Source organism: Wolffia australiana, chromosome 11, assembly GCF_029677425.1.
Source record: "Wolffia australiana isolate 7733 chromosome 11, ASM2967742v1".
NCBI classification, from domain to species: Eukaryota; Viridiplantae; Streptophyta; class Magnoliopsida; order Alismatales; family Araceae; genus Wolffia; species Wolffia australiana.
The window spans coordinates 12,637,847-12,782,025 of record NC_135845.1 but is presented as its reverse complement, the minus strand read 5'-3'; the positions used below and the strand labels follow the sequence as shown (position 1 = coordinate 12,782,025).

General features: G+C 39.7%; 9 protein-coding genes and 1 long non-coding RNA gene across 13 annotated transcripts in view; 6 read left to right on the top strand and 4 right to left on the bottom strand.

Annotated features, from left to right (window-relative positions):
* Positions 1 to 743, bottom strand: part of LOC144709080 (uncharacterized) — a 1,374-nt gene extending 631 nt beyond the window's left edge. The window contains exons 1-4 of the mRNA XM_078582483.1: positions 543 to 743; positions 322 to 443; positions 147 to 217; positions 1 to 55 (exon numbers count right to left, since the gene is read on the bottom strand). The exon at positions 1 to 55 is cut by the window's left edge and continues 106 nt beyond it. Of these exons, the coding sequence (XP_078438609.1) occupies positions 1 to 55; positions 147 to 217; positions 322 to 443; positions 543 to 743 (449 nt within the window). The remainder of the gene's footprint in view (positions 56 to 146; positions 218 to 321; positions 444 to 542) is intronic.
* Positions 744 to 13,057: 12,314 nt separating this feature from the next.
* LOC144709321 (dynamin-related protein 5A) lies at positions 13,058 to 17,860 on the top strand. Its single transcript, XM_078582847.1, has 16 exons — positions 13,058 to 13,341; positions 13,961 to 14,024; positions 14,113 to 14,217; positions 14,314 to 14,415; positions 14,994 to 15,044; positions 15,124 to 15,185; positions 15,271 to 15,361; positions 15,441 to 15,505; positions 15,583 to 15,777; positions 15,859 to 15,978; positions 16,080 to 16,150; positions 16,248 to 16,473; positions 16,561 to 16,611; positions 16,684 to 16,912; positions 16,982 to 17,121; positions 17,579 to 17,860. Exons 1-16 carry the CDS (start codon positions 13,213 to 13,215, stop codon positions 17,705 to 17,707), a joined length of 1,830 nt encoding a protein of 609 aa, XP_078438973.1. The 5' UTR covers positions 13,058 to 13,212; the 3' UTR covers positions 17,708 to 17,860.
* A 34,237-nt stretch (positions 17,861 to 52,097) lies between these two features.
* LOC144709169 (pectinesterase-like) lies at positions 52,098 to 54,875 on the top strand. The gene is made up of 3 exons (XM_078582601.1): positions 52,098 to 53,012; positions 53,119 to 53,252; positions 53,931 to 54,875. Exons 1-3 carry the CDS (start codon positions 52,129 to 52,131, stop codon positions 54,614 to 54,616), a joined length of 1,704 nt encoding a protein of 567 aa, XP_078438727.1. The 5' UTR covers positions 52,098 to 52,128; the 3' UTR covers positions 54,617 to 54,875.
* A 3,571-nt stretch (positions 54,876 to 58,446) lies between these two features.
* On the top strand, positions 58,447 to 59,109 carry LOC144709222 (large ribosomal subunit protein eL27-like). The gene has a single exon (XM_078582687.1). It carries the CDS (start codon positions 58,529 to 58,531, stop codon positions 58,934 to 58,936), a length of 408 nt encoding a protein of 135 aa, XP_078438813.1. The 5' UTR covers positions 58,447 to 58,528; the 3' UTR covers positions 58,937 to 59,109.
* A 501-nt stretch (positions 59,110 to 59,610) lies between these two features.
* On the bottom strand, positions 59,611 to 65,754 carry LOC144709220 (ARM repeat superfamily protein). 2 transcript variants are annotated; one of them, XM_078582685.1, is made up of 17 exons: positions 65,596 to 65,753; positions 65,452 to 65,515; positions 65,094 to 65,199; positions 64,947 to 65,009; positions 64,638 to 64,741; positions 64,060 to 64,126; positions 63,893 to 63,964; positions 62,283 to 62,444; positions 62,003 to 62,076; positions 61,825 to 61,922; positions 61,599 to 61,706; positions 61,238 to 61,335; positions 60,996 to 61,133; positions 60,614 to 60,661; positions 60,384 to 60,498; positions 59,937 to 60,034; positions 59,611 to 59,856 (listed from the first exon to the last, which is right to left on the bottom strand). In XM_078582685.1, the coding sequence occupies exons 1-17, from the start codon at positions 65,666 to 65,668 to the stop codon at positions 59,767 to 59,769; spliced, it is 1,578 nt and encodes a 525-aa protein (XP_078438811.1). In that variant the 5' UTR covers positions 65,669 to 65,753; the 3' UTR covers positions 59,611 to 59,766. The 2 variants fall into 2 exon arrangements, with proteins under 2 accessions (XP_078438811.1, XP_078438812.1); XM_078582686.1 differs by lacking the exons at positions 60,384 to 60,498; positions 60,614 to 60,661 and having other exon boundaries at positions 65,596 to 65,754.
* On the top strand, positions 61,409 to 61,795 carry LOC144709223 (uncharacterized). The gene is made up of 2 exons (XR_013582976.1): positions 61,409 to 61,463; positions 61,552 to 61,795. It is a non-coding gene; the product is annotated as an uncharacterized LOC144709223 (long non-coding RNA).
* Positions 65,755 to 86,416: 20,662 nt separating the features above from the next.
* On the top strand, positions 86,417 to 128,459 carry TPC1 (two-pore channel 1). 2 transcript variants are annotated; one of them, XM_078582775.1, is made up of 24 exons: positions 86,417 to 86,631; positions 87,514 to 87,657; positions 87,791 to 87,898; positions 88,290 to 88,385; positions 88,767 to 88,897; positions 89,067 to 89,127; positions 89,317 to 89,483; positions 90,171 to 90,276; positions 94,128 to 94,205; positions 101,906 to 101,967; positions 105,190 to 105,262; positions 105,934 to 105,999; positions 106,153 to 106,296; positions 106,808 to 106,865; positions 107,225 to 107,332; positions 119,375 to 119,435; positions 124,371 to 124,539; positions 125,517 to 125,581; positions 125,716 to 125,806; positions 125,973 to 126,059; positions 126,485 to 126,559; positions 126,706 to 126,734; positions 127,186 to 127,284; positions 128,254 to 128,459. In XM_078582775.1, exons 1-23 carry the CDS (start codon positions 86,470 to 86,472, stop codon positions 127,277 to 127,279), a joined length of 2,235 nt encoding a protein of 744 aa, XP_078438901.1. In that variant the 5' UTR covers positions 86,417 to 86,469; the 3' UTR covers positions 127,280 to 127,284; positions 128,254 to 128,459. The 2 variants fall into 2 exon arrangements, with proteins under 2 accessions (XP_078438901.1, XP_078438900.1); XM_078582774.1 differs by having other exon boundaries at positions 86,418 to 86,631; positions 128,257 to 128,459.
* LOC144709916 (uncharacterized) lies at positions 111,103 to 112,098 on the bottom strand. The gene is made up of 2 exons (XM_078583590.1): positions 111,561 to 112,098; positions 111,103 to 111,231 (listed from the first exon to the last, which is right to left on the bottom strand). Exons 1-2 carry the CDS (start codon positions 112,069 to 112,071, stop codon positions 111,203 to 111,205), a joined length of 540 nt encoding a protein of 179 aa, XP_078439716.1. The 5' UTR covers positions 112,072 to 112,098; the 3' UTR covers positions 111,103 to 111,202.
* A 1,226-nt stretch (positions 128,460 to 129,685) lies between the features above and the next one.
* Positions 129,686 to 133,098, bottom strand: NFD1 (Ribosomal protein L21). 2 transcript variants are annotated; one of them, XM_078582776.1, is made up of 5 exons: positions 132,581 to 133,098; positions 132,426 to 132,506; positions 130,919 to 131,020; positions 130,452 to 130,526; positions 129,686 to 129,927 (listed from the first exon to the last, which is right to left on the bottom strand). In XM_078582776.1, the coding sequence occupies exons 1-5, from the start codon at positions 133,037 to 133,039 to the stop codon at positions 129,856 to 129,858; spliced, it is 789 nt and encodes a 262-aa protein (XP_078438902.1). In that variant the 5' UTR covers positions 133,040 to 133,098; the 3' UTR covers positions 129,686 to 129,855. The 2 variants fall into 2 exon arrangements, with proteins under 2 accessions (XP_078438902.1, XP_078438903.1); XM_078582777.1 differs by lacking the exon at positions 130,452 to 130,526.
* Positions 133,099 to 143,325: 10,227 nt separating this feature from the next.
* The window catches only part of LOC144709324 (ABC transporter E family member 2), a 4,728-nt gene continuing 3,874 nt past the window's right edge, over positions 143,326 to 144,179 (top strand). Inside the window, exon 1 of the mRNA XM_078582853.1 lies at positions 143,326 to 143,512. Within this exon, the coding sequence (XP_078438979.1) occupies positions 143,410 to 143,512 (103 nt within the window). The 5' untranslated portion in view covers positions 143,326 to 143,409. The remainder of the gene's footprint in view (positions 143,513 to 144,179) is intronic.

Here is a 144,179-nt window from a genome sequence, read left to right as displayed (position 1 = left end):
ATCGTCTCGCATTTCGGCCATTCACTGATAAACGCCATGCAAAACTTGTGCACACCTATGGCGTCAAAATCACGTGCAGCCTCAGGTTTAATTGACCTCATCTGTCGTAGGAGCTTCCGGGATTCTTCAGGATTTGTGCATTTCACAGTCCTCCAAAAAATATTCTTCAACAGCTTCTTCCAATTTGCAAAGATATGCCTGGCACAATTTCTGTGCTCTGCATTTGGCAACAGTTTTGCCATTGCGTTACCTAAACCCTTCTGCTGATCACTCATAAATGTCCAACCGATACCGTCAGCAATCCCTAGGTCCTATATTAGCAATTCAATGAACCAAGTCCAGGAATCTTCGTTTTCTCCTTCGACCACGGCCCAAGCAATTGCAAACATTTGGTTGTTTCCATCCTTCCCAACTGCACTCAACAACTGCCCTTTCACCTCACTCTTTAGAAAACAACCGTCCAGTCCAATGAATTTCGTACACCCCTTAAGAAAACCCCTAGCCAAAGACTCAACGCATATATAGAGTCTCCTAAACCTAACTTGCGAATCAGGGGTGTCCGTATCGAGCAATAACTTGAAGGTGTTATTCTCGTTTACCTTCCTCAATTCAGCTACATAGGACAGCAACAAGTGGTAATGGTCATCCAGGGATCCTTGAAGCATCTTGCGAGCAGTGGATCTTGCTTTGTAACACGTAGTCCTCCCCACCGTGATTCCAAATTTATGGTTCATCTCCCGCATCATATCGCCCACAGGCCAGTAATTATTCATGCGAAAGTTTTCGAGGAAATGATTTGCAATCCACTTATAATCAGCCTGTCTATTCCTTGCAGACCGACTGCACGTATGTCTATCGTGTAATGTCTTCACGACGATAGCATCTTTCGTCCGGCACCAACTAGCATATACCCGCCACGGGCAATCGTTACTGCATATCACTTCCACCTTTGTCTCACAAGACTTCTTCAATCTAAAATTGAACCCACTCCATATGGCATGGTTCTTCATAGCCGCCATAAATTGAGCGGCCGACTCAAATTTCATGCCTACTTCAAAGCTAATCGCCTCAACGGGGCAACTGGTATCGTACCTTTTGCAACGTGGCATGAACCTAACATTTTCGAACTCCTCATCTGTATAAGTGGGAGTTATTCTCTCATCTTCAGAATTATCGTTCCCACTACAAATCTCTTCTTCACTTAAATGTCCTACAAAATCACTTGTAGAAGCATCACTGCCACGAGCGAGCTGACGATCGTAATTAATGCGAAACACATTTCTCGCCCATCGGCCCTATTCCACGGATATAATAAGAAACAATAACTAACGTATTGTAAAAATTCTAATTCCACATTCACCCATTTTGTGAGGAATTATAACATATCGAATAAAAATTTATTGTGTGTAATAAATGTGTACTTACATTGTTCTTTACTTTTACGTATGCTTGAAGGAATGATGAAAATTCGTAAAGGACTCCGCGAATTCAGCTTTGTCTCCAGGAACAATGTCAAATTTGAGCTGTCAAGATATATGTCTAAAATCAGATTTAGAGTCACAATGATAGAAATCATTTCAACTGGAAGGAAAAAATATGTTGGTAAATGAATTCCAATCTGTTGAAGATTACTTGTAAGGTCTTGTTCTATGATGTGGTTTGATGTTTTGTTCCAAGTAAACCCGTGCCATGTTGTAGTTGGAAGAGTACTAATTTCCAAAAAAACCGAATAATGGGGAAAACCAGGATGGCTTCTGGTTTTGGCAATGGATATAAGGAAAGTGGCAAAAGGGAAATGACATAAAATGATTTTCAGTGGTTCTAAATAACATTACAAGCAGTATAAGAGGAGATGGGCATGATCCCAATCGTGACACTAAGATTTTATGGTCAAGAGGCACAAAAGGGAGCGAAGAAGATCGATATTGGGAAATTATCATACGTAAAAATCCAGAAGAATATAAAAGGAACAATTTTGGAAGCTATGTGCATTACTCACACGCATCAAAAGTTTTTTTTGCTCGAATAACAAAATGATAGTGGCAAGTGAGATGAAAAAGAAACCAAAATATGTAAATGAACACATAACTAGAAAAATAAGATCCCCGTCAGAAAAGGGAGGGTTCTAATTGTCGAAATAGGCAATAGGCAAGAGAGATGGGAAAAATATTGTTCAATACATTAAAGAGAAAACTATTTGTCTCAGAATCGGGAAGAAAAATACCGGTCTTGCAGCAACGCTTCTTGGGCCAACCTTATTGATCAACTGTGTCACAAATAGAATAATTAGTCAATAGTCAATTTACCTTCATCTATTGGTTAAGTTGTGAGACCTTGGGGCGCCACACTACATCTTGTGCCCAAGAGATACAAAGGAGTTTGTCAACTCTCTCAGGGAACGTTTATTATCATCATTTAGCATGTATCTATAATCCACCATCCGTGTGAGACTCTCGAATGACTTAGGGTATGGTTAATCGTCAAACCATAATATGTCATTTTGGTTAGTACTTAAGCATGGTAAATCATTGGAGAACCCCTTCTTTGACATTTCCACAACGCTAAGGAGGGATTTTAAGTACATCTTCCTTGGGTTAATCTCCTATAATATTGAAGGGCCATAGAATCACCTTTGAGGAGTAGTTTCTACATATTAACTAATATAGTTTGGAATCGGTTGGTAAGATATTCATGGGTTATTGTCAAATTCATCCACAACATGTCTTTTTTTTCTCTAGTCCATGCACTACTTACATAAGTATGACATGAAGCAACCTGATTGACAATATGTAAAATACCATTCATGGATTCATACAGATGAATTCAATGAACTATTTTTCCGAAGAACACCCATCATATTCATTAATGTCTCTAGAATAGTCATATTCATCATATCAAAAGGATTAAAAGGTGTTTTGCTATCCAGACATTTCTGTCCTTCTTGAGTATCCTTCAAATATGAGTGTTCAGAACATATATTTAAAGAACAATCATCATTGTATAATGATCATATCATAATTCACTGAGTCATTTCATGTATTGATGGACTTCAATCATAAGCATTGTGCATGCATTATTATGAATACGTATTGTATTAATGAATATTGAATGAGATGTGAAATGTGCTATCAGCTTGTAAGCCATTGATTGGGTATGATCAGAGAAAAGATTCTTTAGAAGTATACCATCCTATCCCTCATGACATAAGGGGACTTGAGCAGTGATTGGACGCAAAGTCACATTTGTTTCTTAATTGTAATGCTGTCGATAATATCTTTATATGGGCATGGCCAAGTCAACAGTTCAAATATCATAGCTTCTTTATAATAATTCAAATTTGTAATAGTGAGATACTATTGTTTCTTTCCAAAGGAATATATGATAAATAATTGTTTAGAAATACCTATGATATGTTTTTTGTTCTAGAGGACCTGTAATACCTTATTGTTCATAAGCCCATTAGCACACATACAGTAGTAGGCATGGTGAATACAAGTGTGTAAACTATTAAAATGAGTTAAGGTGGATTTACCCATACTAGCACCTCCTTGTAATAACTCTACTAAAGGTTATCCTATTATATGAATGACAGTAGGTACACCTTTCACAATTTTCACTGCCCCTTAACCAGTCTGGTCCCAAGGTAACTAATAACGAGTTACACTAAAAGATGTAGTCAAAACACCCATAACTACACCAGTTACAGAAGCTAAATTCTGATGTACACACAAAATATGTGTAAAATAATGATTCAAACTATCATACTCGTAGACCATCGATGAACTTATCAGACAAATGGACCAAAGTTTTCTGCAGTCATCATGTAGAGAACAAAGGAAAAGTTCGATGAGAGTAAAAAGTTATGGCAAAACCCATAGCTACTTGTACTAAAAACAAGTGTAACCGCCCCCCACCCCCCCCCCAAAAAAAAATATTAAAAATACTTCTTTGAGCCGGTCATAAACTTTAGTGGGATAGGTAACTCTGTGTAATCCCCCCCAAGAACTGTATATGATAATTACTCAAGAAAAAACATTTAAATACTCTTTTAATCCAACTATCATGTAAAATATAAACTTCTTAGGTACTTAATTAAATCTACCCAAAAATAAAAATCCCCAATCTGTTTTATGTAATGATAATGCCGCAAAATATCAAATTAGCTGATCAGTCTTTCATTTTTCTATGTATTATTACAAGCTTCTTGAATCTTCTTTTTCCCATATCATTTAATATTTTATATTATATTTTTTTAATACAAAATTTAATACTTTTTGTTACCATTGATAGAGATTATCTTTCAGAGACCCTACAATAAAAATTTTAGGTTCTGCTTACGAGGTTTTAGTAGTAGATATGAATAATAATTCAGCTATTTATTTTCTTGATCAAGTAAATATATTGTGTGCTCCATAAAATCAACAAGATTCTGAAGAAGTAGAATCATATCAATCATGATCATAAATACAAAAAAAAAGAAATTTTACAGGAAAACTATCAAATTAACTAAAATACACTAAGAAGGAAAGTCTTGTGTTTTTTATTAACAATTTGGTGCTCTTATCAATCTAACTCACTACAATTCCATCCACTAGGTATAAATATTCAAAAACTACATAAGAATATAACAAATTGACACATAGGAACTCCCATAGGAAGAGAAGTATCTCTGCCCAAAACTATTATACTGTATTCTAAATTTACAGTTTAACTATATCCCTGGCGCAAGTTCATCTTGTCACATATTTAGAACTACCCTCACTAGTTTGTGTAGCCATAAATAGAATTTCGTTAGTTCAGATTTGTTGAGTTTTTATATTATCCCGTTGCAGTTTTTAATAAACATTGTTATTATAGATCTATCACAATATTTAAACAAACTTAAGTCGTCATCTCCATGTATGATTTACTTGTAAGCTTTACATACATTGTGTACTGCTTTTGGGCATAAAAATCAATTTGCTTAGCTGATAATGATAAGAATGTTGACATCAGTGTTCCATAATGTGGGCTCCACCTTCTGAATTTGACAACCCATCCATGATATGGATAGGGGGAGAGAGAGAGAGAGGGTGGGAGAGATAGTGAACTAAACAGGTGTGCACGCGAGAACGAGAGGGAGGGAGAGCAACAATGGGAGCCGGAGAACGTTGACCAAGTCTGAATGTTTGTTGACTACCAGATATGTTGGTCATGTTATGCGCGATTTGCCAACAACCCATGATGGGGAATTGTGGTTGCTGTAGAGCTTCTCATAGAAATACAAAAATGTATCACCCACTTCCTATTATCTGGCCTCAACCTTTGGTCAGGGTTCACATGATCAATGATGGAGGACCATCCCGTCAATCAGTCCCCGACCTGCCGCCAGTCACGTCGCGGAGCTCGGGCCGACGTGAAGAATCTACAGTTCCATTATCAGGTTTGAGAAGAAGCATCGCCGTCTTGTTTCGTGTCATGTGTCCTTATGTAATTTTCTTGTTGTCGTCGTTGGATTGTCGAAATGCCCCTCCAGCGTGAGTACCGACCTCCTACGTGCATTTTTATTTTTAAGTTATGATTTAATGCCATCTTTAGGGGGAGGACTTCCTGTTGGACTTATTCTCCCCCTAAAGAGCGCTTTTAATGGGAAGTCCAATAGGCTTTCCCCTTAAAGTGGGCCCAATTGGGAAAGCCACAACTGCCATTCCCTCTCTATAAGAAGGGGAGGGGTGGACGTGGGAAGACAGGCTTGTCAATTTGAAGTACCAGATCTGAAATATCGAGTTACAGTTATTGTTCTTTGATACAAGAAGTTGTAGTTTGAAGAAAGTGAGGATCAAAAGCTTCTCTGGCATCTCATTCCCTTTTTCAAAGGATTCCTTCGATCGATTGCTGCTGTTTAGGATCATTGTGGAGTAGCGGCTGTTGAATTGCTTCATTCCCTTCATTTTGGTCCCTCCTTTTTTGATTATTTCAGGAATATCACGTTCATCTTCATCCCCAAACAGGAATTTCCATCTTCTGTTGTTTGTGGTTGGAAGACCCGCTAAATGACATTGTAGCATCACTGGATTTTCTTCCTCCCTCTCAAGCCCTGTTCTTCGGTACCAAGTGCATCAAGAAGAAATATATCAACATCCCAGAGTAAAAAAAATTGTCTTCAAACTCTTGCTTGTCAGTCGTTCTCTCGAGTTGACTGCCCTATGTAGTGACGTGAACATCTTCGATGACTGTATTGGCAACATTGTTCAATGATCTGAGTGTCTTCATGATTCCCTTCCCATGACCAACGGTCATTTTCTCGTCGAGAACTTTGCCGTTGATTCTTGCCTCTCACTCTCCTGCACCCTAGAAACAATTCATTATCTTTGGATCTGTGCTGCCTATAGTCTCATCGTTTGGAAAATTGACTCCTCGGTGCCAACAGGACCTCAACATAATGCGATCCCTCCTCAATCCCAAAAACTTGCATTCGTTGGATTATTCAACTGACAGTCTGAGCCTCGCCTGGTTAATAGCGACAACACCCGTTCCAGTCAACAATCTTGATTGTGGTTGCATCTTCCCACAGTCAAACATGCCATTAAATTTGTGAATCGTGAACGCGCAAATTGCCCTGGGAAATCCCATTCTGAGGCATTGACTGATCTTGCGTGGGCGCACAAGCATCGGGCATAGTGAATGCTCTAATTCCTTCATTCTGGCCAAGCCAACGACCAACCAGGAATTCAGTTCCACCTCTAACGGTTGTGACCGATGCCTATCAGGAGCTAAATCAACAGCTCACCATTTCCTCTCTCTTTATTTTACTATGTTAATTACGTCTTTTAGTACTGGGTTACGACTGCTCTAGTGCCAGAAGAACTCAACGTGAGTATAGGATTAGCCACCGATTACTGTGTTAGCTAATTTTCTTTGACGGTACTTGATCAGTTTGTACTCTTCGACTGTGTGGACGTTCATGGACAGTGACTTTCCCTACCTCGTCGACCTTGAGCTGAACACCCAGATTAGTGGGAGCTTGGTCTTGTCAAAACCGGTTGTGTGTTGTCCAATTGAGCAGCATCTCGAGTCATTCGACAATCAATGTTCTTCTCGTTATTATTTTCTCAAATCAGATACATTATTTTTGTCATTAATGCGGCATTTACAGTTTTTTTTAATTCCGGATGTAACACGAAGAGTCAACTCCGACTTTCAAGTTACATCAATCAATGGCCATTGTTGCACAGAGTATGATAGAATTCTCTAGTATAGTAATTTGGGAAGTCCCTCCAAGGATGGCTCCCACACAATTCACACGAGAGTTGGGAAGCATCTATAGGTAAAGCACTATATCCATATAACATCTTGCCATCTATACTCTTCCATCCATTCCAAGTTTAGAGACCTAGGTTATAATATCACTATCAAGTAGCTGATGAAGGGGGTAAGTAGAAAAGAGAGTCTACTAGGCGCGGTTCAAGTAGCGGAGACTTGTGGAACAGCTGGAGTTGAAGTCCCCAATTTAGTGTATATTTGGGGATCATCAAGCACATCTGGCAAGGATGAGAGAGAACAAAGGAGAGGGAGGTAGAATGGGGAGAATGAGAGCGAGGGATGGAGAGTGTGAGAGGGTGAGGGAGAGCTAGAAATGGATCAGGAGAATGAGAAAGAGAGAGATAGTATTAGCGGGAGAGAGACAGAGAGGTAGGGTAAAAGAGAGCAATATAGAGAAAGAGAGCGAGACAGAGAGAGCGAGAAAGAAAAAGAGAGAGAGAAAGAGAGAGAGAGAGAGATAGTGAGAGAGAGGGAGTGAGTGTTGCATTCTATAGAGGCCTAGATCTGGATGAACAGAACAAAACGATGCGCAGCGGAAGTCCTTTTTGTGAATCGAACGGCATCAACAAAAACATTAAAACGAGGTACCTTTGCACGAATCTCATTCGTGATTTCTTCGATCCCGGAGTGAGACGAGTCGAGCTGCTCAAGTGTGCAGCCTCTAGACGTATCCACGCGGTTTTCGGCGCATCAGATCTCCTCCTTCTCGTTGACGAGCCCCGTTCTTTCTCCGTCGGCGTCGTTACGTCATCCCGATCACATCAGGGATGGAGAGGGGGGTGTGGGGAGAGTGGAGAAGAAGGGGAAAGGCCCCTAAACAATTCTGGCCTTGGTGAATTTCGTTCAGGGCCTTCCCCTATTTATCATAAGTGGGTATTTTTCATAAAAACCCCCAAAACTTAAGTATATCTTCCAACGTCCAAAAGACCATTTGCGTGTGACCCTCTAGGCCCATGTATCAGTCTAGTTAACGACTCCAGTGGCCCAATAACCTTTATTGGCCTTCCAAATTAATTAACTATATCATCATATAGATTAATTAATATCGGATCGATTTAACCCAATCGATAGGTCGAGACTCTGACACGTGGGGTGCCAAGCTACACCTCGTGTCCTAGAAGATACAAAGGAGTGTGTATCGACTCACTCATGGAACCTATTCATCATCGGTTACCGTGTATGTATAATCCCTCATCCACTTGACGCTCCTTGGACGACTTAGGGTATGGTCAACTGTCAAACCCTAATCGATCGTCCGAGTTAGTACTAATGCATTCGGAAATCATCGGAAAGCTCTTCTCCGATATTTCACTGCCTTGGCCAAGGACTTCATTGCATCGTCTTCCTTGAGCTGTCACCTCTTATACCGAGGGTGGACGATCCCATCTTGACCACTCAATCGACTTCGTGTACTTCTTGATGCACCCGAACTAAGACCGTTTAGAATCCCATGATTAGAGAGTCGTTGGCCATAGCCAAAGTACAACCGTCCGTCCATAAGACGTCTTTGGTGTCTCAGGTCTAAGGACCACTTACACAACCGTGACGTGAATCGACCTGATTGACAGTTCGGTATAATACCATTCAGGGATTCGTACGGATCAATTCAGTGAACTCTTTCCACTAAAGAGCACCCACTATCTATCCTTAGTGTCGCCACACTAATGGCTACGGGACCGGCCATACTCATCATATGAGTGAGGCTAGATAGTGCTATTCTATCTGGATACTTCGATGTCCTTCTCGTGTATCCTTTGAATAGGAATGTTTAGAACACATGCTTAAAGACTAGTGATCTCTGTATTACGATCTCATCGTAATTCACTAAATCCGATCATGTATTCATGGACTTCATTATACGCATCACACGTGCATTATAATGAATATATTCTATTAATGAATATGGAACGAGATGTGGAATGTGTGATTGGCTTGCCGGCCACATTTATTTCCATCAGTGAGTGGGTGACCATGTCTTTGTTGAATTTCACCCAAACACTTGCTATGTAAAGGACCACACGCCATGGGGAGCTGCTCCTCACACGAATGGCTCGTGAAGGGCTTTACTACATCGAACCTTCGCAAGCAAAAGTATTTTTGGGGGAACGACAGTCATCAGACGTTTGGCACCTTTGACTCGGACATCCAGCTTTTAATCTTTTAAAGCACATTATCTCTCGTTTGGACTTCCCATATCTCATATCTCCTTCTGTTTGTTCTGCCTGCTGTCTTAGTAAATCTTGAAAACTGCATTTTAACTCTTCTACTCATACATCATTGCTGCCTCTCCAAGTGATTCACTCAAGACCTATGGGGACCAGCACTAGTGCAATCCTACTAAGGCTACTCTTACTATGTTACAATTATTGATGAATTAAGCAGGTGCACTTGGCTCTATCCCTTAAAGGCCAAAAGTGATGTGCTCCTGACATTCATTTGCTTTCAGCAGCAAGTGGAAAACCAATTTGCCACCAAGATCAAGACATTTCAATTTGACTGTGGGGCGAGTTCCAGGCTCTTCACAAATATCTTCTAACCTCTGGCATCAAACATCAAGTTTCACGTCCCCACACACCAGAACAGAATGGAACAGCTTAACAAAAGCATTGACACGTCATCGAGACTGCACTCAGCATGATCCATCAAGCATCTTTTCCTACCAAGTTCTGGGATGAAGCTGTGGCAACGACAGCATACGTAATCAATAGAATGATCTCTCCAACACTAGGTAATAAATCTCCATTTGAATTACTACACACCAAAATACCTGACTATAAATTTCTTAAAGTCTTTGTTTGTCTCTGCTTTCCTAATCTTCAACCATATAATAAAAATAAACTCTCACCAAGATCCAAGCAATGTGTCTTTCTTGGTTAGAGTTCTTTACATAAAGGATATAGCTTCCTCTCGTTGACCACCTCTCATCTCTATATTTCCCGTGATGTTATTTTTAATGAAAACATATTTCTTTACTCATCATCTTTTTGGCAGCATCGACCGTTGGACAGTTTGCTCGGCTCTGCCCCTGCTGGTAGCTCTAATCTAAATATTATTTCTACTATTGAAGATAGTTTTTTACCTTTCGACGAACATTGTCTCTGGTGTTTCTTCTTCTCTGACTCAGAATTCAACTATGTCTCCCCTAGCTTCACCTCTACCACTAAATGATACAAGAACAGCCTCTTCCACTCCACCTCTACGCACGCGTCGTATATACAAGTTACTTGATTTACCAGATTCATCTCAAGAGCACGCTCGCCCGTTATTCTCCTCTTATGTGCTCCACATTGAGGTACGCTCACAACCATGTCCTTCTACTTGTGAACCCACTAGCGTCTCACAAGCCTTAAGTGAACCAATATGGAGAAATGCTAGGGAGGCCGACATCTTGGCCCTGACTCTTGGGTGCTAGTAAAACCTCCTTATAGTGCTAATATAGTCGGATCCAAGTAGATTTTTAAACAAAACTAAACCCTGATGGAACGTTTGATCGATGCAAGGCTCGACTTGTTGCTCAGGGGTTCAGTCAAGCCCCTGGAATTGACTATCAGGATACGTTTAGTCCTGACGTAAAAGTGACAACAATTAGAATCTTATTATCGGTCGCACTTTGTAATAATTGGCAAATTAAACTACTTGATATCTCCAATGCATTTAACACAGAGATCTTCATGAAACCATATACATGAAGCAGTCTCTTGGCTTTTCGAATTCATCTTGCCCACATTATGTTTGCTCACTTAAGAAGTCTTTTATGGTCTTAAACAAGCTCCCCGCATGTGGCATAAGAAACTATCTGATTTTCTATATCAACTAGGATTCCACAGCTCTAAAATTGACACTTCCCTTTTCGTCAAAAACAAGTTAACTTCTAAGTTATTTCTTCTTATTTATGTTGATGATATCTTAGTTATCGGCTCTAACACTAAAGATATTGCAGGAACTATTTCTTCACTTCAAAATGCATTTCCTGTCCGTAACGTAGATAATGAAAAATATTTCCTTGGGGATTGACTTAATTCCTACAAAGCAAGGTATTGCTTTCTCTCAATTAGACTATTTGGCACAGATTCTTCAGACTGCTAAAATGGGTGACTTTAAACTGACCCATACCGCATGCAGTCTCTCTTCCTCTTCGCCCTCTAAACTTAAAGATCGACCTGATCCAACTCTCTACCAAAAAATCGTTGGTAGCTTACAATATCTTACACTTACTTGTCCAGATATAGCCTATGTTGTTAATCGGGCATGCCAGACTATGCATGATCCCCAAAATATACACTGGGCCACTATAAAACATTTACTACGATACCTAAAAGGCGCCGCAGACTACTCTATCATTTTCTCGTTCTTCCCCCATGAATCTTAATGTTTTCAGTGACTCAGACTAGGCGGGGGACTTCACTGATCGCCGATCTACACAAGGATATCTTGTGTTCCTTGGGCAGAACTTGATAAGCTGGTCGTCCAAAAAGCAGTCCACCATATCACTCTCCAGCACCGAAGCCGAGTATAAATCAATCGCCCACGCAACGTCAGAAATTATCTGGATTGAATCTCTACTCAATGAACTAAACCTTCATCCAGGTATGCCTCCTACCCTATGGTGTGATAATCTAGGCTCCACATATCAAACTAAGAATCTTGTTTTTCATTCTCGCACAAAACACATTGAATTTGCATTCCATTTCATATGCGAGCGAGTTCCAATTGGTCTCCTTCATGTTTCCTTCATATCTACTCACGATCAACTTGCAGATTTACTCACTAAACCGTTACCAAAACAATGGTTTCATTGGCTACGGTCAAAACTCAATGTGGTGCCCAATGGTTTTGTGGGAGCCTGTTAAAGCAGTAAATGCATTGTCGGTCTGTCATCATTCCAAAGATGGTTCACACCCATTGATAGTAGTGTGTCACCCTGAACGACAGCGTGATAGTGTACAAATGCCCCTCGAAGCTTCTTCTTCAGTCTGTTACTGTCCTCAAGAACGACGGGCTGCACTTCCTCCTCTCGACATCTGATAACCATGAGAAAGAGAGCAAGACACACAGAGAGAGAGAGAGAGAGAGAGTGAGTGAGTGAGTGAGTGAGTGAGTGAGTGAGTGAGTGAGTGAGTGAGTGAGTGAGTGAGTGAGTGAGTGAGTGAGTGAGTGAGTGAGTGAGTGAGTGAGTGGGTGATAGAGACAGAGAGAGCGCGGAGGAGAGAGAGAGAGAGAGAGAGAGATAGGGAGAGAGAGGGAGAGTGAGTGAGTGGGTGACAGAGACAGAGAGAGCGCGGAGGAGAGTGAGAAACTAAGTTAGAGTCACAGAGAGGGCAGGAGAATGAGCATAGAGAATGGGAAGGTGAACAAGAGAGACTGAGAGAAAGTCAGAGAGGGGAGAAGAGGAAGGGAGAGATATAGAGAGAGGAAGAGAAAGAGAGATACTCTTGAACGATATGGGTTATTGAAATCTTTATCGTTTCATAATCGTTATCACCCAGCTTAATGATATAGGTATCCGATACCCTTATATGCTAAACAATACTCATTACGATTGTCAGACACGTTTAGGACTTTTCCAGGTAATGGATATCACAATATTTGATGCCATATATAGGATGCCACCCTATTTCAGATATCTCATGATAGAAACAATTGCTTATATTAAGAAGAAAAAAGAAAAATAAAATGATTTTCTTAAATTCCTGCCTTTGACTTTATTATTACTCTGAATGTTCTAACTTGGGAGTCGGTAATAAATACATCTCTCGGAAACGCGATGGCGGTTTGGAGCTCTCTCTGACCGAAACTCCTGTCCATTCCAGGCTCGGGATTGGAGTTCCGGGCTTTTCGTAGCGTCAAATTCTTGTTCTTCCCGGATTCGAGAAGGAGGGCGATCGCAGGGGGTGCCCAAGAAGAAGAACGATGGAGAATTTGATATCGTTGGTTAACAAGCTGCAAAGGGCGTGCACAGCCTTGGGAGACCATGGCGAGGAGAGCGCTCTTCCAACCCTGTGGGACTCGCTTCCTGCTATTGCTGTTGTCGGAGGCCAGGTGGGTTTTCCGACCCGATCCCTTCGTTAATTTCTTCGTTTTGTGGGCCGATCGGGCGAACATCCCTTTGTTGGATTTTCTTTCTATTTCGATCTGATTTTTTTAGATCGTTCGCAATTTGGTGGATCTGGGTCGGTTTTTTGTGATGTTTCTTCACCAGATCTAAAACCTAGAGCCTTTTTACGCGTTTTGGTGGGGGCGGAGATTTACTCAGATGTTTAACGGGGAAGGTACTAATGAGTAAAATTCCTATTGTAGCGCTCCGACTGTCGTTAAATTTATTCTAGATTCCTTTCATCGCGAGCGCCGAATCCGTTTGGAGCCCCAGGATGAATTATTTGAAAAAATTAGCTTGATTGGCTTCTGGCAGACTGTTCCTCCGCCGAATTTGCGGTGAAGAACCCTGTTTTTTTTTCCTAATTAAACAGTAGTAAATTTATTGATTAGAATTAAAGCTTCCCTGTAATGGAATAAGTTTCTGTTATGAATCGTCGCTCAGAATTAGTGACAGATTGCAATAAGGATTCTGTTTCTTTCTTATTATTATTCTATGCAAACTACTTTTCAATGAGATTGCTTGTTCTTATGCCTTATAGTAATTTTTCTAAACTTTTTCCAGAGCTCAGGTAAGTCATCAGTACTGGAGAGCGTGGTTGGAAAAGATTTCTTGCCTCGGGGATCTGGTGGGTCGCAATCTTTCCTAAATTTCTCCAAAATCATTAGCTCCTGTCGAGTTAGTAAATGAAAAATGACGAAGATCTCGTTTTTTAGGTATTGTCACTCGGCGACCTCTTGTGTTGCAACTTCACAGGACTGACGAGGGAAGGGAATATGCCGAATTTCTTCATCTTCCTAGAAAACCTTTCACTGATTTTGGTAATGATAATATGTAAATTCTAGCATTATTCCTCTGTTGACCTGGTTAAGACTGTTATTACTGATGGTAATGGGCGGTCTTCTTTATTCACGCAGCTCTGGTGAGGAAGGAGATCGCAGATGAAACTGATCGTGAGACTGGTCGTTCCAAGCAGATCTCACCGGTTCCAATCCATCTCAGTATCTACTCTCCTAACGGTGGGTCGATGGGGCTTATTTTGAGTTTTTATAATCGTTATTATCACTGTTGAAGTTTCCCCGCCAAATAATGGGTAACTTTTAGGCAGATAATCAAGAAAAAGTATCGTTTTTAGCTATCGGTCCTGTACAAAAAAATGAATTTCCCGTTGGAGATATCATCCTACTGTTAATTGTCATAGTCACTCTTTTGTGACTTCAGTGCATTGATGAATTCCCTGTCATCAGCATCTCCGTTGTCCTATTTGTTTTGTATCAGTATACTCAACTTCCACTTTCTTTCTATCTCCCTCTATCTCCATCTGTCTTTGTCAATATTCTATCTCGCAAGTCAAGTCTCTCTCTCCCCCACTCAGTTTTTTGTCCACTTGTCATCCACACTCACTATTTTGTCATCATCATTCAGTTTTCACTTGAAAACCATCATCGTGGCACATGATTGTGGTTATGACGATGTCCATGCAAATGAGAATTTCAGGATGATGATGATGAAAATTTCTGGAACAGCAAACCTTATTTATCATGTAAGAATATGTGTTTTAGTCTGAATATTTTCCGTTGCATTTTGATTCCAACAGTTGTGAATCTGACACTTATTGATCTCCCGGGGCTGACGAAGGTTGCTGTTGGTATGTTCCTTATTTCTGCAGTCCTTTTCCTGTGCCTTGTTTTTCTTCTTCTTTTAGTAAAATTTAATGGCCACTGCAGAGGGGCAGCCGGACAGCATTGTTCAAGATATAGAGAATATGGTTAGATCGTTCATTGAGAAGGTATGAGGACCCTAGTTTTCAATCCACTTCTCCTGGAAAGCCGTTGCTTCTTATTTTTTATTAATTTAAAGTTCATCAAATGCAGCCAAATTGTATTATTCTTGCTATTTCGCCTGCCAATCAAGATCTTGCCACATCAGATGCTATAAAGATCTCCCGTGAAGTAGACCCTAAAGGTATGATTATTTCATCGTAGCTAGATGATAAACTCATTCCACGAGTCATTTCCCAATGTCTGGAAATATTTTTCTGCAGGCGAGAGGACTTTTGGAGTACTGACAAAGATTGATCTGATGGACAAGGGCACCGATGCCGTAGATGTAAGTTTGCTTCTACTATGTAAATCCAAGATTCTCTACTTTTTCAAAGGTTTATGCATAATTGATTTTTTTTTTAGATTCTGGAAGGAAAATCATACCGGCTTCAGTATCCGTGGATTGGTGTTGTGAATCGTTCTCAAGCTGACATCAACAAGAACGTAGATATGATAGCCGCTCGTCGTAGGGAGCGTGAATACTTCTCCACCACCCCGGAATACAAACATCTCGCCCATCGGATGGGTTCTGAGCACCTGGCAAAGATGCTTTCTAAGGTCCGGATACAATGTAATTATTTTCTTTTTTAAAATAACGTCGTAGTATTTAAAACTTACTATTATTCTTTTCATATGCAGCATCTTGAATCCGTGATTAAGTCAAGGATACCAAGTCTGCAGTCACTCATCAGTAAGACTATCCATGAACTGGAAACTGAACTCAGCCGTCTTGGGAAGCCTGTGGCTGCAGATGCTGGCGTAAGCCTCATAATCATTGCCACTAGTCTTCTCTTGTCAGACCTTAAACTGGCCTTCAATTAACAGCCCATATTCTATGTCATTGTTTGGGTTTGATTCAGGGGAAACTTTACATGATCATGGAGATTTGTCGCATCTTCGAACAAAACTTTAAAGAGCATTTGGATGGCGTGTAAGTGTCTCATTTTTCAACTTTAATCTTTTAATACACCACATTTTTTTCTTTCTAGAAAAACAGAAAACTTACGCTTCATTGGTTCGTGTGGCAGGAGGTCTGGTGGTAACAAGGTTTACAGCGTCTTTGACAATCAACTCCCGGTTGCTCTGAAGAGATTGCAGTTCGACAGGCAGCTTTCCATGGAGAACGTGAGAAAGCTGATCACAGAGGCTGACGGCTATCAGCCCCATCTGATCGCTCCTGAGCAGGGTTATCGCCGTCTGATTGAATCTTCACTGGTCAGCATTCGTGGCCCCGCCGAAGCCGCTGTCGATGCTGTATGTAAACCTAGCACCTTGACTAAACCAAGATTTTCAGCCATGTCTTTCTATTTTCGCTCAATTTAACTATTCCTTCTTCTTCAGGTCCATTCCATATTGAAGGATCTGGTCCACAAGGCTGTGAATGAAACCTCCGTAAGTCACATTGAATAATGTGTTTTCAAAAAAATCTTTAAAATGTATTGTAATTTGATTTTTGTGATGTAGGAGTTGAAACAATACCCGACGCTCAGAGTAGAGGTGGGGAACGCTGCATACGAGTCACTAGAGAGAATGAGAGAGGAGAGCAAGAAGGCCACGCTGAAGCTGGTGGACATGGAATGCAGTTATCTGACTGTTGACTTCTTCCGGAAGCTCCCCCAGGATGTGGAGAAGGGTGGGAACCCCACTCACTCCATCTTTGATCGATACAACGACTCTTATCTCCGACGAATAGGTCAACTTCTGGCCCCCTCCTTTGACTCTAAGGTCAATGCAGACCGTTAAACCAGTTTTACATCAACAGGCTCCACCGTGCTGTCCTACGTCAACATGGTCTGCGCCACACTTCGCAACTCCATTCCCAAGTCCATCGTCTATTGCCAGGTCCGCGAGGCCAAGCGCAGTCTGCTTGATCACTTCTTTGCCGAGCTTGGAGCAAAGGAGGTGATCTTTCTATCTCTCCCTATTTCCATCTCACTCTCTCTCTCCTTCTCTCTTTCTCCCTCTTCATCTCTCTCTTTCTCCCGTTCCATCTCCTTCATTATCTGTCTCCTGTTCTCCATCTCTCGCACTCTCTCGTTCTCCGTCTCTCTCCATCTCTCTCTCCCTCTCTCTCTCTTTCTCTCCATCTCTCTCTGTTATTCTCCATCTCTTTCTCCCTCTCTTTTTCGCATCTCTCTCTGTTATTCTCTATTTCTTTCTCTCTTCCTCTCTCTCTTTCGCATCTCTCTCTGTTAGTCATGGACCTTATCTATTTTACTCTCCGTCTCTATCTCACTCTCTCTCCATCTCTATCCCCACATTATTCATGGTGTCTCTCTCTCCATATCTCTCTTTATCTTCATCTCTCATCCTCAATTGTTTCTCTATACCATATAAATATTTGCGCGGATGGGTGCAGGTGAAGCAGCTGTCATCACTGTTGGATGAGGATCCGGCGGTCATGGAGCGCCGGTTGTCACTGGCCAAGAGGCTGGAGCTGTACAGGAGTGCCCAGGCCGAGATCGACTCTGTGGCATGGTCCAAGTAGTGCATACTGCTCCTTCTCCAAGTTTTTTAATTTTTATAAATCCGTCATACCCATTACCGTTTTTTTATTTTCTTCTATTTCTTCCATTTTATAAGCACCTTGGGTCTTGTGGATGTCTACCTATTCATTTATTCCTTGCTTTCTCTGCCAAAATTTTGGTGGCCCAGATTGAGATGGTTAAATAATTAGATCTGGTTTGATAATTTGATCAGATAAGCCCAACAAGTAAAATGGATGGTGATGTGTCATGCTTTGGAAAATTTTAAACAAAAATCTATATTAATCATGATGTGTCAGTGAGGGCTGATGCACTCATGAATTCAAAAACCATTATTGAAATGTGTTGATTATTTGGGGTATAATTGGTCGTTCTAAGCTCATAAAGAATTTTTGTTGATTATTTTGGTATGAAGAAGGCAAGATTTGGAGACCCAGTAGGCGACCCATTTGAGAACATAAAAACTTAAACCTTTGAAATGTGTTGGATTTGTAATTTTGAGTACCCCTATTTTCCCCAAATATGTAAATTTGAAAAGACTGGTTGGGGTGTACAGTATAGTAGGGATTGGGGATTTGGTCAATCAGATGTCCGGTGGGGTTCAACTGTATTAAAGAATCTGGTCCACTGTTTGGATCAAATAACCTGAACCAATTTGATTTGAACAATCTAATTCAGATCGGATTGAATTGTTTGAATTAACTTCAAAAATAAATGAAATGAGAGAGAGAGTAAGAGAGATGAGATAATGAGCAAGAGAGAGCAAACAGGCAAGAGCAAGAGAGAGAACAAAAAAGAGACAGAATGATCATGAGAGATGAAGAGAGAGAGAGAGAGAATGACCAAGAGAGAGCCAGAGAGAGAATAAATGAGAGAGAACGACCAAGAGAGAGCAAGAGAGAGAGAATAAATGAGAGAGAACGACCAAGAGAGAGGCAGAGAGAGAGAATAAATGAGAGAGAACGACCAAGAGAGAGCCATAGGGAGAGAGAATAAATGTGAGAGAGAAAGAGAACAAACAAGCGAGAGTGAATGAAATAGCAAGAGTGCAAGAGAGATAGAGAGAGAAAGAGAGAGAGAGAGCCAGAGGGAAAGAACAATAGAGGAAGAGAGCAAACCAGAGAGAGAACAAGAGAGCTAGAGAAAGAGAATACAAGGGAGAGAGAGAGGAAAGAGAAAGACAGAGAGCAAGCCAGAGATAGAGAGAACCAACAAGCGAGAGAGGGAGAACGAACAAGTTGTAGAGAGAGGCAGAGAGACAGAGCAAGAGAGTAAGAGAAAGAGAGTGTGAGTGAAAGAGAACCTGCGATAGAGAATGTGAGAGAGAGAGAGCAAGGGCAAGTGAGAGAGAGGGAAAGAGAAAGAGAGAGTGCAAGAGAATGACTGAGAGCTGAGCAAGAGTGCAAGAGAGAGTTCTGATTATTTTCAAATGGTTCGATTTTGATTGAACAGTTCCAAAAAATTTGAACAATATGCATTATTAAATCAGAAGATCGAATGTCCAGGTAGATCATCAACAACCCCATCGTTTGATAAAGAAATTCAATCAGTTCAGATCAAATTAACCTCTGATCGAGAAAATGTTTGATAAAAATTTAAAAGATCAAATTAGAATCAAATCTTGGTCCCTCTATGTGCACATGTGATTTATCCATTTTTAAAAGGTCAGTTACAATTCTGTTATTATTCTTCTAATGTCTAAATCATTAATCTTTTGTCTCAATCGAGGGTGTAGTTGTTGGGCTTCAGTACCTTGACTGAATGATATATTTTTTTTCTATGCAACAGAAGCATTGATAGATCCCAAATCGATCTCTAAAACATAGTACAACATATCTACCTTGTGGGGAACTTGTTCCACCCTTCACTTGATCCCTTGGAGATTGTTCTGATGTTGCTTACGTGTCCAGTCTCTAGAAGTATTCACGCGATCAAGTTACTCTTGGATCTCCAGTTTCTCTTCTCCAACTGAAATCCTTCACCAGCTCTCGTTGACCAGCTCTCAACGAGATAGGGGGCGGGGAGGGGGGCACCAGCTCTCGTTGACGTGGGTGCCTAACATGGGTGCCCCTTCCCCTATTTACGTTTTACTAATGATTTTTAATAAAAACTGATTGAGTAAAATATTTTCACCAATGCCCCCTAGGATATTATGTGTGTGACCCTCTAGGCCCATATATCGTTCTAGTTAATAACTTTAGTGGCCAATGAAAATTATTAGATAGCCTAGTTAATTAGTTATATAAACATATAAATTAATTAACTAAGTATTGATTTAACCTAATCTATATGTTAAGTTTCCAGCCTGTAGGGTGCCAAGCTACACCCCGTACATTAGAAGATACCGAGTAGTGTTCTAACTCTCTCATGGAACATTTACCGTCACTTGTTACCATATATGTAGCATCATTCATCTGTGTGAGACTCATGAATGACTTAGGGTATGGTTCATCAAACCTTAGTCCATCATTCAATTAGTACTAATATGTAAGGGGGATCTTTGGAGAATGCCTTCTCCAATATCCTCACTGCCCTAGCCAAGGTTTAGCTGCATCGTCTTCCTTGAGTCAATATCCTCTTATACAGAGTGTGTATGATACCATCTTGACTGCTCAATCACCTCTGTATGCTTCTTACTATATCTGAGCTACAACTTGTTTAAATCTCATCGTTAGACACTCCTAAGTCGTAGTCAAAATATAATTCTCTGTCCACGTTATGTCTATGGTGTCTCAGGCCAATGGATCACTAATATAGCTGTGACTTTAATCAACGTAACTAACATGTCGTATAATTAGGGAAGGATACGGTCCGGTCTCAGTTCGGTTTTATCGAAAACATAAACCTAGACCCGTAGTTTGGTCTTGGTCTCAGTCCGGTCTCGGTCTGGCCTGGTCTTCGGTTGGTCAAGTTGACTAGTCAATGTGCAAGTACATGTTAAGTTGACTTCGCCATCTCGTTGTATCTAATGTCACCTCCAGAGCAGAAGCAGAGTTGGATAATGAGAGAGAAAGGGAGGGAGAAAGAGAGGAACATAATTAGAGAGTGAGAAGTATGAGAATGTGAGAGGGAGAGTGAGAGAGTGAGACTGAGATAGTGCAAGACAGAGAGAATACCATAGGGAGAGAGTAAGAAATGAGAGGGAGAGAGGGAGAGAGTGAAAGAGAGAGAGTGCGAGAGTTATGGAGGGAGACAATGAAAGAGAGAGAGTGCAGGAGTTATGGAGGGAGAGAGGGAGTGGTTAAGGAGAGTATAAGAGGGAGAGAGAAAGAGAGGGAATGGTTAAGGAGAGTATAAGAGGGAGAGAGAAAGAGAGGGAATGGTTAAGGAGAGTATAAGAGGGAGAGAGAAAGAGAGGGAGTGGTTAAGGAGAGTATAAGAGGGAGAGAGGGAGAGAGGGAGAGAGGGAGAGATGGAAAGGGGAAGTGGAGGGAGAGAGTTAAATAGGGATAAAGTGCGAGAGGGAGAGGGAGCAGGATAGCGGGACAGAGTATGAGATAGATAATGAGAGAGGGAGAGAAAGAGAGCGAAAGAGAGGGCGAGCGAGCAGAGAACGAGAGGAAGAGAGGAGAGTGAAAGCGGGAGAGAGATTGACAGAGGGAGAGAGAATGTGAGGACGAGAGAGGAGGAGAGGGAGACAAAAAGAGAGGGCAAGCAAGCAGAGAACGAGAAGAAGCGAGGAGAGTGAAAGTGGGAGGGAGGTTGACAGAGAGAGGAGGAGAGGGAGAATGGGAGAAAGGGTGAGAGAGAGGGCGAGAGGGCAAGAGCGAGAGGGCGATAGGAGGAATGGGAGAGCGTGAGAGAGATAGAGGGAAAGAAAACAAGAAGGAGAGAGGGCGAGAGGGAAGGAGGGAGGGAGAGCAAACAGGAACGAGGGTGAGACCGAGAGTGAGAACGGAACGAGGGAGAGAGAGACAGCGAGAGAGGGCTAGAGAGATAGTGGGAGAGGGCGAGAGAAAGGAAGGGATTGAGAGCGAACAAGAGGGAGAGTGAGACCGAAAATACGGGAGAGAGGGGGGGAAGAGAGAGAAAAAGAAAGGGGGGAGAGAAGGAATGAGAGAGAGAGAGAACGAGAGAGAGAGAGAGAGAACGAGAAAGAGAGAAGGGGAGAGAGGGAGCGAGAGAGAAAATGAGAAAGAGAGAGAGAGAGAGGGGATCGAGACAGAGAATGTGAAAGAGAGGGAGAGAACTAGCGGGAAAGAGGGTGAGACAGAGAGGGAGAAAGAACGACCGGGAGAGAGGGAGAGAGAACAACCAGGAGAGGGGGAGAGAGGAACGAGCAGGAGAGAGGGATACATGAAGAGAGAGAGAGAGAGAACAAGAAGGAAAGAGGAAGAAGAGTGAGTGAGGGTGAGAGAAAGAGACGGGAGAGAGGGTGAGAGAGAGGGCCGGTTGTCGGTCTGGTTCGACGTGCGAACTGGACCCGAACCGGAAGGTTTGTTCAGCCCTAAAAAGGCTAACTGACGATCCGGCTCTGTCGGATCTGACTGAATTTCGGCCAGACCGTGTCCTTCCCTGAGTATAATACAATGCAGGGATTTATATAGATCAATTTAGTGAATTTTTTCTCTAAAGATCACTCAACATTTGTCCGTTCTGTCTCCATACTAGTGGCTACAATATCAACCATACTTATTGTATAAGTAGGATCATGTAGTGTTATTCTATCCATATAATTTGATGTCTATTTTGATTATCCATCGAAGAGGAATATTTAAAATGCATGCTTAGAAACTATTGATCATTGTACTATGATCTCATCATAATTCAGTAGGTCATTGCACGTATTCATGGACTTTATTGTAAACATCACACATGAATAATAATGAAGATATATTTCATTCAATGAACTTCAATAAAAATATGGTAGTGTGATTGGCTTCATGGCCACATAATATCCATAGGTAGTACCCAACATAAGGTTTTCAATCACCTCTACCTTGGCTCTATCCACTTCTAACCCACGAGTGTTGACTTGGTGCCCCAAAACTAGTCCATCTTCAAGCATATGATCAGAATTTCCCAAATGAGAAAAATTATTTTCTCCAAAAAACTTTGTATATTGTTTTCTAAATTGGCCAAGCATGTACCAATTTTTTTCCAAAATAGCAATTCATCCATGAACTTTTTTAGTGATCGCGTTCTCCAACTAATCAATGCATATTCCCCAACTAGTTGAATTTTAAATTTTGAATCTCGTCTCATCGCTCCTATTTTTTCATAGTTATTATTGTTTTCATAGGAACTACATACATAGGACTAATCCAAGGATTATAAGGGAATGAATAAATAATCAACATTCTAACCATTTTAATATATATTTTCCCAACTACCCTTTCCATGATAAGATTTAATTTCCTTTGGTATTCACTCATAGGCTTAGAATTTTATCAGGAAAAGTTACATGACCATATGTGGATGCACTAGCTCCTTTAATATGAGAAATGGACCAAATGATAGTATATTGATAACTTTTAAGAACGCCAATCAATTTATTTCCCTGATGCATATATAGAGATGAATACATGATGACATGATGGTCATGATTTATTCATAAAAATAAATATTTCAAGGTAGATCGCAATGGTTTCAAATAAATCTTTGACTCAAGACAACAACCATCATTTTCTATAAAATATAACTCAAATCTTTAAAATCATGAGATGATGGGCATAAATTAACATAATCAAAACCATCAGGAAATCAATTTAATATATATCTTCACAATATTTTCATGATATTCCATTAACTTTGACATTAATTTCCGCATTTTCTAATTAAATTTTTTACTCAACGATTATTTTCCACTTTTTCTGTTTCATATTTTCTGTGTTTTCCCTAGCTGTGTCCAAGAAGGGTTGACCTAAAATTATGGGACCTAAAATTGTAAGACCACTGTTACCTTCATGTCAGCTACAATGAAATCAATTTTAAAGTGACAATGATCTATTTTCACAAAAATGTATTTCAAAAATATTTAGGGTTGGCTAATTTAACCATGTTTTATCATGTAAGGCTTCAGCCAAAACTATTCACACTTTCTCAGGTATCAAGTAGAGTGCTGCAAAACATCATTACTCTACTTTCACACTTGATTTAATGAGCTCAAGGAACCTACATTTTTTCCAAAATATTTTGTATGGTAGAACTAACACTAAAATACAATTGCATAATTTTCTATTTACACTTGGCATGGATAATGGTTTTTTTTCAAAAAAAGAGATTAAGAAGCAAAATCCTGAGTTGCTTTGGCGAAGGGAATTTTAATCATTACTTGGTTAAATATTTTCAAGAGAGTTTCATCATGAACATACGAATGAATTTAGAAGTTTCAAAACATCAGGAAATGGGATTGCAGGATATAAGTTTAAAATAATCATTATGTTATAAGAAGTAAACTCATTAAAAGGTCAAGAATTACACAAGTGCACACATGTCTATGTGTGAATAGTGGAAAAGACAAAAACATCAGAGGTGGAGTGCACTGATGCATCACCACATCACACATATAGCATTCAATAGATTTTTTTCCTCCTTTTGTCTTGTTCAGTGCAGGAACATGCAGTCGTCTGGGAATGGTAGATAGAGAAAAAATCAATAAAATTTGCATTGATCAGTGTGGAATGTAAAAGGCATTAAGGAAAAACCTTAAACATGATGTGACCTGATGTTGACAGACAATGATGATGAGCAGGGAGAAATATCCATTTAAATCAATGACATGACTGATCTAAGTTCAACTCGTGATATCTAATGATCCAAAAGGTGATTCGAGGTAAAAATTTTAAGACAGCTGTGTCTTTCTTCTCTCCTTCCATGCATGTTATTAGATATATAGGATATTTTGATCGTTATAAAAAATCATATTTGGATATGCTTCCTACTTGAGAAGGCTGATTGAAGGAGATCTCAGATTGCAGATCCATGAAGGGCTTGTTGGTGTCCCTGTGATTGAGGAGAGAAAAAAGAGAAGTAGAGAGGTTTTACTACACCATCAAATTTCCATGGTCCAAGTGGAATGTAAGGACCTAAGGTAAGTTTTCTTGCTTACGTTGTCTCCTCGTCATCATTATTATTAGGTTACATTCATCCTCCCCTTTCTCCACACTTCATCCGCCTATCATCATTATGTCTCAACCTATCATTGTCACTTTTACTCATCATCCCTGCTTTGCTAAAATTAAATCACAATTTAAGCAATTTCTCACACTCATCTCTTTACATCCTTGTTTCATCACTATCTTTTCACATCCTTGTCCTTCTCATTCTTCCATGTATGCTTGCTTTGATCAGGTCTGATAATCTACTAGTCTTCCTGTTACCATCTCGTGTGTATTAAATACTTCTTATCACCTTCTCACATAACAGTTTCACTCATTCCCTTTTCTCATATTTTGTACCTACCTCTTCTTATCTCTTTAATATCATGAAAGACTTTTATAATTAATATCATCATTTCCCATGGAGTACTCATCACAAGCTAGGTTCTAATGCGACTACAAGTTTATGTAAATGTATTGATTATAGTCAAAATCATCCATGACATCAATTTAAAGCATAAGTTTGATTATATTTATAAACCATAATCATCATATGAAAGGAAACAGACATGTTCATCTCCTTTGATATTTTTTATGTCCTTTTTAAATAGCCTCTGGATATTCTTTTTTCAAGAATACATGTCTAAAGATAAGTAATCATCCTATTGGAGGTAAATGACGAGGACGTCAAACATACATGTATTATTATCATGAGTGAACTTAAAAATATGATTAGATATATAAAGTAATTGAAATAATCTTTCTTTACCATGGACTTTTTATCATAAATATTTATTTAAAACATATACTATATCACAAATATGAGATATATATTTTACACTATTTTATTGCTGTATCACAAAGATTAATTTCATAACTTAATTAAATTGAGAAGTTTTAGTTTTTAAGGAAAATCAAAAATATAGTAATTGTATTTATTTTTTAAAAAACTGAATAATAACAAGAAAAATATTTGATAAAATGGGATTCCATGTGATTTATGCCCTTCTGATAACATTTCTGAACTTCACACTTGAATTACTTAGAAAATATATGAATCCTATAAAACTAATGAGCTTTTGATGATCACTATCACAGTTGAAGGATAATAAGTTTTTGAAAACGAAAGTAAAATGATTTTTTTCCTTTTGATGATCTCTATGACATTAATATGATATTTATTGAAACCAAAAATGAAACTTCTATGAATGAATTTTATGAAAAAACTATCTTCTCAAGAAATGAAGTATCCATGAAAGAAAAAACATGATATGTCTTTTGAATGATGCTAATGTTATTCAAAATTTTTTCTTGGATGGTCAAAATGATATTTATATGGAGGAATCTTTGGATCAATGTTTGAATATATTTTTAATGCTTTAATTTTTAAAAACTACTTTCAGGATCAAAATGTTGAACCATGTATTATGCGGAAAGAAATTATTCGTAAAATACCACTAGAAGTTTGTAGCTAGGTATTTGACTTAATATGGTCGTCCAGCTCCTGTACAACCTATTACTGAAATACCCCTATGAGGAGATAGTACTAAGTGGATATATAATGGTTTTTAACCAATAATAATTAGAAGAATTAAAAAAATAATAATTTTTACAGTTTGACATTACCATTTATTTTTTTAATTTCAAAAATATTTTATTAACATATCTTATTTAAGATATATTTTCATAAAATATTTCTTAAGGAAATGTTTGTCCGAAGCATATTTTAGATTATATATTTTCAAAAGAGATAAAATATTTTGGAAGTTTGGTTTTATGCTTCAATATTATATTTTTTTGCTTGGAAATTAATTTTTTGTTGAAGTTATATCCACAACCAACATTAAATTATAATTTTTTTCTCACAGATAATCGAAAATATCATGAATACTTTAAACACTGTGATTAGTGTGATCGTTTTATTTTTAGTTTGTGATGCTTTTATTTGTTATCATTTATTTCAACCATATGCTAGTATTTTATTTTAGGATTTATATTGAAATTATTTATTTAATTTTTTATGTTTTGATTTAATAAAACGTTATTACATAGGGAATAGGAAAAATAATAGTCTTTCACAAAATGAATAACCACAAGGAAAAGTGATTCTGCCTTTGTCACTTATTCCTATAAGAACTCATCCACTAAGTGATCCTAGAAAGTTGTTTTAGATATCCACTAACTGTAATTTTCATTGAGGTAATGGTGATCATTACATCAATATTTGAGTGCAGAATCGATTTTCCTTGAATAACCTAAAGCTATATCTGAAACCTAAATATGTATCATTTTAACCTGTTTTCATTGCCTACTTCACTCTATTTCACCCATTATCACTTATTCCTATGGGAAATCATCTATCCCTCATTTTCCCCAACTGCTTATTATATATTTTCTCCGAAGGCTCTTGTATTCCCAAAATACTAATGATGGTTTTCTTTATTCCCAAGTCTTTGTTTTTTCATCTACATATTCAGTTTTTTTTCCTTGTAAGCATGTGATTTAAATATCTCTATATTTAATAAATACTCCCTTTCTTTTATAATCAAACTTTGATTTTTTGTGAACTCATTATTCAAAAACAGATAACAAGTTATAAGTAAATGAAATATCAAGAGAAAGAGATAAAATAAGAAAAATAAAACTAAATAGGCTTCCTTGTTTGGTCATGTATTTTCATTAGTTTAAGGACTTCTTGTTCAATTTAGTTAACATCCTTTTCTTAGCTGGACACAGCCATATATGATCCACCATTTGAAAAGGATTTTATGTCTTTATTTAGCTTCTGGTGTTCTATACTCATTCTTCTCTCTTCAGAGAGAGCAATCTAAGCTTTATTTAGCTACATGTTACCTTTTAATTACCCTAACACTTTATTTTGTGATATCCACCGTTCTCTTCTTCATTTTTCCATAATTAGATAGGAACCTCATCACTCATGTATAATTGATACATATTTGATATTTTGTACTAGAAAAAAGGAGAAGAATCTCATATTTTTATTTTAGGTTAGATGAAGGTTAGTAGGGAATGGAGAAAGGGAAAATATGAGTACTAAGTTTGAACATCCACCTGAAATAATAGAAGACCTAAGATAAATTCCCATGTACTTTTTGGAAAGAGGCGGCGGTGATCACTTGGGTTAAAGTCCACTTGAGAATATTTTTTAGAATTATTTGATATTATATTCTTAGATAAATTATTTTATGTCAGATTATTTATTTTCTATGAATTTTATGAAATACAATAAATTTTATGTTATTAATTAAAGGGATAACTTTTTCAGGGGTATTTCCATTGAATTATACTGTGGGGATTTGTTATCCTGAAACATATGTCCTGAAAATCCAGGAGGACATCAAAATATCTTGATAGAATAATATTGGCTTCTTCAGTCATATGATGAGGATGTTTGATATCATAACTATTTTTGTGGAGACACTAAGGTAAGACAGTTGATAGGTAAATAGTTCAATGGATAGATCAACACAAACCCTTTGATGGCTACATATCAAACCATCAACTTGGTCAATCCATTTCACTGTTTTGTTTTTATTCCTTAGACCTAAGATAATAAATATATAGTCTACATAGATGGTTATATTTTGACTATGTCCTTTAACCCATGATCTCATGATTCCAAACAGTCCTATCTCAGATGTAGAAATGAGTCCACAAAGAAGATTGTGCGGACAAGATAGGATCCTCCACCCTCAATATACATGGAAACTGAGTCAAGGAAGATTATGTCATGAAGTCCTAGGTTAAGGTAGTGGAAATATTACAGAAATAGTTAAATGATTTTCCAATTCATCTATACTATCTAGAATGAATTTTGGGTCTGATAGTTGACCATATCTTAGTCATCATAGGATTATTATGCAAACAAGATGTTATATGCATGGTAACTGATGAGAAAATAGTTCCATGAAAGAGTTGTTGAACTCCATTATAGGGCATAACATATAGCCCATCTCCTCAAATATGACCAACTCAACCTATCAATTACGCTAAATAAATATAAAATTATTTCATTTGCATATGTTAGATATATTAACCTATTTGTTTAGGCAATGAAGAGAAATTGAGCTCATAGATTTATTAACTATACTAGTACATGGGCCTCAAAATTCTCTCATATAAGGTTTATTAAATTTTGGAGAATCCCCTTAAGTTGTAGGGGTTTTGGGAAAAATTCCCAGTAAGTATTAAATGATATAAAGCCCCAAATAAAATACACCCCATACAAGTATTTTTGGAAACCCTCATCTCCCTCTCTTTGGGCAGCTTCCCCCCAAAGAAGGTCGTTTGTGGAAAAATGTTGATGCTTTTCAAGTGGAAGATGAGAAGATTGGACACATTGAGAACCATGCAGATACTTCTGGATATGTCTAGGACCATGCAAGTTGTTTTAAATATTCAATCATGTCCCAGAACATAAAATTTATGGCTCATGATGCCTTACTTCTTTATTTTTTACCTTTGATTATACATTCCATACATATCTCAGTTTTTCATTACCTACAGAGTATGATTAAAAAATAAATTGATGATAGAAGTAGCAAATTAAGGCTTTAACCGTTAAAAGATAATGTGTATCACGTTAGGAGGAAATAAATTCAGTCTTTTATTTTGAGTCATTCTAAACCTCGTACTTTATTTGACCACCCCAATATAATTAGATCCTGATTCCCATAAGATGTAACCTATATACTCATACGCTTGAAAAGAAACACGAAAAAATTTCATACCAGCTTAAGGAGACTTCGTAGAAATGTACTCTATGGTGTCACATAAATCACTGTGTTATCATAAACTATGTGTGGAAATTTTAATATGGATCCAACTTATATACATGCGGTGTATGATTTGTTATTAGTATTCACCTGATTTATGATAAAGGTTAGGGTAATATGAGAAAATATAAATCTTTTTTGCAAAGCCATAGAGAGAGAGAGAGTGAATGAAAAAGAGAGGGAGAACAAACAGGAGAGAGAGAGAGAGAGCAATAGGTTGAGAAAGAGAGTCCATAGATAGAATGTGAGAGAGAGAGAGAGAGATAGAATGAATGAACAAGAGAGGGAGAAAAAATGTGTGTGAGAGAGATAGAGAGAGAATGAAAATGATATAAAAAGAGAGGGAGAGAGAGAGAGAGAGAATGGAAAGGAGATAAGAAGAGAGAGAGAGAGTGAAAAGGAGATAACAAGAGAGAGAGGGAGAGAAATAATTAATGAGCAATAGAGGGGGAACAAAATGTTATGTTTATTTTAATCTTGATTCAGTTATTTTAGGGAATTTACTTTTTAATGGGTCAAGGAATAAACCAAGAAGGCATGGGTTTTAGGAAAAGAGGACTTGGAGGAGATGGGTGTCCTTGGAAGACTAAGTCTTCAGACAGGCGTGTGCCTACGCTTAGATTGTGTCTAGAGGCAGTTATGGGGAAATGACTAAACATATGTATGCAATTTATATTGAATGTCTGATGTGTGCATCCCTTGCTTTCCTCTTCTCTCAATGTGTGCTTTCTTCCTCTCTTATCTTCTCTTCCCTGCACGAGACTGAGCTTCCTCTTCCATATCTGTGTGAGTTACCAGGGGAGTGAGAGCCTTTGCTTCCCTTTTCTGCGTGAGTTTTTGAGGGGGGAAGAGGAAGTATCTAACAAGGAAAAAGAGAGAAAGAAAAATAAATAGCTAGAGAGAGACTGAAAGAGAGAGAGAGAGTAAAAAAATGAGAAAGGGAGAACAAACAAGAGAGAGAGAGAGAGAATGAGAAAGAGAGAGCCAGAGAGAGAACCAACTCCCTCTCGATCTCTCTCTAATTCTCTCTCTGACTCTGTGTCTCCCTCTCTCTCAAACTCCCTCTCAGTCTCTCTTTGTTTCTGTCTCAATCTTCCTCCCTCACTTTAGCTCTCTCCCTCTCTTTGATTCTCTCTTTGTTTCTATCAGTCCCTCGCTCAGTCTCTTTCTTACGCTCTCTATATCTCAGTCTCTCTCTGGCTCCCTCTCTCTCTCAGTCTCCCTTTGGCCTCTCTCTCTCTCTCATTCCCCTCTCTTTCTCAATCTCCCCTTGGCCTCTCTCTCTCATTCCCCTCTCTTTCTTAATCTCCTCTTGGCCTCTCTCTCAGTCTAACTCTGGTCTCTCTCTCTCATTCCCCTCTCTTTCTCAGTCTCTCTCTGATTCTCTCTCTCACTCCCTCTCTCACTCAATCTCTCTTTGACTCCCCCTCTCTCGTCCCCGTGCCCCTCTCTCTTGGTCTCTCTCTGACTCCCTCTCTCTCAGTCTCCATCCACCCTATCTTTCACTTGGGCCATCTCGCCATTGTCAATTCACTAAATATATGATATCAGAATGAAATGCAGTCCTCGATGTCTTTACAAGTCAGAATATCCTCTCGCATGAAAGAAATTAGGACCAACATAATCTGTAGCCAATGGACTACAACCCATAATGTTTATAAGAAAATAATGAATAATAAAATTCTCTTAGAAAATTTCAGAATAGAACGCGAGATTTCAACGTTACGTTACGAAATAAAATATTTTAAGATATTTTTTAATCCAAGAAAATGGACTAATCGTGGATCAGGGTATGAGACAGAATATTTAGGTTATCAATTGACTATCCATGTAATTATAATTTGATTATTATAAAAATTTATAAATATTTTATTATTATTTTTTATTATTTAGACCATTATATCTCTCCTTTTATTCTAAAGAAAAAACAATTTTTTCTCCCTTTTCCCCTTTTTCATCATTGAAAATCCCGACACAGTTGCCATCAATCACATCATCGCCATGTCACTCATCACTGCCATGTGATCCGTCACAGATCCATCACCATGACAAATGGTGTGATGAATGATGTACTATGTTCCTTATTAAGGAGCTCAAGTCATTAGCCTCAACAGCAAGCAATTGACCATTAGTATATAATTGAAGAGTAGCTATGAATCATTGAACATGTAACCTATATACTTGTTAGATATTAGTGGTCAAATCAAATATAGGTTTAATCCCAATTATGTTGAATTGTAACCATGTATCTTGAATCATATCTATTTTAAGAATATGGATATGATTCAACATAAGACGGTAAGGATTAAATGTAGCATAGGATCAAATGTAGATGTTAGGTTGTAATGGTTAGGATTAGATGTCTGTATAATCGCTATATAATTTCATTGAAAAAAGATACCTATGTTTTAGAATTTATGTGGTGGAATACAATGATCTAACAACCATTTGTTTCATCTTCTTCCATCTCCTCTATCTCCATTATGTTCTTCTCTTCTCCTGTATTACCTCTCTCTCTCTCTCCGTCCAAGGTCAAAAATCTCTACAAGCTATCAGTGTCATTTTTTATCCATGTCTGAAGAAGCGTTCATCAGGAAACCCATAGCAACAAGAAGCTCTGCAAATCGAGGAGTAATGACAATGACGCATGATGTCTACAAGGCTGTACAATGACGACTGCCAGTCTTGGTATCACTGCATGGTATCGGTGCTGAACTAGTACAATTTAATATGTTTTAATGAAGAAGTACCACCACCCATTTCATTTACTGATTCCAATGTGAAAACTATTAAAAATCCAAATTACAAGATGTAGTGGAAGACAGATAACATGTTCTTAGTTTTCTTCATTCCACCCTTTCTAAAATCTATCATCCCATGCACTAGTAAGGCCAAGTCCTCAAGGGAGACGGGACAAACTGGTAAATACATTTTTCAATAGAAATCAATCAAGAAGTATGAAACTTTATTGACCATTCCATAACACGACTAGAGCTTGGGTTTTGTGATAAGGATAGCAGTGTTTACAACAATTGATGAGTTACTTGAAATGTATTGAGATTGGGTTTTGTGATAAGGATAGAAAAGTGTCATGTGTTTTTAAATTCAGCACAATATCTTCAAAGTTCATATTATTGATATTTGCATCGATACTGACAAAAAATTCAGAGTATTCTGTCCCTAGCCCTTTGAGAGGTGAAAATAATTGGAACTTCTGCTCAGAATCTAGGAACACAAATGCAGCATATAATGACCCAAAGGGATGGTAATCGGAATCAACCATATCGACATGATCAAGGAAGAGGAAAAGGTAGGTTCAACAATAATTATCAACCTCGGTGCCAGATTTGTTCTCAGTTTGGGCATAAAGACAGACTGTAATAAACAATATCTCGAAGATATGCTAGAGCCAGAGATGGAGTCACTTTTGTAATCATAATCAGATATTGAAGCCATCCGGTCAGGGTAGTCCACAAACATCATCAAAAATATGGCCACGCTTACATAGTTAACCCAACAAATCCAGCAAAACTTGATTCATGGTATCCAGATAGTGGGGCAACACTTTATGCAACAGTTGATCAAGGGCTAATAAAACTGTGTCAAATATTGAGTAGCAGGTCGTCTACACCTAGGTAATGTAACTGGTTTGAAACTTATTTCTATTTTTACTCCAAAATTTTCTACATGTGATAGAAATTTATATCTAAAAGTTATATTGCATGTACCAGATATTACTAAAAAATTTATTTCAATTAATAAATTAAGTTTTAATGATAATAAATTAAGTCATAAATTGATATCTAATTTGATCATTTTTATTTCCTTTCTAAGGACAAGAAAACAATAAAAAAAGATCTTTTGGAAGGATTGGTTAAAGATCGGCTTGACTACCGCAAGCCCAAACTCAAAAACCTAAAGCATATTTAAGAGAACGAGTATCGTATGAATCATGGCATACACATCTTGGACATCATCAGATCAAAATTCTTGAAGCTGAAATATAATGTTTTAGATTTCCTAGTACACATTTTATTTTAAAAATCCATGTAAAAATCCTGAGATATTTCAAAATCTCATAAAGTGTTGTTTTAGTTTTTGATAAATATTTTAACAAACCATGAGAAATTGGTCATTCATATTTATGGGTACCATCACCCATATTCTCTTATTCAAATTATGTGTACTATGTTTTTTGGTTTATGACTTTAACAAATACACATGGATTTATCCTCTTAAAAGAAAAAATGATCTTCCACATATGTTCAATACTTTCAAAAAATGTGTGAAATTTCAATTTTAAACTAAGACATAGTATTTTTAATGATAGTAAGGTGGAGAGTATCAGAATCTTCATTCCTTATGAAAAATACAAATACTTATACATAAAATTTCTTTTCCTCACACACTATAATAAAATTACATCACTAAACTAAAGCATTGGAATATAGTAGAAACAGATATGGCCTTCCCACATCAAAGCTATGATGCCCAAAACCTATCAGTATGAGTCCGTCTCCACTGATCCTCTTCGTATAAATAGAATCATCACACATGTTTGCAAAAACAAATATCCTTATGAAGTATTTTAATATCCAACCTGATTTTACTTATCTCAAGACTTTTGGCCGATTATGTTATCCCTATTTAAGACACTATGCCTAGAATAAATTGGATACAAGATCCAAACAGTGTTTATTTCTTGGGTATAGCTCAATGCTCTTTACCTACATATGTCTACTGCCACATATAGGTTAGTTTTTTATCTCACGCCGTGCCATCTTTATTGAACTTATATTTATATTTTCATATACTTCAAAAATCAATGAAGCATTGGGTTTCTTGGTAGTTATTTTACCTTAAGTATTACCTCCACTAATAACAATAACACTCATATCATGATTAGTCATGCATATCGCATCATCATTCATTATATAATAATGAATCAAAACCTGACTCAAAAAAAGTGTGAGACTCATTGTTCACATGTCTGGTGTCATCAAGAATAAGACTTTCATCATGATAAAGTGAGAGTTGACAAACCATCAAGTGACACCAATCATTTATCCTATCATAATGGCTCTCTCATCTTCAACCCCCAAAGTCTTTCACAGAGTGAAAGTGCTTGACATACTTCATATTGGCCCCTGAAGCCTTCTCTATTTCCCCCCCAACTTTTTCTTCTTATGGCCCACAACCCCTTCTTCTTATGGCCCCCAAACCTTTAACCTGGCGGGTCACAAAGATCTAACAAAAACAATATATTTCTGAAAAAATTGTATTTCTTCTCATACCAGTTACTCTATAGTCAGTCTCCTTAATAAAAGGCGTAGTTTCAGATCAGAAATTTGTTAGTTCAGATATAAGTAGTAGTAAATGTATTTATGATGTATGATTCCTCAGCGTCCAAGTTCAAACCCCTTTAACTATTTCAAAACTCAACCAAAATATATGATTCCAAATTCTACAAATTTTTATGAATGTTAAAAGCTAGTGATAAATTGACAAAATCTCAAAAAATGTAATATATATATATATATATATATATATATATATATATATATATATATATATATCTTAGAAATATAACGCGTGTCACAAAGGTTGAGGATATGAAAAATTCAGAGGCCAGCTTTTTTTCCTTTGAATCTTGAATCACCCTCCTACAAAAAACACAATTCCAAATCTGTTGGACTCAGATTAATGTTAGAATAAAATATCCTCTTGAGTAAATACTGAAAAAAATCTTGGAAAATGCTTCAAAGATTGAAAGATCTCTCTATCATTTGGACTGCAATTTTCAGACAACAAGGAGAATGGGGTTTTAAATAGTGCTCAAAACTGTATACATGGACTTATAAATCCAAAAGGGTTTACTAGTAATTTATCAAGCGTCCAACAGTCTGATGTAATGATTATGATTAGACAATATGAAAGAGTAATCTCATTTATTAAAAAAATTTATTTAATATTTTGCCATAAGTTCAAAACACCTCTCAAGTGTTGAGAGTAAAAACTAGTCATTATGCCAACGACTTCAGCTTTACAATCTGGAAATTTCAGTAAGTTTTACTACATCATTTTACGCAATATATCACCATTAGATTGTAGTATATTCTAGTATTTAATCTTCATTAAATCATGAATAAATTCAGCTTTGAATACGCTGAAGATTAAGCTTCAAGAGCATTTTGTTAAAATACTTTATTCCGTGTTTTTACGAATGTTCAAGCTAATACATGCCTTAATAGGGGTTGTGATCACTCACAATAGGTCCTCAGATAGCTATTTGACTGATTGTAAGTGAGGACCAAATAGCCCCCATAGTTATATTAAAAGGCTACTTAGTTTGGCCATTTAGTGAACAAGTCAAATCATGGATGTAGGACTTGTATTTTCTATGACATGAATATAAACATATTCCCTAACAAAGTTAAAATACTTCTCAGAATTTGAACTCATTTGATTGGTTTAATAGCTTCATCAAATTCCTAATTACTACATTTGCGTATTTAAAGCTGAATTTCTAGATGATTTAATGAAGATTAGCTACATGAAGATATTACAATCCAGTCATGACATCTTGAGTAAAATGATGTATTAAATATACCTGAAATTTTTGGATTATTTTAAAGCTTAAATTTTTGGTATAAAAGCTAGGTTTTACCCTTAACATTTGAGAGGTATTTTGAACTTACGGCAAAATGGGAAATATAAAAATTCAAAATGAAGGATGTTAATCTTTCATATTTTCTAATCATAATAAATTCATCAGACTGTTGGAGTCTTGGTAAAGTACTGATAAGCTCAAAAATATGTGTTTTTAAGTTGTTATTTTAAGGGTTTTCTGAACTTAATCAAAATGATTTATTTACCCCTTAGTACTCGAGTAAGGGGCGACCCCTAGGGAGGCAATAGTGAAGTTCAATTTATATCAGCGTAGGATTTAGAATTCTAAGTTTCATTAATATGACATTCTTTTTATTTAACGAAAACAATGATTCTAAGATGTATTCAATCTTATACCATTTTTTACTTGAAATATATCAATTAATAAAGACTCAATTTCTATATTATTTTATCAATAAGCATCAGATTTATGATTAGATAGGAATTCTTGATAAGAATTGCTAAATAATCTCCTAACATGATTGACTATGTGCTGATTTGATCTTAGATTGTTTAAATTTTAGCACTACTTTTTATTGAATTGTTTAAATCATTAAGCTCCAAATCAACACCTATCACTACTGTTCCTCATTAATTTTACCCAAGAACTTAATTCAGTTTGAATTATGTTTTTAGGTTATTTAGTTAATAAGAAATGGTTTGGAAAATATAGTAAATCTTCATTGATTTATTACCAGTTTTTTTTGTAAAATCCAATTCAAATTTCTCACGGATTTAGAATGTTAAGAAGGTTTTATTAAATTTTTATTCTATCCTAATTAATTTGAAATTGTAAAGATGTCCTAAATTGGCAAATCGTGAATGCGATCTACAATTTGCTAATTTAAGAAACAATAGACTCAATTGAGTGAATTAAGGGCTCAATATAATTCGAAATGGTTAATCTAAACTTAAGAACTGTTAATTGATTTCAAAGTAAGGTAAAGTTCAGAATTAGAAGGATTGAAATCGGAATTTAGGGGAAAACAGCGAGCATGCACGAGACTCTAAAATTGCTGAAATTAAGTGTGAATTCGAGAGTAAAATGTATCCAACATAAGCCTAGAAGCACCAGAAGTGATTTCGAATCAACTGGAAGGAATCCCGCGCAACAAAAGACCAAATCTCCCTTGAATAGATGCTTTGATTTGGGGACGATTACGGTGCGGGATCATCGAAATTCACTTCCAATTTGAGCTCCAAAATACACTCAGGGCATTCTTGATTCATCGAGGAGGCTAGGCGATCAATCCTTGAGCTTAAAAATCAAGAGTGGAAGTTGAATTTAAATTTTCCCCCTTGGAGTTATATGGAGTTGCATATGTGTGTATGTGTGTGTCGCACACTCAAGGCATGAGCTCGCCTTCTGATTGGTCTGCGGCGGTCCCGTACACCCTGCGCAACTTAACAACTCATTTAGTGCTTAAACTGGCCCAATAAGGGCCAGCTTCAATAAAAAAAGTTTTTATTAAAAAAATACTTAAAATAAATTGTAAAAATTGTTTCTTAATGCATAAAAACTAATGTATTCCTTTCTAAAATATGTTTTATTGTTTAGTTTCTTTTTATTTATAGAAATATGTCAATTAGACATTTAATTAATTTTAAAATTCATTTTAAAAAATGTTTAAAATGTATATATTGACCTAATTATTTATCAAATGTATTATTTAACTTGTAATTTAAGGAAATTCTTCTTTTAAACTAAAATCATGATAACATGCATTAAAAATTAATGTTTTTAAGCATTAAAAGCCCAAAAATATGATGAAATTAGCACTTATTAAGCTCCTATTTGCATGTTGTCAATTCCTCGTTATGCCATTTCATATTTCCAAATGCATATATACATTTTTTATCCCTAATTTTAAATACCCATTCTCCTTGATTTTTAAAAATTGCACTAAAAAAGCTAGAGTGATCTTTCACTCCTTGAGATTATCTTCAATAAGTTTTTCAGCATTTCTTCAAGAGGATATGTTTTGCTAACACAGTCCAAAATATTTGTAATCATGTTTATGCTGTAGGGTGATTCAGGATTTAAAGGATATAACATTCACAGTTGTGATAAGTTTGACCATTGTGATAAGTTAGACATCTTTAACATGTATTTGGATTAATTTTGAGATTTTTTCAAGTATGACGTGTTTTTAACATTCACAGTTGAGTTTAAAAAGAGTTACAAGGTTTTTAACTTGGACACGGAGGAATCTGACAGTTGACCAATAATGTGGAAAGATTGATATCTACAGATTTATTTGATTCATTTTTTAATATTATGTCTGAGATAGAAGTTTTTTTAATCATGTTACAAAACCATAAAATTTAGAACCGTCTAATTTGGTATAGGACTGATGAAGATATTTAAGTTTTAAGCACCAAAAGTCAAACATGAAACAAAAAATTTCATTCAAAGAGAAATATGCAGGAGAAGAGGACTAGAGGAAAGAGCAACTACAAACATGGAGGTATTATGGTTGGGAAGTCATAATTACATTTGCAAATTTTGTTCTCTGAAGTAATTGTTTTTTTATCTAAAAATAAATATTCATGATGAAATAAATGAAATAAGGAATCATCTTGAATATTACTAGAGTGTTTATATATTAAATGTTACTGAGGAAAGATGCATATTGTTAAAAAATATACTCTTTATGTTAGAGCTTTGTGGTCAGTCAGTTTAAGGATTTGGAGGGCATAAGAAGAACGTTTTGGGGACCATAAGAAGAAGGCCAAAATAAGGAAGGCTTTAGGGGCCAATTTGAAGTAGGTCAAGCATTGTCATTGTTGGGTTCTATGCCTTGGTTCAACCACGAAAAAACATGATTCCATAATGCAGAAGCATGTAATCGATTCACAATCAATCTATGGAACAATACATCGAATGTACCTTTTGGGGGACTTGTTCCACGGTTGATTTTCCCACTCTACAATCATTTCGAAGCCGTTCACGCGTCTGACCTATAAGAGCATCCACGTGATCACGTGGCGCTTGGATCTCCACCTCTTCTTGATGTAATAGGATGAATGGAGGGATCGAACAGCTTGTGTTACACACAGGGAGGGCGAAGGCAATCATGTCATGTAGTGGAGACGACTAATATAGGTGTAATGCAAGTGAAGATGTAATGATGAAATCAATGAGAAGTATAAGCCCGACATCGACGAACACCAACAACCACTAGGCTACAGTAAGTGTGAACAGGGAATGCCATTAGGCTCATGAAGGCTTGGACGACGGGTTGAGGGCAAACAATGCGAGTATGACTATTGCTGCTCGTGCGAGCACCGTTCGAAGCACCAACCAAGATCGTACCAATAGAAACCTATTCCCTCTGACATTTTCATACCTATCACTAACCTAACCCCGGCGGTGGAGACACACTCGGGTGGCACTAAAAGAAATAATTGAACGCATAAGAGGGAAGAAGTGCGGGTGTACCCGATTTGTGACGGCTGGCCTGATGTTTGTATCAGCGATAATAGGGCCGACAGGTGACCTGGCAAGTAGTGGGCCAATGACAAGCGATGAGGGGGGGACTGACAAACGACGACAGCGATAGGAGCAGCAACGGACGGTGACGTGTGTGGTGGCGGTGTCGATGAGCATGGCGGTGGCGATGAGGTGCAACAGTTGAGTGGCGTGGGCATAGTGGCGGGGAGGCCAGAGCAGCGACAAGCGCGGCACTAAGGCGTAGCAATGGGTACCGCGTCACAACAAAGGGTGTTGCAGTAGGAGCGGCATTAGGCGCAACGGCATAAGCGGCAGCAGGGTTCGATGGCGTAAGCGGCAACGGGTGTGGCAACAGGCACAAAAGTGGTGGGGCACGGCAGCACAGAGGCGGCATAGTGAGATGGTGCGGCAACACCAAAGAAAGTAGGGCCAGATGGCTAGGAAACAATAGGGTATTGCAGCATGGAGGTTGTAGGGCCGGAAGGTGCGGCGACGGCTGGGCGCGGCGGCAAAGACAGGGCACGACGCTGGCGCAAGGCGTGGCGATGGCGGCAGTAGGCGATTGGCAGTCGCGACGGCAATGGCAGGGTGAAGCGGCAGCGACATGCAGCTAGCGGCCGCGCTGAAGTTGCGACCGCGGCAACGGCTGGCGGGTGCAGCTGTAGTTGTGGTCGCCATCACAACAGCGACTTGTCAACGCGACTACGGTAACTATAGCCACGGCTGCCATTGTGGTCGCTGCTACAGCCGCGGTTGCGACCGTAGATGCGGCTGCGATTGTAGTTGCAGCCACGATTGCGGGTGGCGACTGCAGTTGCGGACGGGGCTGCAGCTGTAGTAGCGGCAAGCAGTTGCGGCTGCTATTGCAGTTGCAACTTGATAACACCCTAATTTCGGTCTTTATTTCATGTTATTAGCATGATTTCATGCATTTAAAGAGCTTAAAATTGGGCTGTTATCATATATTTGCATGAAAATAATGTTTGCAAGTAATTTCTGATTTTTCCCTAATTTTCTGTTAATTATATGAATTTGTAAGGATTTATTGAAGCTTGAAATAATTATTTTTGAATGAAAATGACATATTTAATATTTTGTTTCGACATTTATCAGCATGGGAATGAATCAGGGAATTTTCTAGAATTTTTTACGAATTTTAAGTATTTAAAGGATTTTTCTGGGATTTATTTCAAGAAGAAATGCATTTATTCTATTAAAAAAGGGCATATTTATAATAGAATACAATGTATTTACACAATTTCTGGACTTTTCGGGGCCTTTTTGCAACGTTTCGTTGCAAAAGACCCTGAAAACGGCTCTTGGTTGCCATTTCAGGCGTAAAGATCCTATTTAAAAAAGTTTAGGGTTTTATTGCAATATAGTTTTAATGTTTTAGAAAAAATTGGAGGAGAGAGAATGCGGTAAGGGCATATACACGAATATTTTAGGCTGGCGTTCGTTTACAATTGCTTGTTTTATTAAGGGCTTTCTTGAAAAAAACGCAAAGAGCCTCCCGCCTTGTCGACGTGGCGCAACTTTAGCCGTTAGATAAAAATCCAACGGCGATCGCACATGTGTATGTGGCAGGAGGTAAGCTCACCGCCCGTGCGGCGCATACAATGCGCGTGCACGGGCGGTGACGTGGCGACACACAAGTAGGCAAAGGAACGAAAAAATGCACGTGTGCGTGCGTATCAAAACGTACGCAAAATGCGCACTAACGAAAATTTAATTGTTTTTTCTCTCTCGTCAGGGGTACGTGGCGCGATGAGAGAGTGCCCACCAAAGGAGTTTGAAATGCCGCAGCCAATGGGAAGTCGACACGTCATTGCGTGTATTAATAAATAAATTAATTTTAAATCCAATAGACTAAATTGGTTTAAAATTGATTTATTAATAACTTTTGATCCTGAAGTCCGATTGAGATGATTTTTTTTATGGATTTGTTCGTCTTGATCCCCTCTTTCTATCTGTATGGTTGGATCATTCAGATCCAGCCTACATTGATAGATAAACATTAATTTCTAAACGGGGGTAAAATGGTGATTTTCACTATGTAACCTAAGTATAAAAGCTGAATTTCGAGAGGGGGAGCTTATTCTGGAAGGTGCTTCAAAACAGCTGAAAGACAGAGAGGAGTCCCAGCCTGGATCAACAGTTTTGGTATTTTTTTCTGTCATTGTATTCAAACTTCTATGCATTTTGAATGGAATAGGTTAATTTGTTTGTTTCTTCATCTCTATTCTGATCTGAATTCCTAAATCGCTTGGCTTGAGCGGCATGTACAAGCCCTAATTAGGATTGAGGGGAGAAATTGAGGGAATTATCTGGGCATTCAATTGCATTCCAAAAGAAAACTATAGAAAAATTTAGTTTTAATTCCTAGGATACTAAATTACCCACTTTAGTTCGGAATTACCCAAATTGCAAAAACCAACCAAACTCACTTTAAGAACCCTCTTTTAACCTCTCTAATTGACTTCTTGGATCCTTTGCTTAGGATCAAGGAAGACAATTTAGAGCCCCTAATTCTTCTACTCTTCTCACCTCTTCTATCCCCCTCTCTAAATTCTCACCTAATTAGGGTGACTTGATCCTCAGGAAGATCAAATTCACTCTAATTAGGATTTAAAACACCAAAAAGAAAATTAAATTGAACTTCCTACTTGCCTCCCTTGGACGACACTCATACTTATCGGTATACATTTTAAGTAGAGTTTTATAAATTTTATTGCATAAGCTAGAATTCCCAACGACAAGGGCTTAAAAATCCATAATTTTAACCCCTATTTTTGGCAACGGCTGGCGGGTGCAGCTGTAGTTGTGGTCGCCGCCACAACAGCGACTTGCCAACGCGACTATGGTAACTATAGCCACGACTGCCATTGTGGTCGCTGCTACAGCCGCGGTTGTGACCGTAGATGCGGCTGCGATTGTAGTTGCAGCCACGATTGCGGGTGGCGACTACAGTTGCGGACAGGGCTGCAGCTGTAGTAGCGGCAAGCAGTTGCAGCTGCTATTGCGGTTGCAACCGCGGTTGGTGGCCGGAAGGGTGCGGTGGCAGCACGGTTGGCCGTAGCGGCAGCACGGGAAACCTAAGGGATGTAGGTCATGGAAGGGAAGGCCGCCCGTGGCAGCAGCGACGACGTCGAAATCGGTGGTGGAGCTCCGTCGAAGACGGCGGCAATTTCTGACAATCTCTAGGTTTTTTCCTCTCTCCTAACTTCATAGTGGCATTTTTGTAATTATGGCAAAACTCAATAAAACACTAAAAATGAAGAAAAATCCTTTAAAATCACATTTTCGGCGATCTTTGTTTTCTCTTCTCCTTTCCTAGGGGCGACCCTACCTTTTCTAGGGGCAAAGGTGGGCCTTCCCGCTTAGAAATAAAGGGGAGAAGGTCCAATTCAAGTAATTAGGGACCCCTAATAGGAGAGAGAAACCCCAAACATGCCCACACATAGGCTCACACACGCGGAAACGTGTAGGTCTATACAACGGTCCAAACACATGTGAACAAACAAAAACAAACACATACGTGACCGACATACATGGCCTACTAAACAATGAAAATGTAAGAAAAGATAATGACAAACCTTGGTGGCCTATTAACTAGGTTGGGTACTCTGAAGGCTGGGTTTTGTGCGTTAACCTATGCTCGATGAACTGGTTCAACGAGGTCTTCAATGTTGGATGGTCCGCATGGAAATATATGTGGCCAGCAAGCCAATCAAATATTCCACATCTCGTTCGATGTTCATTGGTAGAACATATTCATTATAGTGCACGTGTGATGCTTATAATGAAGTCCATGAATACATGATCAGACTTAGTGAACTATGATGAGATCGTAATACGGAGATCACTAGTCTTCAAGCACGTGTTCTAAACATTCCTATTCGTGTGGAGACCCTAAGGATAGAGAGTGGGTGCTCTTTAGCGGAAAGAGTTCACTGAATTGATCCGTACGATTTGTTGAATGGTATTATACCGAACTGTCAATCAGGTCAATTTACGTCATGGTTTTGTATGTGGTCCTTAGACCTGAGACACCAAAGATATTTTGTGGACAGAGGGTTTTACTTTGACTCTAATCATGGGATTCTAAACGGTCTTAGTTTGGGTACATCAAGAAGTACACGAAGACGATTGAGTGGTCAAGATGGGATCGTCCACCCTCGGTATAAGAAGTAACAGCTCAAGGAAGACAATGCAATGAAGTCCTTGGCCAAGGCAGTGAAATATAGAAGAAGAGTTCTCCTATGATTTTTGAATGCATTAGTACTAACTCGGATGACCGATTAGGGTTTGACAGTTGACCATACCTAAGTCGTCCAAGGAGGGTCAAGTGGATGAGGGACTATACATGCACAATAACCGATGATGAACAGGTTCCATGAAATGATTCGATACACATTCCTTTGTATCTTCTAGAACACAAGGCGTAGCTTGGCATCCCACGTGTTGGAGACTCATCCTATCGATTGGGTTAAATCAATCCGATATTAATTAATCTATATGATGATATAGTTTATTAACTTGGAAGTTCAATAAAGGTTTATGAGCCACTAGAGTAGTTAACTAGACTGATACATGGTGATCGAGGACCATCTCGAGGACGACGCCAAAATGACGAAGAACCATCTCAAGGATGACACGACGGGACGTCGTCAGCCACGCCGAGCAGCTCGCGCCGACGCTCGCCACCCGGGGTTTAAGTACCCCGCGTAAGAACTTTTATCTTTTTACTTATGCTCATTTTCATGTGTGTTTGTATTTTCGGATTCATGCACTGGGCCAATATTGTTGGGCCCCGTCCTCGTCGTTTTTACTTTTTATGTTTGTATTTTGAATTTGTAAGGAGAGGCAGAACCACGTCTTGCGACAATTCGTCCTCTCCCACATTCACTTGGCACCCATCCTCACTATATAAGGGGATGGCATGCCCAAGGAACACCTTGGAGTCATTGTTGAAAAGTTTATTCACAATTCGTCTCCCCCCTATCGTAGAGAGTAGTGTAGGGGGTTTGGCTAGCCCCACCCCACGTCGAGATCACTCCGTGGGTAGAGCCCACGTCTCTCCCGTCGAGATCACTCCGAGGGAGACGTGTTAAAGCGCACCGTCGAGATCACTCCGGTGCGAGGAAAGAGTTTCAAGAAGCCGCCGCCATCAAGAATCGAAACAGGCCTTCGTCGAGATTACTCCGGGGGTCTTAGGAGATTCAAGAAGCGTCGCCGACACGTCATCAACCGGGGAAATCTGCTCCGCCGAGGGAGCACACCCCAGATCCATGAAGAACTCCTCTTTCTTGGAAGGTTCTTGGTTGTTACAGTTCAAGAAAGCCATTTCTTGGTACCTTTTTCCACCCTTCCACCATTCCTGATCCATCCCCCCCCCCCTCCTCTTCGTTCTTGATCCACCCCACCACCGTTCTTGAACATCCTTCCACATTTCTTGAATTTCCCCTCTTTCCCCTCCCCCACGTTTTCTTGATTCCTTCCCCTCGCCCCGTTTCTTGATTCTACCACGCCCCACCCATTTTCTTGAACTTCTTGATCCTTCCCTTCACGTTCTTGAACCCCCCCCCCATCTCGTTCTTGATCCACCCCTCCATGTTCTTGAACCCTCCCCATCTCGTTCTTGATCCTTCCCATCACGTTCTTGAACCTTCCCATCTCGTTCTTGATCCGTCCCTTCACGTTCTTGATCCGTCCCTTCACGTTCTTGAACCCCCCCCTCTCGTTCTTGATCCTTCACATCTCGTTCTTGACCCTTCCCATCTCGTTCTTGATCCGTCCCATCTCGTTCTTGGTCCTTTCTCCATCTCGTTCTTGGTCCTTTCCCCATCTCGTTCTTGACCCTTCCCCATTACCATTCTTGAACCCTCAATTCTCCCACACTTCTTTCCTCTCGATTCTTGGCCCCTCGCCCTCGCCTCCCGCTCGACCACCCTTCCACCGTTCATCGCCCGGCGCCCGTGCGAGAGGGTACCCCTCCTGCGCGCCTCTCCGCCCACCGCTGCAGGCGTCCGCGCGCCCTCGCCTGCGACCACCGCGCGGTGCGTCCGCTCGCCAGTGCGCGCGTCGTGCTCCTCGCGCCGGCCCGTGCGCGTGCGCACCAAACACCTCCGCGCATGCCCGTCTGCTGCCACATCCTTTGCCGTGGTCCCAAGGTCGGTTGACTTGATCACCTCCTGGGCTCATCAGTCCGGCGTCCGAGCGATCTCGCTAGAGTCGTCGACCGACACGTTACCATCTACACCACATCACCTGCCAGAACGAGATTTGACGTCGTGGATTAGCGGGACTTAAGGTTAGTCTCGTCTCCCCTCCGTTTACCAGCATTATTATCTTTTCCAGTCTCGTCTTCCGCTATCGCGTCCTCTGCCATTATTTTCATTACAATTCACGGATAGGATAGCCACCGTCGTCGAGTGTAGGAATTCTTGAGGTTGACCGATATTCTTTGGCCTAGACGCCGAATGCTCCAGGGCCGTCATACGCCCCTCATTGTCTAGACGTCTAGTTGATTTCGCGGGTCATTGGGAGTTTGATCTAGGGATCATTCTTCTCTCGTTGACCGGCACGGCCGACACCGTTATCCGCCGATTCCCTCTACTGCTCATCCCCTATTTTCCCGTGCATTGAATTACATCTCGCGTCCTCGCATCATAATTCATGTGACGTAATACGAGCCGATCGATCCCGGCCGACGTCGTATTACATCACATGGGCCTAGAAGGTCACACGCAAATGGTCTTTTGGACGTCGGAAAATATACTTAAGTTTTGGGGGGTTTATGAAAAATACCCACTTAGTATAAATAGGGGAAGGCCTGAACGAAATTCACTCAAGCCAGAATTGTTATGGGGCCTTTCCTCATTTTCTCCCTTCTTTCCACACCCCCTCTCCATGCCCGATGCGATCGAAACAATGTAACGATGACGGTGGAGGTTGAACGGGGCTTGTCAACAAGGAGGAGATTCGACGTGTCAAGGATCGCGTGGATACATCTAGAGGCTGCACACTTCGGAAGCTCGACTCCTCTCACTCCGAGATCCAAGAAATCACGGATGTGATCCGTGCAAACGTATTTCGTTTCATGATTTTAATGATGTCATTATGATTCCGTTATGTGTCTTCCACAACGTGGAATCCTCGTCTTCATCCATGCTAAGGCCTCTAGAACCCGGCAGGTCCCCCATCACTTCTTCTTCAACTTTCCTTGAAAATCTTGAAGATCTTCTCACCATGAAGACACTCACTTAGGTTGAGTGGAAAAGATAGTAGAGTGGAGAAAAGGGGCTCTCAATTCTTGCTGGCCTTGGTGTTTAAAATGAGTGTCACTTCCATATTTATATTTTAGTTTTCTCAAAAACCCCATAAACTAAAATATATTCACCAATGCCCCTATGATCTTATGTCTATGACCCTCTAGGCCCATGTATCATTCTAGTTAATAACTTTAATAGTCCAATAACAGTTATTGACCAACCTTATTAATTAACTATATCAACATATAGGTTAATTAACTAAGGATCGAGTTAACCCAATCGATAGTTTTAGTTTCCTGCTTGTGGGTGCCAAGCTACACCTCATGCTCTAGAAGATACCGAGTAGTGGTCAAAATCTCTCATGGAACCTTTTTCGTCATCAGTTACTGTATATGTATAATCCATGACCTGCGGGAGATTATTGATCAACTTAGGATATGGTTGATCAGCAAACCCTAGTTCGTCATTCGATTAGTAATGATGCGTCACAATGATCATTTGAGAATGTCTTCTCCAATATCCTCACTACCCTGGCCAGGAATTTTTTGCATTGTCTTCCGTGAGTCAATCTCCTCTTATACCAAGGATGAATGATCACATCTTGACCACTCAATCATCTAACTATACTTTTTGAGTAAGTAGGATCATTTAGTGTTATTCTATCTAGATAATTGGATGTCCATCTCGACTATTCATCGAATATGAATATTTAGAATACATGTTTAAAGAATAGTGATCACTGAATTACAATATCATTATAATTCATTATTTCATTGCAAGTATTCATGGACTTCATCATAAACATCACATTGGAATAATAATTAACATAATATTTTATTCAATGAATTTAAATAAACATGGTGGTGTGATTTGTCTTGACAGCCACATAACTTATTTCATTTTCTTGTATGCATGTTCAGACCTATTTCCAAGTGATTTTCTTAGGCAAGCATTTAAACAAATATGGTTAAGACACATCATCACCTGGGGACAGATACTCCGAACAAAATTATGGATTAGCCTAAGTTGTCTAGAAAAACATTTATCTCTCCCATTTCCTCTCCCTCATTTTCTAGGTACAAAAATCCTAGGTTACTTGAGAAGAAAAGATAATATAGCTAAAGAACCTAATTCATCCCCCCTCTTTGATTATTCTTTAGCCACTTAAACTAAAACCATGTGTATACTTCCATTGAATTCCCCATTTTGTTGTGAATTAGGACATAAATTTATGAAGTCATAGCATTCATCAAGTTATTAATTTTTTATGAACTATTAGATGCAATGGTTTTTTAGTGTTTACTATTTGTGGTCATGAAAAGTGTGAGATGATGCTTAATAACAGAGTATGCAATCGTCTGGTTTTCACTACCTTGAAATTGTATGATACTGTGTAGGTGTTATAGGCTCACCCTCTTGTAGACAAATATATTGAACATATATGGTCTTCAAAAAAGTTCATGGTTCTAGATAATGGCCTAGTGTGTTACAGATGGTTAGATATGATTCATTTGGGATGTTGGGATCAAATTTAACTATATTTTGTGATTTTTTTGATTTGGGAACTGCCCTTTTGTCAAACCCTGATCAGATAGTCCTGAAGAAATATCTGAGACATCTAGTGTCTTGTTCACATTATCTTGAGTTACTAATGAATTAGGTATTAAGTAAGCCATGTCTACTGCTAATGTTGTGTTATTAGTTTCATTAGTAGTTATCTCCATGGGATCAGTACGAAAGATCCAATGCGACCTTTGTATTCACATGTTTCAGCTACGTATGAAAAACAAAATATTTTTTATAAGCATATTACATGGCCTGAGAAAGAATTTACATATGACTAGTGAGATACATCGATAGCAGGGTATGTAGTGAACATATCCCAAGAAGACACATTTTTATGATCTCAATTTTAGTTTATGCTTTGCATACGGTCTGAGAAATGGATAGCATAGGAAGATGAATTTTTTTAGAATATAGCAAGTTTTTTACATTTAGGACTTCATAAGGTGACTTATTTTCCAAAATTGGGGTTGTTAGTCTGTTGATGAGATAAGCTGTAGTAATGTCTGCTTCATCCCAAATCAATTGCAGTACTTGAACATATTATTTCTCCAACATATGATGACTTTGGTGGAAGTGGATCCAATTAGTAGAGGTCATCTTTAATTGTTCCTTCAAGGATAATTCAGTTGTTTCTTTGTCTTTTACCAAACGATGAGAAGTCTGAAATTCAATAAATACATAATTGTCAAATGTTATCTTACAAATAAATAACAGATTTTGGTAATTTGAGAACCACGAAAAATTCTATAAACAGAAAGAATTTTTTCAATTGAAGTAACTTTGGATGAACTGATAGCCATAATATTCGAACATTCACCATTACCCGTTTGAAGATCTTTGTTGCATTGGTAGACTTGGGGTTGATGTATTCTATTGAGTTGGATGTGATGTGGAGTGTAGCTCCACTATTTGGATACCATCCTTGGTGTTGTATAGAATATTCCTGAGGTGTGCTGTAGTTTCTGCCTTACAAATTAGGTAGTGAACCCTGGATGCTTGTAGAGAACCGGATCAACTAGACATTTCCTTGCTCGAGCTCCAAAAGGTCAGAACTAGGCTTTCCCTTGACTGAGATTTTGAGATTAACCTTCACAGTAGATGTTTTTCTGGGAGCAAAATTTGACTGGAGTTGGGCGACTGATGCATTTCTTTGAGCCTCGTTGGTCATCAAAGGGAATTTATTTCCAGTTTCCTTTTAATCCTGCATCAAATATGTATCATGAGCCTTTAGATTCACAACTATTTTCTCAAACCTCCTATGTTCAATGTTTGAATTTATGCCAATCCTAAATTGAGAGTGCTCGATAAAAAATCCCCTCAATAAGTTAAAAATAATTGAAGTTTCATTTGCTTAATTAACCACTTCTTCTAATGCGAATGTAATGGACCTGGAAATTTTCATGTATTCATATACGTAGTTATTGTATCTTTACTCGTGTTGTGCAATATCTTGTGTAGTTTCATAATTTGTAATTGATTTCTTCTGTAAAAATGTGCTTTCTAGCTTTTCCAAGCTTATCTTCTTCGGTGGCGTAAGTAATGATCAACTCAAAAATGGTTGAATAAAGGAAACCAAGGACCCGCTGGTCAACCCTTCCCCAGCACTTGGACTCAGATTATCTACCATGTTTCCCCTGCAGATCTGCAATAAAATTTTGAGGTGGCATTCCCCCTTACAGTAGTTATATCATGCCCATTAAGAAGTGCTAGGATGATGATTTTCCTAGACTAAAAGTTGTCAGAATTCAGTTTCGTTGAGATTTTCATTTTTGGCGTAATTACAATCGGAATTGCCCCATAATGACCATGATCATCTTGCTAGAAGGGCTACAAATAACAGAGGCAAGGATGGTGAGATTTCCTTTGCCTATGTCAAACATAGGATGGCTATGATTCCAGATAAATATGTGATGAACTGCAATTAAGAACAAGAACTAGAAGGAGAGAGAGGAAAAGAAAGATTGAGGGAGGGAGTGAAACCATCAAATTAATGATTGCATTTACAATATTTTACATTAGTTGTAATTATAGAAAGGTACTAAGTTTTCATATTAAATTTTATAACAGATCATAACAGCGTGATCAGAATAAATCTTAATCAGCTATAAGTTGTATATGTATGGTGTAATGCTGCATTCTATATCTGGTCATATCTATCTTTGAACAGAGATTTGATCCTTGCCACTAGTTCCCTTTAGTGTAGGGTATGAGTCACTTTATTACTAGTTACTTTTAAGTTAAATAATTTTTGGTTGGCATTACCACTGATTCCCCTTCCTCAATAAGAACGAACAAGAGACAGAGGGAGAGACTACCAGAGAAAGAGAGAGAGAGACAGAACGAGAGAGAAAGAGAGCAAGGCATAGAGACAGAATGAGTGAGAGATATTGTGAGTGAAAGAGAGGGAAACTGAATGAGCAAGAGAGGGATGTCGAACAAGAGAGAGAGTGTGTGAGAGAAAACAAGAGAGCGAAGACAGAAATTGTGTGAGAGAGAGAGAGCATGAGAGAGAGACTTCTCACTTTTTCAGAATTGTTATATTTTCCATCTTTATATCAAAATGATCCGATAAGATTCAACGACCAATCCCTACCATAGAGTCAGGCCAATTAGATGTCAAAGCCATGCTAAATAAGCTCATGTTTCTCGAACTCAGTAATTAAATATACCAACCCTGGTGGCTGCTACCAGGGCTGGTGGCCTACTCGACACAATAATTAGAAGATAAATAATCATTAATAAAAAATGAGGAAAAGGTATAAAAAAGAACTCCCAAAAATTTTCAATTCAAGGTAGGGAAAGCAAAACCCCGGCTCACTAACGGTTCATCGTGAGAGGAGTTGTGGACATTTTCTTATGATTCTTCACGAAAGCTGATGGGCGTGGACGAGTGAGATCTGTGTAAATAAGGATACTTACACTCCCTCCACTAACGTGCAAACTACAAACACAAATCTTTAACATATACAAAGAAAGTCTTCCCGGATGATGTGTACCACGACCCAGTGTCTCTTCCCAATAATATAATAATAAAAAAGTGGCCTGGCTTTCCGTTAGTTGTCAACAGCGCACCAGCCCGGCAGCCCACTTTAAAGCAGTCACTCTTATCATTGATGAATTATCGTGCCGTAGGACTCAATTTTTCTCGGTCGAAACGTGGAATGTTCCCCTCGTGACAAAGGCTAGTGGAGTTTGGTCGTCACCCACTCTCTTTCCCAGTAAACAGTAAACACCCAATAGGCCAATATCTGTACTTTCAGTGGGCATATCGCGAGAAAATAACTCCTTCAGAGTCCAGACTCGTATGAAATTTACGAAAGAGTTTCTGTGCATGGGTATTTCTCTGCAATTCTATCCACCGGGCCCATCCACTTCCTCTCTCGCTTCCGTGTGTCGGGCTCCTACGCTATCCAGCGCTACGATCATGACATGCATGTCCTCTCTCGGCCCCATCTCTCTCTCCTGCGATCAAAGATGGGTTCTTTTCCGCTTAACGTGTACACTCCATACCGCTTCTCTCCAGCTCAGCGTTCTCGCCTCCGACGGTGACTTCCCACCAACTCAGTCGAGTGGAGTTAAGTTAAGAGTCGTCGCCAGGCTGAGCGATTGCATAGCGAACTCGGGATGGACTACGGTAAGCTCGTTCCGTCGGAGTCCTTCCGGGCGGCGGCCGGGGCGCCGCCGGCCGAGCCGCGGCGGCGCTGGCGGCTCGTGCTGGGCTCGATCGCGGCGGCTCTCCTGATCGCCGCCGGGGCCGCCGTCGGCGTGGTTTTCCTCGTCCGGCCGCGCGCCCACGACGGAGGCGCGTTTCCGAAGCCCAGCGTGGCTATCTCCCGAGCCTGCGCTTCCACTCTCTACCCCGCGCTCTGTGTCAGCTCCTTGGTCGAGTTCCCGGGCGCCATCGACGCGCCGCAGAGCGACCTCGCCCACATCGCCGTCAACGCTACTCTCCGCCAGACCGCCCGCGCGCTGGCCCGCGCGGCCGCCGCCGACGCGCCGGGCCGGACCGACCCGCTCGCGCAGGCCGCCTACGAAGACTGCCTCGAGCTGATGGGCGGCGCCGCGGCCCACCTCGACCGCGCCCTCGCGGCCATCGCCGCGGGCGGCGCGGCCGACGACGTCCGGACCTGGCTCAGCGCCGCGCTCACCAACCACGACACCTGCGCGGAGGGCCTCGCCGGGCTGAACCCGGGCCGGCTCAAGGAAAAAATGGAGGGGTTCCTTGAGCACCAGCCGGAGATGGCGAGCAATAGTCTCGCTATTTTCGCCGCCAGCGACGCCGCCAACGTGCTGAACCGCCGCCGGCGAAGGCTGCTCGCCGGCGGCGAGTTCCCGGCTTGGGTCGGCGGCGCGGACCGGGTTCTGCTCGAGTCCCCCGCGGCTGCCGCCCAGGCGGACATCGTCGTCGCCAAGGACGGCACCGGCCGGTTCGATAGCATCCAGGAAGCCGTCGATGCCGCGCCTGTCCACAGCCCCCGCCGCTTCATCATCTACGTTAAAGCCGGCAGGTCAGCGACCATCTCCCATTCTCAACCTTAGAATTAGATCATATCGATGGATGTTATATAAGATTACTGTTTTTTTTTTGTTGATAAAAATTGTTTGTTTGAAAAGATACGAGGAGACCGTGAAGGTGGCGAGGAAGAAGACGAACCTGATGTTTATCGGAGATGGGCAGGGCAAGACCGTTGTATCCGGCAATCTCAACGTTTTAGACCACCTCACCACATTCCGCACCGCGACTTTCGGTAAGTCTGACTCATAAAATTCCCCTTTCAAAACTAGAGAGTTCAAAACCTACAGCTTCTTCTCACTTCGAGAGTTCAAAACCTCAAAACTAGAGAGTTCAGATTCTTACCATCTAGGCAGGATGTCGATCCCATAAATTCTCTTCTTAACATTTTACCCGAGATGTTGAAATAAGTATGGTATTATATATCAGTCGGATTTCAACACGATGATAAGCGAGATCCGTTAAAAATCCCCTCAGAACTGGAGTTTAGATTCTTCGCATTTGGACAGGATGTCGATCCAATAACTTCTCTTCTTAACATTTACCCAAGATGTTGAAATAAGTATGGTATGAACTATTAGATATAAATTAGAACACGGTGATAAGTGAGACCCATTAAAATCCCCTCGAAACTAGAGAGTTCATATTCTTACCATTTAGACAATATGTTTATCCCACAGCTTCTCATCTTAACATTCTCCCAAGATGTTGAAATAAACATGGTATCAGCTACTCGATATAGCTTTGGACACGGTGATAAGTAACACCATTAAAATCCCCTAAAAACTAGAGAGATCAGATTCAAGCGCCAATCACCCTGCCAAAACCTATAACTTCTCTTTTTAGCATTTACCCAAACCTATCTGTTCGATAAGTGAGACCCAGAGATTAAAAATCTGAACTTGACTGGCAGCGGCGACGGGGGAGGGGTTCATGTCGCGGGACATGAGCTTTGAGAACACGGCCGGGCCGGCCAAGCACCAGGCCGTGGCGCTGCGGGTCGGCGCGGACCGATCCGTGGTCTACCGCTGCGCCATCAGCGGCTACCAAGACACGCTCTACGCGCACTCGCTGCGCCAGTTCTACCGCGACTGCACCATCTCCGGCACCGTCGACTTCATCTTCGGCAACGCCGCCGCGGTGCTCCAAAACTGCGTACTTCTCGCCAGAAAGCCAATGGGGAACCAGCGGAACACGATAACAGCGCAAGGCCGGAAAGACCCGAACCAGAACACCGGCTTCTCGATACATGATAGTCGGATCTTGCCAGCACCGGAGCTCGGGCAGGGCACGGCCACCTTCTTGGGCCGGCCATGGAAGACTTACTCGAGGGTCGTCTTCATGTTATCTTACATCGCCGGGCACGTCGACCCGGCGGGCTGGCTCGAGTGGAACGGCGATTTCGCCTTAGACACGCTGTACTACGGCGAGTATATGAACACCGGGCCGGGGGCTGGCGTGGGGAAGCGCGTTAAGTGGCCGGGAGTTAGAGTTATCACCATGGAAGAGGAAGCCGAGAAGTTTACGGTGGGGAGGTTCATTGGGGGCACCTCTTGGCTGCCCTCCACTGGCGTGGCCTTCGTCGCCGGTTTAACTTGAGATTTTGGCGGTGGCATTGGTCACGCCGCTTTGGCGATTCTCTTCTTGAAGCGGTATTCGCCGGCTCTCGTTTTCTTTGAGGGCCGCTTCGCGATGGTGTTGCGCCAAGCACGCCGGGCTTTTTATGAGGTGAGCTTTGATGGGCTCGGAAGGCTCAGGTGGGGGTCGTTCGTGGATGCCATTGTTGACAATAAAGCATAAGCTTGTAAAAAGCATAAAGCATTATCGTCGGTGTACCATGTCGGTAGACTTTTATGCCTCTCTCTGGCTCTCTCTCTCACTCTCTATCTCACTCTCTATCTCTCCCTCTCTCTCCCTCTCTTTATCTCTCCCTCTCTTTCTCTCTCCCACTCCCTCTTTCTCTCTTTACCCTCCCTCTCTCTCCCCCTCTCTCGCTCTCCCACCATTTCTCTCTCTCTCTATCCCCCCTCTCGCTCTCTCCCTCTCTCGCCCTCCCTCTCTCTCTCTCCCTTCATCTCTCTCTCTCTGCCTCTCTCTCTATCTGCCTTCCTCTTCCCCCCTCTCTCTCCCTCTCTCTCTCTCTCTCTCTCTCTCTCTCTCTCTCTCTCTCTCTCTCTCTCTCCCTATTTCTCCCTCCCTCTCTCCCTCTCCTTCCCTCCCATACCTCTCTCTTCCACTCTCTCTCTCTGCCGTTCTCTCCGTCTCTCCCTATTTATCTCTCTATCACTCACTCTCTATCTACCTCTATCTCTTCATCTCCATATATATATCTCTCTCCCTCTCCCTCTCCCTCCCAATCTCTCTCTCCTTCCCTCCCATACCTCTCTCTCCCTCTCTCTCCCTCTCCTTCCCTCCCATACCTCTCTCTCTCTCTCTCTCTCTCTCTGTCGTTCTCTCCGTCTCTCCTATTTCTCTCCCTATCTCTCACTCTCTATCTTTCTCTATCTCTTCATCTCCATATATATATATCTCTCCCTCTCCCTCTCTCTCTCTCCTTCCCTCCCATACCTCTCTCTCCCTATCTCTCCCTCTCCTTTCCTCCCATACCTCTCTCTCCCTCTCTCTCTCTGTCGTTCTCTCCGTCTCTCCTATTTCTCTCCCTATCTCTCACTCTCTATCTTTCTCTATCTCTATCTCTATCTCTCTATCTCCCCATCTCCATATATATATCTCTCCCTCTCCCTCTCCCTCCCTCTCTCCTTATATCTCTCTCTCTCTCACACTCTCTATCTCTATCTCTATATATGTCTCTCTCTCCCTCTCCCTCTCCCTCCCTCTCTCTCTCCCTCCTATTCATCTTCCTCCCTCTCTCTTTCTCTCTGAGCTGGTCCGTCAAGATGTCATCATTTATGATGATGAAGCTTATAAATATTTTTGCAACATCGGGGATAAAATATCCCGATATAGTGCTGTTGGATCTCATTCCACGAGTAATTCCTTGCTAATCTCAATTCTGTGGTGTCATCTATTAATTTGGTCTCTTTTGGGCTTATCACATATATACTAAACTTGTTGGACTTCTTTGAGACCTCTTAATTAGAAGTTCATTGAATTTTATAATTATAATGTTAATATTCATTGGAAACAATAAAATTTCAGAGGCATAAATTTGTTGTATTATATTTCTTCTTAAAAATACTAACCTATGATTTAGGTTTATGACATTATTTAATATTCATTCATGGACTCGTGCTCATGTAGAAATGTAGGTACATAAGTAGGCGTGTAAAAGTGGAAGGCTGTCAACTTCGCTTCAAGACAAAAGTAGATGCCCTGCCAATTGAGCGGTAGGTTGAAGTAAAAGGATATGTCAAGTTCATAGTCTTAGAATCTCAAAAGTATGAGTCTAGAAGGTTATCTTCCATCGGGCCTAAATTCGAGGTCGATGCAGATAAGATATGCAACTCAAAAGTTAAATGCAGAAATATTGACTGCAACTTCTCTCGCAAGTATATTAGCTGGACCCATATAAATATTTTCTCACATGGTCTTTGAAAGCACAGAGGTTGATGTGACAGTTTGTAGTACATTTCTAAGCTGGTATTAAATTTGTTTATACTGCTTTTCAAGCCATAAGTTGATTACGCTATATGATCTCAAAATCAGCATGCAAACATATAGGGGGGGTCACATAAAGTATAGGGTCTAGAATGACTCACAATTGAAGATTGAATTTATTTCCACCAAATGTGGCACACTGCTTTTTTAATGGTTGAAACATCAACTTGCCACTTATATCATCAATTTATTACAAAATCATAACCCCCCCCCCCCCCCAAGTAACTAAAAATTGAGCTTAGATGTGTCTTAATGTTATGTGCCTTGAGCCATAAATGTTAGATTTAGGACATGATTGAGAACCAAAAAAATTGCAAGGTCCTGAACATATCTTGGTCTATCGGCATGCACTTTGATATGTCTTATACTTTATAAGCATCATCCTTGATCCACAAATGACCTTCACTGTGTTCTAGTCACACTAGGAAGGAGGGCTACACTGAGAGAGTTAGATGGGGCGTCAAAAAAAATACTTGCATGAGCTGCATCTCATTTGGGATTTATATCATTTTACACTGAGTTGAATTTATAATAAAATCCCCTTTAATTTATCTAAGTGTTCCAGTCAAACTGAAAAGATTTTTTTCATGCAGTGGACGCTGCAAATCAATCTAGAACTGTTCTATTATCCATCAGATAATAGATTCCCCAGTGGGAAGTTAGTTCCACCCCTGACTTGCTCCTTGGAAGAGACTCTTCTAGCCGTTTCATATGCCTGGTTTCTAGACATAGCCACACCAATGAATCTCATCTTCTTCTTATCCAATTCATTTTTAATTTGTAGTTGATATTCTCACCATCAAGTCTCACTAGCGGAGGTAGTGGGCATCTAAATGAGTCCCCTCCCCCTATTTATTATTTAGGTGCTTTTCAAAAAAGATCCAAGTTTTTTTTTGAAATGCATATCTACGAAATCCAGATTTCATCTAATAATCAATGTATTACATAAAGCCATAGTCAATGTCTTGCATCAATCCAAAAATTATGCAATCCAAAATACTTTCAATAACATAAAATAATGCCCAAACATTGAATATACAGTCTCCTCTCCAGTTATCAAGAACGATAAACCACAACATATATGCGGGTTAGGATTTCATGTTTGCATGTCCCTAGTCCGATATCAGATGACGATATTGGGGCCATTGCTGTTCTGGATATTGAGAAATGGAACATCCAATTTCCCTATTTATCCGAATATCAGAATATTTGTTGACACAAGGCTGATATTTGATGTGTCCAAATTCCAGTGTTTGATATCTGAAATCTTCTCAATTTATTTGGATTTTAGTAGCATCTGGGGATGTACAGGAACTGAAAGGGCCTTCCGTGTTCTTCCATTAAATTATGATGGGACAGACGACGCAACAGACGCTGGGACGATCAAAAGCAAGGTAGAGTTTCATTCTTTTTTCGTCCCGTTCCGTTCGTCATCTGTCCCGAGCCTTATTAAATGGCAAATTGGGTATTAATTTACCAAGGCGCAAAAGCTAGGGCTTTCTGATTTCTGAACCGATGCCCATATAACAGCCAAACACCCCCAAATTCGTCTCAATTTCTTTGGATATTAGTAGCATTTGGGGATGTACAGGAACTGGAAGGGCCTTCTGTTCAATTACGGATGGGACGGACGACGCAACAGACGCTGGGACGATCGAACGCAAGATAGAGTTTCGTTCTTTTTCGTCCCGTTACGTTCGTCATCCGTCCCGAGCCTTATTAAAGGGCAAATTGGGTATTAATTTACCAAGGCGCAAGAGCTAGGGCTTTTGAGTTCTGAGCCGGTGCCCATATAAAAGCCAAACACCCCCAAATTTTGATGCTTTCCCGGCGAGCGGCTAAGGAAGAAGAAGACGAAGACGAAGAAGAAGAAGAAGAAGAAGAGTAGCGAAGATGGTCAAGTTTCTGAAGCCGAACAAGGCGGTCGTCGTTCTCCAGGGGCGATTCGCCGGCAGGAAAGCCGTAATCGTGAAGAACTTCGACGACGGGACGCGGGACCGGCCCTACGGCCACTGCCTGGTCGCTGGAATCCTCAAATACCCTAAGAAGGTCATTCGCAAGGATTCCGCGAAGAAAACGGCGAAGAAATCGCGCGTTAAGGCCTTCGTTAAGGTCGTCAACTACAACCACATCATGCCTACTCGGTACTCGCTCGACGTTGATCTCAAGGACGCGGTGACGGGGGACTCACTCGAGTCGCGGGATAAGAAGGTTACGGCTTGCAAGGAGGTCAAGGCCCGGTTCGAGGAGCGGTTCAAGACCGGGAAGAACAGGTGGTTCTTCTCCAAGCTGAGGTTTTGATCGCTTTTTTTGGCCTTTTTTCCGTTCTCCGGGGAATTTTGCTTTGAATTATTTCAAAATTTTAGAAGATTGGGAGTTTTTTTTTTCTTGTTGCAATCTTACGAAATGGTTGCCCCACGAGAGCTTCTGATGTAGACATTAATGACCGGATGAACTCAGCTAGAATTCGTTGATCTTATCTCCATCACTACAATGGCAATGATAGCGAAGCGATATTTAGTAGTAATGTGACCTTTGTTTGTTTTCTACTTCCTGTCAGGTGAAATTATGTGAATTTTGAGACATAATTGTCGAAGAATTCCTTAAAATTTTGATACCAGTGGGTTCAATTTTCTGTTTAAACGCAATTAGAAATGTCTGCCCCTCTATAGCGCAATATTTACACATGAATGATCATATAAACAGGTAGAATCCGTTAATATCATCTCTCTGTCCACAATGACCAGGTATTACATTTAAAGTTCTAAATAAACGATGTTGGTATCTACGTTGTTTACTTGGAACTTAGAGTCAATCTGTGTTTACATGCATGCGATGGATAATATGCGTCATGTATGTCTGGAGAGATAAATCACTCTTCTATATGTACATCTTTAGAGAGATAAATGGTTTAAAGTTGCAATGGGCAATCTCCGAAATGGTAAGCTTCTTTAGTGAACGCATGCCAATGCATATTATTTTGACGGTGTTAATTTCTTGAAAATTCATGTCTATGACACCACTGTCACAAAGCAATCACTCTAGATTGTACATCCATCCTGTCACCTGATTGCGCAAAGATAATAGTATGCAAGGTCGATGTTCTACCAGCTTTTTGATTATTCAGATGATCAGAATCTCTCAGCGGTGACCACAATCGGCTTGGCTTCGACATGCTGCCTCTTGGCAAGATAAGGCCCCCTTTTAACAGCATCCTGCAACTATATAAAGCGAATATACATAAAAGAGAGTTAGCAATGTTTAAAATTTTAACCCTTAAGATGGGATTGAGATCAATTACTTTCTCGGCTATGGCTGCAAAAGTGGGCTCGTTTAGCCTGTTGGAGCCGGATAAGGAATTGCTGATGGCGGTACAACATTGATACCTAGCCTCCATGCCTGAGAGAAAACCCCCCCCAAAGATCAGTTTCTATATTTGGGAAATAATATGTAAAACAGTATGTTATGGTGGATGTAGACATGGTCGTTCTGTTCTTTTTGTGTGACATGGTTGTTCTGTTTGGTTTTCCTAACAGAACAAAAACAAATTTGAACAGAACATTGCACAGACACGTGTGCGGTTCTTTTGTTCGCTTTGTGCGAATTTTGGTCTAGTTTTGTGCGAGTGTGCGGATTTTATTCGTTTTGAAAAAAAAGAACAGCACAAAAAACAAGGCCATGTGCAAATATTTTTGTTCGTTTATAACGAACAGAACAGAAAACCATGTCTATGTGGATGTAGTAATACCAGTTTTTGATGTCTCAGCGTATGGATCTGTTACTACGTTGATGATGTCCATCTTAGAACAAATGTCAAAGAGAGACCATGGACGCGCCACCATTGCAGTCATCAGTCGGTATGCCTACAATAATATATTAGTCATATAGGAGGTTTGTCATTGGGGATCCTGACTTGTTTGATTTTTATGATAACTGATAATGAATTTGAAGGGGAGACTGAATGGTTTTAGCGCTTACAGCCAAGCGCATTTCTGCTTCCTGTTTGAGTAGTGCTAGAAGCACACCCTGAGAACATAAAACCATAGTTTTAGTTAAAAAAATGTTTACATCTCCACAAATGATGTCACTCTATTTTCATTTCCTTGGGTGCCTTTCCCCACACAAGTCTCAAAGATTTTTGAACTCGGTGTATATAATATGGGATTAGTCCCCATATTCTTTTAAGGAATAGCATCAGACGAAATTAACGTTCTTTTTCCACGTAAATAATTTGAATGGAAAACGAAAATATAATCCTGAAGTATTCTTTCACAGGAGACCAATTATTATGATTATTTGTCACCTTGGCAGGATCAGAATGCATGATCAGAATAAGTTGTATGAAACACCGAGAACTTACGGAAGGCGTGTGCTTGGTGGTGTTTGCTGCCATTTCATAGATCAATCCTCTGAGAATTCCCTCGGCTTCGTTCTTCAGAAGCCTCTGGTCATTTGACCGATCTACTCCACATATAATAGCAAGTGCATGCAACGCAGCCTGATCACATTGGGATGCAAAGTAACTATAGTTTAATATTAAGGAAAAGAAACTAAAGATTGGATGTCAACCCACAAAAAATCATATCTACTTGTCAAACTCACCAACTGCTTTCCTCTTTCATGATTCTTAAATGCAGAAGCAATGACGTGCCTGGCTACCGGGGTCGGATCTCTAAGCAGCAGTTCTGCTCCACGGATGGCTGAGAGATAGTTCATTAAAATTAGACATGGAACTGAAGACGTAGTCGATTAAAATTATCAGTTAGCTCAAATATTTTATGAAGGTTTAACTGAGAGATTAAGGAATAGACTTTATTGGTTGCGGGAGGTACGTTTCGAGTACCTACGATAATCAATTGTTTGAAATGATAAAAAATGACAGAATCTAATGTGCATAATAACATTGGACTTACTAGGAATGGCAGGGTTTCAGGTGGTAAACGAGAAGAAATATGGGACTTACAAGATCCGATCTCACCCAATGCCTCCAGCGCACATTCACACTCGTCGGCGTGCAGACCCTCTTGTGATTCGAGTCTCCCATCAATAGCCCTAAGACAAGCTTCCACACCTGTAAAAATTTAAACCGTCTCATATGAAATACACGAAGGTATAGAAGGGGTATTTCTTCTTAATAAATTAAGAAATTTGGGTTGAAAACTGCTGGCTGGTCTTTCAGAATTTCTTACTTGGGTCTTCAATAAATGAGTAATCCTCAGATTGCGAAAGAAGCCTTCCTGTAATTAAAACTGCTCTTGATCTCAAAGCAGGCTCCACAGCAGAGTTGCTGAAAGAGTTACAGCGAAGATATCAGATTAGATTACAGAGTTTACAGACAAGGATGAACAAATAGTGATTCCACAGAACCTGATAATAGAGGCCAACAGCTTAAGTATGGTAGTCTTCAAGAGGAACCTGGAGCTGTAAGGAGATTCCGCCAACTGTGTGCATTGGGTCATTAACAGATGATTTAGTTTATGAAACTTAAATAAAAAAACTGTCAAAAATATAAATTAGTGATGGTATGATAGAGTAATTGAATGAGTAAAACTTCCCTAGATGCAGGTGGTTAGTACCAATGAGCTGAAACTCTAAGGTCACAAGAAATAAGAAAAGAAATTTTACACGTCGACTTGAAGGAAGTTACCTCATACAAGAGCTCCAGTGCACTCAACGTCGTAAGCATGTCATCTGTCTTACTAATTTCCTCCTCAAATAAGCTCAGCAGACGGAGGTTGTAAATCACAGTAGCAACAGAAATAGAAAGAGAAAAGAGCTTGGCTAAAAGAGCTAAAACACGAACTCGTGCCTGGAACAAAAAAACAAATAAGAACGATTATGAAAATGCACGTTGCAAACAAATAAAAATACTTATAAAATAAAAAAAATTAAAAATGAAATTTAATTATAAAATTAAAAACCAATGATAGATAATAAAAATTTTAAAATAAAAAAGTAAACGATAAATGAGCATGATGGGGGAAATAATTAAAAAAAAATTAATTAGAAAAGAGAAAGAGAATAGAAAGAGAAAAGAGCTTGGCTAAAAGAGCTAAAACACGAACTCGTGCCTGGATCAAAAAAACAAAAAAGAACAACCATGAAAATGCACGTTGCAAACAAATAAAAATATTAATTAAAATAAAAAATTTAAAAATGAAATTTAACTATAAAATTAAAAACCGATAATAGATAATAAAACTTTAAAATAAAAAACTAAAAGATAAATGAGCACAAATATAAATTGAATTTTTAAAAATTCCCAAACAGATTACTAAGTCTCCAAACGACTTTAAACATTTTTTACATATGGAGCTTTATTTCCGAAGGGAACGGATTGCCACTTCTAGGTTCATACACTTGCAAATACAAAATAAATAATAACTTTGCTAAGTGTTAAGATCCTAAAGATTCGGTAGATCTCAGCGATATATGAAAGATGTAAACACACGACGAATGCTTCTTCTGAACTAGATCAATAAATCCACCATGTCCTTCACTAGCAATCAGACTGAACTCCTCTCGTTCAGTCCACAATTTGAATCGATCCAGAGAGACAAGAAGAGAGTCGAAACCGCGATGGGAAAGGAATTCGAAGTAAAGAGATAGAGTCTGCTCCCTGGATCGGGAGAGAGTCGCCGTCCGGATCGGGCAGCACCAGCAGGAGGATCTCCTGTAGCTCAAGAACGCCAGAGAATAACCGCCCCCTTCTTGACTTCTCCTCCGCTATTTATATTCTCTCCTTGGCGCCCCTTCCCCGCGCGTTTTTATTCAGATCTCGCACGTGCCAATTCAACCCGCATGTGTGATGTGGGTAGAAGTAGTCCTCCTCTTCTTAGTCTGATACGTCCTTGGAAGAGCCTTATCACTAAGTTACAGACTGGAAAATTCGAATGGAGTTTTGTGCAAAGAAATGTATCATAGATTTGAGAGTTCTCTACACAATGATTATCTTACGACATCCCAGAAGTTAAATACTTAGTGCTATCATCGTGGGACCAGAGTCAATAATTAGGATACTTCATCAAGAGTACAATCATAAAAGGGAATACTAACTATTTACAATGATTTGATTCATAGCTTTCGGTTGACTATAAAAGCGACAAAATCCAACTCTTAATGGAAACTAAAAAAAAATTAAAAGGATCGGTTATGAGGGATGTCAACAGAATAAAATCATGTCAACAGAAGAGTTTTCCCTGAAATTTCACACGAAAAATAACTATTCAAGGGAATAAAAACCCCTCAAGATCGTACCAGAGATGAACATTTAGCAGTTAAGCTTTTTAGGTGCACCAGTTCATCACGATTCTGTGGGAAAATGATAGCCTGCAGAAAATATAATATTTTGAATATATTTTGAGTCGATAGAAATTGGAATTATTTTTTGAAAACAAAAATAATAATTTAGGCGGAACCCTTACAATTCCAACTTGTGAACGTGCGACATTCTTAATGGCATCCAATGCAGCGGCAGCAACTAATTCATTGCTAAATATCAAAATAAAACTTAGTTAATAAAATCGAGTATTGTGGCACGCTAAAGAATTCCCCATAAATTATAACTAAAAGGAGAGGGGTAGAACGTTATGGAAAACATACTCGTTCTATAAAATAAGTACATCATACAATACTAAATGCATGTCCAAAAATGGAAATTTGCATTAAATATTTACAAAGAGATAGAATCTTTGAATCAAATAATGAGACTGGGTAAAGTTTTTAAAAAAAGATACCCCAAAAATCGAATTGAAACGCTTGAAAAAATATTACTAAATAGCTTATCTCACAAGGCAAGAAAATGAGAAGCAATGGCCTACCTATCGAAAATTAGAAGAAAATAGAAGGAAAGACAAGAAATATGTTCAGATTAAAATTGAAGTATTTTTAAATCCACTCTCTTATTTTTCATCCCATGCCAGAGAGCACGCTAAAAGAATTTGGACGCTGATAAAAGGCATAATCAAATGTGACAACATATAATATGAAAAGGATTTCCTACCCCTCAAATAAGCAGTTCAAAAGAAGAGGATAAATATCATGCTCAGCGATAAGTTGTGCAGCAGTTTCAAGGTCTTCATCAGCATTTTCCAGATGCCTCGTCAGCTACGGTATAAACCAAAAGCATCAATGTGAGGCGAAAAAATTGCAATTAATGATGTTTTAAGAAAATATCATTAATATGATATGGAAAAATTATGAGTTCAAACGATATGGATATCTTTGTAATACAAACGATGATACAGTTCTACTTTTAAAACCTGGGATAGATTATTTAGCTGAGGGGAATGAATAATTTATTTCTACTTACAGCTCTGCATGCAAGGCAGTTGACCATCTCTGAATCAGCCAGTAGTCCAGCACGCACATAAGGCTACACCAAAATATTTTCATTAAAAATGGAAATGTCACCTGTCAGACCAAAATGCAGAGCAGAAACGAAGTACAAAATACATACCATGTAGTTTCGAACCAGAGAAGCACCTAACTTTGTCCTGAATATTTTCTCTAAACAAGACACCAAGGTCTCTTCTCTTTCAGGTTCATCAACCTTCGACAATGTACTTTTCAAAAGACAGGAAAAAAGATTTAGAAAAAAAAATTAAATGATAATCAATGATTGATGAAAAAGTGGGGTGTCAAACTAAATCCTTCCGAACTGACAATCCGTTAATAAACGGCATCTCCCTATCCAACCTGGCTGAACCCTAGATCTTCTTTCTCTCATAAAATTGGTGAAAATCCAAAACATTGCTCATATTTCCATATACACAGGGAAATTTAACCGAGATAAAGAAGAACAAGGAAGCACAAACCCAAACAGAACGTGAAGAGGATAACGATCGAGAAACTCCTTAACAGACTCATCACTATGCTGACCTGCCAAAATAACAAACTAGATCAGCACAAACATTTCCAAAGATCCGAACAAAACGGAGAAACGATTAAAACCCAAGTACCAGGATAGTGCGCGAGATCCGAAGCAGCTTCCAGCAGCCGTTCCACGTCCACCGGTGGAGATGAATCCTCCATTTGCTTCAAGCCCCTATTCCCCGTTCGCAAACAGCAAATACGACAATTCGGGAAGAGAACACGACTAAGAAACTGTCATGCAAGACTCTCTCGAAGTCCTTTATAAACAAACGCTCAGAAGAGAGAACAAAGAGGACCAGGTTGCCACGTGGCACAAGTGGATAAACATGAGAGCTGGGATTTAATTAGGGGCCTGATTGTCATCTACTAAACTTATTTAATATACTAAATATAAATGCAAAGTATCAATACTGCATCATTAGGTGTTTAACGTGGATAATGTCAATTTTATCTCATTTCTATTCTGCATTCCATAAGACTCAATTTTAAGGTGAATAATGTCAATTTGATCACATTTCTGTTGTGCATGTCATGGGACTGTCAATTTTGAGGTGGATAGTGTCAATTTGATCACATTTCTACTGTGCATGACATGAGACTGTCAATTTTAAGGTGGATAATGTCAAAATTAAGACATTTATATTGTGCATGCCATGAGACTGTCAATTTTGAGGTGGATAGTGTCAATTTTATCACATTTCTTCTGTGCATGACATGAGACTGTCAATTTTAAGGTGGATAGTTTCAATTTTAACACATATCTTCTGTGCATGCCGTGAGACTGTCAATTTTAAGGTGGTTAGTGTCAAGCTTATCACATTTCTATTGGGCATGTCATGGGACTGTCAACTTTATGGTGGATAGTGTCAAGCTTATCGCATTTCTATTGGGCATGTCGTAGGACTGTCAATTTTATGGTGGATAATGTCAGTTTTATTACATTTTTATTTTGCATGTCATGAGACTCAGTTTTGAGGTTGATAATGCCAGTTTTATCATATTTTTATGGTGCATGCCATGCGACTGTTTAAATATCATCTTTCATCCAATTCACAATGAGATGAGTATTTTGTTTATTTAGAGGATTGGACTAATTGCACATCCAGTTGTTATCCATGGGTGGCATCAATGAAATTTAAAGAATATTCAATCCATCCCATGATTATTCATGACAACCGCCTTCTGTTTGTTTTTAGGTTGCTGAGGAGCCTAGAAAAGGTGATGGTTGTTTAATCAGATTGTCATATTTTTATATGACTATAGTAGTTTTTTACTATGAAAAAAGGACTCCATGGATAGGTTGGCTTTACAAGTATCCAATATTCAAATTTGTGTACTATTTCACCCCTCGGATAAATACTTCCCCCGTACACTGTCTTCATATCCTAAATTGTTAACACATGCATTTGCATGCGGTTGATTCTGTCTAACTATAAAGTCTATATTTCGTGGTTACAAATTATTTATTTTAACATGTATACTTTACCTTATCATGCTTGAAAATAAGATAGGACTGAATCTGATTAAAATATTCAATTTATCTCTAAACTCTAGTCACAATCTGATTGAGAGATTTAATCAACACAAGGGTTAGATGAAGATAAGTCAGATGATTGACCAGCAATCAGATCAGATATCTGCTCTAATTGACTTCTTCATTATATTGGCTCAATGCATTCAATCACATACCATCCCATTGATTTTTTCTGGGGCACACGTGTGATTAAATCCTTCATCTATTCCAATCATCCTTACACACCACCACTCCTCAAGATACACCCTTGTCTACCTATTAATTTCCTAATCTTTTAGTCCCTCTCCCTCCTCTCTCACCATTTCAGTATCTACCTCCACTCTCTCCTCACCACCCTCATTCCACAACACCCTATTTTCTCCCCTCCCTTGATCCCAACTCTGATGCTGATTTCTCTAATGACTTTCACATGACCACCCCCTATATATGCCTCCTCCACTTCCAGGTCCTCATCTTCGTCCCTGTCTCCGCTCCTACCTTGGTCTCATATGAACATTTAGTCTTATTGTGATTGCAGGAAAATTCATATGTTTAAGTTCTGATGAATATTCAAATAACATAGGACACTTAAGTATCTTGGCTCACTTTGTTCAACCTAATCTGAATAGAGTCCAGATACGTGACATGGCCCAGCCATGTATCCGCATTTGATTTAGATGCAAGGAATTTCAATGTGATGAAAAATGACGGAAATTACAAGAGTACATCATTAATTTAATGCAGGGAAATACATATTTGACCATGTGGTCTACATAAAAAATCAATGAGATAATATTCAAAATTTGTTTTCATGCGATATTATTCAGAAGAGTTACATATCATTCACCATTGTTTAAGATTTCAGGTCAAACAAAAGTATACATATGATCAACCAAATATTTGGTTAACGCATGTAGATGTGTTGTGATTAATATTATTTGATAAATGCCTACATTAGTTGGAGAAAAAATGCAAAGGAATTTTTTCAGTAGAAGGGTAAATTTTATTTTTAAAATAATTATCCATGACTTTTATATTATAACCGTAAAGAAAATTCAGTTGTCTATACTAAATAATTATCCATGAATTTTATATTATAACCATATAGAAAGTTTAGTTTTAAGATATTTTAGAAGCTAAAGGAAATTTCATAAATGTGTTATTTCAAGAATAAAAAGGATACAGTTCCCAATCACTCAACTTATTTACAATTTACACTATCCTTTTTAATACCTCTATTAAAATAAGGAGGTATTCAAATCTCCTCTTCATAAACTCCAATGCAGCAAGAAAGCTTTCTATATCCTTCCAATTTTTTAAGAATAATCTTCGGTTTTCATATTTCAACAATAGGAAGTTGTGTTTAACACTCCAAAAAACATTTCAGGGTCTGGTTCATCTCATTTTTTGAAGGTTTCATGTATTTACAGTTGAAAAAATAGTGGTTTCCATAAAGTGTGGCATCAAGGACTTGATAAGATTACCTTCTGAAGATTTCTACCAGCTGGTTTTGAGTTTTCACTAAAGACAAACTTATCATTAAAATAACTCTAAATCTAGAGGATCTTAAACCATTAGTTTTGGTGCATTTATATAGAAGGTGTCTCAATAAGAATCCTCGAAGGTTTAAGACGTCTCTAGATTGTGATTAAGGCAATATTTGTTATATTATGGATTGTATGACTTTTTTGTGATATTTTGTGAATGGATGGACCTTAGATATTCCTAGACTAATCTTGATATAAGAATCCTGAGCCATAAAGTCTTTCAAAACCAACCTTGATTGTTTGAAGACTTTGCCATCGAATATATAAACCTACCATCAAAGAATACTATTAACATAAGATAACTAGAGAGAGCACAACATGAAAAAAGGAGGTATCTTCAAATTGATATAGATTTAAATAATTAACTTTACATTCCTATATATCCTAACATCTTATATTTTAATTCATAATTTGAGATCAAATAAATGTTCACAGAAGTTTCTGCGCTGATGTGATTTGATCAATCTTTTAGAAAGCACTATTCAGAAAATAACTCACTGATTTTAGGTGGTGAAAATACTTGTTCTGATTCAGCTGTACCCAATACAAGTTATTACTATACGGTAATGCTGAATGTCTAAGTTAATGTTACCATTGACTTATGGGGTCAGAAAATTTATGTTTTTAAGAGTATCATTATATGTTAAGGTTATTGAGTGAAAATATTTTGAAGAATGTGTAAAATTTTTAGAGATTCCTGATACCACTTGTTATTTTAAGTTGCTAAGGAATAACCTAAGAGGAAGTAAATTAGGTTCTCTAGCTATATTATTTTAATTTTTTATTAACCTAGGACTCTTCTACCTAGGAATGAGGTAAAGGAAATGGAAGACACATTTATTATTTTTTGACAGCTTAGGCTAATCCTTAATGTTGTTCAGGGGTATATATCCCAAGGTGATGATGTACCTTAACCATTTTTTTGTGAAGTCCCCCAAGAAAATTACTTGGAAATATGTCTGAACAATGATACAAATAAAAATGAAGAAGGCCAATTGCGCCTTGTTGCCCTCAACACCCAAAGACTTCCACGGAACGACATAGCTTGGCCTACCTCAATTTGGCCCCAAAAGCCTTCTTCTTATGGACCCCAAAACCTTAAACTGGCTGACCACAAAGATCTAGCAATACCAATATATTTCTGAACAGTATCTTCTCCGCAACAACATTTACTATAACCACTCCTTAAGTAGTATTCAAGACAATGCCTAATTTCATGTATTTCAGTAGCAATTTTTAGATCTGAAATTTATTAATTCAAAGAAAAATTTAAAAATATAATTATGGCTTTCCTGCAATAATACCTCCCTATTTGTGGTCGTTTTTTCCTCAAATTCTCTTCTCCATGTTTCTCTTCTGATGAAATTTGTTAATTTGTGTTTGACCTTTGATGCTTAAACTAAATATATTCTTAATTCTTTCACCAAATGATATGATTCTAGATGGTATGGTTCTTTTAATACGATATAAATAAATTCTCCTCACATAAAATATTTAAAATAGAATCAAATAAATCTCCAAAGGTCAATCTTTCTACTTTCTTAGTCGACAATCTGATTCCTCTATGTCCTAGTTCAAAACCCTGTAACTCTATTAAAAATCAACCAAAATATGTGATTCCAAGTTCTATGGATTTGTATGGATGTTAGAAACCATTCATAAGTTGAACAAAATCTCAAAATAAAGATAAAAGTTATGTTAAAGATGTCAAAATTATCATAAGGTCGAGGATGTGTGGAATTCGGAGGCCAGCCTTCTTTCCTTTGAATCTTGAATTACCCTACACTGAAAACCACAATTCTAAGTTCTATAGACTAGGATTCATGTTAGCAACAAATATCCTATTGAAGGAATGTTGAAAAACTGTATATATTTGAAAAATTGTATATATTTCAAAGATCAAGGAGAAGGGGAGTTTAAAATTAGGGTTAAAAAATGTATATATTGACTTAGAAATTTGAAATGGCAAAATGGTATGATGGAGCGCACCCAAACGATGTCGACAAAACGTCATTGGAGCCGTCATCGTCGTCATCAGCGTCACCGCCGGTTTGTGTCCAGCCCGACTGGCGCGCCAAAGCAACCGTGAAGATGCCCGGGTTTAAATATCCCGAGTAGAGCACGAGCGTGCTCGTGTTCACATCTTAATTACCTGTTTTATTCATCCGATTTCATGTTTGTGTTCGTTATGACAAGTTCACCGTACTCATCATGAAGCGTTCGTATCATCACATTTCACCCGTCATTTTATTTTGAGTCGTTTTAATATTTCTCCATTTTTTTTCATTTTGAATGTTGTAAAAGGGGTCCCTTATTGGGCCCCTTAGGTGTATTGTTTAATGGGTCCATCATGGCCCCATATAAGGCCATGATGGACATGTTCAATTTCAGATCTGGAATTCTTGTGTTGTAGTTACATTCCCATTTTAGATCTCACCCCAAGAAGAGAGGAAGGAAGAAGAGAGGAAGGAGGGAAGAAGACGAGCGTGAAGGCTGAGGAACAGAGGAGTCATTTCGATTTCTTGGTTGCACCACTTTGATTTACCGCGAAACGCCATTGCGTTGCACGCCCCAAGTCGTTGCCGCGTGCTCCCAACCGACGGGAGAGCTTGCACCGCACGCCTATTCCCGCACTCATCAAAGTGATCGTGAGCCACGGTCTGCATGAGTCGTTGAAAACTCAGTGGTGCCCTACCACCGCACCGATCATCCCAAATCATTATCGACGCGTCGGACCAATTGCTCGCCCATCAGTCTGCTAGGAGGATGAATTGTTGACCGCACATCGGTTTGCCGAACACGCCGACTGCTTAACCTCTCGCCAGTCGCGTTGTTCGGTCGATCGCGGGCCAAACACATTAATTTTCGGGAGAATCAGAACGACCGCATGCAATGAATACGTGACCTTCACGTACACACTAGGCACTGACCGTGCATAACTCCCGCAACGCACTAGAGGTGCGTCAGTCTGGTCCCATCGGGGTGTCATTCTGCTACTGGGCTGTGCTGCGACTGACCGGCCCTCTGCAACGCGTCCATCGCACGTTAACCCTGCTCTCTGTTGATGATAACCTGCCGCTGGCCGCACACAGCTTCTGATCTTCCCACCGCAACCGCTACTACCACGAATGTCCCTGGCGCTGCTCCTTGTCTATTAGCGCTCATCGCCCCAACTTGTGTCGCTGTTGTCATGTGGCCTGTGCCGACGCCGACGCCTTTTGCACTGCACGCATTCGCAATCGATTATCATTGCCCGCATTGGCCACTATGTTGCCGAGCTATGATCATTGCTATTGCCTCCGAGCCATCGCAGCCTCCCTTTGCTTCCTCGCAATCAGCTCCCTCGCGCAGCCTTCTCGCCGCCTGTCGAGTGCCGCCATGCCTACCTTTGGTACTCCTCCATCGCATCTGCTTAAATCGGTTTGTGCACCGACGAAGACTCCGATGACAGGCAACACCACCGATGATGTACATCATTCCTCTCTACTCATCAGTTATATTACCATCTTCAGTATATTGTTGACTGTGCTCCACCGCGCTCAGGTTAGTTTAGGTGAGAGAATTACTTCAAGAGAATTACAAATTGTGTGTTTCCCTAGGCACAGGTCGAGCCTGTCTCTTATGTGCGAGCTCATACGGAATTATTCCATTTGGCGCCGTAGTCGGCCTCGTCGTTTCGACGAAGGTCAGAAGGTCACCGTCATCGTCATTGATTTCCCGCCCAGGAGCTCAGAACTCAGCAAAGTCTCACAAGTCAGACCTGCACATATTTTCATCCAAGGTTTCATCGCATCCCGTAGTTACATTCACTTAGTGAATTACCCATCGGACAATGCCGTCGACGACGTCCAACAACATGGTAATTTCTCAAAATCCAACAGTCATACGTATTGATTATGATTAGACAATATGAAACTGTAATCCTTTTAAATTCAAATTTTTATATTTACTCTTTTTTCATTAGTTCAAAATACCCCCAAAGTGTTTATACTAAGAACTAGGCGTTTCGCCAAAAATTTCAGCTTTAAAATAATATAAAATTTTCAAGTATGTCTAATACATCATTTTACTAAATATATCATCATTTTATAGTAATATCTTCATGTAATTAATCTTCATTAAATCATCAACAAATTCGGCCTTAAATACTCAAAGATAGTAAGTATCTATTTAATGAAGTTATTAAACCAATCAAATGAGGTCAAATTTGGACAAATATTTCAAAATTGTTAAATAATATGTTTATCTTCATGTCATAGAAAACACAAGTCCAAAATTGGTGATTTGGCCTGTCTACCATATTGTCAAACTAAGTAGCCTTTTGACATAACTATGGTTCACTATTTGATCTTCATGTACAATTAGTCAACTAGTTGAATGAGGACCTATTGTGCTTGATTACAACCCTAGTGAGGCATGCATGAATTGAATATTCATCAAGTACATATTAAAGCATTTTACTAAAATGACATTCATGCATTTGAGCTGCGTAGATATGCGTGAGCCTACATAACTCCCATTGTCACTAACAAAAGTTTCAACATTTGGCAAGTGATTTCATGTAATTCCTAATATGAACACCACATGTTCATATAATATTGTATTTTCACCTAATCGTATTTTATATATTAATATTAGCATGCATTCAAGACCATCTTGCATATTTTTATGTATCTATCCAGATTCACATGACCATTATTTCATCCAAATTTACTGGTTTTGCATGAAGTCTCAACACTTAAATAATTTCAGAACTTCCTTAAATAAACTTTAATTTTTTTTTTTATAATTGAGTTTCAAGATCATGTATATGCAGGAAGAATATTACTCTTGAGTCTTTCAGAGTTTTAGTTGAAATAAAAATAAAAAGGAGGGGCAACAATCATAAAACAGCTGTGGCAGCATTGAAGCAACCCAAAGCCAATGACACAGTTTCTCAAGCAGCACAAAAAAAGTATGTCAATCATTCCCAAAGGGGATAGGGCTCAAGGAAGCATATGAAATCAACTTATCCCGCCATAGTGCGCAAATCCAGTTTCAAGCATGTGTGTCATGTAAGCACAACCAATAGGATGTAGAGGTCCACACATTGTCTAAATCTGAAGGATCCCATAGATGTAGGAGAGAGGTTTCTGTTTCAAATTACAAGTAATTAAGTTTAGTATCTACAAATGTTTTTCAGCCTCCACATCTTTGCATATGAGATTAAACATTATGGAAATTTCAGTCAAATTGTGGGTAGGTCTAGGGAAAAAATAGGAGAGAATGGATCATATGCCACGGGTTGTGTCTTTTGACGACAGGATGATTAACAACAAGGTCAAAAGTGTGAATCATAATTGATTTTTTTTTCAAAATCCAATATTTGGATATCAATCCTCCAATATTCTTAAAAAAGACAAGATGGCCAAGAGAGGCCCATGTCTCCGATAGCATTGACGGGAAATCAAGGATCAGCAGAGCCATATGGGTTCATTCTTGTGTTTTAACCGCAGCCATTGAACTCTTTAAATTGCAAATCAAAGGACTAGGAGCAAAGCCATCTATTTGTGAACTTAGTCATTGTCCCTATCACCAAAACACTTTTTCTGGTCATAGGAATGTATAAATCCCACTCAAAGATGAAGTAAAAATACCATAAATTGACATCCTTTGTTGGTGAAAAAAGCTGACACCCATTCAATTGAACCTGAGTTCTATCACCCTTCCGAGGATTTTTTCCTAGAATTGGAAATTCTTCTTGAAATTTAAAATACTGGAGATTATACTGTTCTTTTCACTCTTCATAGATCTTTCTAGTTTGAGAGGCGATAGCCTGTTTGAATTGAAGGAAAGAGGACAAGAAAGCGATAGAAGAGAGGAGATTTGTTGACTTACCTGAAGGGAGACATCATCAGCTGTAAGAGGTCTGAAGGTGTTTTCAACCCTTCACTACGGTGCAAAAAATAGTGAGTTGACTCTAAAATACATGTCAGTTTGAGTCATATGATTCTAAAAAATAAGAGATTAAAAAGCTCAAGTGATTAAGAACAAGATCTCAAAAAATGTTTACAATTTCTCTTATGGGTGTTGCATCAGACAGTTTACGAATACATTTCGGATTATATTTCATTATTTTCATTGTAATTTTAGTTCGATAAAAATCACGAAAATTTATCTATATTCTCAGATAATACAACCATCTCATTCTGCTTTTTCTTCAGCTAATAATTACCTAATAAAAATATAGTTTCTGCATAAAAACCTATAAAAGTACCTCCTCTCTATTTTTGCATTTGTCTGAACATATAGTGTCTGTTATTTTATTTTATTTATTTTTCCCTTTCTTCTCTCCCTATCTCCATATCTTCTACATTTCCATCTTTGCATATTTCTTTATATAATATTAATCTGTATCTACCAATAGTCTCTATAATAATATCATAGAATAGTTTTATCATCTTAATATCTCTTCTCACTTGTCTAACACTTATAAGTAATTCTAGCTGTAAAACTATGGTCTTTGTTCATTATTTGCAATACCTTTGATTGAAAATACATCCATGAATGAAGTTTAAAATTATAATTGCCATTTTATAGAATATTACCAAAGATGATGGTGGATATGCACTAGAGAGTAACAAATCAGGGATAATTGATGAGAGCTTATTGTTTCCGGTGGTGACAGAGATGGATGCAGATTAATAAACCCAATTCTTGGGTTTTTTTCATTAATGGTTTTTGTGTTTAATAAATTAGATTGTTATGAATACAGATTGTCTCTATGTTGAACACTAGTTAAGGATGAGATATTCCTTAAAAAATAATTGATTACATGATATAAAATATATATATTAAAATATGGGGTTGAGAGATGACAAAAGATGAGAGGGTGGCAATAAAATGAAGATGGTTATAGTGGATAGTTAAATATTAGAAGAATTAATTAGAGTGAGAAATCAGTGATGGCATCAATACGAGAAAGTAAGTAGATAGATAAATAGATGGAGATGTGATTAGAGAATGAAAATCATAAGTAGAATGACAGAGATATGGCAACGTAAAAGGGGTAGGGCATGATTGAAAAGCATAAAAATGTATTTTGATGGTAGAAAATGATGAAAGGGATTTAACCTAAACTTGATGCAAAAAGGAACCAATGTAAGGAAAATATGCTTATTGTAGATTCCCCAGGATCACTACAAGTAAGCACCTCTTCTTCCCTAGTACCTCTGCTCAAACACCTAGACCACCAAGAACATGTGTAATTGATCTCAGAAACTCATTATGTATTAATCAGCCCACAAATATAGAAACCAAGTTTAAGGATGATTTCACAATGATCCATGCATTAAAGTAAATATCAGAGATGGATGAAAAGAGGGACTAAAGACAAAGCTACCTCAAAATTTCAGCTCCATTGGCCTTCTACATTGTCACGTGTCAACCCCCAGAGTTTCAAAAATTCTGGCCTTCCAATTTTTCTTTCTCCTTGTCAATAGTGTTGTTGCTACCTCATTTTCCATTGGAGGTTTAAAATCCTAATATTACTCTTTAATTATTGGTGCAATCTATTTATCTTATATGAACGCCACTTTTGTGAGCGCCACATATCCCTATGTAGAGAAAGATAAAATGTCACTTTTGAATTATAACCATTGTGTGATGCGGCTGTGTGTTGTCGTATGCCACATCAAATTTTTTATATATTTTATTAAATGACATGGTAACACGTGACATTTGCATTCAAGCAGATAATAGACTCCCAATGATTGTGAGACGTGACAACCTATTTTTGCATGCCATAGTAGCATCACATTAGCTTTTAACCAATGGAGATGTTACAAGTACATGCAATCTAAATATTTATATGTTCTAATTTATTTTCTCAATACTGGAAAATCATTTTATTGTGATTTGAAGCAATTCTTGTTTTCTATCGGTACAGGTCATCCCTGCGGATTAAAAATAAAAATGTCACAGACAATGATTGGTCATTATGGTATCAAAATTTTCAATTCCATAATGACACTGTTTTATAATGCTTATCTGTGTTAATCATAACAAAAAATCACTTATGGGACACATGGCACGGGTATAATAAAACTTTAAAAATCCTTCGTAAATCAATATAAAACCAAAAGGTATAAATAAACATTCTTTTTTGACTTAGAAATATTATATCTTCATGAATTTAATGTCAAAAAAATCAGGAAAACCATGTTGTGAATCAAACAAGATTTTTTCAATTTATGATGAACCATTAAAGTAAAATAAAAATACAAAATGCAGTATCACTCTAAATTTATGGATTTAATTATTTAAGATTGATAACACACACATATAACTATTTTAGTGCATAAAACTTGTAAATTGGATAGTATTAACCCAATAATTTGTATGTTATCATTTAGATGAAAATTTTTAAGGATAAAAATATTTATATGATTCTATTTTTCAGAGATTTTTGGCATTGCAGGAATGAGCTAAGACTATTCATAGGTTCTTGAATTAAGCTGAACTAAGATCATTGATACCTTTAATTTATGTACCTTATTTAGAAAAAAATTATGTATTATGTGAAGATCTTGGGGAGATCCGAAGGAGGCAATTTGGGAAGATTATGGGTGTCAAGGACGACATATTTTTCACTTTTAACTTTCTACTCTGATATGTTCAGTATTTCCATGTTTCTATTGGTTTTGACTTGAGTATCTTGAAAGTTGGTTAGACGGTGACACAATTCTGAATCAGGAGGTCACTCAAGAAAATATTAAAGGGATAGCCTCAAATATGAATAAAAGTAAACGATCAATATATCTTCTATCATGTTAGACATGTAAGTTAATACTTAGATATTTTATGAATAACCTATATTTAGTTGTGAAAAGTTCTGGGAGACATATTCCGCCAAAGGTTATTCCTTATATAGACAAGATAATGATGTAGTTTATTAAAGACAAAATAATGAATATTGGCACTCCAAATTTTAGAAAAATGAAATTGTTGAGGTTTTTGTGTTTTAATGTACATTAAATTACAACAGTAATCATGACTTTATAAATTAATAAGTTCTTTGAAGTTAAAAGGTTTTTAAAGGTTTTTGAATGTTTTAAAAAAGAAAAAACAAAAAAAAATTGTTTTAAAATATTAAGAGCTATTAATATAATTTTTAATAAAAGTTGTTAAAATCTTCTGTATAATTAAAAATGCTTTTAAAATATTCTGAAAATGTTTTTAAATGTTTTGAAAAAATTTTAAATAATATAAAGGGCGTTTTAGGTTTTAAAGTGTCTTTAAAACATTGATTTATATTTTAAAAAATATTTTAAAATGTCAAAAAATAAAGAAATTAAAAGAATTTTTATTGAATGAGAAATGGTTTTTTAATCATTTTATTTATTTATTTTGGGTTATAAAGGGCCCAATAAGGCCTAAATGGGCGGAGCCCATTAGCCTTAGTGGCGGACCCGACGGGCGAACTTAACCAGTTAAGTCCGCGGTCGGGTCCGCAGTAGAAAGTTTAAATAAAATAAAAATAAAAAACGGGGCGGGCAGGAGTCGAACCCGCGACCTCCGCCCCGGCAACGTGGTGCTTTACCAGTGCGCCACGTGTGCACTTTAATATAGAAATAAAATTTCTATATTTAACTTACTTTGGACCCGATAAATCGAATTAGGAAATTCGATTTATTCCAAAGGTCGGGTCCGACGGTTGACTTTCCAAAATTCATTTTTTATTTCTAAAAATCATATTTTTTCGAACTTTTGGAATTCCTATATTAATCCTAACTACTTTAATTAGCACTAATTACTATAATTGATTTTTTAATTAAGGAAACTTTCTATAAAACTTTGAAAAATCATAAAAAATTAATTACAGCTCCTTTTGAGCTCGAATTTTTTTTGAAATTCTCAGAAAATTACAATCTACCCCTCTAGCACTATAAATACCCCTTCAAAGCAAGGGTTGAGTAACCTGACTGGGAAAACCATCTCTCTTGAGCTCCTCTTTGAAGAAGAAAGTGCTCCCTCTTGTGAAGTTCTTCCCCTGCAATCAGTGTGCTTGTGCTTCTCTACTCTCAAGGGAAGTTTTTCATTTTCATCACTCTTTCATTTACTGAATAGGGTAATAGTTTCCTCCACAATCATTGAGTTAGCGGTGATTTTTATGAGATTTTGTGAAGGATAGTGAAGGGATTGATATTATTTTTGAAAGCGATTAAGAGGAATTGATTTGTTGATCTTGAAAGTACTTCTGAGACAGATTTGCAGAATTGATCTTGATATCACATTTTGAATCTTAGTGCATTTGATCATTCATACATCATTGAGAGCGGGGAGCGGTATATCGTTTCTTCCACTAATCTGAACAGGTGTTGAAGATCGAGAAGGCAGGGAGGTGACGTTGGTGGCACCAAGGACGTGACGGTGACGAGGGAAGTGGACGTACGAGGAAGAGCTCGTGACGGTCTACCCGAAGGCGATTCGGGGGTGAAGCTCGTGCACCCAAGGATGTGACGTACCATCGGAAGACTCCTCTGTAGACGCAACTCGGTGAGTTGGGTTGGGGTGCCTTACAAGGGAGGATCCTTAGTAAGGTTATCAAGAGTCCTAATTAGGACTCGAAGGGGGGCCTTGGATTGACTCGGTCACTAGCGGATCGAGGAACCAAGTAAATCTTGTGTTCGAGAGAAAGAAGGTGAGCGACAATCCAAGGAATTTTAAAAGTAATTTAGGCAAATTAAAAGTAGATAAGCTAATTCACACCCCCTCTTAGCTTCCATCAGAAATGATCCCAATTAATGTTTTTCCTCCATCCATATTTCATACATGTCTAGGATTTCACTGTATCACTATTTTATGGTTTCATAATGTCTAAATCTTGTTCTTTGTGTAATCCTAGTTGGGCACAATGTGAAATCATCTAGGAGACCATCATCTGAGGATAGCACGGTAAGAAGCTAGCCTCCTTAAAGACTAGATAAAGGAATCATCATGAACATGTAAAAAAAAATTAATTCCATTCCTTATCTTATGTTGCCCTTTTTGGAATATATATATATATTTCAATAACCATAAGTTCTTTAAAATTTTCATTAAAAATTCTGACGGAAAAACTTGTATGATCCAAATATAAAATGTTTTTCTCTGTCATCTAACAACACTTTATCTCAAAAAAAATCTGTCTCCAGTTTAGGTTTTGTTGTCGATTGTGTCCAAATTATCATTTATACGATCAAGAAATAATTAAAATTTATCAGTCTGGGAGGCCTTTGAGTTAGGAAACGTTTTAATTTTGTTCATAATGGTTAACCAGGGAAATTTCCCTTGAAATGGTTCATATGTGATTTAAAATCGAATTTCAATTCATTTCACCAAAATATAAGAATTTTAATTATTGGATATACCAAAAAATAGAAACCAAAGGTAAATTTAGGTTACCCATTTACTCTATAGTATCCATCATGTGGAACTAGAAGAAAATATTTCAATGCATGTCGAGGCAATTCATGGCTATTAATAAAATGTGTAGTTATAAAATAGATAAATAAGACAAAACTAAATTTAAGGAATTTTGCGTCAGAAGAAATTAGCTTAAATTTTACACACAAATTATCTTAAATGGAATTATAAATCAAGATAATGTTGGAAATGTATCGTCAAGTTACATAGGCTGGTGTGAGCATTTTCATCACTCACTTATCATAAATCACTACAGATTTTCATAATTAAGTGGGATAATCAAATGCTTGAAGATGAAGAACACAACCTCAAAGATCCTTGAAGACATAAGATACCATCAAAATGAAAATAAATCAAATTTCTCTGAGGCTTTGAGGTTATCTTACAAAACTAAGGGGTGTATTATTTTTAGTGCACTGGGATTGAAAGATGTCATGATCATACAGCTTGTAAATTACCATCAAATTAACTCTATATAAACTTCATCTCAAACAGACCTTCATAATCGATTTTAAAAAGAAATTTGGATGAAAAAGCAATAGTGATGTAAGTATCCCCTAACAAAACCCAGGGATGTATTGGATGGAACTGATGCATGAAGTGCCTTTTCATTAAAAAAGTTGTTTTTTTCTAAGATGGGAGTAAAGTATGGGACAAAGGGCTCATGGTACAATCCAAGTTAAAAGTAAATATAAAATCTTATCAAGTGAGAAAATATATTATAAAATTATAAAAATAACCTAAGATGTTTTACATTAAAGGAATATCTATAAATAAAATCATACATCAAACACCGCTAGAGCAGTGGACGAAGATAGTATAAACTTTATGGAGTTGGAAGAACATCGATATGTATATTTTCAATGGAGTGATTTAATTCAGGTTTATTCTTTGTAAATAAGTGCATGAGGACGTTGTATGATGAATATGAAGGCCACAGAAGTATTTGAAACATATAAATATAGAAAAATCATATGATTTTAAGTTTTTTGTGACATTTTATTGTATTTGGATACTTCTCCCAGTATAAAAAAATATTATTCGAACCAGGAAACAACAGACCAGAAATTGAGACCCATTTGGATACACCAGAAATATTTTGAATATTTGTCCCTTTTCTAATTCAGGGACATCAAGATCAAATTTCATTGGCGAATTACTTTTATGAGGCAATGGTCACTGATTAAGTGTCATGTGAGGAGGCATGAGTGAAAATCCTTTTGATTGAGTGACTTCATTATTTTCTATGGTCATCCAAAAAAATATTTATGAAATTTAAATTAATATCTTAAGTGTTCCAAATATTTGCAGTCATTTAATAATAAATTAGAGCTAGAAAAATATTTTTAATATATGAATCAACCAAATATATGAATTTTACTAATATAATCATCATTAATTATATCTTAAACCCATAATTTCATCATCAAATGGGTCAGCCTGGTAGTCCATTAAATTTTTACCACACAATTACTTACTGAGTGTAAGTTAACAAATAACTGGATGCTTTTTTAGGTCTGATATTATAATATCACACTGTAAAAATGTTTTAATTTATTTATTTTGCATTCATAGTAAATTTGTGTTTTCTAAATATAATAAAAATCATTGGCATAGCATTTTGAAATTTTATTTTAATCTATATTGAATGCCATTATTCCAACGAGCATCTTTAAAAATACTTAATTAAATCACACATGAATGACATATAAATATTTTCTTGACTACCCCAATTAAATTATTAAAAACAAGAAGTTTTATTACTTGTGTATATTTTCTATATTCAAGGGTGAAAGATTAGATAAATTAATCTGGATACTTATTCATGTGTTTTGAGTAGATAATAAGTCATTCAATTCAATAAGTTAAAGGTGCATCTCAAATAAGGATTACTCAATGCAGAGGTGTATGTTTTTATCTTGGCTGCACATCCACGAAATTATTCCCGAATCAGACTTCAACCTGGTTAGGAGAGTTCACTCAATTAAATTCAATAATATAAAAACATCATAAGAACAAACTGAGAAAAAAAGTATTGGATTTATTATTTTGAATATCTCCCTCTACATGTTGTGATATTTTATTTCTCTCCTAATATTTGGATTCACACAGAAGTGACTCTTCAAGCTAAATAGCAAGACCATGTTCTACAGATAATTCTGATTTTGATGCTTGATTTATTAAATTTTATCTCAAATATTTAATATCACTTGTTTATTTAAACTACTTGTTATTGGAAACACAAAGGCACAGTGGTGATATTATTGATTTATATGTTCCTGGAAAAAAAGACATAGTGTTGATATGACTGAATTATACCATCAATATCTTAATAGGATGAGGTTTCAGTCTCTCTCTTAGGATTGTTCTTAATTATCAATATTAAACCTTAAAATAATTTATTTGTTTTATTTATATTTTATATTTTATTGTTGCTCCCATCTTCCTATAGGTGGGTCCAATTCTTCATTATCACATTTGTATCTTATTTGATTCCAATGTGTTCATCTAATTTCAAGATCCTAAATTTACCTATATTAGAATAAAGGAAACTGGGTTAAAATAATGTAAAATTTTATTAATTTTTTATACTATACAACAATATAAACAATTTATTTTATAAAATATAATAAAACCATGGAAGGTACAACTAATGCCAAGGATATCATCATATCTACTTTCACGTGTTATCCTCAGATAAGTTACTGCTTCTTCATCAGATTAAGAGACTTAAACACCCTGATCCAATATTTCTTTCCCTTGGATTTTTTTTTCTTAGAATGCATGATGCCTTTTGAAATTACAGCGCTTTCATTCTTCTCTGATTTTGGTCACTCCCATGTCTTTCTTCGTTTTAGTGATGATCAATTTACATGGTATCATTTTTGTCATTCTTCTAAACGTTTATTAATGTCATTATAACTTGGAAAAAAATTAAAACATTGAGACCGCTGATTAGTATATCCACTATGATCAAAACTTACAAAATAATGCCATCTTGGTAAAACATCAATGGAATGACAATGCTATCAGTACAATATGGATATGAGCATGAAGTATAATAAACATAACTCATCTTTGTCAGCCTTGGCATAATGTGAAAAAATATGTGTTATTATTTAAATGTAAATCCTTTATAGTACATTAAAGGAATAATATGAAAATAAAAAATAAAGACATTCATATTTTTATTCAAATGCCTGACTTCAGCTTTGTTCAAAGTGTTTCAGTTTAATATTCTTCCATAAGGCTCCTGAGGGAATACTATTATGAATCTACACCAATCAAGAAAGATTGTGTGACCAGTATACGAAAGTCTAATATATTTTTTCATTTGAAATAATCAATATGAGCTGTAGAGTTTTTTTTCAAATATTTATAGCAGGATAATTTAGTTTAAACCTAAACATATTGAATAATCCTAAGTCAAAATACTTATGGCCAAAGACCTCCATTTTCACTTACACAGCAGATGAATATGTCATATGATCCCTTAGATACAAATGTTAATACAACCCAATGGGATAGCTGATGACAAATGTTAAGACGATACAACCACAACTAGAGAATGTGTGACAAGGCTTATGGTTGAAGTTGAAAACATTTTTTTAAAATCCTATATTAGTTTCTTGATGAATATTCAAAATAAATTAATGGTTGACCCTTGATGATGAATTTTGACTTAGATAAAATAATTTTCAAATATGGTTATATCTTCATGCGTATGATTTTTTTTGAAATTCTGATCAAAAGTTCAACAATTAAAACTGTTGACTTTGAATATAAGATCTAAAGGCCATGAAAATGAAAACGTCAACTACTCAGTAGATTGATCCATAAAAATTCAAATTCAGCTCTAGTAAGAATGGTTTGTTCAATAATGGCCAAAATTATTTAATTGAAGGTAAAATTTTATAAATAAAATTATCTTTGTATAAAAATAAATATTATTACAAATAAAATACATCATATATTTTAAAGATTGGAAGTAAAATTGAGGAGAACTTATTATTTACTATATTTTACTAACTTTTACATGTGGAGAAAATGATTATTATTAAGAATTAGATAAAATTGTAACTTAGGCTCTCAAACTTAATATCCTTTAGGATTTCAATCTCTCCATTTATCCTTGTCTATGTATCTCTCCGTTGGTTTTATTTTTTGATATATTTGGATATAGCTCGTGATGGCTAAACTAATAATCAGGGAAAATCCAAAATAAATGTGATCTCAAAGAGTGAGAGTAAAAGGTTTTTATTAATTTATATTGCATCTCCTTAAAATCTACTTTTACTTTTTATTTACATATAATTACATTGAATTTTTAAGGGACATTGATTCATTTGATAAATACAATAATATGAAATATAGCAATATTGAGAAGGGGAAGATAGTTGAATTATCATTTCATGATATTTATATTTTATTGAAATTTAAAGGTAGATCAAGTTTAGAGTAACTAAATAAATGATATAACTTGAGAGAATAATTTTGAAATAGGAAAAAATTGAGGAGATATTCAGTACATATCTGATACCAAAAAAATCTTAAGAAATATTTTATACTAAGTTGAGGCATATAAATTAATTTGATGTTATTGATATTGATACACAAATTCAGTGATTACAGGAAACTGGATCAGAGTCATTGTTGAATATATTGTACCATCCTTATATTGTTTTGAAAATTTATTGCTATATTGAAATAAAAGTGATATGTACTTAATATTGAGGATTAACTTGTTTCTGAAAATGGTTGATGTAAAATTTATTTTCATGAGAAATTACAAATAAATTATTTAGGGTAAAATGAAAAAAGAGGAAATATTCAAATGATATTGTGTTTCTGTTGAATTTAATTATTGTGATTGTGTTATTTTCTTGGTAATTTTTTAGCATAACTTGAGAAAGATCTCATAAGGCATGGGGAGATTGGGTGGGAGAGGAGATAACATCCCAACTTATTCAAGCTTTCGAGTCCAAAAACGGGAAGATGATTCACAAAGGGCACTTAATGGGCTTAGGCTTTTGGTCTTAGACAATTGAGTGGTAGGTAGTGGTAGAAACTTTGGGATAAGAGGATACCCCATACAAGAGTAAGGAGTTAGATTTAACCTGTAAAAAAATGTCAATGCGTTCCAATTCCTTTACCACCATTTCCTAGATTGATCAAATCTATGCGTTAGATATTTATTAAGTGTAAATTAAAATATTTATAAGTCCTCATCACTGGTCTACTGTACTAATACCTATTCAAATAAACCCAAAAATACTTATTACAGGGAAGCAACAACAATTTTAACTTGACTGTATAAATAGTAGTAATAATAATCACCCCATAGAGAAAATCGTCCCACAAATGGCCAAAAGACTCCCCTAGCGATTTATCCTTATATTCCCTAGAGATTCTCTCAGGACCATTCATAAAAAATTATGCAATATGCCAATTTAAAATTCCATTAGGGTATCTCTTAAAACTTTCCACACATGATGCTCACAATGGAGAACATGGCCAATGTTTACAACACCGTGGCTGGATTTCCATGATTTTGAACTGGGCTTTTAATGCATCTGGACCATCCAGCCTTGAAAAACCTTCTACATTTGATAGGTCTAATTGTTTTTTATTTACTCAAAAAAACTGTTGTATTCATGTGGACCCATTATCCGCAAGCTGCAATAAAAGTATCCACTATCTGAAATATTCTTTAAAAAGGTTGTACACAAGTGTTTCTCGGTTAACAAATTTAGTATCTTCTCTCAGAGAAACGGAGGAAAATTGGGTGGACAAGTCAATGAGAAGAGGTAGACAGATGAAGGCCTTATCATATCATCCTGAAAGATTTTTAAAAGAGAATATATTCATCAATCTGCTGCCTATACACAACAAAGAAAGAAATTCCTAATTATTTCTCAATTTTGCTTGCACGGATCCCTTAATCAATTATCCTATCAAAATGACACTTTTTTTCTAACTAACAAGGTGTAAAATGATTACCATTAATATTATCAAAGTACAAAATATGTATCAACAATATGTCAGGGTGAATTATGAACTATTGTTCTATGTCCCTATGGGTATCCATCCCATTGAATGGATCTGAACTGGCTGGCCAATTATTGATACATCCGTTATACTGTATGTATCCACTTTATATTATTAAAGCGCATAATAATAATAATTATTATAATAATAGTAATGGTCTTATCCGATGGATATCCCATTGGATAGGTGTGGACTGGCAGGCCACGGTGGCCGTATCTTTTAAATTTATTGAAATAATCAATTACTATTAAGTATCTTAGGTGGGGCCCACATTTTCCGGTTTAATTACAGCCGTACCATCCCGCCAAATCCAACGGAAAGGGCAGTTAAATATGAGCTGCCGACAGCGGAGGGTAGTTAAATAGAGATCTCGGCAGTCAACGGAGGGAGCTTCGGAGAGGCGGATAATGGAGGATCCTCTGATCTCGCAGGAGAGAGGCAGTCGTGGAATCGACGAGGAAGGTCAAGGCCGCCGCGCGGTGCAGTCGTTGAAGAAGGCCTTCCGTCGCAGATCGGACGCCATTGCCCACGGATCTGTGTATCAGAGGGCTGCAGCTTTGGTTGATCTGGTCTGCGTCGTTTCTTGTCCAATTTTGACATCCTACTTATAGATGACAATGTCGTGGTTTCTTCGTTCTTTTTTGAGGAATCTTTTTTTTTTGTTTTAGTTTTGCACCGGTTGATTTCGTTCCTATCTCTTTTTCTCCGTTTTTTCTTTGTGTGCGACATCTCGGGATCGGAGAGCTGTAACACTGAATCTGTCTCTTAGCTTGAATTATGATTTTTTGTCTCAAAATTAGTTTTCGCAATTGCAACCCTCGGGAATTATCTTTCAATGTGATTACCGTGTTAATTCGCTGGCCTTGTTCGAACAACGGAAAACAGACAATGCCAGAAAATTTTCGATTTTCATAATTTATTGTCTGGTTTCATTTATGAGATAATTTTTAACCGGTTAAAAGAAAGGATAGAATTTTTCTTCGGCCGTAGATTCTCTAGGGATTAGCTTCCGATTTGAAACCAATGTTAAATATTCCGTTCCCTTCCATTGCGTGTGCAGATACAATTCCGTCCTATGTTGCATAGTCAAAATTTTATGAAAATACTCAAGCTTAGGAAGCTCACGTGGGTTCAACTGTTTGCATTTTACTTATTTAAGAGGTTTTCTATCCATTAGCTTAATACACTCGGTCTCCAGATAAGAAGAGATTCTAATATTGTGAATTTCACTTCCGAATGTTTCATATATTTTTCCTTTGTATTACCATATTTTATACCTTTATGTGTATTATAGTTGATCTTGTCCTGAGCTCTGGTCTTCTCTTGTTCAATTCTTTCAACGATAAAGAAAATTGTGTTTCCGAGACTTCCTTATCCTTCTGTTTATTCCTGGCATTTAATCCAGCCAAATTTCAGCAGAATTGAATGAAAAAACGAAATTCTCATTCCAGGCTGAAGATGGCGTTGGATTGCCTGAGGAAGTTCTTGAAGGCGATATGTTTGAAAGATCAGCAAAATTCTATTTCATGTATCTTCGATTTGAAATATTTTGCTCTCTCAACCTTTTGGCCTTGATAGTACTGAACTTCATCGAGGTTAGTTGAGGATTTTAATTTACATGATTCTTTGCCTTCGCAGGAGATGATTGAACGATGTTTCTGTATTATTTCACAATCTAACTGGGAAATTATGGAACTGATTCTTTCTCCTCTTATTCCAAAATTTCAGAAACCCCTATGGTGCTCGTCCAACGGTGAGCATTCTTGCAGAGACAGAGAATACTTTTTTCTTGGGGAGTTGCCGTACTTAACTGTCTCACAGTCTATTATTTATGAGGTATGTACATTATTTTCTCACCTTAAGTAAAGCTGTCCCTGTAACTATAGATCTTGTGCTATGGAGGTTGGGATCACTGGAATTCACCGATGTAGAATTGTGAAATTGCAACGAAAAATAATTCTGGACAAACAATACGAGGGAATCGATACGTAGAGAGTAGTTAAGCAAGAACAGAGTATCCAAGAGAAGCCTTGCGTTGACTCTCCCTTTCTCTGGTCACAGAATCGTTTCATGTCCAGCTTCGCCAGTCCTTGACCTTTCCCTAACTGGGAACCATTTCTGGAATTCATTGTATTTATAAGCTCGCATTGCGGGCCCCTTTGTTCTCAAGTTATTGAATGATGAGGAAAATATCCGTTATTAATGATGTCTTTTGTATTTAATTCAGGGAGTGACTCTCCTGGTGCTCATTGTGTACACATTCTATCCAATCACATTTGAAGGCAACCGTATCTTCTGGAAGAGCATCTTGAACAAATTAAAGGTACCAAATTGGCTGGACTTTCGTTAATAGAGCTTTTGGGCATTATATACTAAGGACGAGATCCTTTAATTTTGTGAAACCTGGTCACTTTTATACGTCACGGAAATGAAGCATTTAATCCTAATTTTCAAAATTATTCACTCGCAACTACGATTTGACTTCAAAGGAGTCATTTTGAGGAACTTAAGTCATGGAATGATTCTCAACTGGATTTTTTCTCTACTTATATGGGACCACACCACCTAGAATTCTCGTATGCTTATGTACAGTAACTTACACTTTCTTTAACATTTTTTTTCAATTTATGTTTCACTTCTTTTTATTTCCTTTATTTTTCTGGTTTAGTTATTTGGCCACTGAATATTTTATCCTCTATTTCAGGTTGTATTTTTGGCTCTTTTGGTGGCAGATCTATTGGTTTATGCTCTCTATGTATCGCCAATTCCAATGTCTCATTTGCCTTTCAGAATTGCTCCCTATATCCGTGTTGTCCTTTTCGCTGTAAATGTCAGGTAGTTTTTTTATAGAGTGAAGTATGATCAATGATTTTATGCATTGAAACTCTACTCATTGAGTTGTACATATTTTAATGTTATGAGATTTTGCACATCATTTCTATTTATACAAATCTTATGGCTACTTTTGTATCATGAAACCTGATTTTTTAATTTTGTACAACAGGGAGCTACGGGCATGTGCAGTTACACTGGTGGGGATGATGAAGATGTATCTTAATGTGTTGGTAATTCGATAATTTTAAAAGTCTTAGTATCCACCTTAGCAATACCATTGTAATATCAAAGATTAGTTTTTTAATGTCTTGCTCATCTTTTTCTGTCAGCTACTGGAAGATAAATTCGTTTTACAGTATAAGATTTCTTTGCACAAAATAGTTTCTAGACATTTATTTTAAATTTGATCGGTGTTTCAGGCTCTTTGGGCTTTGTTTGTTCTGTTCTCTAGCTGGATTGCATATGTGACTTTTGAAGATACCACCCAAGGCAAGATAAAATTTACCTCGTTTGGGGACACCTTGTATAATATGTTTGTGCTCTTCACCACATCAAACAATCCAGATCTCTGGATTCCTGCATACAAGTGAGCTAGTTTCCATATTTTTTTTATTTTGTAATTCAGAAAAGTCCATAGAAATTTATTTTTTATTGAAGAAAAGTTCATAGAAAGTTATTGTACACTTTATTCAGGTGATCTCGTGTATTAATACTCATTTCAAGTGGTAATAGCTCCAATATTTTTTGATTCCAACGTGGATAATGAAGTAAGAATCCTGAGCAGGGTACAATGATGAAATCCCAAAACCTACAATTGAACTAGGTGGGGAAGAAAATAGTTTTTATGTTTGATGGGAACTTTAAAATGTGATGGGTTCTGATGGGGAATTATTAAATATCAGACAGAGAGATGAGAACAGATGAGAGAAGAAAACAGAAATAACGAAGAATTGCTAAACACAGAAATTCTTGGAAACCCAAGCCAGATGCAGATTTGGATCTGAGACACGCTTCAAGATCATTCTATATATGTATATACATGGGAAATTATTTAGTGTTCCTTGTGATCTGAACTGCATTGAGTCAGCTTGCTTTGAATTTTGGTATTCATGAGAGTTTTAGCCAATTTTTTTACTGATGGTTCACATTTTTCTAATTGATGTGCAATCTCATATTTTAGTGTGTTTAACATCCTATTCTTTGGATATTTAATTATAAAATTAAACTCTAATTTGATCCCAAATCAATGACATTTATGTGTTTCAATTGACAGGAGTTCTCGGTGGTCCTGTTTGTTTTTCATTCTGTATGTCCTACTTGGGGTGTACTTTGTCACAAATCTGATTCTTGCTGTTGTCTATGATAGCTTCAAAGAACAGGTTAGGGATGCCACCTTTTCAATTTTCATTAAACCCTGGATTTTATTTATCCAGATTAATCATGTTAAAATAAGCTTTAGATACCAAGTCCCAAAACATTTATTTCAGCAAAATAATATATGTTTTTGCCATTAATAATTCCACGGCACTAATATATTTAGATTGAGTTCAGGACACAGGAATGCTGGATTGGAAGCCTGTGAGTTCTTCAGTGGGCGCAAATGTCAAGTAGGGTAAAGAGAAAATGGCTCCTCCTAGGCAAAGGATCCTTCTAGAGACTCATAGTGAGTTTTGTTTATTGAAATCATTCTCACCGGGATCTATCATATGGTGTGAGTAATCTGAGCCAGTTCATGAGTGACCCGTTTGACATTCATCTCTGGGCTGCAAACCATATTTTGGGTACCTGAAGAACACTGTTGGACAAGGCATCTTATATACCCCGAAGGTGATTTATTAAATGAAATTTACTCACGTGTTGGTTATACCAGTTCAGCAATGGTTAGGTGATCCACATTAAGATCCTCCGTGGGAGTCCCGCTCCCGCACAGCACGAAGCAGTTGGCATCACCGCATTCTAATGAGAGCAAGTCACTTTGGCTGGAGTAAACAACAAGAATAATGCACAAGGCCCTCAGCGGTGACCGTTGTAGACACACTTAAGTATCAGGGATAACTCATCTATCCCCCCATCAAGTTCACCAAACCAATAGGATATATTTTTGGCTCACTGGAGGGAGAGTGGAGAAGTGGTAATTGAACAGGAGAATACTGGGGAGGCGCCAAACCAAAAATTATCAAATCCTTAAGGAGTCTCCACACGGCACATCCCATTATGGGTAAAGGGATAAACAAGGATATTAATATCAACAAGCAGAGAAAATCAAATTTCAGAGGCAAATACCCACATTGGCACCGGTTCCCCGCGAAGAGAAAAAAAACCTATCCTTCCAGATGAGTTGGAGTCCTTCATGGTGCTAGGAATGCGTTTTCAAGGTCCATCGAATGAGCAGAAATATGGCGAGAGCTGAGATGAGGAAGTGGGGAAGGAAGCAGATCTGGAGTTCATCATTATCCGAAGGGGTTGAGTAGGGCCCTCCCTGATGAGACTGAACAGAACAATCGAGCAGATAATGCACCAGAAAGGAAGGCAACAATGATGAGAGAGACAAACAACATCTACTCATCCACCCATGACCCAAGGAGTTTGGCAAATGACAATAATGCAGCTGGCTAGGTGATGGTAGGGCCTCACAGGAAACCCGATCAAACAAAGACAAAAGCTTGGATTTAATGTTTTTCTGCTGCCTTGTCAGGGAGCACTACGCCCAGGACTGTAGACTGTAGACAGCTGCTCTGAAACTGGGATGGGCAATGACAAATTTGGCTAAAAATACTGGGGGCCTATGCTGCCACCTCAAGGAGGTCTGAAAACATATCAAGGAGGTGTGAGATAGGAAGAGATATGATGGCCTAGCATGCCCTAGCGCAAATCAAGATCCTAGACGATGTAGATGATATCAGAACCCTCTTTCGTGAAGATGAAAGGGAATGGCATGGACATATAGAGACTTAACATACAAAGATAAGGTGGCGATATATTGGCAATAGAGGTCAAAGCAATTGCGTCTGAAGGAGTTGATGCTCATGAGGTTCTTTCATCTTATAGCATACAGGAGGAGAAGAAACCATTTAATGAGGGTGCAAGTAGGGAGTCAAGTGTATATGGGAGCTGAGGGAAATGGTAGAGCACTGAAAAATCATTTTAGAAACTTCTCGCAAAAAAGGCTAGACATAAATGGAGGTAGAGAGGAAAGGAGCAACTCGGTTGAGTTCAGCACAACAAGGAAGTTGGTGCACCCTTCTTAAAGGCAGAGGTCTAAGCGACCATCGAAGGGCTAATCGGGGAAGGAGGCCCTGGGCTAGACAGTTTTCCTTTTCCTTTATAGTTCATTCTAGGAGACAATCAAGATAGAGGTAATGGGCATGGTGGAGAGGATAAGCTTTGCTTATTCGGTTTTGCTCCATAAATGTAAAGGAGCCACTAGAGTGGGGGATTTTTGGCCTATTCCGCTATCCAATGCCAGATATTTTATCATAGCCAAGGTCTTGGCCAACCGACCCAGGAAGGTGATCAGTGACTTGGTAGAGGCTTCTCTAACGAACACTAGCGATGAAGGTCATCGGGAAGAGGTGGCTCATGGAAGCCTCATTGGAATGTGATGTGTGCACAAGTGATGAAGAAGACTACATTCATCTCTTCTTTGACTGCTCTTTTGCTCAAGCAGTGAGGACCAGCCAACAACTGGGATGGAGGTCTTATCAAATAAGGTCTATACAAGGTGGTGCACTCAGAGGTCGAGAAGGGCATGGTAGACCCTTCGCGGTGCTGTAAAGGAACAAGGTTATCTGCCCTGGACGGGGTGCATCAAGAGACAATATTTTACAACCAGTGATGGTTTGTGCATCACCGATTCTGGGAAGGTTTGCGGATAAGAGGGGTATCAAAGGATCTCAAGTAGTTCAAGACTAAGAAAACATGAAGCTCTGCTCCGACAATAAATCTGCTGTCGCTATTGTTCACAATCCCATTCAACATGAGCACACCAAGCATATTATAATTGAGAGCCATTTCATAAAAGAAAATATTGATTCAGAACCTTTTGTCCCTACATTCATGGGGTCCTTACATCAGACATCTGAAGTGAGCTCAAATGGGTTGTCTGGGCCTCAATTCTGGCAGTTGGTATCCAAGCTAGATATGATCTACATTCATATCCAGCTTCAGGAGGACTGTAAGCCAACATCCTTGTTTTATTTTTCTTCATATAATGTATGAGGGTCATGGGTCTATCATCGCACCCACGTGACTTAATCGATAACTCACTTATACTCCCACATTAGGATAATTGACTTTAGGTGGGTGGTCCCAGCCCACTTAGTTGTATCAACTGGTATTTAAACCAATATTAATTAAACGATATGCCATTTTTCCATTTTGGTAAACCCTAGCCACACGAGAGAGAACAGGAGGTTTGGGGAGGAAGAACTAAAGCATTATAAGGGAAGCTTATTCTAACAATTAGACAAGTAATACATGTGTTTTTTCATTTGTAAAATTACTTACAAGGGTAGCGTTATTGTTAAAATCTTAGTATAACATTGGCATATTGAATAACTTCCTCTCATGAAGGATCATCAATTTGCCTCTGGTCGTCAACTAAATATGGTACATCATTTGCAAATTCTATCTTATGACTTTTTCTAAGAGAATGAATAATTCTTGGTTGTATGCACACAGACTTCTTTGTAATCATGTCAACATTCGTTTGTTTTGTCTGCTGAGCAAAAATTAATGAATGATTCATCAGCCTGAAATGTGCCATTGGGTAGCAAGGGGCCGTGCTCATCGCCTTACCTTTATCTGCTCCTCAAAATTTCAATTCTTGATAAGATGCAGGATCGTAGCATTTAGAAATGTGACTCTGATACCCACTGATGCAACACTTCCATCAAAAAGTGATTTTAGTCCTCCTATGGCTTCATATATCTATATAATGTCTTACGAGAGAAGGGAACATGAAGGAGGTTATAGAGAAGTGAGGGAAAAAGTAAAAATCCTCAAATACCTAGAGTTTTGTTGTCTATACACGGGATAATCCTCCCACATCAAAGTGAACCAAATTTACAAAAGAAGATTTCTTCCAATAAGTTGGATTAGTAAGTCAATATGGGTATCATATTAGACTTTAAGAACTTTCCCTTGAAGGATAGAACATCTTATCACAATTTTAAAAGTTGAAAAATATCTACATAATTTGTTAAAAATATCATAATGTTTCCTTTTTCAGCTTGCGAAGCAAGTTATAGAGATGGACGCAATGAGGAATAGAATTCTGCATAAGGCCTTCTCCACGATGGATAAATATGTAAGCCTCATAGTCTTTTTATTCTCATGTTAGTGAATTTTGAATGTTATTCCTGAATTCTTTATGTTTACCTTTCATTCTTTTTTTTATTCTCAAAATGTATAAATTTCTTTCCCATGCTACTTTTATTTGCTGATAGCCAATAGCTCTTTAGGTTCTATTATTCGTGAAATTTACTTGGTCTTCACAAAATCTTTCTCCAAAATTTATTATAGCATTTAAGGAAACATTCCTATGCTTTTCACTCTAGCATTTAAGGAATGCATTCTCTGTAATGAAAAATAATCTGATATAGTTTCAAGACAACATGGTTAATATAACAATTATTCAAATGCCCATTTAGAAAATTTCACCTCGAGGTTATCTTCAAATAGTTATGATATGATTTCAAAATGAAAACTTCCCATCTGCAAATGAAAATTTCATACCTTGGATTTTCTCAAAAATATCCTCCTGCAAATTCAAATATATACTTGGGGTGGAAAGATAGCAGCAGGAGGATGAACGGAGAGAGTGGAAGAGACAGACTAGGGTGGCAGGCCCCTTCGCCACCATGGGGCTGGGCTAATTCTACAAAGGGGTTACTTATCCTTAAATCGTAGTAGGATTCCCTTTAGTACAAATTACACGTTTCTGATACATTCTCGTGTCAGGAATAGATCGATGGTTGAATGTAATGCCAAAGCTCAATGAAATAGCAGAAACATTCCAAAGTAGTTGTAACACGAGTAGGGGAAGAGGAACAGAGATATAAAGAGAGAGAGAGAGAGAGAGAGAGAGAGAGAGGAGAGGTGGAGGAGTTCTTGGGGCGGAGAGGAGGCGAACGGGAATAGTCGAGGGCTTGGCTGGAGTGGGAGGGCGTCAACCTACAAACCACAGATGAGAGGGTCACAACCGAGGGGAGAGGAAGGGAGGACGAGAGAGATAGAAGGGAAGCTTATTGTGTGAATTCCTGACCTCGATTGCCTCGGAAGAGACCTTTAAATAGGAGACGTTGCGGGTTGGGCCTGATCTTGTGTAATGGGCATGGATCGGGCCTTCCTCCGAATATAAACCCTTTGCTGGATCATATCAATACCCCTTCCTATCTTGACCAGCTTTTCCTCAAGCTGGAAAGAAGGAAACTGAGCACAAAGGGCGGAGGCAAGTTCCCATGACGCTTCCGAGGCCGGAAGTCCCTCCCAATGGGTGAGTACCTGGCAGCCTGCCATGGAGGGATGGAAGGTGGTAATCTTGGAGGGAACAACATGCCATGTGCTGTCTTCTGTGGGAATGGGAGGAAGCAGCTGTGGAGGTACATTGTTGGGGGATGCTCGCTTGAGTTGGGACACATGGAAGACAGGGTGAATCTGAGCTTCCCCTGGGAGGTCAAGGTGGTAGGCGACGGGAACGAGGCGCTTGAGGATGGGGTAGGGGCCGAAGTATTGTGGAGTGAGCTTCTCAAAAGGCAGTAGGGCCGAAGTTTGAGATGTACAAGATCACCAACCTGGTGCTCCACGGCGCGGCGGTGCTTGTCAGCTTGGGCTTTCATGGTGTCCTTGGCGCGGTCCAAGTGCTGCCAAAGGAGGTCTAAGTGGGTGTCTCGATCGCGTAGGAGGCAATCTACCTCATCGAGTTGGTAGGGCAACGAACCGTAGCAGAGGAGGGTGGGTGGCGGCCTCACGTAGACAGCTTCAAAAGGAGTCATGTTGATAGTAGAATGATGCAAGGTGTTGTATCGGAACTCGGCCCAGTGTAACCAATGACTCCAGCGGCACGGTTGATCCCCTACAAAATAGCGGAGAGCTTAAATCGTTTTTTTAGTCTCCATTATTTACTCCCCTTTATTTTAGTAGGCGCCAGTCTTCTTCATCTGGCCGCATTGCATCAATATGGATCAAATAATCCATTGGGTGTACATTCAGAGATGGATTAAATAGCTTCTTACCCTTATTTTTATGAAAAGGATCTAGTAGGTTGGGTAGCTTTTGCTATCTTTTTTTCTATTTGGATTTTTTATGCTCCTAATGTTTTGGGCCATCCCGAAAATTATATACCTGCTAATCCAGTGTAGACAGCTTCAAGAGCAGATTATGGAGGTAAGTCTCAAGGCTCCAATTGACCACTTCTGTTTGCTCGTCCGTCTCCAGGTGGTAGGCAGAGTTGTCGCAGAGTTGGGTGCCTTGGAGGGCATGTAACTCCCTCCATAATCTGCTCATAAAGATACTACCGCGATCAGAAATAATGTTGGTAGGGGTCCCGCGTAGCTTGATTACCTCCCAAGTGAATTTGTCAGCCCCTTCATTGGCCGAAAAAGAATGATGAAGGCCGAGGAAGTGGACGTACTTGTTGAGTCGACCCACCACCACTAAAATCGTGTCGATGCTGTTGGACTTGGGAAGACCTTCAATGAAATCCACAGAAATATCTTCCCGAATATGTCGCGGCGTGGAAAGAGGTTGTAGAAGACCCGCAGGAGCGAGATGGAACACATTTTTCTGTTGGCAAATGTGACATCCATTAACAAAGTTTTTTGATGTCGTGTTTCATGCCCGGCCAAAAGAACTGCTGGAGGATGCACTTATAAGTCTTGAGGAAGCCCCGTGTCTGCCCACCGCCGTGGTGTGGAGTTCACTCAGGATGAGCGGAATGAAAGCGGACAATGGATGAGGCGGTGCTCTCAAAGCACCACCGTGCCACCATAAAATAATGTATCATTAGAGATGGTGAAGTGAGGCGGGGGTGCCAGTCCGGCTTTGATGTTGCGGACAATGGATGAGAACTTGGGGTCCTCGGACACTTCGTGATGAATTTCTGGCAGGTCGCCTCAGTGAGACCACAAGATAACCCTGAGAGCAAGGTCGCCGTGTGGTGGAATGTGGAAAAGAGCGTCCGTGGCCACATTCGAGCGAACTTGTAGCCCAAGAGTTTTGAGAGCTACTTGTTGTAAACCCCCGGACTTTCCGTTGCCCTAATGGGTGCTTGCGGCTATATTGCCAGATGACGAAGGGCTAGAAGAGCAAGTAGTAGCGCCATTTGTGGACGGCGAAGACGATGACCATAAGCTCATGCTCATAGGCTGATCAAGCGCAGGCAGTGGGTGGAAGGGCTTGACTGAAGTAAGCCACGGGCCGATTGTGCTGCATTAACACGGCGCCTATGCCGGTGCCCGACGCATCTGTTTACAATACGAACTCAGTCAAAAGTCAGGTAGAATAAGAACCGGAGCAGTGGAGAGAGCGTGCTTCAGTTGCTCGAAGGCAGTTTGAGTGTCGAAAGACCACTCTAACATGCCTTTCTTGAGGAGGTGAGTCAGGGGCCAAGCAATCGAGGTAAGCCCACCATGAACTTCCTGCAGTACCCGGTCAGCCCGAGGAAGCCGCGGAGGTCCTGTAAGGTAAGTGGTGTTGGCCACTCTTGGATGGTTCACACCTTGTCTTTGTCAGTGACAACGCCTGCAGTGGAAACACAATGCCCCAAGTACTCGAGTTGTGGTTGGAGGAAGAAACACTTCTTGGCGTTGACATAAAGGCATGAGTCTCTAAAAGATGCAGGACTTGGGAAAGGTGTCCATGTGATCGTCCCGACTGCGGCTGTAGATCAAAATGTCATCAAAGAAATCCAGGACAAACCTCTGGAGCAATGGCTGGAAGAAGAGGCTCATCAGTGCTTGGAAAGTGGCCGGTGCGTTGGAGAGCCCAAATGTCATGGCCACGTATTCAGTGTACGAGATACGTCCTGAAGGCGGTCATATCGATGTCACGGTCGTGCTTCCAAATCTGGTGATACCCGGATTTGAGATCCAGCTTTGAAAAATAAGGCATACCATGCACTTCCGCAAGCAGCTCATCAACCACAGGAATGGGAAAACGAAAGGGGACAGTGATCTTGTTCAGAGTGTGATAATCAAATCACAATCATCAGCCATTGTCCTTCTTAGGGACCAAGAGCGTCGGGCTCGAATAGGGACTACGCGACGTCTAGATAAGGCCCGCGTCGAGCTGCTCTTGAACCAGCCTCTCCAGCTCATTTTTCTGACAATGAGAATAACTGTGAGGGGGGGAATTGACCGGTCTCGTACCTGGCAGGAAGGTGATTTGGTGATCCAGCACGCACCGTGGAGGGAGCCCCCCGGATGGCAGAAAACCGGAGGGAAGCGCTGCTCCATAGGCGCATGCACGTTGGCTGATGGGGGAGATGACGACAAAAAGCTTGAGGGCGAGATGTACATGACAATCAGGGTGCGTGCCCGGAGATCGGTTGGTCCAGTGGCATGCCCCATGAGAGCAGCTTTTGTCAGGGTCGCCTTCCATGGTGTGCCATACCCTGTCGATCTGAAATTTCTGGAGAAAGAGGTCCCAGTGAGCCTGGGTCCAACCAAAGTTGCGCAACTAGGGATACCCGAGGATGACATTGGTGCTGAGGTCGGGCATTGGCAAGAGGGTGACATCTGTTGTGTACCCTTGGAGATCCACCAGGGTGTCAGCGACCTGGGCATCCCCGTATGTGACCGTGATGTTGACGTACCGGATCTGATGGGGGGGAGTGCTGCTAAAGATGAGCCCCAGCTGGCACGCAAGATGATGGCAAATGAAATTGGCTGTCGTGCCCGTGTCGATGAGGACCTCCACTTTCTGTCCCTGAATGGCCCCCTGGATCTGAATGGCATGGGGGCGAAGTGAGCCCTAAGCTGGCCAATTATTCCACTTCCACTGTGTTGAGCTGGGCATCTTCGGCCGGTTCGGACTCTTTGGAGTACGACCTAAGGCATCTTCGGAGTACAACCCATCGAGCTCAGCGAGAGGGAACTCAGGATCCTCTGGATGATAGGTGACAATGTGGATGCGGAGGTCCCTGCGGCAGCAATGGCCCTGGGTGAACCTCTCATTGCATTAGAAATAGAGGCCCTGGGCTCGACGGCGAAGGAATTCCTCCTCTGTAAGGTTCAAACGACATCTCGGAGGTGGTCGATCTCGTCTGCCGTTGGGGCCCCCCAGTGCAACAGTGGGTGGTCGAGGAGGTGCTTCCTCCGGGCCTAGGAAAGGCGTCGCTGCTCTACGGTCCCCTTGATCTTGCAACTCAGCAAGGGTGGACTCTGCTTTGAACGCACAATCAATCAGCTTGTCTGTAGTGCGGGGTTGGAGACCATTCATCTCAGTTTGGAGAGCAGGGGGGAGGGCGGTGTAGAGAGCGTGCATTGCCGTGTCATTGAAGAGGGTCGGCAAGTATCCCACCAGCTCCATGAAGGATGCCACCAACTCGTCCACCGTTCCGGTTTATTGCAGGCGGACGAGACGACGGTACGCCATGTGAGGGTTGAAGCCGAAACCGTGGTTGAGCTGCCGTTTGAAAGCAAGACAATCTTGGAACACGGCGCGATCGTCGATGTTGCAAAGCCATGACGACACCTTCCCATCCAAGTACGACGACACGATGTGCAATTGTTCTGGTTCATCCTCGGGTATGGAGCGGAAGTATTGCTCGAGACACCTCAGCCAGCCATATGGGGTCCCCCTCTGAGAAGATGGGAGGTTCTGCCTTGCAGAGGCGAGGGCGACTCCTGTTGAGATGGCCATCAAGGACTCCAGGACGAGCTCGCAGAGGGAGGTCGCAGTGGAAGCTGCCAGGAAGCGTCAGATGCCGCATCGAGCTTCCCCCATTGTCGCCCGACCCGAGCTCAGCCTCTTGATCGTGCTGCAGAAACACAGGCTGCAGTTGGGGAGGAGTGTCAACCATGGGGCGACCCTCTCCATGGGTGTTGGGGATCCGGTGGGCGTTGTCACGGTGCTGTGGGCCCCCTTGCCGACCCGCATGAAGGGGCTACCGAGGGTTGCCCCAAGGAGCGACCCCGGCGGGAGCATCTCCCTCATCTTCGTCATACCAGGGGAGAGGCCCCCATTGAGGCCCGGGCTGGGGCAGGCCTGGTTGACCCGGGCCGTCCGGGTAAGGTTTGGGCCCGCCCAGCGCGTGTTGGGCCTGCCAGGAAATGGGCCGGTCTCCCCAGGTTGGGGTTGCATGGCCCCTTTCTCCGCGTCGGCAACCTGCAAGGGTTTGCCAGCGCAGGGAGGACGACCCGCCTGCACGAGCCACAGGGGGTGGCAAAGTGGACTTGGAGTGGTGCCTGTGGGGCGCCAGATGCTCATGCGGCTCCCGGACTGGCGGTGGCGCGGCTGAACGGTGCTGGTGGAGCCGCTGTTGCGGCCGAGGAACCCGCAGCCGGGGGGTAGAGACGGTGTCGACTGAGCGGCAGGGGGGGTGACAGATGCGGTCCGTCCCCCATGCCGTCTTCGTCACAGAGAGATCTGGCCGCGACCTGGTCCATTGTGGTGGGAGACTGGTGGGCTGCGCCGCCTGAAGCTGCTGCGGCCCAGGCGGCAACTGCCTCAGCGGAGGGGTGGACGGCTGCCGGGGGCGCCAATGCCAGCGCGAGCTGTCGCTGGTACACCAACAGGAGCATCTACATATGCGCCGTGAAGGGCACAAAGTGACGCTCAAAAGTGTCGGCGATGGCCTTCGCCATAGTTTCGTCGCCGCCTGAGGAGGACCCCTGTTCAGATTTGGGTTCCATGACGAAGGTGCCGGAGGCGGGGAGGGCTTGGCTCTGGTATCAAATTGATATGTTCCCGTGTCGGGAACGGATCAATGGTCGAATGTAATGCCGAAGCTCAATGAAATAGCAGAAACGTTCCAAAGTAGTAGTAACACGAGTAGGGGAAGAGGAACAGAGATAGAGAGAGAGAGAGAGAGAGAGAGAGGAAAGGTAGAGGAGTTCCCGGGGTGGAGAGGAGGGAAACTGGAATGATTGCCGGAGAGTAGTCGAGGGCTCGGCTGGAGTGAGAGGGCGTCAACCTACAAACCACAGAAGAGAGGGTCACGACCGAGGAGAGAGGAAGGGGGGATGAGAGGGAGCGAAGGGAAGCTTACTCTGTGAATTCCTCCCCCCAATTGCCTAGGAAGAGGCCTTTAAAAAGGAGGTGATGCGGGTTGGGCCTGAACTTGTGTAATTGGCCCAGATCAGGACTTCCTCCAAACATAAACCTGCTGCTGGATCATATCCGTTTCCCCTTATCTTGAACATATACTTTAGAAGTAATAGTCTTGTTGATTTCGGTACATTTTCTGGATTCTCCAATTACAGTTCAAACAATAGGGTGCAATAAGCTACAAGTGTCTGGCTATAATTACCTAATAACGAACTGAAAGGTGAATACTTATCTGATTTGATATTTTTATCGCAGATCTGATTGCTTTTCTAGATGAACAAAGAAACAAGATTCAGTTCAAGAGCAATTTTTTGGATCAATCTTAAATTTTAGAGGGAAAAGACAGAAAACCTAGTGTGTGCTATAACCCCATTAGCCTGAAATTGTGTGTGCTATAAGTATTTCCTTATACAACCCCATTTAATGATTTTTTGTGGTGAAATTATGCTGGCTAACATAGATTTGTAATATTTTTTTGAATGAAACTTAACCTAGATTGGGATGCTTGTGAGATGAAGTGAAAATTTTCTATCAGCCTTTATTAGGATGAAGGGCTGTCAGTATTTTTGTACTTTTTCAATCCAGTCAATATTATTTTTTTAGTATTTCCCCTGTAATAAACCAGGAACTTATATCTAATTTCTGGCAGGCATGATTGAAAATCATAAACCATTGTTTTTGAATAGCATTCCATCTTTATCTTAAACTGAAATAGTTATGTCATCTTTTTTACATCAGAATCATGGGTACCTGAACAAAAAGCAGTGCATAAGTCTCTTTGAGGAACTTAACCGTTACCGGTGAGTTCTCAAATTACTTTACAATATCTCTAAGATTTGCTTTTTCCAATTTCAGGTAAGTCATATATTTCACAATGTTGAGAATGACCTCATCTAATACAAGAAACACAAACCAAATGTTTTCTTCCAAAACGTCGAAATTACTGTAATTAATGGTATATTCAAGTGTTCATTACTTGACAGAGTTCCTCCAAGGCATTGGAAATTAATAGATTCATTAATAAAAGGAAAATGAGACTTAATAAAAAATTATACTGTTGAAAAAAATTTGAACGAAATTACCTTTATCTCCTATGTTGATTTAATGCCCTGTATGTAACTCTGCATTTTGTTCACTTATGGCCTAGAGTTTTTGCTATTTTAAATGTAACCTTAAGTGGATCAATTTTGTAGTTACCGTGATCCACTCAATAAATATGAGTTGGGCCCGTTTATTAGTATCTGAAACCCATCTTTAAATGGTACAAAAAATCCGTTCTGGCTTTGGGACAAAAAGCACCAGCAGCTGCTAGAGCTGGCCTGGAATAATGGGTGGAGGTTCTTTGGGTAATAGAGTGGTGTTGGTGGGGGTGGGAATAAATGATTCTTAATTTCCATGGAGAAGGAAGCATCAAGGCCAATGATCCTTAAGGTCTTCTCATCACCTATGAACCTATGTTAACAGCTGCAACAGGAGAAACAGGGAGATTTGTGATCCCTTTCCATCTGGACATAGATTAAGGTTCAATAACCTGAATCTCTTTTGTGGTTACAGTTTTCGTTGTTGACTCTTTTTACCTAGTGTATAGAAGGACACTTGAGAGGAGCTAGGATTCCATCTTCCTCAACATACAAAGTATGGAAGGTTGAAGGGACATATTTTCACACCTCTATTTGAGCACAATGACATTTGAGATCCTTTTTATGGATTCTATGAAGGAGCTCAGAGAGGAAATTCAAAAAAATCATAAAAGGCAGAATGACAGTCAGATTCTGCACATCACAGATCCCTTTATCTTGGTAGAATTTGGATGTCCTCGCCAAGGATCTTTCTGCCTCAATGTTTCATGATGTGTGTATCAAGCAGGGGCCTGATGATATTTCCTCCCAAGATTGAGGGGGAGTCTTGTTGAACCAAATATGTTTCTTTCCCTACAATTATTGGTCCTTTATGTCTTCGTCTATTGTATTATGAAGGAGGGTGTAGCTTTAGCTAGAAGAGAAGTTCATAGACAGCAGGGCAGGCCTTCAAGAGGCTTGGCCGCCATGAAGAAGATGGAAAAGAAAAAACTTTTTATTCCATGGATGACAATCTTTAGTCTATATAGACTAGTCGGGTCCACCACGCATTAGTGAGACTTGTTTGGGGTTACAACGGTCATAGAAGAGCGGCAGTATGTAGGAGCAATTTTTGTAACTTCTCGAGTAAAATAGTAATAAAAGATTAAAAGGTATCATCACTAATATATTAATGGACCAGGCCCACGTAATGTGCCCGTCGATAGGTTTCTTATTCTGTTGGACATAGGCTCATGGGTCTATCCAATAACGTTAGCCCCTTTTCTTATCCCCCAGTTTAAAGGTTGTTGGACTTTGTTGAATGTAGCTGAAGATTGAAGAGAAGAGAAGAGCAAGAAACAAGAAGAGAAACTTTTATTAAATCGTCAAAAGGTAGTACATTCCAAAGCCTCATACAACTTATTTATAATAGCCATTCTAACGGCTAGTTTGACTTGTTTGACTAGCCGTTAACCAGAATTAATAGAACCATTAGAACCCGATAATAACTTTGAAGGGCCCAATAATGTTCTGTCTTCACTTGGGCCTGTTTAATGGTTTTCTCATGCTCGTTCAGCCCATATCTTCAACAGACTTAGGCTCTTGGATCCTGATCAATTCTCAAATTGAATGAAGGTTTTGTTCATCTTTCATGAGGCTCTCAATAGTGTGACTGTCTTTTTCTTATTCCATTAAAGATCACCTTTGGTATAAAAGACTATCTCTCATCTGGCTGATTATTGAATGTATACACAGTATTCTGAACTAATCTATGACAGTCTACATGCCAGATTAATGGATGAAGCTCTGGCTAGAAAATTATAGAGGTGAGAAAGGTGTGGATCCATGGTAAAGAGTGGAGCCAAGATGGAAGCATTGGAAAAAACACTATAACTTGTTTTTTTTTTTAAACATTTTTTACGAATCCATGCGACGTAGGGCTGGATCTCAGTGGATCGTGGCAGCAAGGCCACTCTGCCACTTAAAATGCCCCGTCGTGTATATAAGTTGTCTGCAAAGGATTCAACCCACCGCCTGACAGTAATAACACTCCAGGGTGGCCGCGCCGGCGAGGCTGCGCCCCCGACACTGGCCCATGGGAGCCGCAAAGGCTCCTACTGCGGGACGGCAATCGGGTGGCAGGATGGAGTGCCGCTGCTAGCTAGGATTCTGAAGTGGATTGGGTGGTGATGACTTCCATGGTGGTGTCCTCTTAAGGATACAACCTCCATATGGTTCAGATGGTTGTATGATACACTCCAAGGTTTCTCCTGTTCATTTTTGTGTGCTTTGGTGGCCTGGCCATCATTGTGAAGGGTTTTCAGTTGAGTTTCTGGGTAACAACCATTCAATTCTTTTCGCTGGGCTAGAGGGAATCCAGCAGCCCAGCTGCAGTAAGACATAGCAGAATGATATTTCCCCTTTGATGGCAGTTCTACAAAATTAGTGCTGTGCTCATACAGAGGAAACAGGGTGGACGCCTGAGAGAACAAAGACGATGGTCCTGAGAATAGCTCCTCCTGGATCTGGTATCAACTTGGTAGCATCTCTTGATACCAAATGATCTTCTTCAAGAAACTCAATCCAGATACACAGCCAGTGCACAACACATACAACTGACTCCAAAAGGGTCCCAACTACAGACTCATGGAGCAACTTCAGTGACCAGCTCTTTTTGCTGATATGGCTGAGACCTTCTCCGACTCTTCCTAATCCACTTCTGGCCCTATTTCCTCATGCCCCTTCACATCTAACTTTTTTGTCACATGATGGGATCCATTGTGTTTCCTAGTCTGCCTTTTGTACAACTTTTAGAGCTTCATGTCAGTATATTATAAGAGAAAATTTCTTGTTAGGTATATTATGTGTTATTTGGAACCAGGGGTGGAACTTTTTGGTTTATCATTTTTTGAATTTCACATCTAATATTTATCATTCTCTTGCATTTGATTCCGTGCATCCTAGGTCTTTGCCCAAGACTTCGCGAGAGGACTTTGAATCCATATTCAATGAGCTTGATGATAGTGGCGATTTTAAGGTTTTTAACAATTTCTATTTATATCATGTAGTTTCTACCCTTTTTTTTAACAATAAGGGATGAAATGTTAGTTGGGCATTTGAATAACGTTTTGACGATTCTTATTTGTCATCATGCATCACAGATAGCATCTGTGTCCACGTGTTTAAGGTTAAACATTTGATTTAGGTTTTCTGGGATAAAGGAAAGCTGACCTTAGTTTTGTATTTTTAATTTGCTTCCCAAACTTCTTCCTTCCTGTGCATAATTTCATCCCATCGCATCCCCCACTATGTTTACATAAAAATATATAACGGAGACATGAATACCTGGACATGCATTTTAACTTAATGAGTTTTTTTTTCTCTTCTTTAAGATTTTTATACGCTTTTGTGAGGTTGGGCTGTTGAGGTTTCCCAGACCCCAATATCTCCGCAGGTCCCTCAAAGAGTTGGTAGATATGGATATTTAGATAACTATACTGTTTAGAATAAGTTTTATATCCTATCACACTGGTGAAATGGATTAAAGTGCCGCCACGGATAACATGAATTAAATGCTATATGTCCCAAAAAAATATACTCCCTCTTCTTTTGATCTCTTATTTTGGAGAAAAATATTCTTCATTTTTCTTTACCTTCTTATTTTGAACTATTTCAAAATGTGGGATATTAATGCTTTTCATAATGCAGATTAACGGGGAGGAGTTCACTGACTTGTGTAATACTATCGCCTTAAAATTTCAAAAGGAAGCTGTTGTAAGTTTATCCTCTCTGCTGTGTGTGGTTCTATTAGATTCTGATATATTGTATTCAGTTATCACGTTTGAAATAAACAATAACTTTTTCCAGTTTCACTATCTCGCCCAATGTTTGGAGCTAATAATTCTTCTACGCTTAAAAATTTTGCAGCCATCATGGTTTGAGAATTATCCAGCCTTTTATCAGTCTCAAACATGCAAGAATTTGAAAGCATTTATTCAAAGCTCAACATTTGGAAATATTGTGGCCTTTGTCCTAGTACTGAATTTTGTTGCAGTGGTTATAGAAACTACGGTATGTCCAGGACATTGTTTGTGCAAATTTTCAAATACACAATTTCTTGATCTGTAGCTCATTTTCTGTTCTAGAGATTGCACTTGTTGTCGTCAATGATGTTGAATCCATAGTTAGCTTTCAAGGGTACTGTTAGGAGCACGAAGAGAAGACATTGAGTGACCAGAAATGTGAACATTTTATTTCTCGAAATAACATATACTAATACAACATTATCTCAGATCCACTACCCAATGGATGGTGGATCTGTAGTCATTAGGTCCAACGGTCAAATGCCGGGAGGACATAAACACCAGTATATATTTTTTGGGTAAAGTTTTAAAAATATCTTTATATTTTTTAAGGTAAAAAATAAAAGGGAAAAGGTAGAATCTTCTCTTTCAACAATCTTGATAAGAGACCTATTTATAAATATAATTTAGTAAATTTTTGTGTGGGTATTTTCCCCGTTGATCTCTATAAATTATGGTTTCCTTCTGTGATAAGGCTTTCCAACTTTTATGATGACCAGCTTGATATCCAGAATAGTTCTGCACAGAAACTTTGGCAGGCTGTGGAATTTTTCTTTGGTAAGTGTTCATACTCATAAAGGTTAAATTTATAAGCATGGCACTGATGTTTGAATTATTATGCATATAATCAGGCATTCAATCTTACAGACATCAGTTACCATACTGGATTGTTGCGGATCCTTGTCAATTCAGTGCATGACAATTCTTAATCAGGATGTGCATCAAATATTTAGTTACTGTTATTGGTTTAATAACTAAGAAATTTCCTGTAAAAGATCAGCCGGATTAAGATCAGATCTGAAAAAACTCTATTTTTAACACGGTGTGATATTATTGGCATCATGTTTTTTTGTGCGTGTCTTACATTAGATATGGTGGAAATTTCAAATAATTGACATATTTGTCTTTTCATTCAGGATGGATTTACATCTTAGAGGTGGCTTTAAAAATATTCTCTACTGGGTTTGATCGCTACTGGATGGAAGGACAAAACAGATTTGACTTCGTCATCACGTGGATAATCTGTTAAGTTCTTGAAATACTCTTCAGATCTTACATTCTCTATGGTTAAGATTAACTTTTTGTCATCTTGATTCAGTTGTCAGTTTTAATTTTCTATTTCTCATAATTTTCTATTCCTTATCAGTCTCAAGGACAATCACCCTCTCTAGTGTGCTACATCTCCCTGCTTTTGATATTGAAAATCTTTACAATGATTCAAACAGAGAAGACTTGAAGAATTCTATAAATAAAACTGTCCAACACAATCGCCTTATCTTGGGTAAGGCATATGAGAAGAGAATAGAATCAAGAATAGTAGAATTATATTGACTTGTCATTGTCGGTGGAGTCAGAAGCAGTCTCATTGACCCCCTTGCCTCGACCTAGCACTCGAAGGATCTCCCACTCATAGCCGACTGACTTTCTTTATTCTTTAAAATGAGTGCTAGATAACTGTCCTCCCCCAACCTTTATTTATAGGGTTTGACCTCCTGTCAACATTATTTGAAAACAGGTGTACATCATAGGCACGTGTTTAGTGTGAGCAACTTTTCTTCATCTTATGATAGGTGTGATTAATGGAAAGAGAAAAAAGAAGAGAGAAGAATTTGGGGCAAGAAGGAATAATTTTTATTGCTGAACTGGGCCCCCTTTTATAGAAGAAAAACTTCACTTGTTAGAAAGGGAATATTCCTAAGGAATATTCCCTGTTTCCAACGGTCATATATTTTGAATATATGACTGTTTGAAACAGAGAGGTCCAGCTGCTTTTAAAGCAGCTGGACTCTCCAACGGCTGGGTTTCAGCCGTTGGAGAGTTGGGCCTGACTGTGGTCAGGCCCAACATATATTAGGCCCTACTGGGCCTAATATATGGGCCCTACTGGGCCTACACTAATGGGCCCTTAATGGGCCCTTGGTGGAAGTTAGGCGCCCATGTTGGGCCTGAAGTAGTTATTTTTATTAATATCTCCTAGGGTTAGGCTATTACAGAGTACAAGGCCTCGGGCCCATTAGTTAGCTTAAACCCTACTAAGTATCCTCCATGACCTAACACCCCCCCGCAAGTTGGGTATAGATGTTGATCATGCCCAACTTGGACACCCACACCTGGAATTGTGGGCCTGGGATGCCCTTCGTGAAGATGTCGCGGTCTGTTCCAACGTAGGAACATATTGCGGGACTATGTGTCGCCGTCAATGTTCTGCTTGATGTAATGCCTGGCCACTCGTGCGTGTTTAAATGCGCTCATGTTGGACGGGGTTCTTCGCCATCGCAATGGCTGATTTGCTGTCTGACTGCAAAATCATACCTTTACCGTCATATAAGCGTAGGTCCTTCAGGATGCCTTGGAGCCACATGCCCTCGCAGACTCCCTTCTTCAAGGCTCGAAGCTCTGCCCGGCACTTGAGAGAAACTTCCTTTGCTTCTTGCTGCGCCATGTAACAAGGTTGCCACCGAGGAAGCTACAGTACCCAGAGGTAGAGCGGCTGTCTTCAAAGGACCCTGCATAATCAGAGTCAGTGTATAAAGTAACACTAGGCTCACCTCCTGTCCGGAAGTACAGTCCCTGTCCAATAGTTCCCTTCAGGTAGGCTAAAATTCTGTCTGCTGCGCCTTGATGAGACTCCCGTGGATCGTTCATGAACTGACTCAGGGAGTTAACTGCAAACGCAATATCAGGTCTCGTATGATTGAGGTATAGGAGTTTACCAATGAGCCTCTGAAACGAGGTCCTGTCCACCGAGCATCCTTCTCATGCTGTTGTGCCTTCAGTTTGACATTAATGTCGACTGGTGTGGCGGTTGGACGACAGTCCAGCTTACGGTTTCTTTCAACAAATCTAGAATGTACTTGTGCTGAGACAGTACAATCCCAGTCCCTGAGTATGCCACTTCAATTCCTAAAAAATACGTTAGAAGTCCAAGCGATTTAATATCAAATGATGAAGACAGGTACCTTTCAAGGTTCTGAATTTCTTCGTCATCGTTCCTGTTATGATTATGTCATCCACATAAACAATTAATATTGCTACCTTACCTTCCTTACCGTGCTTTATGAAAAGTGTATGGTCTCCTTCGCTCTGGAAGTATCCTGCTGTCAACATGGCCCGAGAGAACTTACGAACCATGCTCTGGGGACTGCTTAAGTCCGTATAGGGACTTTCTGAGGCGGCAGGCGTCGCTGGGTTTGTAAACACCTGATATCCAGGAGGTTGTGCCATATATACCTCCTCTTCAAGTTCTCCATGTAGGAAAGCATTCTTCACGTCGTACTGGTGTAGTTTCCATTTGTAGATTGCTGCTAGTGCAATCAGGATTCTGACCGTGTTTAGTTTTGCGACCGGGGCAAACGTCTCATTGTAGTCAATCCCATATGGTTGCGTATACCCCTGGGCCACCAATCTGGCTTTGTGTCTTGCAATTGACCCATCTGAATGGTACTTAACCGTAAAGACCCATCTACAACCTACTACCTTTTTCCCATAGGAGAGGGCCTACTTCCAGGTGCCGTTCTTCTTAAGTGCTGCCAGCTCCTCGTCCATTGCCTCTCTCCATTCTAAGGATGTCAGAGCTTCTCTGACGTTCTTTGGGAGAGACATAGCTATCATAGCCTGCACAACCTGAGTGTATTCTGGGGAAAAACGACTGTAGGAGACATAGTTGCTTACCGGATAGGTTGTGGTCTTCGTACACTTCCGGGTTCCTTTACTAACCGCAATCGGACATCCATAGTTGCTTGGTTTGGTTCTTCTGCTGGTATTTTTCTTCACTTATGGCGTCGGCTATCGGGCGTGGTCCTCATTTTCCGTCAAATCCGGCACAGTGCCCTCTTCAAGTTCCTCTGCACTATCCCTATGGGAAAAACAACTAAACTCCATACCTTCGGCATCTCCTTCCTCTGATTCCAAGTAGTCCCGGATCTGTCTGCTGTCTCATAAAACATCCTGACCTCGTCGAATCTTACATCTGCAGAGATGTACACTTTCCTTGACTCCGGATGGTAGCACTTATACCCTTTCTGCATGGTAGAGTAGCCCAAAAATACGCACTTTACTGCCCGATGATCCAATTTACCTGCATTGTGGACATAAACATACACAACACAGCCAAATACTTTGGCGGCAGGTTAGTCTTTAATGTTATGTTAGGAAATTCAGCGGATAATAGGTCGATTGGGGCCTTGAGTCCCAATGTCTTTGACGCTGTCCTATTTATGAGGTGTGTGGCTGTAGCTACTGCCTCAGTCCAGAGATGTTTAGGGCAATTTCCCTGAAATAGGAGTGCCCTGGCCGATGTCATAATATGGCCAATTTTCCTTTCAGCAAGCCCATTTTGCTGAGGAGTATTCACACATGAAGATTGATGAACAATTCCCTTCATTTCCATGTAGTTATTTACTTCTCCACAGAAGTATTCCTTGGCGTTGTCTGATCTCAAACATTTAATCCTTTTCCCAAACTGATTTTGAATCATTTCGCAAAATAACAGAATAATAGATGGTACTTCTGCCTTGGATTTCATTAGATATACCCATGTATACCTTGTGAAATCATCTCTGAAGAGAACAAACCATTTCTGGTGGGATAAACCAGATATGGAGCAGGGGCCCCATACATCACTATGAACACACTCGAAGGCCGAGGAGGCTCTGTGGTTCGTACTGACGTATGGGGATCGTTTGAGTTTCGCGAATTGGCAACTCTCACAAATTAAATTTTCAAAAGGAATTCCTTTAAACATATGAGGATGCAACTGTTTTAAGATATGAAATGAGGGGTGTCCTAGTCTCCTATGAAGAAGGATGACCCGCTCCTCGTTCTGGGCAGTATAGACCATCGACTGCCCTTCTCCTTCCCGTGATTCATCTAGCATGAGAAGACCACCTCTCCGGTTAACAGATGAAATCTTCTGTCCGGTGTCCTTTACACATAAAAAACAGCAGTCAGAATCCAAGGAGAACCGCCACCCGGTATTCTCCACTAGCTGAATTAGAGACAAAAGATTTGCCTTTAATTCAGGAACGTGAAGAACACCCTGCAAGATTTTTCCTTTAATGAGGATTGTTCCTCTTCCTTCTACCCGTAGGACTCCACCATTGGCGGTAAAAACTTTAAGATTCCCCTTCTCAGACTCATAAGTCTGAAATAAGGACCTGTGGGGTGACATGTGATCTGTCGCCCCTGAATCCAACACCCATGATACTGAAATTGATTTAGTATTTGTAAAAGTGGTAAATGCGAAACACTTACCAGACTGCACGAGGGATGTTGAGCTCATCTTCTGCAGGATTTTGCTTATTTCCGCTTGAATAAGCTTCTGAATGTCGCTCCCTGATTCCTCCTTCTCGGTGGAGGGTGGTTGGTCGCCTTCGCTGGCCACGTAGGCCTTCTTCTGCTGACCTGGGTTCCAGGTCCCTTTCTTGATCTGCTCCTCCTTCCACGCCAGCCTTCGGCAGTCCCGCTTGATGTGCCCTGGCTTTCTGCAGTACCCACAGATCAGTTCTGAGGTGTTACCTTCCTTTGGAGGGGCTTTGGCTTGCTGAGAAGATGGTGCCACAGGCTGTGGTGGTGCCCCAGGTTGAGACTCCTTTTTCGCTAAGTGAGCAGCAACGGTAGGTTTGGAGGTTTCCCCTCCCTTGCTACCCAATTTCTTCCTGCTTTCTGCTCCTTGGAGCTCTGAAATTGCCTCTGCTAGCGTGGGAAATCTTTCCCGGTGTAGCAGCTGACTTCGGAGGGTCTCGTACTCGGAATTGAGGCCCATCAGAAACTGCAGAGTTCTGAATTTTACTTCACGGAGGTATGAGAATTTTTATCACCTGTGGGCCACAGGAGATCTAATTCCGCCAAATCGCCTTCAGCCTGGCGAATAGGTGGAGATCGTCAGATTTCCCTGCTTTAGCGTCGCTCTTGCTCGCGGAGATCATAGACCGAAAATCGCTGTGCATTTCTGCACATGACTTGTTGACTTCTAACCAGAGGTCCTTGGCGCGTCGATCAGAAGGTAGTCATCCTTCTGTTCTTCCATATTCTTCAACATCCAATTCATAATGAGAGCCTCTTCCGACTCCCATACTTCCCAACCGGCTTCTCTGGACGGAGCTTCTTCAGTCAGGTGTCTCCCAAGGTAGGCTGCCTTGAGAGCCCTCTGTACCATAGTGATCCATTTTTGGCCATTTAGGCCATTGTACTTCATGTCCAGGTCGGGTAGGACAGGCCTTCCCTGGACTGGTGTGGTGAACTGCATGGCGGCAGGGGCTGCTGGGGCAGCAGCTGGAGTGGAGGCAGCTTGGGAAGCCAGCTCCTCAGCCTCCTTTTCTGCTTTGGCTGTGGCTCTGGTTCTTCTGGTGGGCTTCAAACAGTGCTTCAGAAATGCCTCGAACAGGGCTTCAAACAGTGCTTCAGGAATGCTTCGAACAGAGCTCTAATGGAGACTTCAATCAGGGCTTCATAGGGCTTCAATCAGGGCTGCACTAGGTTCAGATCAAACCTTGCTCTGATACCATGTGATTAATGGAAAGAGAAAAAAGAAGAGAGAAGAATTTGGGGCAAGAAGGAATAATTTTTATTGCTGAACTGGGCCCCCTTTTATAGAAGAAAAACTTCACTTGTTAGAAAGGGAATATTCCTAAGGAATATTCCCTGTTTCCAACGGTCATATATTTTGAATATATGACTGTTTGAAACAGAGAGGTCCAGCTGCTTTTAAAGCAGCTGGACTCTCCAACGGCTGGGTTTCAGCCGTTGGAGAGTTGGGCCTGACTGTGGTCAGGCCCAACATATATTAGGCCCTACTGGGCCTAATATATGGGCCCTACTGGGCCTACACTAATGGGCCCTTAATGGGCCCTTAGTGGGAAGTTAGGCGGCCCATGTTGGGCCTGAAGTAGTTATTTTTATTAATATCTCCTAGGGTTAGGCTATTACAGAGTACAAGGCCTCGGGCCCATTAGTTAGCTTAAACCCTACTAAGTATCCTCCATGACCTAACAATAGGTTCTCAAAGGAACCTTATCATGGCTTCTCTGCCTAAAGTCCAACTGGTCCCCAATGGGAAAGGTCAAGAATTGTTACTCGATAACTTCCTGATCTTCCGACGTTGCTCCAAAATTGGGCAGATTGTTCTCTTTGGAGACTGTCATGATTGAACTTCTACGACAGTATGCAGCCAGGGTGTATCCGCCATTCCAATTCATCAGATAGATTAGTGGAAATCTCTAAAGCTTTTCAATTTTCACGAAGTGCCCGTCGGAGTTCACATATATGAAAAAGCTTTTGCTTAACACTGTTGATCAAGTTTATAAGATACAGAACCAAGTTTTTGAAGAATAGTAGAAGGATCGAAGAACTTGGGCGATATTTTTTCAAATTTGAGCCTATGCCTTCATACGGTAAGGTCTGATTTTAAAATGCACTTTATCACCCAAGGAGGATTACAAGTTATTTCTATGGTTATTGGCATGTTATTTATGTAAGTTTGGGCGTTAGATATTTGAGCCTTTAGCTGTTTAGTGTGTTATCTCTTTCTTGTAGGAGTGCATTTGAGACCAATGGGGTGGTTGGTGAACCATAATGCATGAGAGTTTGAGGATCTCTTCCATATACATTCTTAAAGGGTGTTATTGTAATAGAGGCTCAACCTCATAAATCTGATTTAAGTTTCATTCATTACATGGTCATTATAGTGGGGAGGCGAGAGAGTCCAAAATGGGCCCATGTCAGTGGGCTATTACATAGAGATAGAAAAGATAAAAACAAAGAAACCTATTCACACTCCCCCTCAAGCTGGTGAGTGGATATTATCCATTTCCAGCTTGACACACAACTCTTGCAAGAGTGTTGCAGCTAGGCCTTTAGTGAAGATATCAGCTAGCTGATGAGTCAAAGGGATGTACAGAGTGAAAAATTGTCTCGACTCCAACTTCTCTCTAATGAAGTGTCAATTAACTTCAACATGTTTAGTGCGATTGTGTTGCAATGGATCATGGCCTATGCTTATAGTAGACTTATTGTCACAAAAAAATTGAGTAGGTTGATCACATGACAACATTGGCTCTACAAGAAGATTGGTGAGCCATAATGCGTCGCAGAGACCTTGATCAAGGGCTCCAAAACTCTGCTTCAGCTCTGGATCAAGAAACAATGGATTGCTTTGTATTGTGCCACGTTATAAGATTGCCTCCAAGAAAGGTGCAGTACCCTGTCATTGAGCATCGATCAACATGGGAACCTGCATAATCAGCATCCACATAAATGTCCAAATTGAGGCCACTATTACGCTTGAACTGAAGACCAAGTCCAGCAGTAACCTTGAGAAAGCCTACTTCACGGTTGGTAGCATGAATATGACACATCTTCAGAGGATGCATAAGTTGGCCCAACACACCCACTGCATAAGTGGGCCAAGATGTTTGATGTCAAATTCACTAGCAAGATGTGAACCCAACTAAGCCACCGCATGAGTGTCATTCCCCGTAATTATAATGTCATCTACATACACAAGAAGAAGTGTGACTCCCCCTGACGGTTAATGACGTTAGAAAAGGGTATGATCTCTTCTGTTCTGAGAATAACCAAATAATTTCATGCAGTGTGTAAAGTGACCAAACCAAGCCCGAGGAGATTGCTTCAAGCCATAGAGGGCCTTCTTGAGACTGCATACCAAAGTTGACGCCGAAGGAGCCACATTGCCTGTAAGAAAGGACCTATAAACCTTCTCATAGAGATCACCATAAAGAAAGGCATTCTTGAAATCAAGTTTATGAAGAGGCCAATCATGATGAGCTGCAAGAGCAATGAGCAAAAAAAAGATGTTAATCTTAGAAGCAGGGGCAAATGTCAATAAATAATCAATACCAAAGTGTTGAGGATAACCCTTAGCCACCAAGCAGGCCTGATACCGTTCAAGAGTACCATCAAATAGGTACTTGACAGCACAGACCCAACGACAACCAACCAAAAATTTTCCCAGAAGGCAAGGGAACAAGATCCCAAGTCTGGTTTTTGTCCAAGGCAGCAAGTTCCTCATCCTTGGCGTGACGCCACTTAGGAGAAGCCAATGCGACATCCAAAGTCTTTGGAATGACAATGGAATAGAGACTTGTGAGAAAGGCACTATAAGAAGGGGAAAGATGATGGGAGGAAACATAATTGGCAAAGTGATAAAGTAGTTTGGAGTTACATGACAGGGAGGCTTCACGTGGAGCAATGGGAAGATCAACATTGGATGGAAGAGGGTTAGGCAGTTTAAGAGTAGATGCAGGTGGCGGGGCAGAGACGACCAATGGAGGACGGGTGTGCCGATGGTAGGGGTCCCCTCAAATTTTTCATAGAGGAACAGAGGGAGGGATAACGGAAGAGGAGAAGTAGAAGGGGGGGTGTAAGGAGGAAGGTGTAAGAGGAGTCAAAGGATTCAACAAGTGGACAAAGAGGGGAAGTGAATTCATCAAAGGTGACATATTTACCGCAATGAAGCAATGAGTAGACAGATGATAGCATTTTTAAATTTTTTAATGAATAGAGTAACCCACAAAGACACAACGGAGCGCTGTAACATCGAGCTTATCTCAAAAAGGTGATGATTGGGGTAGGCCCGATGTGGGGCATCCAGGGGAGGAATGTGGGAAAGGATGTGGAAGGGAAGGCAGTTGATGAGAGAGATTGGGGTGAGAGAAGCCTCACCCTAGAAATATTTGGGCATGTTCATGTCAAGTGGAAGACAGCCGGTGGCATCATAGATGTGACGAAACTTCCGGTCACCAATACCTTTCTATTGAGAAGTGAATGGAAGTGTTTCGTGGACAATGCCATGAGGATTGAAGGTAGAAATGGTGGAGTTAACATAATCATGGGCATTATCAGAACGGAAGCATTTTAGGGGCGTAGAGAACTGATTTTGTATGAGGCCATGAAATGAAATTAAAGTTTGTCAAGGGTCATATTTATTTGTTAGGAGATAAGCCCATTTGAAGCATGTGGAATCATCAACAAATATTGCCAACCATCACGCACCCAATGTGCTAGGGAAGGGGACAGGACCCCACAGATCACTGTGAGTGAAAGGGAAAGGAAAAGATGAATATGAAGACAGATCATAGGGAGGGTATGTTGTCCAAGTATGTTTAGCCAAACGACATGGTTCACAGGCAAACCCGTCCACAGTACGTCCATGAAACAAACGAAGGGAATATCAATTTCTGAGTAGAGAATGAAGTATGCCCCTAACGATGGTGAAGAAGCCAAAGATTCTCATGTGTCATAGAGGAGAGCGCAGCTCCAACAGCAGGCACTGAAGGAGAGCTATGGAGGATGAAGAGACCACCTCGTTCCTTGGCATGTGTAGTCATCTGTCCCGACTCCTTATCAAGATAGAAACAGGTATTAGCTGTGAAGGATAATCTTGGCCCAAGTCTTGAACAAGATGACGAAGTGAAAGGAGGCTAACCGTTAGACGTTGAATATGAAGGACATGGGAGGGAGTAAGGTAGGAGGAAGATTGGACGCACCCCAGGCCAGCGACAGTGAGTAGGTCACTGGACGCAGTTCTATCTTTATGAGAACTAGGAGAGGGGTTGTAGGTGAGGAAACACTGAGACTCAGGGATCATAAGGGCAGTGGCACCCGAGTCAACGATCCATTGCATCCATGAAGACAAAGGAGAGGAAGGCACAAAATTTTTACCTCCATGAACCAGCGAAGTAGAGCTAACCACATTAGACTGAAGAAAGTGGCAAATTTGGTCGATTCTGTCACGCTTGAGCTGAATTCCCATAGAAGATGATGCATCAGTAGCTGTTGGGTGGGGTACAAATAGAAGAAGATGAAGAGGTGTAGCAGGAGAGACCATGGCCGGTACTAGTGCAGCAGGAAGAGTGACAGGCGACGACGTAATGGTCACTTAGTGGCTTTGGTGAGCATTCTTCGAGTGAGATTATTCTTCAGTAGAGTCAGTATGTTCAAATCACCTTGAAAGGAAAGCTTATGAAGCATCTTGTGGAAGAACCGCCATTTCCCACTACTTCCCATTATGATCATTAGCTTGATGTTGAAGGCACTGTTCACCATTGACTCCTTGACAGTATCAGTCCATCTTTTGCTTCTGAATTTTTACCCCTCGAATCCGCCAAGGAGATGTGGGATGCTGCTCAAGAATCTCATTCGAAGAGAAACAACTTGCCCATTATCTATGATCTTGTGACTTGCTTCACCAATTTGGTCCAAGGTCTCCGATCTACTCAGGAGTATCACATTGATTTGACTTCTCTATGGACTGAGTTGGATCACTACATGCCTCCAGACCCCCACTCATTGATCATGGGTACCTCGTTTAACTTCGGGTGTTCAAATTTCTCATGGGAGTTGTACCTGTCAACAGGTACAACTCATCCATCAAGAACAAGTTCTGACTTATAAGTAGGGCCTGATGTGAGACTTGGGGTTGAAGCCTGCGGGGCCAACAAAGTGACGGCAGAGCTTACGTGAGAGACGGCTGAGCAGATGTGAGTGCAGGCGGAGGCAGAGTGAGTGGAGGCACCGCTGGCACGAACGTCAGCAAGGGCAGCGCGAATGCTGGCAGAGGCGATATGAGCGACAGTAGAGCTGATGCGCCCGCAGCGTCGCAGCAAGGGGAGGTGTCACTGGCGCGAAGGTCGGATGAGGGGGGCGTGAACAGCGGCAAAGCCGGCGCGAATGTCAGTGGAGCCAGCTCAAATGGGCGCAAACCAAAACAGACGGCAATGGAGCCAGCGCAAGCTGAGGCAGAGCCAACGTGAACCATGGCGGAGCCTGAGTGAGCTGATAGGAGATTAAATCTGGATGAAATCTCCTAGAGCTGGCTCTGATACCATGAAGAAACCTAGATTTGAAAGAGGCTCAACCTCATAAATCTGATTTAGGGTTCATTACTTGGTACTTGTAGTGGAGAGGAGAGAGTCTGAAATGGGCCCATGTTAGTGGGCTATTATATAGAGATAGAAAAGAGAAAAAGAAAGACATCCAATAAACAATATTCAACCCGAGGAAGCCATTTCACCCATTGTTTTGGGCTTTCAGATCAGAATCAACTGATGAAGTATTCCAAGCCTTTATTGGTGATTCGGTTTGCCCATCAGTTTCTGGAGTTTAATCTTAATGAAGTACCCTGTACTCGTGCAGCTCTTTCCGAAGAGAACTTATAAATACACTCCCTCTGTCCAAAATTGTCGTCCTGGGAATACCATGAAGTCTCACAACTTGATGAAACATTGCAGTATCTTGAGCCGAAAAAGGGAGTCAGACTACTATAAAATGCTCATATTTACTCAGCCTGTCAATAACCGCTAGGATATCATTAAACCTTTGAGAGGTTGGGAGACTCTCTACAAAGTCAAGGGATATGTCCTCCCATGTTTGATCAGGAATGGGTAACAACTGGGATCAGTGAAGAAGATTTATCAGCTACAGACTGGCTGTGTTACTGCCATCCAACAGCATGACCCTTCCCCTTGACAGAATGCAACACTGATTGTATTCAAAAGATTCAATAGTAAAACTTCAGTTTTAACATATCCAACTGACAAGCGAGAGAAGGAGATAAGGATGAGGAGGGATGAAGGAGATGAGAGATAGAGTACCCACTACCCAGGTAGGGGGAGCCCAGGGATGAGGAAGAATCACCTGGTGATGCACCACCCTGAAGGAGCTAATCTGGAGAGCATGCGAAGAGGGATGATTAGGCTTTGAGAGATAGATAGCATGAGAGAGAAAAGACACTCTAGATGTCTCTGTCGGGTTTTTCTGTCTTTGTTACTCTCCGAGAACCTTGTCTTCAAGCTTGAAGTCAGGTAAATTCTGGAGTATGGCGAGGGTCAGCTCACAAGTATCTTGGAATGGAGGCATATGTTTCCTCTCAATGAGCATCTCAAGACCAGAGTGTGATGGACAGAAAGTCTGTGGTGCTGACTGTTCCATGTGTTATAATTTTATTTCCCTCGTAAGTTTATATTTTCTTTAAAAGAATGGTGCATTTTCCAGAATTCAGTCAATGCAGTGTTTTAGTATTCTTACATCTTTTTTATTTTTTTTCACAGTTATTGGAGAAACATTGACGTTCTTCTTCCCACAGATTCCCTTCCTCTCAAATGGAGAATGGTATTTCAAATTTATTTTTTGTCAGCGTTTATAATTATTTGTTAAATTTTTTTTCTTGTTTTTTTTAAAATAAAAAGTTTCATTATTGTTAAAAATTATGGATATCGGAATTGGCTGAAATTGTCTTTCGTGATATTTGGAATTGTTAAAACGCTAAGAGGTTACCCCATTAAGATGACGAAGTTAAACCCTGGAACATACATTCTCATTTCCACGGTTTAAATTCTTGGAATGAGATAGCTAGAATTTTGAGGTATAAGTTTGACACACGTCAGCGTGCGACATCTCTCCAGATTGGAAAAGTGGCCCTTTGAACTCCAATTGCAAACAAATCCTCACTACAGGTCAAATTCACTATACCTAAATGGATCTATTAAGGTCATATATCTTTGTTTCTCAAGATACCAGGTTGTGGTGTTGAAGAAACCTAGAATTGTAAGAGGCTCAACCTCATCAGAGTGACTTGGGGTTCATTACCTGGTACTTATGGTGGAGAGGAGGGAGATTCTGAAATGGGCCCATGTTAATAGGTTATACATAAAGATCGAAGAGAGAGAAAGAAACCCATTCAACATGCAGTAGTCATGGGTTCTTAAAGAAACTGGAATTAAGAGGCCGTAGGTCAGGTTCACTCTACTGAGCAGTTGATATTGTCCAAGTTCTCTTCCATGATTTCCCATGACTGTTCACTTATCTGGGGCAGACCAGTGTGCATCAGCTTGACTTCTCCGTCAATATATGAGAATAAAAATTATTATTTTTTGTAAACCAGAAAATGATTCTATTAAATTTGAGAATAGTGATTACAAGGGTTTATATAGGGGGCCCTAATGGGCCAAAGATAGAAGGGGCCAAATATAGAGAGGGCCAAACATAGAGAGGGCCAAATAATGCTCAACACTCCCCCTCAAGCTGGAGCGTGGATGTTTTCCACACCCAGCTTGGAACAGAGCTCTTCAAACCGAGGAGCATGAAGCCCTTTGGTGAAGATATCTGCTAGCTGTTCAGCGGACGGAACATATGGCGTGCAAAAAATTCCCGATTCAAGCTTCTCTTTGATGAAATGACGATCAATCTCGATGTGCTTTGTACGGTCATGCTGAACGGGATCATGAGCAATGCTAATCGCCGATTTGTTGTCGCAGAACAGCTGGACAGGAGAGCTAACTGGACACCGTAGTTCCCGGAGGAGCTTGGTAATCCAAAGTGCTTTGCAAAGACCATGCGCCAGAGCACGGAACTCCGCTTCAGCACTCGAGCGGGAGACCACCTTCTGCTTCTTACTCCTCCACGTAATCAAGTTGCCGCCCAAGAAGGTGCAATAGCCCGATGTGGACCGTCGGTCGACGACAGAGCCTGCATAATCAGCATCAGTGTAGACTTCTAGATGCATGCCTGTATGACGACGAAACAGTAGTACACGACCAATGGTGCCCTTCAGAAACCGGAGGAGACGATGAGCAGCATGAAGATGACTCTTGCGAGGAGTCTGCATAAACTGACTCAGAACACCCACTGAGTAAGCATGTCTGGACGAGTGTGGGTGAGATAAATCAGTTTGCCCAAAAGTCTTCTATATTGTCCGGGCTCAGCAAGCTCCTCATTCTCGTCGGCACAGAGTCGATGGTTCGCATCAATCGGTGTCGAAACAGGCTTGGAATCCTCCTTTCCAAGCTTGCAGAGAAGATCCACCGTATACTTTCTCTGACAAATAAAAATCCCGCTTGAAGAATATGCCACCTCTATGCCAAGAAAATACCTCAACGGGCCAAGATGGCGAATAGCAAACTCCGACGAGAGATACATGGCCAGCTCAGTAATGGTCGCCGTATCATCACCCGTAATAATGATGTCATCCACACACACAAGCAGAATAGCTACTCCCCCGGACGTGGAATGGCAGTAGAAGAGGGTGTGATCTCCATTACACTGACGATAGCCACGGCGCTTCATGGCCTTCGTGAAACGACCAAACCACGCTCGAGGAGATTGCTTCAAGCCATATAGTGCTTTCTTCAGGCGACAGACAACAGACTTCGGAGACGACGGCACTAAAGAAGTATAGCCTAGAGGTAATGCCATGTAGATCTCCTCAGTCAAATCGCCATGCAGAAAAGCATTCTTCACATCATATTGCTGCAAAGTCCAGCCACGATCCGCAGCAAGAGCCAAGAGGATCCGCACCGTATTCAGCTTGGCAACGGGGGCAAATGTCGCCTGATAATCAATGCCATGCTTCTGAGTAAACCCCTGCGCCACAACCCGAGCTTTGTGCCTCTCAATAGAACCGTCGGAATTATGCTTCACAGCATAAACCCAACGGCTACCCACTAGATGCTTCCCGGCCGGTAGAGGAACCAAATCCCACGTCTCATTTTGAGCAAGAGCACGAAGCTCCTCCTCCATAGCCTGACGCCAATGCGAAAATGAAAGTGCAATGTCCACCGTCTTCGGAAGGGAAGTGGCATCAAGTGAGGTAAGAAGTGCATGATAGGATGGTGAGAGACGGTGAGACGAAATGGATGCCTCTAAGGGATAGAGAGGAGAAGAACGTGAAGAGGGCAGCACGGCTAATGAGGATTCTAGAGGTGGGGAGGATGACTGAGGCGGGGCATCGGAAGAGGACGTAACAACCCGAGGTCTTCGACGAGGGAGAGTAATACCATAGCGTTTTTCAGGCGGGCATCGGCGGATAGGAAGTGGTGGAGGCAAAGAAGGTTCTGCCGAAGAGGAGAATTCAGCAGCCGGGACAGGAGGAAGCTCCACATGAGGGACGGAGATGGGGGCCGGAGAGATGTCGGGAGGCACAATTTCTGGAGGCGAGTCGGGAGGCACAACTTCTGGAGGAGACACGACTGGCGGGGCCGGAGAGGATGGACGAGAGACGGATAACGGAGGAGATGGTTGAGGGAGAATTAGGAATTCAAGTGGATCGGATGAGGGTGGTGATGAAGGTGGCTCTGGAGAAGAGGAAGAATAGTAAGGGATAAATTCATCGAAAGTGGCATCTTTAGTGACGACGAACCGATGAGAGGGTGGATGATAGCATTCATAACCTTTTTGCGTGGAGGAATAGCCAACGAACACGCATTTCACAGCACGAGGGTCAAGTTTATCACGACCAAGGCGATGGTTAGGCGCATAACAAACACATCCGAATACACGAGGGGTAAGATTAGTTCGGAGAGAGAGGGAGGGAAAGGCATGCTGAAGACGGTCAATAGGTGTGGAAAAATCAAGCACTCTAGACGGAAGGCGGTTAAGGAGATGGATGGCGGTGGAGACGGCTTCCCCCCAAAGATACTTGGGTACATGCATATGGAAGAGAAGGCTCCGAGTCATTCCAAAGATGTGACGGAATTTACGTTGGGCAACGCCATTTTGTTGGGGTGTATATGGGCAAGAGGTTTCATGGATAATGCCTTTGTCTTGAAAGAAGGTGCTTAACGAGGTATTAACATAGTCTTTAGCATTGTCGGAGCGGAAGCGACGGATGGACGTAGAGAATTGAGTTTGAACAAGTGAGTAGAATTGGGGAATAACACGGGATATCTCCGATTTATTCTTTAAGAAATAGGCCCACGTGAAACGAGTTGCGTCGTCAATGAAGATGCATAACCATCGAGATCCGGAAGTGCTGTGAATAGGGGAAGGTCCCCACACGTCGGTGTGAATAAGAGAAAAAGGAGTGGAAGAATGAGAAGACGAGATAGGATAAGAAGTGCGATGATGTTTCGCAATTCGACAAGCATTACAAACAAATCGGTCCACAGAATGGCATTGGACAGCACAAACGGCAGATGAAGGCCCAGTCAAAGCAACGCCCACAGTCGAAGCAAAGCTCACGGACGGCAGGCCGGACAAGCGTGCAGGAGGCTAAGGACAGCCAAAGACAAGCAAAGACAACCGTGCGCGGCGGTGGGCGGCCGTGCGCGGCTGTGTGCAGCCGTGCGTGGCGGAGCGCGGTCGTGCGCGGCTGTTGCGGTTGTGCGCGGCTGTGCGCGGCTGCGTGCAGGGCTGTCGCGGCTGTGCACGGTCGTAAAAGCTCTGCGCGCGGCCGAAGAATGCTGCGCGCGGTGTGCGGCAGCTGCGGCTGTGCAAGGGCGACGGCTGAGCGCAGAGGGCACGGCGGTGCGAGATCAGGCAGGCCGGAGAGCTGCCTGAGATCTGAGCGCAGGAAGAGGAGAGTCCCAAGAACCCAGATTAGGGTTAGGGTTAGGGCTCTGATACCATGTAAACCAGAAAATGATTCTATTAAATTTGAGAATAGTGATTACAAGGGTTTATATAGGGGGCCCTAATGGGCCAAAGATAGAAGGGGCCAAATATAGAGAGGGCCAAACATAGAGAGGGCCAAATAATGCTCAACATTTTTGTATAGATTGTTAAATGATTGGTACTCTCTTGTAATTTTCCTTTAGGAGTTCTTATCCCTATATTATGGGTGAGGAGCCTTAATGAGAGTTGAGTTTGGTATTGTTTATTTCTTCACCCTAGTTCATTTTCCAAGGCTACAGAGGTCTTCACATCACCCTATCCAACCTTGCCTATCCCTTATCTTGAGATCTGATATGATCACAAGACCCTATTAATATATGTATCCCCTCAGCCTAGGAAGAAAAAAAGAAATGTGATCACTTGAGGCAGATTCAGGAGTGTGGAGGAACCGACCAGGATGAGAGTGCCAGTATGGGAGATGCTTCGTATAAAGTGTACTGCGACTGCCAATCCAGGCCTGTACCACCACTGCTCAAATTTATTTTCACCTTATCTATATTTATCAATCTATTATTCTGACTATTTCTTCCAGAATTTCCTTCATTGAAAGAGAGCTACATCAAGATCTTTATCAAGATCATCTTCATCAAGTTCGCCAAAGATAACTAACTTTTTTCATCTATGTCATTTCTGAAATGACCTTTTTTTTGGAATCAGGATCCGTTATCTTCTAATTGCAAGAATGTTACGTCTATTACGGATTCTACTGCATTTCAAACAGTACAGAGGATTTGTGGCAACATTCTTGACCCTCATTCCAAGCTTGATGCCATACCTTGGAACCATTTTCTGTGTGATGTGCATTTACTGTTCCCTGGGTGTGCAGGTTAGTAATCTTAATTTTAATGAAATTGTTCTTCGCTTTCTAAGGTTGAGAATACTTTTCTTGATGCGCATTTCTTGAATTTCCGAAAAATTATCTTGCACGTGATGGGAAAAATGCTAGCATCATGGAATCATTATTGTTAGCATCTCGAAATCCCTTTGACCATGAAGGTCAAATTGGAAAATTGGTTTTTTATCAATGAAATAGTCTAAGCCTAAACTAGATTTACTGAGACTATCATTACAGATAAAATTCACTATGATATTAAAGTATTTAAAACAAAAGAAAAGTACCGCCTTTAATTTTTTCCAGTGACAATATTTATTGCATTTTATTTTATGTCTCCGTACACCAAATCGTGCACGAAGGCTGCACCTGCAGGGTGAAAATAGGGCCCACTAACCACAATACAAACTTGAGTTTTTTGCCTCATTTACTTTCCAGAAATTTTCCGTCCAACATCCTTGTATTAGTTGACTACTATCCCATCAATGAAAAGATTATCTGGTGAAGAGTCAGAGAAAGAATATTCCATTTCTATTGGCAGATAATGTGTAGTTAGAATTGTAGATCCTAACTTGTAGAATAAGGAAGAGACGTGACAAAGGCAGACGGATTGGGGTGAATGGTAAGTAAGAAACCAGAATTAGATGGTCATGGAAGAAAGAATACACTCAATGGGTAAAGTCAGTTGATATCACTTATAAATAACCTAATTAATATTCCTACCAATAGTAATTTTCAAAAAAAGTATTCCTACCATTAGTGTTGTACAACTTGTCCCTGAAGCAAATTTTAGCTGCCAAAATATATTTTTGCATAGTCTAATCTAGAAAACATCGAAGCTGCAAAATTTTAAACCGAAGAATACACTTTTGAGACATTAAAAGGTATCAAGTAGCCATGCGTTAACAAAAATTCCGAATCTTTCGTCAATGCGAACCTGAAACGCGCTGGTGGTCTGTCTAAACTTCCAGCTTTTTGGAGGGGTTGTTAACATGGGAAACACCAGCTTGGATGCAACCGGCCTTTCTGATAGCGAGTATCCTTTTTCCGATATCATTTTTTATTTATCTACATTTTTTCATAATCAGTTAGTTCCTATGCAGGTTGGTTTTTATTTCTAACCTGAATTTTTTTAAGAAAGAAAAAAGGAAATGTTCCTTGACGATTCAGTTACTTGCTCTTCAACTTTAATGACTACCCAAATGGAATGGTGACGCTTTTTAACTTGCTGGTAATGGGAAACTGGCAAGTCTGGATGGAGGTAGGTTCCAGCGTTTTCCATAACTTTTGGGATTGTCATCCTACCACAAAAAAGCTAAAGAAACAATATCAACATTTTTCTGGCAAACGCTTCATAATTAATCTCAGAGAAGTCAATGACCACCAGCTTACCATTACCATTGTTATTCATTTCTTTTACATATCAGAGCTACGAAGATTTGATGGGAACTTCCTGGACATTGGTATACTTCATCAGTTTTTACCTTATAACTGTTCTTCTACTACTTAATCTGGTAAGTTTACGGCACTTTAAAGCTTTGTCTTTACTGCCTTGCTTGCTCTATACATTCACATTTTACCAAGAACGGACATCCAGCACAGAAAAAAAAGTGCCAAATTATCCCTTTACAAAAGGATGCGCTATTTGGTGCTATTCACACATTTTAGGCAATAACTTCACTGCACGTGACATGCAGAAACGAAAGTTGCATAATTTTTCGGTGCAAAATAATTAGAAATTCCGAAAAGTTAAAGCAGAAATGTTTCACAGCTTATAAACATATTTCGTTTCAAAACTGTGTAGAATACTTTTCTGAATGGCTTAAGTATTTCTGATTCCCAGAATAATATCCAAATGACAGAACAAATTCCAACAGAAACGATTGATAAATCTGTCAGAACCCATCTTAAAAGCCTTCTGCCGGCACATTTTTTCTAGGTAATTTCGTTTGTGTTGGAGGCGTTCCAAGCTGAAATGGAACTCGAAGAGGAGACCGGACCTCAAGAAGACGAGGTAAGAATCTCATGGAATCTGATAAAAAGTCATCTACAATCTTCATCACTGCGGAAATGTTATCCCAAGTTTTCATGCTTAGCTCGAGATATTTCCAACGACTTATTCGGAGATTTTGACTGATGGGGGTTTCGGAATTCTTTCAGGGCACGGCCAAGAGGCGCCGGCGTGTTGGGTATTAAACATAACCGATTTTCCATCTCCAATGACAATGATGAGTAGATGACAAGTCGTGATCGTCCCGTCATTTTCTTCACCAGGATGGCGATGATGATGATGAAATAGTCCGCCGTTATTTCATTGTAAATATAGAAGACAATGACAATGACGAATTATCATCCTTCCTCATCATTCTGAGTCAAAGAATGCGAGCAAGTACATCTGTCAGCATATTCGTCATTCGTCTGCTGCAGGATGACAATGGTATAATTGTCCCCATCACTCTGGTAGCAGACAATGAAAAATATGACAATGATACGATGGACGATGATGATAAGTTTTGTCATCATCTGCAAATACTAATATGCATAATCATCATCCAGTCTAAAAGATCATCACTAAAAGTTTTGTCATCATCACAAAGATCATCACTAAAAGGCTTCCATATATTTGCCCAATCCTCACAGGATAAAGTCGAGAAGTCGCAACGTGGACATTCTTCTCCACCGCATGCTCAGTGACGAGCTGAATGAAGGCATGAAAGCAAGTACATCCGCCTAAACACAGTAAGTTGCACACAATGATACTAAAGCTATTTTAATCTTCCCATTTCTCTCTTCCCTTTATAGAAAAAAGATTTTTCCCTTACTCTTCTCATGAAAATGCAATAGTCATCAATCCAGAACCTCCTCAATAAGCATCTGATGCGATTCCCAACTCCTGTTAAGTGTATTCCTGACATTTTATCCCACTAGGGGCATTTTTGTCTTTATTGGTAGGGTACCTTTCCCCTAAAAATATATGTAGCCCAAACCTTAAGATGGCAGGCATGAACAATGAATTGAAGTTGGAATTTTTTCCCCACATTTCCCTCTTTGCATTCTCCAACCTCTTGAAATCTCGAGAGCTTCATTGCACGTTTAGTTTCTGTCACAAGTTAGCTACAGAGAGGAAATAAACATAGAATTTTGTCCCCACAACAGTTAGCCACAGACAGAATGGAACTAAATGTCTTCTGTTCAGTGATCTATCACAAGGCTTTTAGTTTCATTCCGTTCTTGTCTGAGTCTGGATGGAACAGATGACGAAACAGACAATTGAAAATTAGAATAATTGAGCAGAGTTTAATGATAGAATGGAATGAAACGGTAGTCGGTAAGGGGTTTCGAGCACAGGACAGATATTACTGACGGATGGGATTCTGTCTTGCTTTGTCGTCGTCTGTCCACAAACCTTAACCGTGACCATTAAGTGGTCCTCTGCCCACTTCTGTTTACCTTGCCAGATCTTCAGCCCGCTCGGCTTCTAGATCAATGCGTCTATTTCCTACTCTTCTTGAGATCTCTTGGGAAACTAAGTGCATCTATTTCCATAGGAACTCCAAGGTTCTCATCAGGAACATAGCAGAATCATAGGCCAATGACCCTAACCTGGGAACTGTATCAATAGAATCGAGCTTTTTCTGCACATCTATGGAAATTTATTAATTCTTGCTCATAATGAATGAGGCAAGTCACTCAAATTCTTTGTCCAAGCAGGTTCCGCTTCCGGTTTCTTCTTTTCGAGGAAGCTTCGGATGCATCTGAATAACGCCCTACTGGCGATTGCTCTGGCAGATAGTAAAATTTGTCCTAGTTCATCGTTAATTAAAAACTTTGTGCATCTGCATGTGTGTTTGATTCTCCTTTTGAAAGGAACAACTCTTCCAGTTACCCTGTTTAGTGAACCTGATTTAATATTCCGACTTCATCCACGTTTTGAATTTTTCTGTTACCCAACTGGACCGGCAAGGGTACCTATAATGCATTTTTTTTTATAAAGATGCATTTTCTCATTATCTACAACTCTGATGAATTCAACAAAGCCCACCAGAAGTATGAGTTTAAAAAATCAACGAAAAAAAAGGGAGAAAAAAGATAGACACGGGATCTGCCACTTAGGGAGAAATTGCCCGTATTTTGGCAAATATGATGATAAATAACAATATGATCAGGCTGTATACAGGAGACAGATTTGGGCAAGGAAGGAAGGAAAGAGCAGGATTTCTTTAAAAAAAATGGATTGAAAAAAACAGATTCAGGCAAGCGATTACCCAACGAAGCGGTGATCATCCATCAAGTACGTGGGGATCCCTAGATCACCTGAAAGAGCAGGATTAATGATTTTACATGATGCAGAGCTGAGTCTACGAGAGGATCGAAGCGGCCTAACAGCCAACTGACAAGGCTCCTTAAGCCTCCTCTCCTGTCTTCCTCTCGTCTCCACTGGGCAATAACCTCTCCCCTCTCTTCTCCGCAGTTGGAGCTTCCTACAGACTGATGGCAGCTCTCCCTTTGGCAATCTTTTGCTGTCTCCTTGGTCATTCTCGGTCCTCTCGTGATGCAGCAGTTCTATTATTTCCCCTTCTAAAAATGATAGTCTCCCAGAAAACATTTGGCCTTCAGTGCGAGATTGAAGTTGTTTGGGGTTGCGTAGGGGTTAAAAGGTACATTAGAGACAATACAACCTCTCAGAGTTGTATCAAGGTGTGACATGCGAGCTTTACCATAAAAAGAAACTTAATTAGGAACTAGATTTACCATGTTCACCCCAGAATCTTGGAGGATGAAACCCCTTCTAACACTCTGCTGGAAATGCAGAATGGCAGGCAGAAACCCTCCACTGAGAACTACAATATTCCAAATGGTTGAATAAGCAACCAACTGATGACTCAAAAATGAATAAGAATTATCATCCATCAATGTCGTCTTCATCATCGGCAATTAGGCCTACAGACATCGACAGCAGTGCTGACATTGACGGGGTTGACGGCCTTTTAGAAAGCATTTTACAAAGTTGATGACTGCATCCGTTTACACACCCCACCGAAGACGAGGGACTGTCAAATGACTTTTCTAACCGCCCAGTGTTTCAGATGTTGAAAATTATCAGATTAGGAAGAGCAACTTCAAGAAAAGACATCAACGGTAAAACCAATGGTTTACGCAGGACCTCCATTGACAAGAGTAATAACCTCAAGAAATAACATCAACGGTCAAACCAACGATAACGCTTTCCAGGCCTACAATTGACTGATCACGACCGCTTGATGGGACTCACCTCGAAATTACAGAAAAGCCCTTCACGCTCCGTACGCCTTATGCAGGAATCCCCGCGCCAGTGAACTTGTCAATCCCATGAATATCTGTAATCCTTAGTTTGGTGAGCTCCTACAAAAACCCAATTACATAGCATATCGTCAGATGGTGGATATTGAAATTCATAACAGCAAAAAAGACGGCATCCCTATCGCCGCCGGCAGATAAATAATTGGACTACTTTGACTAAATAATAAAAATATGATGAGAAAAGATACTCTTGATGTCCATCTCTCACTCATGAACCCAAGGATCTCTACCCTAAGAAAACAATTAGAACATTTTTGCTACTGGCATTAAAAGTCATCCATGGCCATCAATCAAATACACAAGTATCCAAAGATACCCACTAGCAGAAAACTATTTTATCAATCCAGATGCAAATTGAAAAAAGAGAATCAATATTCCCAATGTTTATCTCTCACATGCACACAAATTGAATGATGCCTTCCCTCTATAAATAATTAAGTATTTGTGATGCAAATAAGAGAAGGAATTCGCAATCTCCATCTCTTCCATGAGACAATTGAATATTAAAAAAAACCAAAAGTATGATCATCAACGGGAGATAAACACATTCATAGAATAGAGAGCACCTGACGGTGCCCCCTTGTTCGCCTGTAGTTCTTCCTTCTCTTCTTCTTAAATATGATTACCTTTGCATCCAACGCCTACGGAGGAAATGAGATACAAAATATTGATGAAAATTTTGTAGACATTTTAACCAATAAATTGCAAGACCTGGTCTAAAATATGGAGGTAAAATTTAAAGTTCCAATCTCAAATGAATATATACCAGATAATTATCACGAAATAAAGCAGTCATAAAAATCTTTCATTTTTTTTAAGAATGACATAAAAATCATTCATGATAATCATAAAACAGAGAAGCCATAGAAAACTTGTAATATAGAGAGATTATTCATGAGATAATGGAGATTAGAAATTTTACAAAGAATTTTTTTTGAAAGATGATTGAAAGAGGCCGATCACCCCACAAAGCGGTAACAAAGAATTAAGAACATAAAGCTTTACAGGAGCCAACGAGGGATGAATGTCTTACATGTTCTTCAACGACAGCATGCACAGCAGCTTCAGGTAACATTGGCCTGCCTATGATGGTCTGCGTCTTTGATCCCAGCATGAGGACCTTGTTCAATACCAACTACAGTGAAAAATGAAACAGATAATGAAGTTTAAGGCAATTAAACTTCGTCTTGTGGAAGTGCTTGCCATTAAAAGTCTGAAACCAGAACTTAAGAGGGGATCCACAATACAGGATCATATAATTTAGGCTTTCTTGATATTTTTGGCAGGTTTGAGAGGCCAAAATACAACGAAAGTAGAGTACTTAATTAAAATAAAGTTGGGCCTCAGAGGAGAAGTTTGAAGAAGTTATGTTCGATAAAAAAGTAGTCTAAGAACATCAAACAAACAAGATCCAAGTTTCAAAAGTCACTTTAACAAATCATAATTGTAGGTGGCGACACTGAAGATGAATTTCATAAAGTGATATGAAGATGCAAAACAGAGAAACTCTGAAGCTAGAAGCACCTTTTAGGGTTTCCCAAGATTCAGATTCCCAGTGCAAGAGTGTCATTCATATAAATTTATAACAGAGCTTCAATGAAGGGAAAATTTGAATTCAAGGTAGGGTTCAAGATCATCTGGTTTCTAAGAGTCATCATCATCTCTGTCATCCATTGGTTGACGACAATCATCTTCCAGTTTCCAAGAGCCATGTCCATCATCATCGTCATCTATCAGTTGAATTCGTCATCTCCGCCATCGTCATTGCCATTCATTCAAGCCAAACAAGGACGACAATGACGAATCAGATTTCTATGACTTGTCATCATCATCATCTTCATCCATCGGTTGATGAAAACGGTCATTCAGCTTCCAAGAGCTGTCACTGTGATCATCATTATTGCCATCCATTAGTTGAATTCATCATCATGAATTTCATTGCTATTTATTCAAGAAAATGATGAACTTGTCAGTGTCCCCGCCAAAACCTAATTCAGAACAACTTTAACACGCCAATAAGTAATAAGATTTAACATTTTTATTATCTCCCTCAAGGTTTTTCCTCGAATCAAAGGACAATATCATCATCATCGATTGTTACTTCGTGTTAAGTAACAATCAATGAATAAAATCCCCTAGCAATCCCTTCCTGTAGCAATAAGCCCGTGTTCCATCACAGGAACAGACCTCCCTAAAAGGGGTTTCCTAAAATCAAAGGATAATATCATCATCATTGATTGTTACTTCGTGTTAAGTAACAATCATGAATAAAATCCCCTAGCAATACCTTCCAGTAGCAATAAGCCCCTGTTCCATCACAGGAACAGACCTCCCTAAAAGGCTTTCCTCAAATCAAAGGATAATATCATCATCATTGATTTTTATTTTAAAAAAAAAAATCACCATTGATTGTTGCTTCGTGTTAAGTAACAATCATGAATAAAATTCCCAAGCAGTACAGTCATGTAGCAATAAGCCCGCATTTCATCACAGGAAAAAATGAGAAAAAAGAAAAAAAATTATAGAGCGAGGAGGTGCACCTTGTCATTAACCTCGCAATACTTGAGCCTCTCAGTGAAAACAGAGTCTCCGTTGCACACTTTGAACTGATGAGAGCCAATCTGCAATGTAAGAATGAAAACCAAGTCAGCTATCACGCGAAAAAAATGCAGAGTAGCAACTCAAACAAACTAACCTGCACGACAGCAAACACAGGTTCCCAAGGTTTGAACGGCTTCTCCGTCGAATCAAGCGGCCCAAGAACTCTATACCCAATATCCTCCGCCTCCGCAGTCTTCTCCTCCTCCGATTTCCCGCAAACAACCGATCGGCTGGGCCCCGAAACCACCCCACCATCTCCATCTTCATCACTTACCTCACCTACGCTCTCCTCATCACCATAATCGTCGTCTTCGTCGTCTTCCTCTTCGTCGGAGGACTCCGTCTTCCTCGAAGAGAAATGGCGAAGAGATCGATGAAATGAGGGGTTGGAGGAATCGATCAAGCTAGCTGGGACGTATCGATCGGAATCTGGGAGAAGGAACGGATCGGATGAACAGATTGCTGGGTGGGAAACGCCCCGGCGCGTCGAGGGTAGAAGGAGAGATCGAGAGCAGCGGTATAGCGCGGTGAAGCACCTCCTTGTCGCTGCCATCTGCCTCTGCCCTGCCGAGCAGAGCTGCTCAAGAAACTCTTTAAGGGTTTATGAGGAGTGATCTGGTATTTGTAGTGTTCTCTACAGAATTGATATATAATTTCTACTACTAGTAAGGATCGACACGCGTCATCTGTCACGTCACATGTCACATCACACGTCACCGTGACTGAAACACGACGCAAACTTGATGAATGATGTGACAGTGACGGTGATGGTTTTAGGGTCTGTGACAGTGCCGGTGATGGATGACAAAGTAGTCGTGACGGGGATGTGATGGCGCCGGGGTGCCCCGTGACGTGACGGAACGACCGTCCCTGATGACGGCCATGACGGAATTTTTGAAAAGTTAAAACGGACAAAAAATACAGATAAAAATCATTATTTTTAAGCTGTCCAACGGCGGAGATTTTGCCACGTGACTTCGCCATTTCGATTTCCTATCATTTTGCGCAGAAGTCCCTGTTTTTTTGCACACGCGAACAGATGCCACCTATAAATAATTGGAGATATACCCCTCCGACTATCTGTCCTCAAAATAGGGTTTTTTTCACGTCACGGGTGATGGTGATGCCATCACGATGACAGGGACATGATGGGACGCCCTATGGAGGGGCGCGTGATGGGAACGTGATGGTTTTTTTTGCATATGGTGGGACACGTGATGGGACGATGATGTGATGAAAGTTTTGTGATGTCACTGTCCGCCAGATTTCGTCATCCGTTCCATCACGTCCGGGGCGTCATGTCCCAGACATGACATTCCCTATTTCTAGTTAGGTCTTACATCTGTATCTCCTAACGTTCAAAGTTTTTTAGCAAAAAGTTTTGTTTGTCAGAATAATTTGCTTAGCATTTTAGTATTTGAGGTGTTGGCGGGGATCAAAGTTAGTTACTTCAAGTTACACCTGTTCCCTAAAGTTCAAAGTTTCTTACTTAAAATTATATTTGTCAGCATGATTTGCTTAGTGTTTTAGGTGTTGTCAGGGATCAAAGTTTGTTACTTCAAGTTGTATTTGCCCTAGAATTTAGTGTTTACAATATTGCTAGGGAGTACTGGTTTAGACAGCAATTTTTCAGTTTTTAATTTAGTACAAGGTAAGTGAGGGTCGAATGCACAGGGAGAAAGGTTTTGAAATCAGTAGACTATTGGAGAGAATAAGGTTTTATGATTGTACACGCATGTATTTATTTTATTTTATTTTCCCCAGTTTTTCTAATTAGACATGAGAAGAAATTTTTAAAAGGAATGGTGAAAAATATTTGTTCATTTTAAGATTCTGTATATTTAATTTATATAATTAGTAAAATTGACCTCCTCCAGCGTTCTGGTTGTGGCTTAAGAAGGTTCAACAGTGCGCGTATGGCGCAGGCTGTAAGGGCACACGGGATCAGTTGCACGCAGCCAGTGTCAGGCTGTAGCTGTGATTGTGGCTACGACTGTGATTACTGGTATGATCATAATTTGTGTTTGCAGCATGTATCACTAGTAGTGGCATGGCAGGTGAGTAGTGTCTACATGTCCGATATCCATCTGACATTCTATCGGACAAGTGACATGCGACATGGTAGATATCAGGATCTACCATGTCTGAAGGCCTACGGTATTTGTCCCGATATCTGATATCAACTAGATATGAGATATCCGTTTGACATCCGATATCTGAAACTGCCAAAAATCAGTATCCTAATAACTATATGCCATATATGGATACAGGTTTAAAAAACAAGCATGTAATGCACCAAATGGAAAAGATATTAATGTTTTAAATAATATAAATACATGTGAAAAAAAAACACGCACCCTACCCCTTGTGGCTACTATATGCCCATATTGGCCCCAGCAACTCGTTTAAGTGGGCCCATTTTGTACTAGGCGAGACTAAGTACAAAATATTAAATGAAAATAATTGAAAACCTTGAAGAAAATTAATGAATGCTCAAACATACTATATATATAGCGCCTAATAGCTTAGTTATGCATTATATATTTAAAATAGATATTTTCTATTCGTATGTCGAATATCAAAAAAAATTATATCTGACACTGATATCAGATATAGTCTTCCAATCCATGACACAAGACGTATGGTGATGTCAGGACAGATAACAAGTCGAGTGTCAATATTGTAGCAACCAATTTCTGATATCATCAACCGGTATCCAGATAACAGTGTAAAATATATCAGATAGCCCATTTATGAGATCTACTACAACCTCCGCCGCCGATATCGTCATCCGACATCGAGCTTGGGACATGCAAACGCTACACATGAGCATGTGACTAGATCTATCTGATGACCAGGTTATATACAAGTGTAGATTAAGTGTGGCATGTGAATCATGAATCACACGTACCATTAATTATGGTAGTTGTAGTCATGCAAGGGGATTCACTTTTTTAGCAAAGCCATAATAGATGCACCATAAGCACATTGTGGTGGCATCAAATTTCTACAATGAATGGATGACACAGTGGCGTGTGACAAATGAAATAATTTATGCACAGATTAAAGTGATTATGTTCCATATTCATTCATGAAATTTCTACAACAAATACCTAAAGTTTCTCTTAAAGTCGTGCCTTTTATTTTGTGAATAACCCCTAGAGAGAGTGTGTGGAGGCAATAATCTACTGGAGGAGTTCAAGAAGGTTACCAGAATCTCGTGATTCAAATGAGTTGATGATGGGGACCATAGTCATCACCCCCTGGGTTTGGTGTGTAGTATGGCTCATCTTCCTCCATGCTGACTCATTTTGTGGTTGTGAGCTCCTTATGTCCCTTCTTGAGCTAGCTGAGCGATGAAAAAATCCTTCTCCAATGAGTACCCTGAATTTGGAGGCCCACAATATCCTAGTCAACATCATGGCTTCTAACTCATTGCATGAAAAAAAGAAACTAAAATTAAAATAAATAGAATGAGGTATTATGGGTATTTGATTCAGCCATCTGGTGTTCTCTAAAAAGATCAAATGGTTTATCATTACAGGGGATTTAAATAAGCCTGCTATGACACAAGCTTTGGGTTGGGTTAGCTCGAAGCTTGGTTATCCTTGTCTCGTAATTTCCATGAGTTGTGGCCCATTTTACCATGGCTCCATCTTCTTATTCTCCTCGGCCCGACCTACTTGCGGGTTGGAAAATAAGTTCAAGTTAATCCCATATCAAAAAAATTAGAATATGCGGATGCTATATAAATCATGAACCAAAATTCAGGTTGAATTAAAGTAATCCTCCCCCGCTCATTTGCATGATATGCACTCCTCTGTTTCTAGGCCTACTTATAGGCCTTGATCGTTCACCTAGACTAGCTCCTGCCTTGGGGCCATTTCTGGGCATCTTCTATAGCTGCATTGGGTGGCACTGCGCCTGCTTGTGCGTTAGTGCTCGATGGCTGCTAGCTGGGTTAAGTGATGCTACGTTTACTGGCATGCAATTTTCTTGAACACTACTGCGCCTAGCTGGCTACTGCCTTGGACCATTTCTGGGCATCTTCTATAGCTGCCTTAGTTGGCGCTGAGCCTGCTTGTGTGATAATGCTCGATGGCTTCTTGCTGGCTTAAGCGATGCTGGTTCACTTGCATGTGGTTTGCTTGAACACTACTGTGCATAGCTGGCTTGGGCGTTAGGCGTTGCAACATAACCTATTATTTCCTTCCTCATTTTTTAAAAAAATAAAAACCAAAAAAATAAGGAGCAATACATTCGAGAGGATAATTAAGCCCAAAAAAATATTCCGTCTCTTAAAAAAAATGTTCAAAAAAAACAATGTCAAAGTATTCGGCCTAGAAATCATGTAAAATTCAAAAAATGTGATTTTAACAAAAAGGCCTTGTTAATCCGTTCAAAGAATGTACCTTTTAACAAAAAAATGTAATTTCCCATTAAAGTGGAAATAATATGGACATAATGACCCCAAAGTAGTCTTAAAATTTATATTAATGCATGCATTAAATTGGAGTCTTTAATGGGATTACATGTAAAATATTTGATTCATCTGTCACACATGGTATACTCATTACATGTCACACATGGTATTTAATTATATGTAAAATATTAAATGTTTGACTCAAATATTATGTACTAAATATTATCTTCTACTAGTCCTAAAGTATCCATCTTATCATTAGTTCCTCAAAGCTCACTAGTGTTGGGTTCTGCCATGATTCGCAATCCAAGACAACATTTGAGTCAAACATTTAAACTAAAATTCATAACACATTCATGATCAATCACATTGTGTGGAGTCCAATCTTATAGCATTTGGTTTTCTGAATGAGTCATCTCAAGTTGCAGATGTTTGGCATCTAGGCATGTCCAAACACTCCTCATCACATTAGATCTCGTCATCTTCTTATTGGTCAGTGCCACCTTAGATATGATAGAATATTCTCACTATTCCAATCACATAAGGAGGGGAAGGCACTCAAGAAGTAACTGAGAAGAAGGGGGGAAGGAGGATATTGCATGAGTATTTCTAAATTGAGATTTTTGGTCCTTTTATAAATGATGAATGTTTTCATAAAAAAACTCTTGCACTTTAATTATATCATCAAGCGTCATAAAAACATATGTGTGTAACCCTCTAAACACATTTGCACATATATTTACTGGCTCCATAATTTCAATAACTATTTATTTTACAACCCAAATAAAATACATCTAGTATATAGATTAAATATTCATTAATATATTTAACCCAATAGATTGGTGAGAGTAGCTATTACCTTAGATGCCAAGGTATAGAACATGTTCTGGAAATAAAAACAAGTTCATCAACTATTTCATGGGATTTCTCATTTTCTAATTATTCCACAATATTGGCCAAGGGATTTAAGGTTCAAAATTTTATTAAAAAGATATATCACAATTTAATTAATTCAAATCTCTTCATACTGCTAATTCATATTCTAGCTTTTTTGGAGTTCTAAATATTTTTTGAAAATTGAAATTATTAAATCATGATGATATCAATTGAATTTCAATCAAAACTATTTTCATATTTAAGAAAAAATAAAACATAAATATTTTTCATTAAATTATGAATAATTCTTTATTGCCTATATACATAACTAATCTTCTTATTAAAATTTGGTAAATCCTAAGCTCAGTACTTGGAGGCTTCGCCAATTGAGAACTCCTCAGCTAAGTTCAAGGAGGCTTCGCCGATTGAGAAATCCTAAGCTCAGTACTTGGAGGCTTCGCTGATTGAGAACTCAGTTAAGTCCAAGGAGGCTTCGCCGATTGAGAACACCTAGAGGCATCGCTCATTGAGATCACCTCAAGCTTTGGAGGCTTCGCCGATTGAGAACACCTCGTTTACTCGTGGTTAAGCAAAATTATGATAATATTTCGTCAATAGTTTAAATTTATCTAAATTTGAAAATTTATTTTATTAAAATTTTATATTCACCTTTTGGGATATCTATTCATGAAAAAATCTATGCCAATCATTGATCATAAATTGATTCTACACCAAATGAAGTTCTGCTGGAAGTTCAACATGAATCTTTTGGTACCTACCATGATATTTATAAACACTTTTGAATATTAAGAAGTGTCAGAAAAGAAATTTGTTCTATATACATTAGAACCAGTGTTGGTCATATTTCTTTTTATCAAGAAATAGAAGAAATGATACAAGGATTTAATTGAGCCTAATCATTTGCTAGCTTAAGTAAGTAATCAGAAGATACTCATGATAATTGGAGCTTTATTGGTATCATAACTCCTGAAATTTTTTTGTGATCTAAGGTTTAGGAATAAGTTTTGAATCACTGACTCAGACCCATTTTAGAATCTTATTCAGTAGAATTGGGAGGTACTTATGGCAGAACGGGCCAATCTGGTCTTTCACAATAAATTGATAGATGTAGATTTACGATTCTTCATTATCTGCATATGGTCTTTCCTTCTTAGGTGCTCATTTTGTGTGGGATTTCAGCTTAATGTTTCTATTTAGGTCATGGTTATTGATGAGAACTTATTGAATCTGTTGTTTGGGCACATAACAAATTAAAAGTTTCTCTTTCTTCTCAGCCTAGAGCCTTAAGTACTGCTTATTGAAAATAATTATAGAATACGCTTTTTGAACCATTCATGATGGCTCGTTATAGTGATTTAACTTTTATATTTACAAGATAAGTTAGTTTGTTTTATTAATAAGATAAGATAATTTTTTAAGCTTTACATGTGATATATTTGCATATTTCACATTAATTCTGAAGTAATATTTTGAAAATATGTAATTGATATAATAATGAAAAAACTGATAATTTTGAGATCCTAATTGCGTGATTTAATATGTTATCGAATTTATTAATCAAACCTCTAAGACTTATCGTCAAAAATATTTTCATTATTGAAAGGTATTCATTGTTTGAGAGCTATTGTTATCATAAATCTTGTGAAAATATAGGGAACTGATGCGAAGAGAGCTTGGGGATAAAATTTTAAATATAGAGAATTGTGGGAATGAAAGTGAGATATTGTAATTGGATGCTACATAGAGCATATATTAGTTGGGGAATGTGTAGTGATCGGTTTTTCCTTTTGGAAGAGAATAGTGGAGATTGAGACAATGTGAACTGGTAAGATGGTTTGATGTATAAAGTTGTAAAGTGAAATTGAGATTTGGTGATAGAGTATTAATACTGAGGCTGATCTTTGGGTTAATTGTCATTTGGTTATTTAATTAGTATTGAGATAATAAGTGATATCATCATAATAAAACGTAAGAAAAAAATATTACATTGAGTTTAGATTTGATTCCACGTGATTACCATCATATTGAAGGAAATACCTCAGACTATTTTCTATCTCATATTTTAGAGAAATAATTTAATTTTTTCACTCGTCATAGTCTCTTTGAGGCTGAATCTTGAGGATTTGAGAAGTGGCTAAATGGGAGTCAAAGATTTAGAGCTTGATTTGGAAAGACCAAATGAGTTTTGGAGAAAATCAACTGCATTGGATATGTTGCATTATTACAGGGAACATGCATTGATTTTAAGGCATACTAATTGCCATGATGATGATGATGAAGGTGTTGGGTTCTATAGGCCTAGATCTAGATGAAGAAATCAAAACAACACGCAGTGGAAGACTTTTGCGGAATCGAACGACATCGATACAACCATGAAACTAAGTACCTTTGCACGGATCTCATCCGTGATTTCTTGGATCCCGGAGTGAGATAGTCGAGCTGCTCAAGTGTGCAGCCTCTAGGCGTATCCACATGATCCTCGGCACGTCGAATTTCCTCTTTCTCATTGACGAGCCCCGTTCTTTCTCCGTCGTTGTTGTTAGCTTGTCCCGATCACATCAAGAGTGGATAGGGGTTGTGGGGACAACGGAGAAGAAAGGGAAAGATTCCTGAACAATTCTGGCCCGGGTGAATTTCGTTCAGGGCCTTTCCCTATTTATACTAAGTGGGTATTTTTTGTAAAAATCCCTAAAACTTAAGTATATCTTCTGACATCCAAAAGATCATATTCTTATGTATCAGTCTAGTTAACGACTCCAACGGCCCAATAACCTTTATTGGCCTTCCAAATTAATTAACTATATCATCATATAGATTAATAAATGTTTGATTGATTGAACCCAATCGATAGGTCGAGTCTCCAACACATGGGTGCCAAGCTACACCTTGTGTTCTAGAAGATATAAAGGAGTGTGTATCGACTAACTCTTAGAACCTTTTCATCATCGGTTACCCTATATGTATAGTCCCTCATCCACTTGAATATGTTCTATTGATGAACATGGATCCAGATGTGGAATGTGTGATTGGCTTGTCGGCCACATATATTTCATATATTTCCATGAGAAGGGACATCTGAGATAAAGGTTAACCTAAATGAAGTAGGAAGAAATGCAGGGATCTTATGAAGTCTACTTGAGGGATGCAGGGTGGATTCCATGCAATAAGGAGACACATTTAGTTATGGTAATTTGATGAGCTTGCTTTCGTGCTTTACTCACATGATCTATAGATGACATTATCAAGAAGCGTTTTCCTAATCAATTATACATAGTCAATTATACTTGTAAGTGAATAGATAACATGAATGTGTGTCCCTAAAAAAAGGACAGAAACTATTAGGCCCAAAGAGATAAGGTGAGGTGAGTATAAAAAACAAAATATAAAAATTAAATCACAAGCAAAAGGCATAAGCACTCATTCCCCTATTCTTCTTGTACAGTACCAAGAAGTTGCACCGCCCATCAAGTATTCTGGATAGGTTAGTTGGTAGAAAAAAAGACTGCTACACCTTACTGACCATGTAAAATATGGTTGGTGATTGATTTTTTTCATAATTATATAACACTCATACAAATCTAAGATGAAATAAATGTCAAAGAGCATTAATAAAGTTGTACAACAGAAAGGTAGAACTAGTGACAACGAGCCGGTAGTGACATTGATGACATTAAGAGTGGCAGTGGGAGGTGGCAAGCATCAAGGGGACTATCCATTCAAGGAAAGTGAATAATAACTTAATCACAAAGGAAAAGTAAAGTGTTTTATTTATCTTTCCCACATCCGAGATCGGAGCTGCCCTTCAGCTTCTGGGTGTAAACAAATGAAGAGAAGTTTGTGGAGAGAGAGAGAGAGAGAGAGAGAGAGAGAGAGAGAGAGAGAGAGAGAGAGAGAGAGAGAGAGAGAGAGAGAGAGAGAGAGAGAGAGAGAGAGAGAGAGAGAGAGAGAGAGAGAGAGAGAGAGAGAGAGAGAGAGAGAGAGAGAGAGAGAGAGAGAGAGAGAGAGAGAGAGAGAGAGAGAGAGAGAGAGGGATAAATCTTTAATTCTTCCTTACAATGTCATCACCACTGCCATTTGGATGTGCCATCCCATCACTTCACCCATCCAGATATGGCTCATTTCTGTGACATGTTCCACTGCCATTTGAATTTAAAATCGTACCCTTGCTCTAGAAACTGCACGTCACACTACACAAAGGCCGGTGGGGTACAAATGTGTGGTTCTTTTTGAATATTTATTTTAAAAATTATTGTCTCCGTCCCTCTCATGTCTCTCTCTCTCTCTTCCTTGATCTCTTTTCTGTCTCTCTTGCTCGGCTTTCTCTCTATCTGTTTCACTTGCTCTTCTCTTTGTCTCACTTGCTCACTCTTCTCTCTCTCTCACACACTTGCTTGATCTTCTCGACCTCTCTCTCTGTCTTGTCCTTCTCTCTCTTCTCCCTTTTCTCTCCCTCACTCTCAGTCTCACTCACTCCTCTCCAGCTACTGTCCTCTCATTGGTTCCTCTCCTCTCTCTCTCTCTATCTCACTTGCTCCTCTCCCTCTAGTTTTTTCTCTCTCTCTTCTCTCCCTTTAGTCTTCTCTTGCTCGCTCCTCTCCTCTCCCTCTTCCCCTCCCCCTCTCTATTTTAATCGCTCTTCTCTTTCTCTATCATCTCTTGTGCCTCTCCTCTCCGTCTCTTTATCTTGCTCTGTCTTCTCTGTTTCTCTCACATCTCTACCTGGACTGTGAGGTTTTGTGCAGTCTGAGATGTGAATTTCCACACGCATCTAATTTTGCCTCCCAAAGTGGGTTGGGTGGGACCCAACTTTTGCACATGTAGTGTGGAAATTTGCAGCCCAACACACACCCTTCTCTAATGGGGGCCCACATCTTCCGTCACATCATTGACACTGTCAATCATGTCTCCCGTCACGTCACTGGGATGTGACGGAAAACGTGTTGAACGACGGTTGGTGAACCCTAATCGGGTATTGTGCAGGGACGCAGACGGGACAGTTTTTTTGTCCCAGGATGAAAAAATCATCCCGTCTGCGACGTTGGAATAAAACTGGGATGGAAGTTCGTCCCTAGAAGAACGGACGGGACGGTTTTCATCTACTCAGAAGAAATAACCGTCCCTCTGGAGGTCTCGGACGAAGAAACCATCCCATCCGCGTCCCTGGACTGATGCCGGATGTCGGACGGACGATCTTCATCCCGTCCCGTCCATCGGCCGGACGATCCAGAATTATAGTACTTGGGTGGGACCCAATTTTTGCACAGGTCGTGTGGAAATTTGCAGCCCAACACATGCACTTCTCTAATGGGGCCCACATCTCCCGTCACGTCATCGTCATCGATCCCGTCAATCACGTTTTCCGTCACGTCTTCATCTCCCGTCACGTCCCAGTGACGTTGACGGACGACGTGTTGGACGACGGTTGGCGAACCCTAATCGGGTCTAATTTCAATTTCGGGTCTATTGCCGTTTTGTTGATACCCGGGAAGGTCCGATAAAGCATCCACCTCGCCTCCGCCGCCTCTAAAACTCTCTTCAGCTTCGCCCTTCGCGTGTAGGGTTCGTCCAAAGGCGGTCGCTTTAGTTTGGATTCCTGCGGCCCGATGGCAGATCGCCTGACCCGTATCGCCATCGTCAGCTCCGATCGCTGTAAGCCCAAAAAATGTCGCCAGGAGTGCAAAAAGAGCTGTCCTGTCGTTAAAACTGGTGGGTCGTTGTTGAATTGTGAATTCTTCCCGATTTTTATCGTTTTTTTTTCCTGATTCGGGCTATTTTGATGATTAATTTTTTAGGATTCTGCTTTTAAATCTTGTCACGGCTTAATTTTTCACCATTGAGGTCATTTTTCTAGGTCACAAGATGATTGATGCATGTGGCTCATCGATGATTTAGGAATTCATTCTTTGTTTTCTCGTATCTCATAGAACTGTGAATTTGATTGAGTAATTTCCGTATGTATCTTCCTTCAATTATTGCGATCTTTCTGGTTTCTGCATGTGGCCCCGTGTTTCCGAGATTATACGGTTCGATGAATCAATTTTCTGGATGATACAGTTAGATGTATCAGTTTGGTCCTCTGCCTATTTTTCCAGGAGGCGCGAAATCAATGAGAATTTCTACTTTAGGCTGTGTTCTTGGATTTGCCATAGTGTTTTTACCACTCAAGTTATTTTACTTTCCGACATTGGAAGCTAAGTTTAATATTGGGAGCGCATTTAAAAGCCTTTGTCTCTAAATTTGAAAGTATTTTTATCTTTTGTCTCTGCCTTTTTAATTCCGAAAGAATGCTGAAGGCCCTACTTGTTTTGTACATTTTGCTATTTCTCTCACCGTCAGATTTCTCTGAAACTTCTGTTCTATCTATTATTTTGAA

Bases quoted from the DNA above. Each gene is read 5' to 3' on its own strand.
- LOC144709220 (XM_078582685.1), bottom strand. From the start codon at position 65,668: ATGGAGGATTCATCTCCACCGGTGGACGTGGAACGGCTGCTGGAAGCT. The intron at 64,127-64,637 runs GTAGGAAATCCT...TTTGATATTTAG, and splicing joins TTGAACTGCTTATTTGAGGG to CAATGAATTAGTTGCTGCCG. The intron at 61,923-62,002 runs GTTCTGTGGAAT...TAACTCTTTCAG, and splicing joins CTGTTGGCCTCTATTATCAG to CAACTCTGCTGTGGAGCCTG.
- LOC144709916 (XM_078583590.1), bottom strand. From the start codon at position 112,071: ATGGGCCTCAATTCCGAGTACGAGACCCTCCGAAGTCAGCTGCTACAC. The intron at 111,232-111,560 runs GTAAGTGTTTCG...TTATGTGTAAAG, and splicing joins AACATCCCTCGTGCAGTCTG to GACACCGGACAGAAGATTTC.
- LOC144709222 (XM_078582687.1), top strand. From the start codon at position 58,529: ATGGTCAAGTTTCTGAAGCCGAACAAGGCGGTCGTCGTTCTCCAGGGG.
- TPC1 (XM_078582775.1), top strand. From the start codon at position 86,470: ATGGAGGATCCTCTGATCTCGCAGGAGAGAGGCAGTCGTGGAATCGAC. The intron at 106,000-106,152 runs GTAAGTTTATCC...AAAATTTTGCAG, and splicing joins AATTTCAAAAGGAAGCTGTT to CCATCATGGTTTGAGAATTA. The intron at 124,540-125,516 runs GTTAGTAATCTT...CTAAACTTCCAG, and splicing joins ACTGTTCCCTGGGTGTGCAG to CTTTTTGGAGGGGTTGTTAA.
- LOC144709321 (XM_078582847.1), top strand. From the start codon at position 13,213: ATGGAGAATTTGATATCGTTGGTTAACAAGCTGCAAAGGGCGTGCACA. The intron at 14,025-14,112 runs GTGGGTCGCAAT...CTCGTTTTTTAG, and splicing joins TTTCTTGCCTCGGGGATCTG to GTATTGTCACTCGGCGACCT. The intron at 17,122-17,578 runs GTGATCTTTCTA...GGATGGGTGCAG, and splicing joins CCGAGCTTGGAGCAAAGGAG to GTGAAGCAGCTGTCATCACT.
- LOC144709169 (XM_078582601.1), top strand. From the start codon at position 52,129: ATGGACTACGGTAAGCTCGTTCCGTCGGAGTCCTTCCGGGCGGCGGCC. The intron at 53,013-53,118 runs GTCAGCGACCAT...TTGTTTGAAAAG, and splicing joins ATCTACGTTAAAGCCGGCAG to ATACGAGGAGACCGTGAAGG. The intron at 53,253-53,930 runs GTAAGTCTGACT...CTTGACTGGCAG, and splicing joins ATTCCGCACCGCGACTTTCG to CGGCGACGGGGGAGGGGTTC.
- NFD1 (XM_078582776.1), bottom strand. From the start codon at position 133,039: ATGGCAGCGACAAGGAGGTGCTTCACCGCGCTATACCGCTGCTCTCGA. The intron at 132,507-132,580 runs GTTAGTTTGTTT...CTTACATTGCAG, and splicing joins CTGTGTTTGCTGTCGTGCAG to ATTGGCTCTCATCAGTTCAA. The intron at 131,021-132,425 runs GTGCACCTCCTC...TTTTCACTGTAG, and splicing joins ATTGCGAGGTTAATGACAAG to TTGGTATTGAACAAGGTCCT.